This window comes from Petromyzon marinus, chromosome 13 (genome assembly GCF_048934315.1).
Source record: "Petromyzon marinus isolate PM22_M1 ecotype Great Lakes invasive population chromosome 13, UKy_Petmar_22M1.pri1.0, whole genome shotgun sequence".
Taxonomy (NCBI): domain Eukaryota; kingdom Metazoa; phylum Chordata; class Hyperoartia; order Petromyzontiformes; family Petromyzontidae; genus Petromyzon; species Petromyzon marinus.
In genome coordinates, this window is record NC_133679.1 from 8,041,938 (window position 1) to 8,154,348 (window position 112,411).

The window sequence follows — 112,411 nt, forward strand, 5'->3', positions numbered from 1 at the left end:
CCCGGTTTACGTCGGGGATGCGTTCCTGAAAGGTGCGACGACGAATATCGAAACGAAGTCAATGCAATTTACATGGCAGGTGGAGGTGTTGGATACGAGATGATGGATGGTGCCGTCTGCGACGTAAATGTGGGGGTTGAGGCGACGTAAACCGGGTACGTAGTATTAATAAAGTGACGACGTATTGCGAAACGACGTAAATCGGGGTATAGATGAACACCCTTGGATGTAGCTGCACGAGAAGAGTCCATGGAACATGTGCCAGTCTTCTGAAATGCAAAGAACATGCTATGATTTCAACCTTGGCTTTGAACAGTGGATGTCGCCTTAAAAGCAGTGGCTAAAATGCTCATCACAATCGGCCACGACTAACCCACTTCTGGACGGTCTTCCCAACTCAAGTTGTAGGCTTTCCTAATTTCGCATCATTGTTTTATTCGCCAATATTTGTAGGGGGAGGTGACTGTCAATCTGCCACATGAAAAATCTACCTTTGTGTTGGCACGTTCGCTGGTTGGCACTTTGCTGGGAAACAAAGGGCAGTTTTTTGTATTCGAGATGAGGAATCTCTGACAATGTTAGACAAACGGTGTTAGGACCCGATGCACATAACAAATGGTATTTCGAGGCTATATGACCTTCACCGAACATAACATTTCATATCGAGTTATTGCAAAAATAAAATGGCCTGCTTTGAAGTAACTTGAGCATTTACTGCCCTCTGTTCAGCCACTGCCGGAAGCAGCTATCGCCACGTGGTGGTGGTTGTTACACCGCATACGTCATGGGGATTTGCTTGGGGACCGTCCATAAATGACGTCACGCACTAGGGGGGGGGGGGGGGGGGGGTCAGACATGTGACAATTTGTGACGAGGTGGGGGGGGGGGTTTGAGAAATGTGACATCACATCAAAATGCGAAACTTTAAATAAATCTAGACGTTCTACTTAATTAAATAGACTTTCTAATAAATGTTTTCTCATACAACATCAGAGTGCAGCGGCACATTAAATACGCACTACAATGACAATAGTTTAAGGCAATTTGAAGCACTTTTTTTGGGGGGGGGCAGAGCTTTGTGACGTCATTTGAGGGGGGGTCTGACTTTTTGTGACGCTGTGTGACTAGGGGGGGGGGGTCAAAAATCGCGTGACGTCATGGACGGGTTTGACAATTTCAAACGTCACTCTCCAGTGACGTTTGCTGTGGCTGGGAATTCAACCCCTGTGTTAGCTCGGGTTTAAATAACCCGGCACACGCAAACAGTACAACCACTGCTGTCGATCCACTGCTGGATGGAGGGCCATGCCACACTGGGGGTTGTTTGACCAGAGCTTGCGGCGCAGTGCATGGCGACCGGCGTTCGAGTCCCGCTCACGACTAACAGCAGTGGCGAATAATTGAACCGGTCTTGGGCCTTTCCTAGGCCAACTCAGCCATAAATGAGTACCTCGTGTGATGTGTTAAAGCAGGGGTGGGGAACGTCCGGCCCACGGGCCATTTAAGGCCCGCGAAATAATTTGGTCGCTGGCCCTGCCAAGGCAACCGCAGGCGGGACTCGAAATTCAATAAATCTAGGAGAGCAAACCTGGAAAAGCAGTTGCGAGTAGTAGCAACATCATCAATACCAGCTAACATCATCAATACCAGCTAACATCATCAATACCAGCTAACATCATCAACACCAGCTAACATCATCAATACCAGCTAACATCATCAACACCAGCTAACATCATCAACACCAGCTAACATCATCAACACCAGCTAACATCATCAATACCAGCTAACATCAACACCAGCTAACATCATCAACACCAGCTAACATCATCAACACCAGCTAACATCATCAACACCAGCTAACATCATCAATACCAGCTACCATCAATACCAGCTACCATCAACACCAGCTAACATCATCAACACCAGCTAACATCATCAACACCAGCTAACATCATCAACACCAGCTAACATCAATACCAGCTAACATAATCAACACCAGCTAACATAATCAACACCAGCTAACATAATCAACACCAGCTAACATCATCAACACCAGCTAACATCATCAATAGCAGCTAACATCATCAACACCAGCTAGCATCACCACACGCCTCACCAAAGAGAAACAGTTCCAGCCCATCACATTATGGGTGAGTTAATTAAATGTTTGACCAAATATAACAGGCTAATTTTTAAGTTGATGATTTTGTATGGCCCGCGAATCATGTTATATAAACATCCAAATGGCCCTTGGCAGAAAAAAAGGTTCCCCGCCCCTGTGTTAAAGCATCCGAAATGGAGAGACAAAGGCGGACGGGACGTCGTGTTGGCCACCCACCCCCTCGTGTGCCGTGCCGGCCTTCATAGGTGGTGCTCGCTAACAGCACTTGCCCCAAATAGCCTGTTGAGGCTACACGGGGGACCTTCGTCTTGACAATATTTAACTCTGATCGATTCGGCGAGTTGATGAAAGAGATGAGCGTAGAAACGCGCTCCATGTCATTGCATTTCGGGCATTCATTGCATTTAACGCTCCGTCAGTGGAGTCGTTTACCGTGAGCCTCGAGCCATTGATCATTCACGTCTGGCTGTGCTTGCTTATTCATTCGTGAAATTGTTATCCGCGATTTATTTCCTGCGGATTACAATAATAATCGTTTCCGCAATATCTAGAGAAGGCGTAGGGCAGGGTGCCTAGAGATCTCGTCTGGTGGTCCATAATACAGGTTGTTGTGGGTTAGACGGCGTAAATATATTACGGATGATATTGTGTTAAACTCATCTCGTGGTGTACGAGAAGAAGAGGGAACGAGTTTTAAGTGGCTGGGTGCAGCGGGCTGTGCCGGGGGTGTCAGTGGAAGGAAAGATGAGAACAAGAACTGGGGCTGGATGGCTGAAATGGCGAGAGAGGACGGGTGCGGTTTGTTATAAGAGGATCCCAGTTTGGTTGAAGGGAAAAGTGTGTAGTGTATAGTAAGTAGTGTATATTGTAGTAGTGTATGGTGTAATAGTGTGTAGTGTATAGTAAGTAGTGTATAGTGTAGTATATAGTAAGTAGTGTATAGTGTAGTAGTGTGTATAGTGTAGTAGTGTGTATAGTGTAGTAGTGTGTATAGTGTGTAGTAGTGTGTATAGTGTAGTGTATAGTGTAGTATAGTGTAGTGTATAGTAGTGTATAGTGTAATATAGTAGTGTATAGTGTAGTGTATAGTGTAGTACAAGACGGTGGTGAGGCCGGTGCTGTTGTATGGCAGTCACAGAGATGGGAATGTTACGGTGGATCTTTGGTTTAATAATGAAGGACAAATGGCGAGAGGATGAAGAAGTGAAGAGGAAGACTCAAGTTGGTAGGAATCACAGAGAAGATGAGAGGGATAGAGGGCTCTGGTGTGGTTAGGTCATGTTGAGAGACAACAGGAAAATTACGTGGGTCAGAAGGTGTGGAAGGAATTTAAGAGATCAAGAGGAAGGCAGAAGAAGAGGTGGTGGTGGGGGGGGGCGATGTGGTGCGATCGGACCGTGGTGGCCCAAGGATTGGAGAGAGATGGAGCAGGAGGACAGCGGAAAACACTCCGCATGAGTGGGACGAACGCGTGGAAGAAGATCATTTACGCGTTACGGGACATGAAAAACGGGGAATATCCACGGATCAGATGAAGATTCGGTGGCGTGGATAAACAAAGGTCTTGCGGAACATCGGAACCGCGAATATGATCGCGGATTCATATTCTTGGGTCTTCCGGGTAAAAGTCACGAAGATAGGTTCAAAGAAAATAACAAAAATAACAATACAAATTTGTTATTTTTTTTTACTTTACCGAAAGACCCAAGAATATGAATTCCTGCAGTCAAGAAAGTTTTAAGTCAAGATTTGGGATCGCGGATTATAGGAGTTCTACCGGAAACGATTATGGGATCGGCTACACTTACTGCAATCGATCCGCGAGTATCGTGAACTGATTCTGGTAGTTTTACGGTCGCGATTCCATCGATACAATCGCCTCCTGTCGTGTCCGTATTCATGTCCCATTCGTATTATTCAGTGTCATTTAGTCTATCCCCGACTTCGCGGTACCGTCCTGCATGCAAGCTTTGCAGGAAATTGGCAGCAATCGTTAAATAATCGAACTAGCCGCAAAATGACGCGTGAGGGAATCGATACGCCCATGCCACGATGATTCGATTCCGGGGTCGCCGATACCAAAAGTCGATTCCGCGGCGCGGCCTGGTACCTGCGCGTCTCCATAGTGAGTGGACAAACGAACGAACGAAATTTGTGAATGAGTTAATTCGCTAATTTAACAGCTGGCGATGAGCGAGTGAGCGAACGAGTGAGGGACGAGGGCAAGTTGATGGGTTTTTTTAGAAACCCCAATTCGTTAAATTATTTGACGCGCGATGAACGAACGAACGGACGGAGCTGAGGTAAACATTTGACGATGAATGACCGCCACTTTAAATTTGAAGGATTCAGGCAGTGAACGACTGGAGCGGCGCGAGCGAGGGAATGCATTTGGCGAGGTGTTTGAGTTAGTGAACGAGATGAATTGTAAGTGAATGGGCGAATGAATTACAGTGGCGGGGCGGGAGCCTCACTGTACCGTGACTGCATGAGAATGAAGTTTATCGGAAGCGGAATCTTTTGACCGACCGGAATAAATTAGTGAATGAATTAATGCTCGGGATTAACGCGAACTTATAGGACTGAGAACATCGACGGCCGTGAATGAATCGCTGTATGTTCATCCCTGCACGCGTACGCACAGAACGAACGCCCGACCGACCGTAATTGAGTGTACGAATGAATGAATTGGGGGGAGGAGGTGGAATGAAATCGTTGTAAACGACACCTTTTGACGCAAGGCAAAGCCAATGGACCGCTTCGTGATCCGCACGCCCAGGGAGAGCCCCGGCGGCAGCCCCCCCGGGACCCGGGCCGGGGGAGGCCCCCTTCGGCAGGCGACCCTCGGCTCGCTGCGCCGCGTCGTGGCCCTCGTGGACGTGGAGCGGCTCCTGGACGCGCTCGCGGCGGCCGGGGTGGACTCGGGGGCCGGGGTGGACTCGGGGGCCGGGGTGGATTCGGGGGCCGGGGTGTATTCGGGGGCCGGGGTGGACTCGGCGGCCGGGGTGGACTCGGGGTCCGCGGGGGCCGGGGTGGACTCGGGGGCCGGGGGGGGCTCGGGGGCCGGGGTGGACTCGGGGGCCGGGGTGGACGCGGGGGACGCGGGGACGAAGCGCGAACGGCTGCGGGAGGACGAGGAGACGGGCGGAGGGGCGGGCAGGGAGCGCGATGCGGGGATGGGTGCGAGGCCGGAGGGCACGGAGGAGCGCAGGGCGATGGACTCTGAGTCTGTTGACAGAACGCGAGAGGCGGAGGGGTGGAGGAAGAGTGAAGAGGAGGTGGAGGAGGAGGGCGAGCGCCGCCTGGTGGATGCTCTGTCCGCACTGCGGCACAAGGTCCCGTCCCGGGAGCTCCTCGTCTCCACCGGGCTCGGCCGCGCCGTTCGGAGGCTGCGGCGTCGACGCGGGGGCGACCCCGCGGTGGCGGCCCTGGCAGCCGAGATGTACGAACGCTGGCGAGGCTTCTACGAGGCCAGGGACTCGTTGGGGCCCTTGCGGCCCGTGATGGTAAGCGGTGGGCCACGTCGCAAGAGTTCAACATCCTCGTCAAGCGCCTCCTCATCATCATCGACCGTCTCCTCATCATCAACCTCCTCGTATTCTGGCTCCGGGCGAGGTATCATCACTCAGCTGCGGGACACAGCCCGGGCAATGTTGGCCCGAGCCTTGGCTGAGAAAAGCGATGAAGTTAGACTCCGTGAGAAGGTGCGCTCAGGCTCCATGAAGAGCCAAGAGGACACGAAGCCAAGCTCCGCGAAGAGGCAACGGAAGGATGGGTCATACGCCATGACCACACAAGGGGAGGTGGAATCGCGTTCCATGAATACCCAAGGAGACGTGGGGCCCAGCTCTTCCAAGGCGCGGAGCGGAATTGAGCCAGACTCGTTGGACGCCGTCAGCGATCTCTCTCCCGTGGCTGTGAAGCTGGAGCAGGAGGTTTATTCTCAGCTGGGAGGGTCCTCCTTCTCCTCTTCTTCTTACCGCCGCACTGTGCGGGCCATAGCTCTGGCCCTGAGCCACCGGCCACAGCTCAGGGAGGCCCTGGCGAGTGGGGCCATGACCCCACGGGAAGCCGTCGCTTCTCACCGCAAGCTGTGACCTCGCGCTCCCGCCGGAATCGTTGCGTGGGACATATAACAATGATGAATTGATACCGGTGACAGCCGCGCACGCGTGTTACTAAGAGGAATTAAGAAAAGTGTTTTTTATACAGCTTAATGTAATAACGTGTGACGTATTTAAAGGGGACTTCTTTTATAACAATGTCTCTGTGTTTTATAATTACAAGGATGTGGGCCCTTTTGCAATATTTCGTGTTCACTCAGGTGTTGGCCCGTTAAGGTCCTTGTGAATATTTATGCCTAAGTTTCTCTTTTTTGTACAGAAATAGTCATCGACAGCCATGATCAATCCACTGCTGGATCAACGTGTCTTCATTCCATCACCATCTTCCACAGGCCTGCTGTGCCATGCAACTGCACGTGAGCCGATGTCACGCATTCTTTCTGTCCTGCCCAAGCCCACTTGGTTTTCGTCGGAATCACGTCTATAATTTGTGTTCTCTGATTCATGCATTCCTCTATTTGTCGCAGCATGCATCACCATACTTTTGTGTTTGCTACATTTTGACATTTGTTCGGTCCATAAGCACAGACTTATATGTACATACATTGTACCAGGTTTATTTGTATGTAATTTTGTTCAAACATTTAGGTTTAAACTGTTTAACGCACATGATATTTGATAGACTGAGCAAATATAGTGTGGGCTTTTTTCCTGTTGTGAGACCCAACGATTTTAAGGTATAGCGCAAGCACTGAATGGCATAAGTTATTGAGGAAAATTCAGTTTCATTTAATTTTATTCTGTTCATTATAAAGTGTTTTAACTCTAATATACATGCTCTGCCTATGCTATTGCGAAGTAAATAATAAAACAGTGATACAATCATTGCATCGTGTACTTTATTTACTACAGGCAAAGCAAATATAAATGACGTGTGATTTGTATACGTTTAACATTTTAAATTGTATCAAGTAACTCTTGTTTCCACTCTCTACGACCTCAGCATCTTTGGCACTCCCCTCTCGAAATATATTTCGCACCTCGAATCTGTTTTCGCTTCTTTTTGCTTTCCCCTCTCACCCCTCACCTTTCCTCCTGCATCTGCTCCTCCCGCCTGGCCGCCATCCAATCTTGGATGGCGCTTTCAATCTGTCCAAAACATCAATCATTTTCTTTCCGGCTCTCCCCCTCCCATTCCCACCATCTCCTTCCATCCTTTCTCCCTCATCTCTGCTTCTTCTGTTCCAACCTTGGTATCACCTTTGACTCGTCCCTCATTTGTCCCACCTACATTGCCACAACTACTTGCATTTGTCACTTTCATCTATTCAATATCTGGAAAATCCACCCTCATTTTACTTTCTGCCGCTAAACTCCTGGTTCAAGCTCTAATCTTTACCCATCTAGACTACTGGAAATCTTTTTTGGGTCTCTCTGCCTACGCACTCCCCTCCCACAAATCCAAAATGCTTCCGCGCGGGTTATTTTCAATCTATATTCTTGGTTCTTTCAGTAAAGTCACGTAGAAGGGAAACAATAAAATAATAAAAATATAAAACAATAAAATTCTCACGACGTTTCGACTGCAACACAAGCAACCATCATCAGGTGTGAAAACCACATTCTACGTGACTTTACCGAAAGAACCAAGAATATGAATCCCTGCAGTCACGAAAGCTTAAAATAAAAAATTATTTTCAATCTGTCACTTAATTCTCACACTTTGCCTCTCCGTCAACTTCATAGGCTTCCCATTTACTATCCCGCTGTCTTTTCAAATACCTTTAAATCATCTTTCAATCTCTCCATGGAATTGCCCCACCTCATCTCGCCCCTCTCACCTATTTTTACGTCCCCCCTTTCGTACTCTTCATTCACAATCTTCTTTGTCTCGACGCCCCTCCTCCCTGTGCCCAATCTCAGTTTTCGATCTTTCTCCCTCCTTGCACCATACCACTGGAATAAACTTCCTCTACATTGAGCTTTCCCCTTCCTTAACCTCCTTTTAGTTCTTTTCTTAAAGGCTCACCTCTTCTCCATTTACCATTGCCTTTCTCTATCCTCCCCTTGCCCCTCCACTCCTTCCCGTCCCTCCCCTGCCTTTACATGCCCCCGCCGTGCCCTCTGTTACGGTCAGTCATTCCTTGGCCCAAGCACGCCCTTGACATCAAAATCACTCTTTGTGTTACCGCTTTTAAACTATGTAAAAGCGCCTTCAGCTCAGGCGCTTTATGAATATAAAATAAGATAAGAAATGTCATCTGTGCACTTGATAACATGCAAATTGTGGAATTATCCAGAATCGATAATATACCTCGAATCATAGGTAGAGGCAGGTGAATAATTTCAGGCTACTGGTTTGGTTTGAGAAGTGGGGGCTGCCTCTGTAAGTTGGTGTTTCAAAAGTATTGTGAGACAGGATTGTGGCAATGGCTTGGTGAGTGGATGATGTTCGGGTGCCTAGGTGACTGAGTAACTTTTCAGGTGTGTGGTGTCTGTCATTGAGAGGTTAGGTGAATGTCATGGTGAAGTATGGTATATATTTCACTTACAAAATGACACCACTGTACTTTTATTGGCGCGGTGTGTGTCTGCAATATGTGGTGTGTTTCAAACGACAACAGTGCAGTTTCACAAGTTAGGTAACCTTGGTCAAAATGAAGTTGAATACATACAGCGTATGTGTTTCTCTGTCATTTATGTAGTGACATTGTGGATGTCACTGTGTGGTGCCGGCTCTAGCGAGGCACGGCGTGCGATGTACTCACATCGCGGACACCCCGTACATGTGGGTGTAGTACCAGCCCTAGAGGGGCTCGGTGAGCGCTGATAGAGAGCGCTGAGTGGCACCGCGCTCGGCGTGCAGTGCTGGCCCCTATAGGAGGGGGTGTGAGGGTGCCGGCCATGAATGGGGTTAATGAAGGCCATGGCACTCTGGTTGACCCTAGAAGGCACGTGACGGGTAAGATCTACACAGGGGCCCCAAGTGGGGGCTAGAGGTAGTCACGTGTCGAGGCGAGATCCTGCGAGTGGATTCGAGAAGGTGGTCGTGGCCAAGGGAGGGGCCAGCCACGGCCAGGGAGCATATAAACCGGGTCCCCAGAGACACCGGGGCTCAGCGTTGCTGTGTTATCCTTAGGATCCACGTTCTATGTCCGAGAAGAGTCGCCAACACGTGGACCTGGACCCAAGCTGGGGTCCTGTCCGTTGTAGCTGCACCCTGTGTAACTAGTGTAGTTAGCCTGGTGGTTACACAGCTAGTTACGGTGTAATTAGTGTACTTAGCCAGGTAGTCCACCAACATTGGGTGTTATCTGGTAAAGGGGCAGTTACCCCTTTGTATTGGTATCAATAAATGTGTTGCCTCCAAAGAGTACGTCTGCGACTCATTTGAACTCACTACATTTGTATTAGTCTGTCCCATTTTAGTCTGTTGTTTTTATTAGCCTTAAATTTGTTTTTTTCTTCTCCAAAATAGGGTTTTCACCCAAAAGTGTGGCTTCAATCCAAATGTTTCAAAAGATAAATTGCCCTCCCTGCCTGGATGTTATTGTTTTTGCTGTTTTCACGGTCACGTTTTGTTTGCTTATTGCTGGATTTTGCCGTGTTTTTGCGTTAAACGGCTGTTTTATGGGTAGGAAAAGTAGGCTTTAATAGTGGGTTCCAGAGAGAGTGCGCCCGCTCGTGGTTTGGAATTTATGCAAAACATGTCTTGCCCTCATTTTCATGTTTCCTTGTCCGTTCCATTCACCAGCTTGGTCCTCCCTTCTTGTTCAGTCATCTCCACAGTTCCATCCTCAGTGTTGCTCACAGGTGCCCATTCTAGCTTTCAGGTATCTCCACAAAAGTTCCCTCCCGGTACTCCACCTTTGCAACCACACTTCTCAGGCAACCTGGTCCTTTTGTCAAAGCACCAGTTTTTATTCGTTCACTTGCTGTTGCCAGGATTCGAACTGTCACAGCCTCAGATCGAGGTCTAGATTCTAGGGGGTTACCTCTCAACCGTCTGAGCCACCGTGTCTCCACACAGACTTGGGGGGCTCTGCGTGGTATAGAGTCTGCACTGCGCTCACGTGGCTGTTCAATTTGGTTTGAACATGAATATGCAAAAATCTATTTGTGGCATTTGAACCCAGCGTACCTGCTACAAACACAGCCAACGTGACCACTGCACTAAACAGCCGTGGTGAATGCCCTTGATGTCCTGGTTATTAAATACTTGCTCTGTCTTAATATTGCCGTTACAAATGTATCATTTAAAGAAGAAAATAAGAGGCATAAAACGTGACCCCTTCCTCTTAATACTTATGATTTCTTTCATTTGCAAAAAAGCTATACAAAAATTAGCATGTATAATGCTGGTTTTGAACCTGAGCTGCCGTTACAGTGGAGACGGGGAAGAAGAATGTGGTCATGGCAAGACCCGGGAGTTGATCCTTGGTGGCGCTGAACTTCATGGCGAAATGTGAACAACCCCCCCGCAGAGACGCGCGCCTGTCCCCCCTCCCCCCTCGAGGGAAATCTGTGGCGTGGGCAGGGGATGGACGAGCCCTTCGATACGATTGTCAAATCATTATTGTACTGTATCGTTAGCGATTTTCCTGTACGGTATTTTCAGCAGTAACGGTGGGTTTGTGTGGAAATATTTAAATACATTTTTAATTACAAAAAAGTAAAGATATTTAAGAAGAAAAAGAAAACCTCAGTCTCATTGAGATAATCATGATTAGCCATCGTCAATCCACTGCTGGATGAAGGCATCCCCCAGTAGTCGCCACCTCTCATGAGTCTGCGATCTACTAAATGCTCCCATAGCAGCTGAACAGATTTAATCGCTCCATTTCGCACGACACAGTCTCAACGCTGCTCACCTCACCAAACAGTCGCATGCCGAGTGATTTAGCCATAGCAGTGTTTGTGACCGCAGCGATACAATATTAATTACTCAAATGAATAGGACCCTATCAATGTGCCCAAAGGAGACAATGTTAAGTCGGTGGGTATTGCTACCTGCCAAGGCTGGTTCAGAAACACCGTGGTCATTGATTTAAAAAAATATATAGAACATGACCTGAAAAGTGAGCAAAGAAGCGTGAAAGAGATGCATGCTTGGAATTACAATGAGACAAAGGGGGAAACACGTGGATTAATTAGAGAGCGTGCCAGAGGTAAATGACTAATCTGGTTGTCGGTTGATGATGCTGGTCGTAATTACGACACTAGCCAAACGTACTCGAACTGTAAATGTGTTGTGGGTTTCCTCTCCAGCACACCGGTGTGCTGCACTAGTCACGAATAGACATGTTTTGTTTACGTGACAAACCTTACTAATTGGCTGTCGGGTGGTGGCGGGTTTAACGACACATTTAGGCAATCTAACCCAAAATTCTCTATTATGGTCAATGACTACGTCGATGTTTTCCTTTTTGATGTTTTCACAATTAAAGGAAGGTCAAACGTTTCGTTTTAAGCTATTTGATGAAGAAAAACCTGGGCCCTCTCCAACCGTCGGTGGCCACGTATGGTGCAAAAGAAGTTCAACATAAATGCGTGTATATAGTACATACTGCAGATAGTTGAAATTCGATTTGTGAAACGTAGACGCAAGTTTAACATTGGTTGCGTGTTGACCCAGCAACAACAGCCTTGTGCCTTTTGATGATTTCCTATTTTATGATCAATTATTCATAATTGTCTGCAATGCACCCCCCCCCCCCCCCACCTGCGCCCCTCGTCAGGGCTCGCGATGAGTGCAGCTGTGGCTCACAGCGCCCTCCCCTGGGGGCTGGTGGCGGCATCGCTCAAGCCTGGGAAAAAATTAAACTCTGCCATTCGATTGTTTCAATCCAAGTATTAACATTTGTAAGTTCTATTAAAACGTAATCTATAACCTCGTAATATTATTTCTACAATAGTGCTCTTTGTTGCTGGGCTCCGCAACTTGTGATTTAAAAAATAAATACAAATCTACCAGTCAAGTTGTAGTGATCAAGAGAATTCCATAACCTGCCGATATCTTGAACTTTTTTCCCACCATACGTAGTCAACCGGAGGCAGTGATTACACCCAAAAACTGTTCATTTTCATTACACAATACTGAAAACAGCCTTTTTTCCTGTGATCAAACTCTTCACTCCTTACTGTACTTGGACAATAGCTGGTTTTCTAAAGGCTTATTACACGTGTGTAGTGACAGCGCTGTTGTACAGCAGCTGCAACTGCAGGTGGACACTTAGCGCACACGCCGTTGAGTATATACGCGGTGTGTGCCGGCAGGGCGGAGGAACTGGGGCAACGGTCATGGTAGACCTCGTGGGGAGGCCTCTGGAACCTTCTGGTGGGGAGCCAGGCTGCGCCGAACAAACTTAAAGCAGCGGAGAGCGAGAGCTCCGGGCTGCCGGTTCTGGGAGTGGACTCGTCTCGTCGTCGCTGTCGCCGTCGTCGCCCGATGATTGCGTGGTCGGACAGTAGTTGGCCGTCTCGGTCGACGCCGTCGGTGCAACGCGGGCAGGGTCGTGTCTGGGCCAGGTCGTACGGCAGCGTGGTCGTGACAAGAGAGGGGGCCCAAGTTGGTGGCGTGAACTCGACAACAATCGGGGAGGACGGTGCTTCCTACGACTACCTCGTCTCCGACTGAGTGTGCGACGCACGCCACCCGCACACCACGCGCCTCGAGCAGAAGGAAGACGAGACCTACGACACTACACAAGTATTGCTTTTATTAGAATGATTGGGGGAATAAACAACCGGTGCACTCAGTCACAAGCATCATCTGCAAGTGGGTTACATGCGGGCACTGCAGCAACCGACCCGATTGGCCATAAATATTACCCGAGTACCACATGGGGAATACTAGCCCATTTCGTTCCTTGTGCCAGGGCCTATTCCAACCACGCCATCGAGTGATTATGCTTAATAAAAACATGCAAGAATTGGAACAAAATCATCAATGACAAGTATTTGTATTTTTGGGAACCAGAATTTATTGCTGCGCTCTGGTTAAATTGTAACAGACATCATGGGATAATGGACCAAGAATACAATTCAATTACACTTCTGAAAAAAATTGCTAACAAATTAAACTTGACACCTTTGTTTACATCACAACAGCTGCCAACAGAACACATTACATCCATAACTCGCCAGCCTGACGTCACTGAATGCATTAACATATCAATTCCATTTTCCACCGCGACCTCATTTTGATTACACCTTGTATATGCATGATTCCATACAGGAAGACCCTTCGCTTATGTACAGCATGCTTTCATTTTTTTTACACTTAAAACACATCAGATCCTCAAGCATGCACCGTATTCCCATGCTGCATACACTGTTATGGCAATACAGAGGTAGCTGAGCTCTTTTTATTATAAATTGTTCCCTTTTCAATAAAAGACAAAGAAGGCACTATAGATTTTTATGAAAACGGGGGAAGGGAAAACAAGCATTACAAACTCATCGGCAACGAGAGGGGACGGGGGTTATCCTGCGACCCGTTAATAAATTAGATGCCACGCCGGTGGTCCACAAGGAGCGCTTTTCTTCATACGAAAGCGTCTGTAACTCCGCTTGGTCAGCGAGAACAGGGCTATGGCTTTACAGGTAGAGCACGACTATCACCGTGCCCAGCGACACGACCGCGTGCACGACCCAACCAATTCATCAGTGCGTGCCGCTCTCCGCCGCTCCATCTGCCCTAATGTGATGCGGCGCTTCAGTTTATCACGAGATGTGCGGCGACAACGTGACGCCCCTGCCGTGGGTGATGGGCAGAGCAGGAGAGTGAGGCGGCCATGAGTAGCCTGGGACAGGTGTCGTGCGCCTTTGGGTGCACGACACCAGGCCTGGACACCCTCTAGGAAAACCTTTTTTGCAGAACACTTGATAACATTCATGCAAGCCAAGTGTGCACCTATCCACTGGCTTTATGGATTAAAACATCATTAAATAGACCTAAAGTATTTTTTTGTGAAAAGCTAAAAATGGTGCATATTCATATGTACTGTGTATACACAAGCAGTGGTATTACAAGTCCAAAGCAGTTCACTATAAATGGTTTAGGCAGCCAGTTGGATAAGGGTAAAAAAGTATACGCATATAAAAGTATTAATTGGACAATGCAATATTACTTTTGGATAACTTTTAGAAAACAAGAGTATGAGTGTTTACTCTAACACGACTCACTGGCTGTTTATAAATGCTGTATCTTGACTATAAATGACCCAACATGAAGCTCCTGGTAAAGGAACATGTCAGGGTGAGCAGCCAAGTTAATGCAATTACTTCCCTGGCCGTTGCCAAGAGCACCATGGAGCCACTTTTAAACACAACAAAGCAGCCCCTTACCCATTTGATTATAATGTTTTACTACACTTAGAAACCATCTGCACACAGTCAAATGGCAAATGCATGCACAAAAAAACGTCCTGCTTCACTCATGAGCATCGTTCAGAACTGTGTCGCTTCCTCCTACAAAGAGTATTGCAGGCAAAAATGCTTGGACCCCCGCGTGTGGTGGGACGAATGAAAACAGCGTTCCGCCCAAGTGAGCGATCTGTCCGGTCATCTGGAGAGGGATGAGTACAGAGAGTTGTAGGAGGTGCCGGTGTTGCTGGAGGCAGCAGGAGAGTCCTGTCCGGTCACGGTGCCGTCGGGGTTCATGCGGAACACGGCCGTGAGCCTTACGAGGAGGTCGGCGGCGTCGCGCCGCCCCAGCTCACGCAGTTTACTCACGAGCGTGCCCACCGTGGCCGCCCCGGCCCCGGCCTGGGGCAGCGGTTGTTGCGTTGTGGTCGTTGGCGGCGGAGAGGAGTCATGGTTCTCATTCGACGTCACCGCCACCGCGGCCGCCGCCGCGGCCGCGCTTGCGGCCGCTCGCTCGGCACTCGCCCAGTGCCGCAGCACGCGGTCCGTGGGGCTCTCGGTGGCGCTCTTCCCATCGCGCGACTCCAACGTGGGCAGCAACTCATCGAGCCCCAGTTTCATCGCCAACAGGCACCAGTCCTTGCCCATTGGGTCTTGCGGGTCCAGCAGCCGGGCGAGGCGCCGCCGGGCGTGCGGGTTGAGCTCCGACACGGGCTGGTCGAGGCCAAAGCTGCCGCGCGCGTACAGCTTGGGGCAGCCGAAGCACAGCAGGCTGGGGAAATCCTCGCGGTATTCACCAAACGGGTTGCTGAGCCACGGCTCGCCCTGAGACCGCGCACGGTGGAAGTCGCGTGGCTGGTATGCCATGACGGGCTCCACGCGCTCTTTCAGCTGCTGGGGGCTCAGGTAGTGGCGTGTAATGGACAGGCCTGGCAGCGTGCCCGCGATGAGGCTCTCGGCCGTGCTGCACACGCCCTCCAGGAGCTCGTAGCAACTGGCGCGGTTCGACTCTGAACCGCGCACTCGGATCTCCACCGCCTGCCCGTTGACGGCCAGGAAGACGATGGCCTCGGCCGACCTTCCCGTGATGCGGGCCCCGCCAGCCCACAGCCGCAGCTCGGCCTCGGGTTCTGAGTTGGGGGGTACAGCGCCGCCGTTGGTTCCAACCACCCTCTTGCCGTCATCGCCACCGCCCTTTGGGGAGGAGGCTTGTGGGAAGCAGCGGCAGAGGCCAGTCTGCAGTTTATGAAAAAGGCCGGCGGGGAAGGGCGCGGTGTGCTCCGACGCCTGGATGCGCACGCCGCCAAAGACAGCGCTTTCGTGCTCATCCTCCCAGCGCCGGTGCAGGCTGTCCGACGCCTGGGACCGGGATCGTCGCATGATCACACACACGCACGCACACGCGCGTACGTCACAAGGGGAAGTGCAGTTGCATCTCAGAATAGGGCTGTCCCATGCTAGATTTAGGTGTTCTGTTGTTGCGTCACGTTTTAATTGAATGCAAACAAAAAGAAAGTTAAATGCTATGCCTTGTTTATGTGGCCATATCACTGCTATTCTATTAGATACGGAGTAGCTATGTAATTAAGAGTGCAATAAACAACGTAAGTATATCATGACTAAACAACAGAATGAGCACTTTACACTTTCATTATGAATAAATTTGAAAAAAAATGTATAAGTAGGCATTCACAATCAAAGTTATAGATTCTTGATTAGTTCCTTTTATGTTAGATCATATAGGCCAAAAGCCTCCACCCGCCAAAGCCAAAAAAATAAAGTTGTCCTGTGGCAAATATGGCAATGGATTTGGTTTTTCAACAAACAGGAACGTTGGAATGCAAGCAAATTGTTTGCTCTTTTATGCAATATTTTTAAACACTGCTACAGAACTGGCGAGAGCCGAGTCAAGTTGTGGTGGCCCGACCTGCACGATGAGCGCGGGGATGGTGACCATGCCGGCGATGCCGGAGTCGGGATCGCGTGCGCAGATGTCCATGGCCTCCAGAAGCTGCAGGAGCTCGTCCGTCTCAGCCTCCGCTTCGCCCAGCAAGGCCTGCAGCTCGTCTGTGGCGTAGCGCCCGCGGTAGTGGTGCAGGGCGCGCCCAGCGAGGCTCCCGGTGCCGCCACCGCCCCCTCCGCCACCTCCACCGGGCCCCGAGCCGTCGCTCGGCGAGAGGAGACGGCCGAGGACAGCCGAGCCGAACCAGCGTGGGTCCAGCAGCACCACGTCCTGCACCGTCTCGCTCTGAAATACGTGGATCTACCCGGGAAAGGGGATGGGACAAACGCCACTCCGCTTGACTCGGCCTCAAAAAAAGAACAACTGCAGCTTACAGTGAACAGTTCCGTATGAGCTGTGTAGTCAGAATTGAACAACATGGCATGAGGCAAGTGACACAAGCCATGGGGGAGGGGGGGGGGTAATGGCAAAACTATGAAGTGTGCAGGTAATGCAACTGGACTGGAGCTCAAGGGCCAGAGGGGACTAGATACCAGGCTCTGAAAGAGCAAGGACAGGGACAGAGGTCCCACACGGTTCCTTGCCCCATTGCTCAAGCTAAGCACGCTAACATCGCTTTCTTGGGTGCAAGGGATTGGGCAGACGAAAGACGGGGCACGGCGCAGGGACCCCTCACCTCGCCCATGCTGTGCAGCTGCTGTGCGGCCGCACGGACGCCGTCTTCGCTAGCAAGGGGGTTGATTTGGTCGCGCACGTCGGCCACGAAGCTCTGCCACGATGTGAGCTGCACGGAGCCGCACGCCTTGCGCCATGTGGGCAGCGCCGACAGAATCTTGTCGCAGAACACTGGCATGCTGGGGCACACCTGCCATGGCAGAGGACATGGTCAGCGACAGCCCTGTGGACATTTCCTCAATTGTATTTTTTATTGATGCTTTCCAAACAAGTTTTAAAGTGTGAATGCATTGTCCCTGTCGGTCTGTAACTGTCTGTAACATGGGGTCACGATAACTCTCATAACAGTGATCCAATATTTCAGAAATGTCATTATCAAGTTATGTTGCTATAAGAAACTTGGCCTTTAGAAAACCAGCCAAATTGATAAAAGGGTTTGCTCAATCTTTGTTGATAAAAAAAACAGAGCTAAATGGAGAAACCTTTTCAGCTAAGTAAATGATATCACATGCCATGCATGCGTCTCACCACCCCACGACGTTATTACGTGTGACGTCACCTACCGCCATTACACGCCATATGCCACATGTCAGCTCTTTATGCGGCTTAGAAGGCAAAATTATTTTTGATAATTAAATAATTCCGTTGGAAAGTGTAACAGAATCCATGCAAATGTCTGATTTTTCTTCCTTATTTTGTATAACATTCTTCTTCTAGAATACAAGTCTATTTTCTGTCTACCCTCGTCTCTCAATGACATTTTCCCAACTACATGACTAATTTATTCTTGTGAAGTGATGACAGTTGTAAACTGAATGGTTGAGATGGCATGATAAAAAATTGTTCGCTGTAAACTTGAAACAAGGAATTGGTGAAATATTCGAATAAAAACTACTTACCGGTGTTATGTTTGAAAACTCGAAAAAAATTGTGCTTTAACAACATTAAGGGATTTTCCAATAAGCTGCCAAAATGTATAGTTAGCAAAAAATGTCAAAAGGATGATTCAAAAAGCAAAATGGGCCAGTGTACGAAAATTATGCCCACAAAAAAGTAAGAACTTGGGGCTTCACATTTAAACCGAGGCAAATTCTACGGCGATTCCAAGCACCAGGAGACGTACAGCAGTGATCTGGTTCTTTAAATCCAGCAGGTGATTTCTTAGCAACTTCATATCCTTGGACTGTGCGGCTGTGGCGTCCAGCACAAACAGACGGTCTGAGATGTCCAGGTCATAGCCAAACCTGCGGACGCACAGTCAATCACGCTCAATTCACTAGAAGATTACAGTTACCATTTAATTCGCAGCATCACAAACACCCAAGTTATTCGATATACTTTAGAGTTTTTTTTAGCATCTAAACGTGATCACATGTCAAGATGCTATATAGAAAGGAGGCATATTTCACAGATGAAATCAGTCAAGCCTGACTGCTGATAAGGCACTGTGTGTCGAATCGGGACGAGAGTTTGCCTGTATTGAACTAATGCTGCTGATATTATGGACTCCCAGATGACGTTGTGATATATAGTGGATATATAGTCCGCTTATTAAATTAAATTATTTATATTCTCCACAATTCCGCGAATGGGTATGTTGTGTTATGTACTATAACAAAGAGAGTTCAAGACAATGCGATCAGCAGAGGGATTGTGCAACACTCGGACAGACAGGGTCACGAATCCACACGGGTGTGCGAATATGAAGGTTCCCAGTCAGGAGCAGAAGAGTGCCCCCCCCCCGCTCACCCAGCTCCTGAATCCCCCTCAACCCACCTGTTGCGCACTTCCTTGATCAGGTGAACCCCAGAGCCATAGGCGAACTCGCCCGTGTTACCACGCGGGCAGTTCACCAGGTCGGCGTGCGTGCCCACAAGCACCACCTTGAGTGGGGTGTGGGGGCGCCCACAATATGCTGCACACGTGGAACGCACACGCATGCAAAGGTTCAACCCCCCATTTAGTCTCCTGGATATTGAGGCCCGGTTGGGGCAAGTGTTGTTGTTCTCTCGCAAGGGTAACAATAAAAAAAATATATGAATTGCAGTTAAATAATACTGAAAAAAACGCTGGTTGATTGGCAGGTCATCTGTGGTGGGGTAAAGTGTGGGTGCTCCCACCTCTTCCAATATATCTGGAGGCCATTCCGCCAGCAGTGGCATGAACAAGACATTTCAGGGCTGCACCTTTAACCTTTTGTTTCTCATAGCAACTCGGCGAAAGGCTCTTACCGATGGACTCTTGCAGCGGCCTCAGGGACTTGAGGAAGTTGAGCCAGAAGACGAGATGGCTGAGCTGCGTCTCGTAGGACGTCTCAAGGTTCACGATCACCACGTGCACACTCGTGGTGTCATCACCCGCAAAGTGGTCGTAGCTGCAGAAGTAGACGGGGTTCCCGGAGAACTCCCACAAGCTCAGGTCGCCCACGCCTGCCGTGCACGATCATGGGACAGGGACGGAGCGCGGTGGTAAGCCGCCGGCACTGGCAGTGCACTACGTCGCTCTCTGCCATCACCGCTACACCCCCTCGCCCCCATGCAAGCCTCGTGGCGTGCATGGGGAAAATAATAACCGCTGAGAGACCGTGGCACGCGGAAAAGCGTTACGACAGGCGTGAATTGGATTAGTCACTTTTGCTGCGCAAAACTTAAAACTTTAAGTGAAAGCCGTCGCTAATTCTGCTGCTAAGTGTGGTGAGCTGCTTGATACGGTCATGATCTCTTGTAATTGATTGTGAGCTTATCATCCCGTTAACCACACATGAACAAGTGCTTTAGATGCATGAGCGCAGCTCGTCGCCCAGGCGCTTAGCGATGTAATTTTCAATGGAAGTCTATGGTACGTCCCAGATTATAGCAGGAAATACACAGATTGTGTATGACAGCCGACAGGCTGGTTCTGTCGAAACTTTGGCATAAGATGCACTGGGGCATGAGTTTAATCGACATTATGGCTCTCTATATGTAAATATCACCGTTAAACATAAACATTAAAGTAGCAAAGAGAGTAACGGGTTGTAAAATTCACAGAGAGTTTTTTGCATTGTGGAACGCAGCGCGGGCGGATCGCACGCAAACGTGGGTGTCCGTGGCTTGCCGTTGACGTTGGCGTTCTGCACTTCAATGGCGCGTGTCGACTGCTCGTCGAACGGGAAGCTGGAGGTCTGCGACGGCGACACCAAGGCTCCCAGCATGCCCTTGGACATGCTGGGCTCGAACATCATGCTGCGACTCTTCACGCTCACGTTCTCGCAGCCCGCGTACAGGTTGGCGATGCTTGATGAGCCTTTGTGTGGGGCGAAGAGCAGGTGAGTGTGGGTGGATAGAGATGGGGCACACAGGAGTGGTAAATTCATTCAGAAATGGCACCGCAATGTTACATCGCCTTGAAATGTTGCCGAGGTGGGGAGTCCTATTTGAGGGGGTGGTGTTAGCCACTATGAACTTAGGTCTCGCGCTAAAGACCAAAGGGTCATGAAGGCAATGCTGATAATCCTGCCACACTTTGCCTTGTTTCTTAACACTGACCGAGACCCAGTGGAAAATGAAGACTGCGCTCAACTGATCCTACACCCAATGTACGGTAAACTTAGCGGTGTTAAATTAAACAGACAGCAGTGTCCTCAAAACGTGGAACTCGCGCAGCCTCTCGATATGACGAGAACCATAGTGATGCTGCTTTTCATGCTGCGTCTCATCACCGTAACTAAATAAATAAAAATGTCACGGTCCTGTCACTTCTGATTAACACTCACAGTAGCTGCAAACATAAAGTGAGACTGATTGGACAGACCAACCCAACCTCTACCAACTCCAACTCTCACTCTTTCACAGGGTGAACGGGGCTACTAACATTGCCATATTATGTTTTTATTATATGATATAATATTAAAATTTATGTGACGATTGTCATATTAGTTTTCCATAACTTTCTAATTGTATTTAACATGTGAATAATTTTTTTGTGCTTTGATGTAAAACTTAACAATTGATATAATTTATAATGCACGTGCTGTTAGGTTACGTGAAACATTTTAAAAAAATAAATGAACCACAAATACGATGCTGTCACAGCGGCCATGCCCATAAATTACTCCAACAACAGTTTACACCGCACGAAGTTTGTGATAGTAATTTCAATGCTGTGTTTCTTACTTTATATATATAAAAAAAAGAATTCGGGAAATAAAACTTTTTTTAAAAATAAAATGAGTAACGACAATCACGATATCATATTTTCCAGAATGGATGATACGATCAGCGTGGACCTCATATCGTGCGATATATTGTAGAATCGCTATATCGTGGAAAACTCTACATCTCACAGCACTGCCTGCCTACACAGTGGTCGCAGTAGAGGCGGTGGTGGCGGCGATGATGGTGGCGGTGGTGTTGGCAATGGTGGCGGCGATGGCGATGTCGTACTAGGTGTCTTGTGTGTGGAGAGCACGGCCGGGAAGCGTGACGAGATGGAGGAGCCAGCAGACGCAAGTCGAGGGCGCCGCCGCCTGAACAGCCCCCGCAGGAGGCCACACTTGAGTGACTCGATGAGCGTGCTCTTGCCGCTGCCCGCGTAGCCAAAGAACTTGAGTTTGATCCGCGGCTGTGGCGTCTGCGTGGCGCGCAACTGCTGCCCGTACTGCGCCCGCTGTCCCTCCTGGCACGCGCGCGCGGCAAGAACAAGAACATTTTTCAAATTTTCGTGTTGTGGTTTTCACACCTGATGATGATTGCTTGTGTTTCAGTCGAAACGTCGTGAGCATTTTATTGTTTTATATTTTTATTATTTTATTGTTTCCCTTCTACGTGACTTTACCGAAAGAACCAAGAATATGAATCCCTGCAGTCACGAAAGCTTGAAATCTAAATAAATGTATAATTCTATAGGAGTACATGTTTTCGTATATTGTAATTTGTCCATTGTACTGCAAAGACGACGCATATTAAAAACATAACTTGAATTGATTTCAACACCAGTGATCAAAAACTGTAGTCAGTCTCTTTACAACCCTTGGATTCTCATCCCATGTATATCCAAATTTTTCATTTATTTAAACCTGTATTCACCCAGGGCGAATAAATCAATCGTAACCAAAATAAAAAGAACTTCTGCAATCTGAAATAATTGTTAATTAGGATGCTATATACATCATTAAATTCACCCAGAATGGATCCGATCTCATTTGATCTGAGAAGTTATGCTTGACTGATCCTGGTATAGGAATAGGTTTTACCCTTTTAACTGGCACAAAAACTGACACCTTTATTCAAGGCATCATGTTTGCAATGACCACAACACAAGCAGTCAAATGATCCTGTATAGTGCCAGGATGTGTGACCACCTTGCTGCACACCCGGGTTGCTAAAGGCTTGGCCACTGCGGAGTTATCTGGAGAACAGTGCAGCAAACTCCATTCTTGTACTGCACATCTTTGCTCCCAGATATCTACCATTACCTTCACTGCTAACCCGCACTGACCATTGAAGGGAAGTACGGTCAAATATTTCCCACGACCAGCAATGAAATCCAACAGTGCATTGACAAAGAGCTGTACCTATATATGTGTGCGCGTGTGTATCGCCGTACTGTATATCAAGGCCATCGGAGTGTTTACATTCGACTACTGCACTTTGAAATAAATACGGCGGCGTGTGAGCTTGTGCCTTTGGGCAGTTCGCGCCAAACACCATAATTACACAACAGACTGAGACATTTACTGCTTCTGGTTAATAATTTAAAGAACAGTCATACTGGCTGTGGCTGGGAAGTACGGAAAGTTATTTGATTAATGGTTTACAGATAATCTCATGGAGACCTCCATCATTTATGAACCGACAAGTCACCTTAGTCTGCTGAAAAAAGTGAATAACAGTTTTTAAAATATTATATTCTTAGTTTTTTCGGTAAAGTCACGTTGAAGAGAAACAACAAAATAATAAAATATATAAAACAATAAAAAAATTCTCACGACGTTTCGACCATAACTCACGTCGTGAGAATTTTTTATTGTTTTATATATTTTATTATTTTGTTGTTTCTCTTCAACGTGACTTTACCGAAAAAACTAAGAATATGAATTACTGCAGTCACGAAAGCTTTAAATCAAAATTTAGTTTTTAAAATGTTATGGTGGCCCAGATGGCTCAAGAACTAGCAATGCTGTAATCCTGGGCTTAAATCTTGGGTTTCAGCCACGATTGACTAAACCGAGTTCTCAAGTGTAACAAATTCATGGCCTTAGTCTGATTATTTTTTTTATATATATTAACACTAAATTAGTATTTGTCTAATTCTGCAACTTAGAAATGTCAGTTTGGCACGTGACATATAATTCATGGCATGTACTATGGGGCAAAAAGTGAAAACATTTAAAAGGTTTATAAATTCCATACAAATCACCCTCGTTTACATACTGCTTAGTTTCACAACTGATGGCAGACAGTGCTACAACGATCGCCGGGTGATATAAATCTTTGTAACAACTAAAGGAAATGACAGGTTACAGTATTTTTACGTGTAAATAATAACTGAGCCAAAAGGTGGCGCTGTTGTTTCCCGCAAACGTGCAATGGCTTGTGTAGGTGGCGCAGCATGAGGTGCATGCACACTACACGACTCAGAGGCAACACTTGAAAATGCAGAATGAGAAGCACATTTGGCCAATCACATGGCAGTGGTTGCCATTTTACTGGTCACACTGGCAAATCAAATGATTCAAATCAAAAGTCTGGCAGTTTGATGGTAAAAAATAGGGTTATCAGTGAAAGCATACCCTTTTAAATATGAAGCACTGGACTGTATTTACAAATCTAAATCTTGACATCGAAACCAGTGGTTCTCAAAGTGTGGTCCCCGGACCACCAGAGGCGGTCCTTCAGGTGACCCGTGGGCTGATGCAAATGCAGGCCGATCCGGACAATAATGACAATGTTTATACCTCTTGGTTTGGACATTAATGTTTTACTTACGATTTTTTATTTGAGAAATGGAAGTCGGTAAATTACCATAACCCTAATATCTAAATGACTCCCCTAATAAAGAAAACATATAGATGTGTTAAAAAAAGTGTCTATGTTCCGGGAATACGAATCATTTTGTATTTCTGGTGTTTAGAGATAAGCGAATACATTTTCTCACCAGGGGTGGGGAGGCTGGGTGGTCCGTGTAAACGTTTGCATCGGGCTAAGTGGTCCACAGGCCAAATAAAGTTTTACAAACACTGCTCTAAACCTACTTGACATGGTATCTCTATTAAACAAGCATTCGTGTAGAATGAATTCATACTTCAAGATACAACATGACGGGACGTGGATTTGATTCCCGGCCAACTGCAATAGTGAGTTATATCGGTACTGATCAAGGGCAACCCCCTTGCCCGCATGCATCTTCACAAACCCACAATGACCAGCAAAGGGAAGTATGGTTATACAACCACCACAGCTAACAACAAAAAAACGGCACACATTTGTCAATAACACTGCCGTAAAAGGAGATATATACCATAATTGACGTTTAGAGCAATGGCTCTTCTTCATACCAGATAAAAAAACGGCCTTCATTGACAAAGGCCTGTAAATTATTATAAAAGATTACAACAGCATTTCCTCCACGTGCATCATTCGGATAGCTGATGCAATGGAACAAGCGGCGGCATTAATACGACCCTGGACACGTCGCCACCCATCGCCGCCCCCACTCTCTCATCACCCACTCGCCCCTCCGAACTCCACTCATCCCCCACCTCCAAACAAAGACCATGGGCCTACAACCCCAGTACGTAATGATTTTTTTTAAGGACTTCAAGTTGCAGCACTGCAGGCAAGCAAAGTGTTCACAAAACCGCGTTGGCAATTGGTGTAAAAAAATATCTCGCCGGCCACCCTGAATTATTTGATCCGATCGCCAGTGGCGTCCACACCATAACAAACACTACGGCGTTGTGCAGATGATCACGACCACATGACAGAACATATTTTCAAAAACCACACCCATGTGTGCTTCTTTCGGACTTCAAGCAATTCATTACAATTTAACAGACTAAAATGCACACACACACATACAATCACACGTGTATGTAAAATGGCACTCAGACAAATACGGTTCGGCCAAAATCCACACGAGATTCTCGCGCCTGATACATAATTTGCATTGCCATTGTTAGATGCAGGACTGGACCATAAATGCACGGGAAGTGCAGCATGAACAATGGATCATCTTGAATTGAAAGAGATTCCTGCAGAGGCGACAGGCTTACTCCTGAGCCCAGCCCCCCCCCCCAACACTGTATGGGCACTGTGCTGCAGCCCACTCCACCAGCAACCGCAGCAGCCCTACGAGCGCCGAATCACAAATGTGCGCGTTTCACAGCGAACGAAGCGAGGCTCTTCTTTCAATGACCGACTAACCGGCTGAAATCATTAAACAGCTTTCCAATTAAGCTGCTACGCCGAGCTCTTAGTTATTGAAGCTGATACTTTTTTAAGGTCCTAATTTCCCCAACAGGATACTGATTCATCCATCGTGAAAAGATTGTATAAAGGGGTGGGGGGTGTTGTTACGTGTTTATGGTTTCTCTTTCTGCTCCACAGCTCTCAAATTAATTATAAGGACCTCCACAAAGGGTTCAACAAGCCATCAATCAGCGGGTGTGAAAATGAAACATCCCATGTCGGTGTCGTCTTTTGACGCCCAATAATGCGCTGGCGATGTCGCGCAGCGCCACGGGCAGCGTGTGGGAAACACGTCCCCGCCGCCCACTCCGACCCAGGACCGTTTTGTTCGACGCTGGCGGGCAACTCTCTAGTAATGCGGGCTGCCAGCCAGGGCCGACAAGAGCGCAAAGGCTCCGCACGGCGCTTGTGCTAGCGTGATCGCCATAATCCCGGGAGCCACGCACCAACGGGGCAGAGTGCCAGCTAGGGATCCGTTACAAGGCCCCAGGGGGAGAGTTGCGAGGGCAGCAAAGCCGCGAGACTTGGAGTCGCTGGTGGTCGTGGCTCGCTGGGAGCGTCCACGCATAGTGGGGTCGCGCGCAGGATGTCGCCGTGCGTAATCTTCCCATTTCATTATTTATGACCGTGACTTGCTAATGCTTAAGGGTCCCCCACCTCCCCCCGCCCACCCACCCGTGTGTAGTGTTTGGGGTGAGTGTAGTCCAAGTTAGCATGAGCGAAAAAGGGAGGACGTGTGCGGATGGGTTGGTGGGCAGTACTACCACCGTGGCTTAGCGATGTCTGTCTGGCGTATTGGGCCCCATAGGAATGCAGCAAACTGCTCAACATAATTTCTGGCATTGATTTAGTTTTTCCCCTGATAACTCACTCCCCCACACATGCAATGTTAAAGCATAAAATAAAAAATACATGGAATGTATATCTGTAGTCAACGTTGTTTTAATGAGCATTATCATTATGGTGTTATTGTTTCGTGAATCTTACAATTGGCATTTTTTTACAGTAAGTGTTTTATACTGGACTATAATATAACAAGGCACAGGAATCCATAAGCATATCCCAGAATGCCATTACACATCTGTAGCCCCTGGGAAGCAGTGACTCTCGGCCTGGAGGTAAAGAGGAGGGTTACCTTGCGGAGACGCGAGAGAAGCCGCACCACCTCCGTGTGTCCCTCCGTCTTTGCCAGCTCCTCTGCAGTGAGCCCTTCCTGGAGTTTTGTTTTTGTAGGAAAACAATAAAAACAACACATCGTTAGAGCTGATCATTCTACTGAATGACCTTTTTTCCATATTCGCTGAAAAATCTAATACAATATATAAAAAAAAGTACATATATATCATCTTTAGCCATGATTTATCCACTGCTGGATGAAGGCCTGCCCATGCCATTGCCATCTCTCATAGTCCTTGCAATACTATGCAGGTGCATGTCAGCGAATTTCACTGCTCCCTCTCAGCAGTCGTCATCCTCGTGTGCATTATCTACATTGGCCACTTAGTTTTATGAGTTAATGTTTGTAATTTGCATTTGTTTCGTGATCCATGTGCTCCTTTTTCTTTCTCTCAGTGCAATTCCCACCATGCACCTCTCCTCCATGCTTCATTTTGACCTTTCAGATTTTGTTCCAATGTATTTGCCAATGTCCGTGTCTCTGAAAAGGACACTATGATGAAAATTTCGTATTGCTTCTATTATGTCACGTGGCTGGCAGGTAAATCAAATAAAGTATGACACAAGGTTGCGTGCTGTGCACACATTACTCAACAGGAAGGCCAACGGGTCCAAGGCCGTGGGGTGGTCCCTACCACCAACCACCACACAACTTCCCTCGCCGCCCCTGCCACCATAACTTGATACACGTAATATCGGCTCACAATTCTGGCCACAGCCAATGATTCCCATTGTGCCACGGCAACCGAGAACCATAGTTACGACAGCGCGCACGCCATTGGCGGCGAGGTGACACAAGAGGTCGGCCCCTGATGCCAAGTTGGACCGGTTCAGAGGATGCAGCAGAGCTAAACATTCATGAACACTCATCACTTAGCAACTGTATTGACCTACGAGATGGGTCTCAGAGAAAAGATGTTCCGAAGCTGGGAAGCGATGAAAGCCATATATATTACGTATTCTTCGGATTATAAGCAACTTCACAAAGTAAGACCCACTGTAAACTTTGGTAGACATTTTGACTACCCTTGGAATGCATGTGTTTACTCAAACTTTGGGGTCATTATGAAAAATGTGTGATTTGTAATGGGGAGAAAATAGTACTGTGGAGAGCCTTAGAGGGTATTTGGCAAACTCTTCCACGCTGGCCGGGTGTCCTGGAAATGCCCACACTTTACCCCATTACACACGACCTGCAAGCCGATGAGCAACTGTGGCCGTACCCCTATTTGTACTGCTCAGTGGACAGAGGTGGAATTTGCAGGAAATAGCAGCGCCGCCACCTTTTGCCTCCGTTAATATTTACATGTGAAAATGTAATTTATTTTAGTTGTCACACAAGGATTTTTATCACCCTACGGTTGTTGTTGTTGTTGTTGCTGCTGCACTGTCTGCCATCACTTGTGAAGCTAAGCAGTGTGTAAACGACGGTGATGCGTATCACAATTTTTTTTTTACATTTTCTATTTTTTCCTCTCTCTTTTTTTTTTGCCCAATAGTATTTACGGAACTCTACCCGTTTCAACTGTCTTGACGGACATGTAAAAAAATACAGTGTTGCAGGGCAAATTGGCCACAAGCACAGAGTTAGCAGCTGCAAATCAGGTTGGTTTGCAAGGAGCCACAGAGAGAGATGCTTGATAGGCAACTAAGAACTCTTTCCCGAGGCTGCCATGGAGGCGACGGGGGGGAGTCTGGCGTGGGGCTCGGCACAAACCTGCCTTTCCGGCCTCGCCACCGCCCTCGGCTAAACGCGCTATGCAATGCACAGCCAATCCTCCTATTCGGTTAATGGTAATATTATTAAGGGTTTGGTAAAACCGACAGCGTGGAACACGATTTAAACAAAATTACATTAAGATGACGCTTTGCGGAAAAATAAATCTCAGTGACGTGTTTCCAAGTGTTGCCTTTCAAATGTAACGATGTATTTCTTAATCCTCCAATGTTTGATAGCATTTTGTGGCTTTCATGAATGTAATTAATGGACGTTTTTAAAGACCCAAGCCATTGTTAGTCGTGAATGAAAAAAAGCTACAACAGATGGTGTTTTAAATTCAGCAGCGTGTTCCACTGCGGTGCTTTAGTTGTAGCTGTTGGCCTGGTGCTAGATCCCTGGCTGTGTGGCTGTGTTTTCATTGTGTATATGTTGTCCATCAGGCTCTATTTGGGTGGTGTATCTGCTAGTTGGGTGGCTATTTTCTTTGTGTATCTGTTCGCTGTGTTGCTGTTCTTGTGGGTGTGGGGCTGATAAATGTTAAGAGACTGCTGTTGGCAGTGTAGTACATGTACGAGTGTAAACTGAAACAAAATCTCCACTCGTGTGACCTGCGCTATAACAGATAAAACATGACAGAACATGCATGCAAAATATCTGGAAAGGTGGCACTGTGCTTAACTAATATCTGCCTATTTGGAATAAAAAATCCTGGCCGTGGAATGAATCATGCTTCCAAGGTGATAAAATAAACACCACTTTGTGTGAACTTAACAGTGCACATCCTACAGAGATACTTGGCCCCCCAACAATGCAATGTGGAATTTTTCAACCACTGACTAAAGGCCATAAATGGAGATGAATATCACCCCATTGCTCATTTAGAACCTAGACATTTTACTGACGCTGGAAGAACCCAATGCGCTAAGAAGCTCTTTTTCCCAGGTGTCCAGCCCAGGCTGGTAGGCAAATGGTGGAACATTAGGGTAGAATTTTATTTCATAAACACTTCAACGTTTCAGACTCTGCTTTGTGCCCTCTGGGTGACGTGCCATATGTGTTGTACTTGTTCATCTGTTTTGTGTGCTCTGGGTATAAGGCTAATGTGATTTCTACCTGTCCTGGATTAGCCAAGATCGTCCTCTGTTTGTGGTAGCTGTCAGAGGAAGTCGGCGAGTCTTCCCAGGAAAAAAAGAATGTTTTTGGTAAGTTGCGTAATCGTACACCACTGAAGACAATACAAGTCCACCATGGTAACAAGATGTTAACTACCTCGCTTGGTATACAGGAGGTCGTGGGTTCGATCCCGACCTTGACGCCTGTAAATTTGGAGTTTTCATGGTCGTGTGGATTTTTCTCTGGGTCCTCCGATTTTTCCCTCCACATTTCAAAATTTGTGTTTAAAAGTATTTTTCTCAAAGAAAGCCGTTCCTTGGTGTGGACCAATCAGTTTCAAGGACAATGCATATATTATCATGGTATGTGTTTTGTTTGCATTTTGACTGCAGGTATTGTGGTTAATGCAGACATGAATCCTTGTAAAAAGGTTTCAGTTTGTTGCCAAAAAAAGGGGAAACACCCTATTATTACATTTTGGTACTGGCAAAGGAGGTTTAATGATATTTGGATGCTATCAATTTCTAAGTGATAAGCAACTGCACTGAGCTATCAATTGTGGCCAGGTCGCTTCTGAAAAGGGCTATATAGCTGAGTGGGCCTTACCTGGTAAAATAAAAATAGTTTAGTTTTAAGTTTACAATTACATACATGTCATTCTTGACTTGTCCAGTATTGTGAGAGATATGTCCCAGTGGTAACCATGGAGGCTACACGTGCCAGTGGTTTTGAGGCTACTTACGCATGCGGCTGTGTGCATGCGCCGAACGCACCGCACGGCCGAGAGGCCACACTTACATTGCTGAGCACCTCCAGGCTGGCACCGACCACGCACAGCTGCCGCACCACCTCCAGGTGACCGTGGTGGGCCGCCAGGTGCAGGGGTGTGCACCCATGCTGCGCACAAGAAACAGCCACAACGGAAACTCACAACGTGCAGGACGACAACCCGGCAGCTCGCGGGAGGGGGAGCTTCCACACACCGTGCACGGGTGACATCCATTTATGCCATCCCACTCCTGGATGAGGGCATGCGAGTCGTGGTGGTGGTTATTTGACCACATATCAACAATGTTGGTGAATGCATGTCAGCGAAGATGGAAAGTTTGGAATTGAGACCATAGAAGAACAGGACAGTAATGTATTTTTCTGCACTGCTTCAAGACATCACGGCTATGAAACTATCCTTACGTAGACTTCACACACTTGCAGCCACTGAGCTCAATGTTACAGCTCCTCACTGCCGACGCGTTTGGCCAAGATATCACAGTGTAAGGAAGCTGCTGTAATGTGCAATTAACTCACACTTCAATGCAAATAAGACGCTGCAGAAAGGATGATACACCGCTAACTCAATAAGCTTATGAAAATCTGATCTGACACACAAACGCACCCACCAGAGATGCATACCTAACTTTTGCTTTAAAATATAGGGAAGAAGCGCATCTTAGAATCCAAAAATACAGTAATTGCCTCAAATCACACCACCAAGATGGAGCAACGTGCGGACAATCACAGGTCTTGAAGTGGCTGCACTGCCCTGTTTGTACTGTTGCCTCAGTAAATATTTGCCAGCGGGATTTATTTTCACTACATTTCCTTTGCCTAAAGAGCCAAGGTGTTTGAAGTGGGTAGTCCCTCTGACTGAGGATACAGGCGGCAATACTAAAAAGGGATAAACCTCACTCAGTCCTGCTGCATGTGTAATGAGCAAACATCATGTGGCTTCTTCTAAGCCCAAGGTAAGCTAAACGGCTTATCTAAGCATGTTTATACGTGAGATATGGGCTCCAGCTGCTATACTACATACAGGTGCCCTGGTTTGAATTACAAAGAGGCAGTTACACTTCAGGCCAACTGCCATACATCAAGGTGTTATTGCCAGAGTAAGTCACTCCCCACACCTCCGCGGTGATCTGTAACTGTTCCCCACTCCACCTGTCCATAGCGAGAGCCGACCAAACGGGGCAAAGAAAAATTAGTAGGCTGTGCGATGCCAAATGACTGCCGGGAAAAGATCTGTGATTTTTAAGTGGACAGCAACAGGTGTGGGAAGGCCTTTTTAAAGTAAAATAAAAAGTTGACAGTTGTATAAAAGGCTGTTTAATATTTGGCCTATCTCATTGCTTAAAATACCATAACACATTTTCCGATGCCAATCGTACATACAAAGCGAAACCTAATGTTTATGATGGCGAGTCACATGTCAGAGCACGCACAACAATAACGCCCCCTGTCAATCAGAGACAGGAGGAGTGCCTGTATTTCGCATATTTCATCCAATTCAATTATTAATTCCAAAGAGGAGCGGCCTCCAAATATTTCACAAACCACAATACCACCTTGCTAATCCTGTGGATCATTTTTTTCTTCTTCTGGACCTAACCCGACGGAGCTGCATTCCGCTGCATTCCACCGACAAGTGGCTCTGAGCGTGAGAGTTGGCGTGCGTGATTTTAACCTTTAGACGCGCGACACGAGTTTGACCCTTCATAGAGAGAGCAAGGGGATACACTCAGCACCGGTGGATCAAACATAACTCCTTTTTTTATTACACAGTTAGCATAATTAAATGTTATTGTGGCCAATAATACGGGAGCTGCTTTACATTATCCGTGTAATGATGCATCCACTTCCTCGATTAAAATTACGAATTTCATGGACTGCATCGTGCACGTGGAAAATTTTTTATGTTTAATAGATGCAAATTAGATACTGTTATATTCAACTTAATCAAGCAAAACTGTAAATTCGAGACAAAAAACAACAAACAATACCGATGATACTCTTTGGTTCTTTCGGTAACGTCACGTAGGTATAAAATAAAATAAATCACGACGTTTCGGGCGCAACACAAGCGTCCGTCATCAGGTGGGAGTAGCCTAAGGGTCATAAAGAAGTGGCCGGGGCTAGTGATGTTAATGTGAGAAATTAGCATGTAACTGTAAGATAAGAGAGTGGCCTGCTCAACGAGGACACGGAAGTGGCCATGTTAATGTAAGAGATGAGCATGTTAATGTGAAATCGAAGAGTGGTGCAGTCCAAAGCAGCCTTCTAGACGAGGGCACAGAAGTGGCTAAAAACAAGATAAAAAATTATTGAATGTTGAATTGAGTCGAGGCCCTGAATCGTGGCCATTAATTGAATAGCTGGGTGGGTGAATCATAACAGGCTTACATCACTTTGTTTTTTGTTTATCGGTATCTATGACAGCAGTCTGCATTGTTTTACCTCAAACTCAAGTGAAGCCGAACATTACCTGAACAAGTTACGTGTGGGCACTAGGCAGGTAGACGCACAAAAGTAATTGGTCTTGGAAAATTGGCAACAATCCACGTGTCTTTCCACTGAACAGGGCTCTCAGGCTGTGGCAGCTTACACAAAAACGTCAACAGCACATTCTTTACCTTACCATTGTCACGTGACAAATACTAATGATATCATTGCACACAAAGCTGAAAACAACTCCACATGACCATGCGTATAACACAAATATCACTCAAGGTATGAAAATAGAAATGTCCTTTCAAGAATGTGGCAAGAAAATGAAAGGCCAAACCAAACAAACCAGAGCAGGTACCCTTAAAGGAAGTGCACCAGTGGGGGCGTAAAGTCCGTAGCGGGATCGTGTTTGGAGAGGCATTCAAATATTCAGGGGGGCCAAGACACGGTGAATGTAAAAACAACTTTAGACAAATGTTAAACACTAAACAGAATTAGTATTATGCATTCTGCTCTGGCTCCTATGTAGTTGAGAAAAGGCTATGGTGTCCATGGCTTAATTGTACCACTTTTATTTTATCCAGTCCCCTCCAACAACTGCTGATAGTTTGAACGATAAATTAATCCTAGAAAAATTCAAAGGATACCATAGCAGATCAATTTGTGTGTGTGTGCGTGCCTGTGAGCTGTTATTATGACAGTGACTCAACTATAACAACTTTAAAGGGGGGCAGAGCCATCAGCAGGGGAGAGCTCAGCCCCTCACCCAACCCGCCCCTCTCCCCAACACACCAACACTGCAGGGCTGTCCCCGGGGGCGTACCTTGTTGGGTACGTCGGGGCTGTAGGATGCTAGGCAGAGGGCCCGCACAGTGGGCAGGGAACCGTCCTTGCTGGCCAGGTGCAGCGGCGTCTCGCCGTGTTGGTCCCCGACGTCAGCCCAGCGCCCGCCGCGAGTCAGCAGGTACCCCACGATGTCCGCCTGCCGCCGCCGCACGGCAAAGTGCAGCGCCGTCCAGCCATTCTGGCGGTCGTGGAGAGTGGCCACAGGGGGCGCGGGAAGAGAGAGGGAGGTAAATCGTCATCATCATTTCGTGTTTATGCCGCTCCTGCCACAGAGAATATCTCGAGGTGCCCTGTGGCAGGGGGACCCCGCAGTGGCAACTGTCCCTGTGCAGCACAATATGAATGCAGTGCCGGCCAGCAAGTGCGTGTTAGACTTCTGAGAGTGAGGAGTGGGTGGGGGGACAGTTTCTTATAAAAGTTTGATTGGACGGGTGGCGGCAGAAATTAAGCAAACATTTTGTTCCGAGAGTTGCACAAATCTATGCAATCCACTCACCCTGGCCCCCTCCAACTCGCAAGGTCAAAAGGTACACATTATAAGGAGAATGTGGTCAACACATCAGCCACACTAATTTGTCCATGCTGGTGAAACACTCTTGAGTTGGTCCACAAGCTAAAATAAAAAAATACACGCACACCCACGTGCACACGAAACAAAACAACTAGCAACGCACAGATGTCACATTGCAAAGGGTATGACAGGTCGCCAGTAGTCAGGGGTGTTGGCGCACCTTGTCTGTGAGCTGCAGCTGGGACCCGTGCTCCACCAGGCACTGCACGATGTCACGGTGGCCCCGCGCCGCCGCACTCAGCAGCGGAGTCTCACCGTCGCGGTTCTGCATGTTGAGGGCACAGCCGGCGCGACACAGGGCCTGCGCCACCGGCGTATGCCCGTGCCAAGCTGCGCAGTGCAGCGGCGTCTCCAGCTCCTGGTGGGTCATGGGGGTTAGCGATAACCCAGGTGAGGGTTTGGGCAGACAGGACCACAAGAGAGGCAAAGGTGATTCCTGGAGTAGTGGCGACTGGATGATGGGTGGGGGTGACGTTGGCAGCGATGGCTGGCAAGGATGGCTGGAGCTGATGGTTGGTGGTGGTGGTTTAAAGTGATGGCTGGTTTTGACGGTTGATGGTGATGGCTGGTGGTGTTGGTGGGAGGTGTTGGCTGATGGTGACGACTGGTGAATACTGGCCGTGAAGGCCGGTGGGGCGGCACCTTGTCAGTGGGGTTGGGGTTGGCGCCGGCCTTGCACAGCTGCTGCACGACGTCCACGAAGCCGTAGCGTGCGGCCACGTGAAGGGGGGTCTCCTCGGACTACCGAGGGAAGGACAGCCCGTCGTCGCCCAGAAGCACCGGGAAGAACGCGGTTAAGCAGTGCCAACGAAGACAAAGATGCCCCCTATAGCCTTAACATACTTTTAGGGCAAGTGCTGTTAGGGAGCACCGATGAAAGCCGGCACAGCACGCGAAGGGGGTGGGTGGCCATCACCACGCCCGGAAACCTTTGTCTCCCCAGTGGCGATATTACACACCGCACCAGGTACTCATTTGAGGCTGAGTCGATCTAGGGGAAGATCAGGACCAGTTAGGATAATCAACAATGGTGGTGGCCGTGAGCGTGACTCGAACTTAGGTCGCCGAGTTCGTAGCACAGCGAGCTAATCGCTGCACTACCTTTCCCCCACACACAAAGGAAACCTACACTGAATGACTTAACAAAATATAACAGTAACAACAGGCACTCTGCATAGACAATCAGATGAAATGTCACAAATTGGGAATCACGATTAGATTCCTGTTGTCTCATTGTCTCGTTTGTATTGTTTCCTCGGTTTTTCTATCTCGCTTGCACGGTTGTTTTCTTCATTCACCCGAGTGAATGGACACCAACGATTTGATGCGCAGACCTTGAGCAAAATAATCTATATTAATTGACGAATTGATGCACCGTTACAATGGATGGTAGAGGCTTTCTGGAGAAATAGAAGAGCTGAAAAATCACACTCCAGGAGCTAGGAAAGCATCACTCACACAGCGACTCTCAAACACAAGGCACTTTTTCACAAACGATCAATTTTAATCTTCACCTTGTCTCGATTGTCAAGAGAACAGTTCTTATCCTTGAGGAACTGGATGGTATGCAGGTGGCCTTGCCTTGCTGCCCAGTAAACAGCATTGGCTCCGTGCTGGCAGGGACAACATTTCAAACAATTAGGTTAGAAAGAACTGCAGAGTTACTCCAGAAAATGTGAATGAAAGTTGCACGGTTATTGCAGTAGCGCATATTAATTCATATCGTCTCTGCATTACTTTGAATGGAAGGTGAATCATCTGTTAGAGGCGTGTTTCCTCAACTCAGGACCAGAGAACGTGCGGCCAAGTTGAGTTTTGCTTACTAAAAACAGCTTTAGACAGCAGTACATTGTTCCTTGCTTTGTATCTATCGCATGTGCCCAATCATCATCATTCTTTATATGAAATAAGACTTCACAGTGACACACTTCGCTGCTTCCGACACGGTTATCTGGCCTGACCACCTGAATGTAAAATTGTTGTTATTGCTCTGCATCTCTATCAGCCGGATGAAAGAAGAACCATTATTATTGTTCACACAGCCAAATGAGATGTAAAGAATGCATCGTTTATTTATCATCGATAAAATCTCTTGAGAGTTCAATTCCCGAAGCATTTGGGGGCAATGGTGTGGAATTATTCGTCACGTCCGGGCTGTGCCATGTTCTAAACTAAAATTTAAACGAAACTTCTTTTTGTGCCAGGTAAGACCCACTGAGCTATATAGCTCTTTTTCAGAATAACCTGGCCACAAATGATAGCTCAACGAAGTGGCTTATCACTTGGAAATTGATGTGGAGGGAAAGGCGTCAGGATCGGGATGGAACCCACGACCTCCTGCAAACCAGGCGAGGTAGTTAACATCTCGCAACCACGGCGCCCCTTTGTTCTGGAGGCAAGGGGGGGGGGGGGCACAAACGAGTCGAGCAGGCACCTTGTCATGAACGTCGACTCTGGCGCCCCGGGACATCAGAAACTCCAAGATTTGGTTGTTGCCACAGGCCGCGGCAATTAGCAGCGGTGGTTCCCCATGCTGGGGACACAATGGAAGCACAGACCCCACACGTCACATGAGGGTTCGTATGTATGTCGCTGACCAAAAATTTAAAACAATGAACGTTTAGGGAAATGCTAGAATTTATGTACGTATTTATGTTGAACTTCTTTCGCAATCCTACATCGTGAACCGTGCCAATCGGAGGTGCGGGGGAAGAACAACAAACTAAACAGAAAAAAAGCAGTTATCCAGAAATGAGTTTTCAATCTAGATTTAAAAGTGCATACATAGCTCCAGTGGCTTGTAATATCGGTTTTCTTGTCCCGCGCGTTGGAACAACGGATCGGGGAGAAAACTCTCTGCTGCATACGTGCTCTAGGCACGGCACCGACTCGCACTACGGTGCGATGTCCAACCAGCTTCCCGGCCGATGAAACCGGGATTCGACTGCATGACAAGCTCTGCAGGTCAAACAACCTGCCGTGGAGTTTATGGATCACCGCACCGCGACTCTAGCGTTGCAGTTTGTATGAGGTTATCCAAACAGATGACGGAACTTGCCTAAAATGTAACACATCGTTTGTGTACAGAGAGATATACTCAGGCTCCTACGCATCCCATTTGAGCGGGTTTTGCTGGACGCACACACAGAGTTTTGTGGGGAGAATTCAATCGTTCCCATGATGGTTTCTCGAACTCCACATATATGTCACTGTTTAGTTACAAAATACAATGCTATTGCCTTTGTGTACCCAACACTAACATTGCAATCTTTAAATATGTGCATTGCAAAAAGAGACCTCATAATAGTTGGAAAATAAGCCATGATGACAGCTTAACTAACACAACCTGAAGAAAAAAAACGGACCCTAAACCTTACCCAAATATCACAAAGGAGATTAAAACTGAATTGAGAAGATACCTCTTATAGGTTAATCCTGAAACTTTATTTGAAGCTTTCGTGACTACAGGAATTACTCTTTGGCTCTTTCGGTAAAGTCACGTAGAAAGAAAATAAATTAAATAAAAGAATACGACGTTTCGATTGCAACACAAGCAGTCGTAATCGGGTAGAACTAAATTTGAGAGAGAGACAAAAGACAGACGCGGAGACACACAGACAAGACACACAAGCAGAGCGAGACAACACAAAGACAGACAGAGAGAGACACAACATAGACACACACTAATTTATTGGGTAACACACCAGAGATCCCCGGAGCGCATACGCGTTTTATTTTGAGAGATAGACGCAGTATTCTGTTTGTGTGCATTGCTCATGTCCCTTGGGGCAATTCTTCTTTTTCACATCTTTTTTTAGCATTTTTCTGTTAAGATGTGGCCTCGTCTGGATATAACCAACACAGTCCTGGGTGGGTGGGGTGGCAAGACAGGCAATGGGGCACTCTTAGCCGACCCCCTTCCCCCCCCACCATTCATCACAGAATCTCTCAGAACAGCATTATGCCTGCTTATCAGTTATGTGTAAACTTATTTGACCTTGCAGGTCATCTTCCTTTCAAGTGGAACGCTGGGGGGGGGCAAAGTGCTTTTAAGTGAAAACCTAAAACGCGCGGGGCGGGGGGGCTCGTCATGGAAATGCTTCAGTTTTCGAGTCACCACCGCACCTCTCGAATGACTGTTACGGGAGAACAATTGCTGAAGCTGTGACGTCAACGTTATGTAATGCCATAGGTTTATTTTAAACTAACTACAGCTGAGTTCCTCTATCATCGGGCTGAGTCACGGATAAAATTACCTGACTTTACACGTCAGTGAAAAAAAATACTTCTTGCCCGAATAAAGAGAAAATGGACAAATAAGCCACGGGCCATTTTTCTCAAGCAGCTTATTTAGGTCTCGATAATCCGTGAGGATGGCCGACACAAGCAATAAATACACACGCACATCAAACGAACGTTCCATTTCCATAGTGTAACGTGTAAACACCACCGCCATGTGTTTGCTTGGGAGATCAACTAAACCCCTTCATTGCTGTATTTACCCTTGCACAGACAGCAAGACTCTTCTGTGCAAAGTGCAGCAGAACAGACATAGTAATTTCTGGTCATTTCCAGCCACAGAACCTTTTTGAATACATTGAAGCGCAAATAACTTTGAACGACTATCCAGCAGAAAAATACAATTGTATTTTATAGTGTCTAAATGTAATGACATCTCAAGACAACGCACAAGAGCGCAGGACAAAAGTTGTGGATACTGGTGAAAGAAGAAATAGGCAGGGAGGTGTGTTACAGAGATGAGACGGCTACAGTGAAGTACGTACTAGATTACAAAGATAGTCACTCTCATGAGTGGAAAGAGAAGAGATAGGTCTTGAGCAACGTGGACAGTCAGGAATGCAAGACACCGAGGGGGAGGCTGTACCAGGCATCAGAGGCAGCAGAGGAGAAGGCTCAACCACCCAATGAACGAAGGTGGACCGGTCGTGTTATGAGAGGGAATTGATTAGTGGAGCAGAGGGCACAGTGTGGAGACTTATGAATGCACAAAACCAAAGAATATCACAGCCTCTGTGCAAGTGAAATGGTGAGTCTAAGTTGTGCGTTCAGGGCACCTAATATATCAGAACAAATAAACAAGAGCTCCTGTGTGACCTACTGTGTCCTATGCGCTGCATATTTACATAACAACTTGCGAATGCCGACTATGCAGAGCATATAATGTTACATATTTTTTAAATTACATGCTGCGGGGTGGAGTTCATCCCGCAGAGGATTGAGTTTAGATAGCTTCTCGTTTGTTACACGGAAGATCCCGTTTATCTAGTTGTACAGCTCTTTTACAATGGAGATATGTGGTGCGTGAGCACATCAACAAAAAAAAACATCTATACTGCAGATTAGTGCAGGGTCCTTAAGGAATATTTCATAACTAACAAACCGGGTATTTGACAGTCGTAAACAAAAACACATGCGAACCAAAAGGTAACTGTGCAAATAGAAAATGACAGCAAGAGGTACAGAAAAAATTACGTACATGCGCAAGCAAGCTCTACATTTTAGTCTAATAGTGACATAACCACAAGCGAATCGAAAAAGACGGCGCAAATATGCAGAAGCAAGAGACGCCAGAAAAAAAGAGTCAGGCACAGGTGCAATCATGATGTGTGTTTTGGCCAAATAAGGACATCAAGAGGGGGAGAGAAGGGAGGGAAGCAAGCTGTAGACGAATTAACGGCAAGGGCATTCCAGAAACGTGGAGCAGCAACATGGAAATATGTTTTTTTAACCAACGTTTAAGCAAATAGAACTTTTAGTAGAAATAAGAAGGCCCTTCTGAGGCTACGGGAGGGAGTTTGAGGAAGTCAGTGGGGTAAGCCAGTGGTACTTAAGGTAAATTGACAGATTTGTTTAAGAGGACATTTCGGATGAAGACAGTCCAGTGGTAGTCTCTCCAGATATCCAGGGGGGACAGATTTGAGTTGATGTACAGGTTGCAATGATGAGTTCTATACGGGGCATCGAGGGCAAAACGAAGAGCAGAGTGGTATAATGAATTAAACTTTTGAAGGTAGATTTGGAAGCTAGGTGGTAGATGGTGTCACAATAATCAAATATAGACAGGATGGTGACATTAACATTAACACGTAGGCTTTCGCGACCAATATTATTCATAATAAAGGTTTTTGGGTTAGATCGCGTTTATTTATAAATGTGTCGTAACCCTCCACCACCCGACACGGCCAATCAGCAAAAAAAGTGTCACGTTGACAAAAGACAATTATGTGAATTATTTGTCTTTTGTCAACGTGACCCTTTTTTTGCTGATTGGCCGTGTCGGGTGGTGGAGGGTTACGACACATTTATAAATAAACGCGATCTAACCCAAAAACCTTTATTATGAATGGACATTAACATTATTCAGATGGAGTCGAGGTGGAATACAGCATTTGTTTCTGCAGAGGAATCCAAGTTTGTTTTTTATCTGTTAACCACGTGGTCAATGTGGGCCTTGAAAGACAGTTTCAATTCCAGGATAAAGGGTTGGAATGTATTTAATGTTAATTTTGTTCGGCAATGATGACCACAATTATTTAAGGCTGGACATTTGTTGTTTCAAAATCTAATTTCCAAACAGACAAAAACATTAGTTATCAGATAGTCGATGTGCTTTCAGCCACACTGTATTTAACGACCATACTGCAGGCCAATACGCTTCTCTTTCTGTTTTCCTTACACTGCTCGACTTTGGACTTCCCTCCCATGAGCTTTTCTCCCAAGTTCTTATAACCTTGCTCAATTTGAGAAATGTATTAACTCGTATATATGTTACAACTTAAATTGTGCTGTTTGTTGCTGGTCGCTTGGCATTTTGGGGCACTGAGCCCGAGCTCAGCTACCTGTGAGTAGTATACGGTAATAAATAATGCCTCTGATACATGGATCTGCTACGACAAAGCAGAGTGGGGTCACAATAGCGATAGCCTGACCAAAGATGCACATCACAATGCAATGCGAACAGGAAGTGATTCAATGCAAATATTTTTGAAGAGGGATAGACAATGGCCTCACTGTTATCCAGGCATTCAAAGAATTGTTGAATGAAAATGCATTCATATTATAAACAACCTCTTCACTCGTCGCATACACGTAACCGGATTCACCTCCAGTTACAAAACAGAAGCATGCGTTGTGCAAGGGTCACGTGACAAATATTACAAGTGTACAGCAGGTTCCGTGGAGTTGCCCTTATTTTGCTATTTCAGAGCCCTTTCAGACAGCAAGTCTCCTGTGCAAAGGAGACCAATCTGTTTCAATACAAACTATTGTTATTGGACTGTGGAACAAAAATCTATTTTAAAAAAAAACTCAGTTGTTAAAAACCTATATACCACACCATCATTATTCTTGAACCAAATACAGCAAGTACATTCTTGTGTTAGTATTGCCTAGAGGAACCAATGTTAAATCAACACGGGGCATGTTGTCCCAGCAATTGTTCTGGAAACGATTTCGTAAATTGTGGGTAATTCTCAAAACGTGGCTATGAATCCGACAAACAATGGTTTACGCTTGCAGAGGAGATAATCACTGTGGCCTGGAATGACCACGCAAACTGCATGACAAATCGCTCACCCACTTATCGTCCCACATCACAACGAGGACTGACAACGGAGTCTGCGAACCCCAGAACTCAATGCAGGCTCGACACTAATCTTCCCAGCAACGCTTACGTTAATATCGATTGCCTTTTATGAACACTGGTGGCTGTTTGGGCTAACGAGGTCAATATGAGTGAGGGACGGGGTTGGTGAAGGGGCAATGAGAGATTTGAGAATACTACTATAATGAGCTAAGAATGTGTGTGTGTGTCCCGCGCACGACGTCACTCCACATGAGGCCCACCCCCATCATTAATATTCATGAGTGAGTGGATTTTTACACGAATACAGAGGAAGGTCGAGCTGAATTAAATAATTTATTACGAAAACTTGGTTCAAATGACGTTTCTTTACACAAAGTGACGATAAAAAAATAAATCTAAGCAGCACAGTGCTACATCCGTGGGTGACGTCACTGCAAAAGAGCCCCCCCCCCTTCATTAATATTCATGCCCGCGTGGAAATTTACACTAACGCACAAGAAGGTCGCTCACTCCACATGCCGCACCCCTCCCCTCATTAATAGTCATGAGCGGGTGACGTCACTCCACATGGGGCAACCCCCCCCCCTATTAATAATCATGAGCTAAGCAATTTTTCTCTTGAATATTTCAGATTTACTGCAATTTCCACCCGTCGTTGGACGGGCAAAAAAGCTAGTGAATGAATAAAAGAATGAATGAGAGGGAAGGGAGGAGGTGGGGCAGTGGGGGGCTTGCCTTGTTGGGCTGATTCAGGTCGTAGCCCTTGAGCGACTCGAGCAGGTGGCGAAGGCCCGGCAGGTTGTCATCGTTGATGGCGTGCACGATTGCCTTGACGACAAACGAGTCCTCCTCGTCCTGAGCGTGCGACCGAACCGATCCGACGTGACCGAGCACAAAGAACGGAGCACAAAGAAGAACACTTTAGCGTTAGTGGTAAACGCGCTGTGCCATCAACCTGGCGACCTCGCTGTGGTTGCCGGTAATGGCTGACATCAGTGGTGAGTGATATCAGAACTATTATTATTATAATGGTAATAACTTTAAACAAAGTCAGTTGATCCCCACATAATGAGTGCTCCAGTCAAGTGGTCGTGGAGTTAAGGAGTCCGAGATGATCCCTAAAGTTAATCCTGGTTGTCACTATCAATCACTGTTTTTATACATGATAAAATAAACGTCATTTATCCATCTGTTATGCTGATGTTTTGACTTTGTAAAAAATTTGCGACCAAAATTTGTGCAGGGGAGTGAAGTATGATGAAGGCTTCAGCGTCACTCACTCAATGTAGTTTTATCAACGATTGCAGTTTAGACAAAAATTCACCTCATTGTTAGAACAGGATGGTGCTAGCTGGTGTGTTAACAAAGCACGAGAATAAGACAATGAAAACCATCATGCATCCGCGATTACAAAGACGAACGACAGCTCTAGTTCGGGTCTCTCACCAGCGTGTCCGTGCTCTTGTTGATATTGAGGTTGCTCCGTGACAGGAAGGAGCGAGATAAGCGGTTGCAGAGGGAGATGAGTCGCACCGATTGCTGCCGAAAGAATTGTGGTCACAACAAAAACAATAGCCTCCATCGTGACAACTGTGACTACACGTCATGGACCCGACAATAAGCGTGGACGCTTGTTTGGGCCCCTCCGGAATAGGTTTGTTTTTACACATACAAAAAAACCATCAGCCAGTGAGTCAGCACACGCATTGTGTGCATGTGTGTGCATGTGTGTGTGTGTGTACACACACATATGTTACTCATCTTTTAATATCAAATTAAATACTAGTTTAGCCTTTTCGTGAAATGGATTTTCAGAGTAACCTAACTAGCATGCTTGATGCTGTGTGGTTTACATTTCTTTCACCTTTGCATGTGCTGACATTTAGTTTTTAACTTTTAACTTGCTGACCCGCCCCTACCGGATATCTGTGAAAAAGAGCTTCTTAGCTCATCAGATTCCTCCAGGACCAATAAAGATTCTGATACTGATTTGATCTGCCCACACTTTTCTTAGCAGACAAGAATTTCAATCAGCTGGTATGAACATTTGCTGGCTGTATGGCGATCTCACGTGACATTACGCAAGGACTGATACAATAGTCAAAAGCGTGCCTTTAGTAGTCTATAAATCACCGTTTCTACGCATCATTACTCATATCTATTTGCTGGTTCAACCTTGGCACTGCGTTTGCTTCCCTGTAAAAACCTGAAGAACAATAACCAATGACGATAATGGGTTACCGTACCTTCCACTTCCGCCGGGCATTAAACTTCTTGAACTTCTCCATGTTGACAACTGAAGCTTTCCTGCTCAGGGCTTGCCTCGTGTCCTTGGGCTGTGCAGCAGCGATGGGAAAAAATGCAAGTAAAAAAATGTTGATGTAGAAAAAAAATATGTACGCCTGGAATGTATTTTTTAAAATGTTGGCACACGGTGACTATGTCTAAAATAAGTCCACCTTTGATGCATAACAGCTTACTGCAGCAATAGCCAGATCAAAGGACGACCCAACAGCAAACAATTGCGTTCTCGTTGCGTCGGTTTGCCAATGAGGGCATTAAAGTATGAATACATTAAAAACATTTTACCCAGAGAACAAAACTTTAGTATCAGGACCTCTTCAGACCAGTCCTTTTCAGGTTGTATAGCCAATTTATTATTACTTATTTTTACATGTGGGAGGAAACTTGAGTTGCAAGGGAAAGCCCAGGCCAACCACCTTTGGTATAATTCCATGCAAATGCCACACATTATGCCTGTATGTACCAGGCATAGCTTTGGGGTTGGTGAATCATGCGAGGATGGGAGTGCTGTAAAAGCTGCACCGGTTGAAGCGTCACGTCTTTCTCGCCCGGTGTCGTGTCGTCACTCAACGAACGCGGCCACGAAACAGAAGTGGTGGGACAAACGGCGAGACCCACCCCACGCTCTGCAATCAAAACGATCGACCCAAAATTCACTTGCCTTGATCCACGGGTGAGATAGGCAGTCCTTCACCGTCATCCGCTTCCTGCGGATGAGGACAGAGGCACGGTAAATAGGTAGGGCTAAGGTTTTCGATCAGCCGTCAAACTGCCCAGTCAGCTCTGAACGGCGTTATTCGACTTGTTCAATTTCCCACCGCCCTCCCTTGGGCTGTCGTCTGGTTGTAAATAAAGATTTAACTTCATTTGACACATTTTATCACACTTATACGATCCTGACCCGAGTGAGAAGGAATGATGGGCAGTGGTCAAAACTCATGAGAGCGGTGAGCCAAAGGAGTGACGATGCTCCAGAGCGCAACCACAGCGGAGACGGAGCGTGGATAGACCACAGCCGGTTATGACTGCTATTATTACAATTTTTTCTTCTCATAAAAAAAAGCTGACAGACGTGTGGTACGTGCAGTGTTATCTACCACGTCGCAAACGCTCACGTGCCCGTGCTCATGGTTTTCCTATCAACTCTGGTTCATTAATGATTTCGACAGTGCCCTCACTACGCATTTGTAATAAAAGGGGATCTATAAACACTTCCAAGAAAAAGTTAAAGCTTGCTTGTACAGTACAACAAAGAAAAATAAGTGGAATTCACATCATAAACCGCAGCTTGAACACCCATAACAACCCTGGCTGCCATAGGTTGTGACCACGGTGGCTGCTTTGGTGCCAGACCAAGGCAAGGGAATCAAAACAAGGAAATTAAACCCACAGTGAGAAGCAAACACACACAATGCTCAACTACCGCATTTCAATAATCCCTTAGAGGCACACCAGACAAACCGCGTCATGAATCAAGAGCCCACGCTGCTTTGTCTGACAAAAAGTTAATTGGGCCTCACAGTGGTGTTGGGACATTCCTCAATTGATTTGTTAATTTAAAGTGCTGCACTGTGTTGTATGTCCATTTATCCTAAAAACGCTCTCTGTTTGTGCTGAATAACTACATTTTTTCAGTTTTTTAATTGGACATTCGCCTTTAACTACAGAATACAGTAGCACCCCCCTTAACGACCATACCCGACCGTTTCCCTGTTAACGACGGGCTATTGTGGGTACACTGAACATGAATTAATGCATTGATTAACCATGTTTATTTCAATATGATGCGTTTATCATGTTGTTAGCATTTTTATGTATTAATATCCATTGTTGAAAGTATATAAGGTAAACGTTTTGGGTGAATAGGGTACCTTTTGATACTATCGAAACAAATGAAGCCTTTAACATGCATTTCCTATACTTGCTTAACGCAAATCGCTTAACGACCGGTTGCGTGGAACCAATTACCATCATTAAGAGGGGTTTCTACTGTACTAATACGAACACCTGCACAAGTTATGACCTTTTAAAAGGCAAGTGTCAAAACCTCACGCGGCTCACGCATTACGGCCCCTCTGCCCACTTTAAAGTTTGAGCGATTATCTCCAAACTATTCTGCCTACTCAGCCATGCTTGCGTCAATCTGCACGGACTACTTACTGGTCTTTATGGCCTGAACGGAAGCCTTTTCTCAACAGATGTTTGGACTTACAGGGCACAGGCTAGCACAGACAAAAGGAAACACTGCTGGGTAACCCATATCAGACGCAAGACAGGTCACATCAACCTCTCACAACTAACACCTTTACCTGGCAGTTCAATGTCAGCTATAATGATATCAGTATGAGACGTGATCTTTTATGATTAGTATACACTATACTAATACATTGCCCGATGAACCCAGTGACCAAATTCGATCCCTGGCCAAAGTGGCAAGTGATATTTTAAGTGGTCCACCATTCACCAACCCGCACTGACCAGCATGGTGAAGTATGGTCAAACATGGCTGACACGGCGTGGGTAGGCCTTCACCCAGCATTTGATAGACGTAGCTCTGTACTCACACAATAGCCGTGTTGTGCACGGTTGGTGTGTGAAAGAAATTCAACATACATACACACATACGCATAATATAGATTATATTTAAGTTGGTGGGAAGGGCCCAATAATCTGTTAGGGTCTACTTCATGGGCATCCTGTGATGGTACAGATGTTATACATTACAGATCTTAGTTACACAATCATGGTTAGATAGGTCGCGATACAAACATCAAGTATCAGTACATGCTTTACATGTCGGTACATCTAATGGGTTCATGAGACACTGCCAGCCAATACAAGTCGATGCATTCAGCACAATGTAAAAACATTTTTTATTAAATCTCAACCGTGAATTGTGATACCTCATATATCAATTCTCGAGGGAGGGGGGAGGGAATTATTCTACCCAGAAATGCCAAAAGGCACCTTTGCCTTTACCCTTTAGCCTTTCAGCCACATCCCCACCTCTTTCCACAGTGGGACAGTCCACGTTGTTCTTCCGACTCAACCAAAGAACCCGGGAATGGGGGATGTTCTGGAGTTAGTGTCGATGGTGAAAATATCTCACTTGGGATCCTTGACGAGCAGCCTGCGGATGAAATCCATGGCCAGCTGGCTCGTCTGATCAAAGTACTCCTCGTCAAACTCGTACTTGACCCCGGTGATGTTGGTGAGCGTCTCTTGTTTGCTATCGCCCAGGAAGGGAGAGGCGCCGCTCAGCCTGGACACACAAGGCCAGGCGGTTACTTCAAAGGTCAAGAGGGTCAGAAAAATCTCCACAAACACACACGTGCGTGCGTAAGAGCAGTGGAGAAACTCTTTATTTGAGATTTTCGAAAAGCAAGTGGGGGCAGGGGTCGTTCCAAGGCTGCGCAAAAATATTAACACCGCAACAGGAAATGAAGCAAACTTTAAATAAATATTGTTCAGAAACAGGATTATTTTCATTCCGACATCACAAACGATTGCCGGATCTTAGTATGAATGTAAACCGAATTATATTTGTACTCCTCTCCATGTATGTAACAAACATGGATTGAACATTGACACAATCTCGTTGAAGCAGTGTTCATGGTGTTTTTGTAGAGATGTGGCATGCTTTTACGATCTTATACTGAATTGTGATCAAATGGTATTACTCACAATATATACGTGATGACTCCAATACTCCTGTAAAAAAAATGAAAACACCAGTTACATTAACATCTTTAAATACCTTCCTGAAAGAAGAAAAAGGAGTGCGTGTTACTTAGTGTGTTACTTAAAATTTCAATTACATTTCGTTCCCAACATAAAAAAAATATTTGCTTCATACCATGAAAACGAGTGTGTACTGTAAATTGTTTCACTTGTGCTTTGCGTTCAGATTTTTCCCTAATTAGGTAGGCCCGCAACATTGCACCGGTCCTCCTACTCAGCGATTTCGTGAATTATCAAAATTTTGGGGGTCACGCTTTGAGTTCATAATTCATTCTATGTCGTCTTATTTTTGCCATCTCATTCATATTGTTTTCTCTTTTTCTAACACGTCCAGTTTTGTCTGGGCCAACAGCGTAAACGTGACATGGCATAACATATGCAAGTACTCTACATTCACTGTAAAACATCGCTTCTAATGCATGTGATTCGATGGATGCATCTTGAGATTGTTTTACTTGATGAATCTATGCATCTTTACATATTTTCTACTGGGTACAATTGTGAACAATAGCTAGAAGTGACATGAGTACATCTAATCGGCATAATCATTGGTTCTCTGCAGCTCAAAGACTCAGTCCTACAAGGAGTGTGGTCAAGTTAGTTATGGTGTATGTTAATGTTTCACATGGGGAAGGACACTCACCACATGTCCGCTTCCAACCCCAGTGGTTCGTAGTTCACCACCTCGGGAGCTGTAGGGCAGTGGCGGGCGCACAGGACATGAGTGTGCACGTGAACAAAAGAGAACCACTCGATGCAACACAATACCATTCTGGTTTGTCCAGCATCTCTAAAGATGCGTTTATTTATCTGGATATGATAACAAATACACCTGCGATAAACAAAGGCGCAAATAAGCATGGAGAGACTGGATACTTTGAATTACATCGATAGAAGGAAAGAGATGGAACTCGTAGATTAGTGACATTGACTCAAGGCGCGCACCCACGAACTCGGGTGTGCCGAAGATGTTGCGGAACTCTATCCCCTCTTCGATGATGTGCGCCAGACCGAAGTCGATGAGCTTGATACGTGGATTTGGCTGATTGCACTCGAGCAGCATGATGTTCTCTGGCTTTTGACAACGAAACACAAACCACAAAGAACGGCTGCCATTAAAACCATACACCAGTTCTCGACGCTCGAGCCATTTCAACGAAGTGCAGCGCGTAAACCACCGCCGTTTGTCCGAGATGAAACGTGCAGGACATGACTCCCGCGGTGACAAACGCGTGTAACAACCACGGCAATAAAATGCTCCTTTAGGTCCTCTGCGACTTTGTGAGGATTTCCCATAACGCTGTGCAGCGCGAACATATTTTAGTACATGGTACTGACCCAGGGATTGAGCGCGGGAGGGCATTGGTTAACACACAGCACTTACCGACCCTGAAAACCTGAGTTCAATTCTAAGCAATGGCTAAATAAGATTTTGTAACTCAGTAAATGCTTGTTTTTCAAGTCAATGCTGCTGCCATCCACAGGACTCTTCTTTATATGTTTAAGATTAGCAATTCATGCGCGGGTAACGAATGTGTGCAGATAAGGCGAATATGAGTGGAGAGTGATAGCCGAACCGGTAAAGACCCACCTCCTTCCCTCTACACCAAACTACAGTGACCACCTGTGGTAAGGTATGATCAAACAGCCCCCACGTCCGACATGGTATGGGGGAGGCCTTCGTCCAGCAGTGACATGACACAGAGCTGTACTGTGGTCAACGCTTACAAACGAACGACCGACTTATTCTTTTTTTTTGAGGTTTCAAAAATTACATTCAAATAAAATGTGCTCTCTGCTTCTAAAACACGTTTAATCGCAACGTGGAAGCGTGACTTCCAATGGGACAAGAAAACCAGCCTGGGGCGCAGCAAACACCAAGATCTTCAAATCTGTGAGTTCATAGCCCGAGTGTCGCCCCCCCCCCCCACCATTTGACTCCAGTACTCTCACCTTAAGGTCAAAGTGCGCGATGTGCTTGGAGTGCAGGTAGTGCACGCCATCCAGGATTTGCTTGATGAACTCGGTGGCCTCTTCCTCACTAAGGGCATCCTTCTTCGCCAGGAAGTCAAACAGCTCGCCGCCCGACACCCTGGTGATGACAGCAGCCACCGCACAGCCAGAGCTTAGATATGTACACAGTACAACGTCGCATATCCGCCCAATCACAAAACCGCCCTGACCAATTAACCGCCCACACCCCATTGCAGTATATGTGCATGGTATTTTTTAACGCATGTTCGCAAACACATTTTCGCAAAACAGTAATGTGTTCTTAGCCTTGCACACCTTCACTGACATGTAGAGCAAAGTAAAGTCTAGTGTGCGCTCAATTATATTCCAGGAACCCATCTGTACGTGGCGTTTTTAAAAATCAAAGTTCGCATATCTGACCATTTCACATGCAGGAATGTCTTCTTAATCTCACGTATGTTCACTTGCTTCTTGCGACCTATTTGCACATGATGTAATTGTTTTTTTTACACAAATGTGCTTATATCCGACCCTTTTACTTATCTGCCAATTCCCTTTAGACCGATGCAACATTTACTGCACGTTTCCCGGTGACAGGAGAGGCAGACATCACAGTTGATAGGGCTACTCCGGGGCAGAGGATGATTAATCATTTATAGATGCCAAGATGCAGCATGTCTGAGCACCTGCCTGTAGACATCAGGCATGTAACTGCAGTGTTGATCAATGAGCCGCCCACGGCTCCATTTTGTATCATGTGATAAAAGGACCCAGGCGAGTGATGCAGCAGAAAAAACACATCCTGTGCAGGGGACTGTCAAGGAACAGCACCGTCTTTAACAACGATTGTCACCCGTCCTGATTTTCCCAGGATTGTCTCGGGTCTTGGTTTTTGTCAGCCGCATAACAAAAACACACCACTCAAGCCGATGCATTTATACATGTTCCCCTTCTGGTATTGTGATACAATTTCTCTCTCTCCATGATATGGACCTCAGGAGGTGGCAAACCATACGTACAAATGAAGCTCGATTTAACAAAGTGGCCAGCAAAATTGCTCAGCAAAGCGGGAGAACAGCCTTTCAATGAGGCTTCACAGATGACAGAACTTGAAAAAAAAAATCCCAGTTTTTTTTCCTTTCTCCAAACCTTGCAGGCTGCATTGGACGACGATGCCATTTACACAGCCAAAAAAAACACGAGCCAGTCTGCTTTACGTCAATGCCATTCAACGATAGCCCATGAAACGATGGTTAACTTTGGAAAAAACTGTACTATGGGTGTGTATATATATGTACTGCGATTGTGTGCATGTCATATGCAGTCACATAGAATGCCTATAGGTCCGACACATTAGATATTATGGAGTACATGTATATTAGGCATGTAACGATGCATCTTTTCCTCGATTAAAATAGATTATGCTCAAAGATATATGCACTGAATCATGTTTGTGAGAATTTCTTTGATATGATCTATGTAACCTATATGCAACTTATATGCCAACAAGACGTTTAGGGTAAGTGGGTGAAGTGGAACAAAGTAAAAATAATTAATTACTCAAATTAATTGCCACCCTAAATCATTACAATGTCTCTATTCGGTGAAGTTGAATCATTAAATGCCGAATGCATATAGACCTACATTAAAACAAGTGGTGTAGACAAATGGGCTCGGTCTGATGGTTTTCATCAATGAGGAAATACGAAAATGAAATGGGGAAACAAAAATTGCAAAAACCTGCACCATCGAATCGGTTGAAAGAGCTGCACATTTGCCTTTAGCTGGAAACAATCTTACAAAGATCCCACCGCGCGAAAAACATCGCGCTTGCAACGCACTTTACATTCTAAGCAGGGGCTCCCCGCCAACTGCACGATCTGCCCAGTTTTACGATCGCGCTCAGAGGAACGGGCGGCAACGATCACCGTGCCGTCGTACCGCCAAATCCCACGATCCTTGCGCAAGAGAAGCCCCGTTTGCATTTGGGCTCACGCGATGGCATTGGAGGGGGGCAGCTGCACACGATGCCAGAGTGTGCCGCGTCACATGTGGCCACGGCAACAGCTGCATCGCCACCGCGCCCCGCGTCACCGAGATGGAACGCCAAGTTTTGGGATGTTTGCTCGAGGGACATATCAGCGGCGGAATCCAATCCAAGGTTACCCAGCATCCCGTGCTCATTCAACCGCCCCCCCCCCCCCCACCAAGGCCCACCTAGTGCTGAATCATGGTTAGCATGGTCCATGGTGCAAGGATTAAATAAAAAAACAAATGTGTAGCCTGGCACCTAGGCTCTTTCGGCCTACGAGCAGTTGCACCACCTGCACACTCAATAGCAACCAACATCGCTGTGGCCACCAACCCCCTACACCTGTCCCACCCACCTCTCTTTCACTGGTGTGCTCTTTCACACTTCCCTGAGCCTGCCCGCACCATCACCCTCAGCTTGTTAGGAATATTCAGTCAACCAAAACTGCAAAACAAACTAGCCCGATAGAAAATGAACTACTTTTGGGCTCGAGTTGGGCGTGGATCGCTGCCGTTTATATGCACTTGTTCGGTTTGAATGAGCAGAGCTCACACTGGAAACGTGCAGTGTCATTTTTGTACGTGTGCCTGGGCAGTGTAAACGAATGCACAAGCGCAGGCACATAAGTGCACACAGACAAAGATCCCCCGTATAGCCTTAACAGACTGTTTGGGCAAGTGCTGTTAGCAAGCGACACCTATAAAGGCCAGTATGGCACACAAGGGGGTGGGGATAGCCAGCACCAACGCCCGGCTGCCTTTGTCTCCCCCGTAGCGATATTAACACACCGCACCAAGTACTCACTTGAGGCCGAGTCGAACTAAGGGGAAGCCCTGCACCACTTCAGATAATTGTCACTGGTGTTGACCAGGAGTGGGAATCGAACTCGTGTCGCCGGGTTTGCAGTGCAGCGAGCTAACCACTGCACTACTGCTCCCGACACAAGCATACACACTCGCAGTATCTAAAAATGTGTGCGCAAGCTCAACCTGTCAAATGCTGCGGGTGAGCATTTAAACCACATATCAGAGACTCCTTCGGCAAACGGACCCAGTTCTGGGGACACGTTTTTTTTTGCCTGTTCGAATCAGGAAACAGCTGCAAGCTCAGAAGGACAATTTAATTCAACGAGAACTACATACCAGGGACAAAGGGTGACAACATGAAAAGCATCCGTTTGTCACACTGGGTGAAGGCATATGCTCTTGTGGGAGTGATCGACTTTCATCTTAAGCACAAATTTAATTTCCAATTTTATTCCACTGTGTGGCTCTTCAGTACAAGTTTCTTTCGTGGGGCGGGCAGCCACAACCCTGTACAGAAAGCCTCTGAGTTTGACAGATTAATAGTGGGTCACGTTCGAAAACTCTTTTGGGTTTTAATAGCACAGTGCTCAGGAGGTACCATTTCTGTAAATTGCGCGTCGTAAAATGAGCGTATTTTAAATTCAGCGCTCCGTTCAGCTCATCATTGGGAGTACCTGTCCCTAACAGCGAGTGGCAAAGTCACAATTATATCTGCATCGGATGTGACATTGGCACAACTGTCAATGCACTGGCACAAATAAAAATTTGATAATTTAAATCTACCTTCATTTCAAATAAAGGAAATAAACAATTAACAAACCTACAATCAACTCAACCAACAACTACAGTATTTCCCCCAAAAAGCTATGCACGTGTACTATTTATTTGTAAAGTGCTTTTTTAAATTAAGAAACACTGACCTGTTTTCTTGGCTAGCACACAGCTTCAATTAGACATGGTGAAACATTGCCACTCAAGAAATGGTTGACCTTTCTATGGCTATCTCCCCGCGTTACGGAAAGGGGTGGCCATAATTCCAAGCTTTACGTCACGCTGAGAAGAACAAACATACTATAACCTAAAAAAAAACTCTCCGATTTCCAAAATGACACTTGTACATACTTGAACACATTTAAATGTAATTTTTTAAAATAAATGATTTCAGATGTACTGACTAGAACGCTGTTCGTTCCGAGATTAGGAAGCCACTGGAGCTATGCACTTTTAAATCTAGAATGAAAACTCATTTCTTGACAATTGCTTTTTGTGTTTAGTTTGTTGTCCTTCCCCCGCAACTGCAATTAGCACGGTTGGCTACATATGGGGCGAAAGTTCAACGTAAATACATACATAAATTTGAGCATTTCCCTCAATGTTCACTGTCCAATTTTTGCTCAGCGACACGTTTAGCAATGACGTTATGCGTCATAAGTTGTATCAACAAACAAAAAAATATACGAGAATGCATAATACAATGGTGTCCCTTGAACAGAATCAATCTGACATCTGCGGGCGTAGTCGCTGAACAAGAATCCCCTGTGGGCAAGGCTCGCCCGCCGAGTGACAACCATGTAAATCGTAATTGCGTCACGTATCGTAAAGACTCGACAAAGTCACGAGTTGTGAACCCAATTGAAAATTCCCTTCAATACATTATGGTGACGATCCATTAGGGGTTGACGCCGTTATGTTGCTGGTCATAACTGCGGCACTATATTTGCTGCCGTGCACCCAACGTCAGCTACCGTCCTTCAAACACACTGTGGATGTGAAACAGTAAAAGGACGCATTGCCGTTTACCATGCGATTTAAAGTTCAACAAAACGTCCACGGGGAAATGATGCAAAAAAATAACGACATTTTAAACGCATTACAGTTATTAACGCGAGGGCAATTTTTGTTTTCTCGGTAATTTGCTGAGGAAAAGGATCCTGGCAAATGCCGACCTATTTCTATCAATGACCACCACAACTACAAGAATTCTATAAGCAACATGAACGCACCGTCAAGGTTGCTTTGAAGGGCATGAAATGTCGTTGCTACCAATTCCTTGCATCTCAGGCGACACTTGTGCTAGGATGGCATAGCTTTTCAAACTTTCATTTTGGCACAGCCACTGAACAAAAGGAACTTAACAAGAATTAATGGGGACTACAAATACAACATTTTCGATGACAGCATCTTGAAATACACTGTTACATACATATGCAGATATTATTTTAATAATATTATTATAATTTACAGAGCTTTGTCAATTCATGCCTCCCCATGCCATGGGGGGTTTCGTGACCGGACATCACCATGTTGGTCAGTCCGGGTTAGTGAAGGGAGGGCCCAGGGCGGATTTAGACATCACTAGACACCAAGGCATAATTCACTGCCTTCGCCTAAATGTTGACTTATCACATTATTTCCACACAATTCGCAAAAAATAAAAAAAAACCATTGATTCTTGCACGATCGAAATTGACGTGTGCAACGGAAGTGTGGGAATCTTTTTTTCTTATTCACATATGTCTAAATGAATGGACGTGTCATTGCGCAGTTGAGTAAACGGGGAGCAGAGAAAGACGACGGGTAAAAAAAAAAAACACCAAGGCAAGGCCGGGCCAAGCCGGGACTGGGGCGATGGCTCACAGCTCCAGGATGAGGATGACGTCGGCCTTGCTCTCGAAGACATCGTGCAGGGCGATGACGTTGGGGTGGCGCAGCCCTCGCAGCACGTTCACCTCGCGCTCGATGTCCTCGCGCACCACGCCACGTCGACTTGAGCGCGCCGAGCGGCTCTTCCGGATCAGCTTGGCTGCGAACTCCTCGCCCGATGTCTTCTCGCGGCACCGCTTCACCACCGCAAAGTGCCCGCTTCGTGCGCGTTGGGGGGGGGGGGGGGGGGTGGGGGTATGGGTAGAGAAAGGGAGACACGTTAAGAACGAGCAGGTGGGGGAGATGGGGGGGGGGGGAAGAAGGCAGAAAGGACAGAAGGCAAGACAAAACGAGAGGAGAATAAGAGAGAAGAGATAAACTGATGGATGAACAGGTCCCTGCAGGGTGGGCTGGTAGGAACATTGGAATTTTGCGCAATTTTATTTTTACACCCCAACAGCACGAGATTTCACTTCGTTAAACTATTGAAAGGGGACGGACGGACGGACGGATTAATCTATTGCAGGCTGGTACACTCAGTTTACAACTTCATTCCTACCAGTAACAGGCAGATACATAGACAGACATACAGAAAATCTGATAGACACAGGCAGATGGACTGTATACAGACAAAAGGAGAATAAATAAAGACAAAAACTAGAGACACGGAGAGATGGGAGAAACATACTTGAAGGTGAACCACACACAAAAAGAAGAGCTGGATGGAGATCCACACAGCCAAAGTAATAGGAGAGAGAAAATACATATGGAGAAACAGATATTGATAATCTTAATGGGACCTCACTTGATTTTTGATTTAAATCTTTCGTGACTGCATGGATTCATCTTCTTGCTTCTTTCGGTAAAGTCACGTAGTAGGGAAATAATAAAATAATAAAAACAAAACATATTAAAATATGCTTTATTTTTATTATTTCCCTTCTACGTGACTTTACCGAAAGAACCAAGAAGAAGGACCTCACTTGCTTAAATAAATAACATTAACCACTTCATTTTACTGCAGTAAACAGCAACATGAGAATTTCAAAACCGCAACAGTTTACACATCAGGGAGGAGCTGCACTCGTCACAGAAGAGAGCAAAAGGCACCAAAGCAGCATAACCAACAACTTCACTCACACTCTAAACGGCCCTAGCCTTGAAGCTCTAATGTACTAATGCATCGATTTATAAACCAATTTGTGCATTAATTCATTTGCTCATTCATTCTTTGAGCTCGGGCCGGTGGGTGACATTGGCACGCATGCCAAGAGGTTGTCTAAGCAATACCGGGGTGCAGAACGCCTCCATGCATTGCACAATCGCCCACGGGGTAAGGGGGCGAAGCACAGGTTTGTTTTTGTGAGCAATTTCCACTGCACTTAATTACAGTCACTCGACCCTCTTGTCTATCACCCAACTACATTTCCACAGTGCAGCCTGAGGTAGCTGTGTGGCTCATGGGGGCCAAATCCATATTTAAGCCGATGAGTACCTGGGTTTGACAGCTCTTCCGTGATTTTCATTTTGTACCACGTGTCGTTTGGCATGGTGTCTGATATTTCCCTTTAATTCCAGCTCGTGAAGAAGTTCCATTTAGCGAAACGTTTGACCCAATGCCTAACAACACCCAGTACAGCTTGGCAACACATAAGAGCCATACGGCACAAACCCGGGTTTGATTCCAGGTTTCGGCTAACTGTGATGAAAATGGTTCTCTATGATTTCTTTCCAGGCTTTGAAAAACATGCAGTTTGGTTTCATTGAACTGCCACACTCAGTCTGTTCAAGTGACTTCAGAACTATTCCTGCGACATTTTTCCAGGCCGTTCTCCCACACAATGTCCTGCATTGCTTGCTGTGAGAGTTCTGAGTGGAAATGTTGTCGCCTTACGGCATGAACCCAACAGTGCAATTGAAATATAATTGGCAGCAGAAGAAATAAAAAAAAATCAAATTTCAAGGTTGGGCTGAGGCGACAACAAGCAACGACTTCACTGAATGATAAAGTCAAATGGGTTTTAAAATCCACTTTAAATGTCGATGCATTTCAGTAATCACTGCTTAAATTACTACAGAGCTCCAGGAATCAAACCACTGACTGTGCAGATGGCTCAGTGGTAAGTGCCCCAACCACAAGGATATTCAGTCACCCACATCTACATGCAGTACACGTACAGCCCTTTCGTAAATTCACTGCTGGATAAGAGCTTCTCCACACCTTATTGGTCGTGCGGTCATATGACCATACTTCACCATGCTGGTCAATTCGGGCTTGTGAGGGTGGGGAGCGTAGACATAGGAGCATAGTAGTACAGTACAACATTGCATTTTTCTGCACTGCCCTCTGCTGCCAATCACATCGGCCTAAAGCAGCCTATAGGAACCTGTTTATTGTGCATGATGGCAGCACATGCAAGCACTACCCAGTGCTTGCATTAGCTTATGAGATCTGACGAGACGGGTGCGTTACGGGTGATTTGGTCAAAGGCACGGTTAGTCTGTCCATATGCAGTACAGGCCTCTTGCTTTCTGCACAGCACTGAGTTTTGAGGCGTAAGTACAGTACAACACGGATCACGCATAAGCAGTGAATGCTATGCGAAAGACACGCGCGTTCCTGTGAGCAGGCCCACCATCTCCACCGTCGTCCCTTCCCCCATGCGGCCCTTGGAACAATTAAATCACGGTTCAGTGGTAACCCTTTCACGCGCGGGCAGTGCATTATTTAAACCGCCCGTGGCCCCCTCATGTCACAGCGAGTCATGATCGCGCGAGGCATGTTGAGAGAGCACGCCACCACCGCCACCCGTGCCCCTGGGTTCGCTCACCACACTTTCATTCATTTATTTGACCGGGTTGCTGGGTCAGTTGGCCAAACAGGGATCTGGGTCCTCAATCAACAATTCCAGTTCAAGCCATGATGGGTGACCATGAAATTTCACTTATGCAGCCAGTGTGTTTAAGACGTACACGTGCAGTGTTTGCGATGCCCGTATCCCTTGTCCTGTGAGTGAGCGTTCCTCAAGAACTCGTGTCTTCCCACGTGGAACAAAAATATTTTAAGAAAGATATGTAGGAGGATTCTTCTGAGAATACTGCTGAATTGGTGAGGTTTGCAAGGGTAGAATATTTTAGTTTAATTAAATAGGTGAACAGTCATAAGCCATAAGAAAAATTACAATGACAAAATATAGAAAAATTAAGTTAACCATTTAAACCGTTTCCCAAATGATTACATTTAATATAAAGAGACAGCGACAAGTCCTCAGACCGAGACATTTTCTTCAAATACCTTATTAAATAGCAAGACTTCAACATTTCAAGTGGAGCGCGGGGGTTTCCTTTAACGACAGTGCTGCGAGCGAAGAGTTCACAATGCATCGTGGATGCGAACAGAGTGAGGCAGGCGAGCCCGGCTCCCGTTTGACGTTAACAACATGTGTCTGAGCAATGCCTGTGTCCGCGAGGAAGGAAGGCCACAGGATTCCCACGTTACCCGGTGCCCTGATGAATCGAAACCCTAATTTTTTTCCCTGCACATATGGTGCCAAAATTAAATCTGCGCACGAGTGACGCAGGCATATTTTGCAGTCAAGACGCCGTGGGAAGAGGTGGGTACAAAGGAAAGAGATCAACCCCAAACTATAAATTAAATAAGGCGTTGTGAAAAATCTAAACCTGAACAATAGCATGTGCAAAAGTGGCCTTGCCAGTATTTTTTAAGGCTCACATAAATATAGAGTAATATTATAATTGTATGTTATATGTAAAAAAAAAGTTAGCACACAGCTTGTCAAGCATTAGACACATGGTATTGTTTGTCGTACCCTGCGAGCTCTCTGGCTCACAAAAGTATGCTCAAACGCCAAAACACCAAACCCAAAAAATAATTTCCTGTCGCCACTATTTCATTAAAGCTCCACGTCCCTTTGTTTTGTTAGTGTTTGTTTTATTTGCCCCCTTTATATTAAAACTGCACAGATTCAAAAGCCACTGCCAAAGAGCTGCCGTGATTAATCCACAAAACGGACGCTCTCATCATTTGCTGGAAATTATGTTAAACTCATTTCCATGGGAAAAAAACATTTACATACATAGGTTTCCCATAATTTTTTGAGTGAAAACGTGCGAATGTTGAAAATTTTTGGTTAAAAGAACTTGAAAAATTATAAGACCAAATGTCTGTTGAGCCCGATGACCAAATCACCTACGATGCGTCGGTTCTCGTCAGAGCTCAGATGCTAAAAAGGGTTGGGCCTGGATATCGCTTAGATGAGCGACCACCGTGAAATGTGTTATATAGGCTGCGAAGCTGCATGGTGGGAAATGCAGACAAAAGTCATATTGTATTGTGCTTAAATGCTCCTCACCTTCACCAATCCACAATGACCAGCGTGAAATTGACTCAATAACCCCCATGACCCATATAGTGCAGGAATGCCTTCATCCAGCAGTGGACTGATTAAAGCACCATACACAAATATATGTCTGCTGAACTGCCAAGACAGCAACAAAACTATTTGCTGAAATAATTTAGGGTGTTTGAAAACGATGGACCCAATTTCAAAGCAGTATATTTCACGATGACAACATGTTACAATTATACGAAAAGTTAAAAACGGTTTAATGAGTTATCAAGTTTTACTAACCGTTTTATAAATGCTCTATGTGCCCTCCACCTGCTGTACGGACAACATCGAGATTATATTCTTGGTTCTTTCGGTAAAGTCACGTAGAAGGGAAACAATAAAATAATATAAAACAATAACATTTTCACACCTGATGATGATTGCTTGTGTTGCAGTCGAAACGTCGTGAGAATTTTATTGTTTTTATATTTTTATTATTTTATTGTTTCCCTTCTACGTGACTTTACCGAAAGAACCAAGAATATGAATCCCTGCAGTCACGAAAGCTTTAAATCAAAATAGAGATGATAGTTGAATTCGTCCCAAACGCCTCTCTTCTCACGTTTTCCTCTGAGGTGCATGGTCGCCCTGTGCTCTTCCCCTTACATAAACAGCAGCCCGTTTCCTCAAATTGTCGGTACCAACGACGAACGCTCTTTGACATTGGCGGATCAATGCCAAAACGCCATTGAAACGCATGCTGGACCGCAATTACGGATTCAGTCTTGCTGAACTGCAGAACGCAAAACGCCCCTTGTGTTGCGGGGTCACCGTCTCGCGAATGACTGAGACTAGGGGCTGTTTGTGCGCTGGGAGAGTCATCTAGCGGTAATCATTTGAAACTCTATGCCCCGCCCTTTCAAGTGGTAAGAGTTTCATTCATGGGCGGTTCGTGGTTGCAGAGATATAGCGATTTCAAATCGGGTCCATCTTTTTAAAATACCCTGTAATTGTACTGTTAAGCCAAGCCTATAGGCCATAACACGACTAGCAGTACAGTATTTACGATCCCTTTCCTATTTTGTCCATCGAGCTGCAATAAAGCGTTGATGAGTAACATCCTGCCTTTCTCTTAGACCTCATCAAACACCATCATAAAAACCCAGGGATGCTAACATTCACGACCATTATAGGCTGCCCATATACCAGACCTTCTCCGGCCACACGAGCGATAGTTAAGTGCCGTGGATTAAAGCAAGGAGCGTGACAGTGTAACCAGGATCCAGGCGTAAGCTGCTCGATGCCATACACCGCTTTGTGTCTGTGCTATTTGCCTCGGACGAATTAAAAACTTACAGCAAAAAAAGTCGACCACAGACCCGGATTTGAACTCATGGACATCTGATTGTGAGTCACGGACTGTAACACTGTGCCACTAGGCCGGATAATTATAAATCATCATCATCGGCCATTACCCATCCACTGCTATTTGAAAGTATCCTCAAGCCATCGCCACCTGTCATGCAATCCAACAATCCATCTAGTACCTGCACATTAAATGATTTCATTACTTCATCTGCTCTGTGGACATTTCCTCAGACACATTCCATTCCTGGCTGCCAATCCACTATTATTCTTGACCATTATCCATCATTCCTTCTAGTGACGTGTCCTGCCCAAACCCACTGACAGCTCATTATCACAGTATAATTAGTGAAATGCCTCTTATCTATATCACTATTACCACTGGCACCTATTATCCGTGGCAATAATCAACCGAAGAATCCTATGATCCTGCAGATGTTATTTTCCTATTGTCTGGTGGTTTTTTTTCACAGACAAGAGGATTGACCTGGATGTGATAGAACATTCATCCTATTATCCACATTTACCTGCAGACAACAGCCACCTGAAAGTGGCGTCTGGGTAGCACTTTGTCATTCAATTGTCCACATTATTTCACAGATAAGAGCAGCGAGCCAAAAATGCCACCAAATTCACCCTGCCTCTATATTAATACCATAATTATCATAATCAGCCATGGTTTATTCTTGTTGTATTTACAATCACGTTACAATATTACGGTAAGAGCACCCCCATAGCTACGTGAGTAAGAAGGGCTTCACCGGTGTGATTGAGCCTAAAAGGGTGAAGGACCTGGCTCTGCGTTAATAATTCTAGATTTGAAGCTTTCGTGACTGCAAGGATCCATACTCCTTGGTTCTATTCGGTAAAGTCACACAAAATCCGTGACCTGATCAAATCCATGAAGGATGTCATTCCTGACTTACAGTACCCCGGGGTTTACAAATTGAGTTGTACCTGCGGTGATTGTTATATCGGGGAGATGAAACGACATGTCTCTGACCGAATTCGCGAGCACAAATCAGATTTGAAACACGGCAGAACGAATTCTTCTGCCGTAGCTGATCACTGTTACAACGCTGTGGGTGATCACGATATAGTTTTCTCCGATACCAAGGTTCTCTGCAAACCCATGGGTTATTATCAGAGATTGGTCCACGAGGCAATTCAGGTTTACAAACACAGACACAATTTCAACCGAGAGGATGGTTTCAAATTAAGCAATCATTGGAAAGATGTTCTAAATCAAACCAAACATTAAACTAATTTCCCATGGTACAGTATATTTTTTCTAGTGATATCCCAAACTTTCACAGCTGCTTATTTCCCTTCACACCAAAATTATATAAACTCTCCTCCCCCCGCGCCTGGTCCATCATGGTCCCCCCGCGCCTGGTCCATCATGGTCCATCAGGTACCTCCTACGTACATCATGCTCATTTTTATGCTAATTCCTTTGTCAAGGCGCCTTTGTTTCCTACCACACAGCTTAAAGAACGCGACCTGGGCTTGGCTGATTTCACTCCAACGCTGTCTTCTGGACAGTCCGGTCCCTTCACCTGATGAAGGCCACTTGTGTTGTGGCCGAAACGTCGTGATTTTATTTTTATTGTTCTATTTTATTTTTTTATCTGCGTTAATAGTTCAAGCTCAAGTAGGCGTAAGGTGCGTAAGCGTGTGCGTGCAAGCAATCTCATAATAATTCTGATAAATGTGCCCCAGTTCGCAGTGCTGCAGAAGCGCAAGCAGTATGGCAACAGCAGAGGAATTCTAAATTGCCGTTTATAGATTCAACAATGTTTTTTTCTCTGTTATTTATTTTCTCCAAATTGCGACACAGGGAATTATACAATGTCGTCCTAGCCAACAACACTGATGCACACAGTGCCTTATTTACAGGATGTATTCCTGTAAAGAGGATATATTGGACAATGTGAAGCTATTCACAGTTCCTTGTATTGGGGTTTTACCTGCCCTTCGCTGGGAGTGACCTTTACCCCCTCCTACTACATAAGAGCCCCGACATATCAGCGAATCTCCATGGAGACCAGGAATCAAGGCAAAAATGTTGAGTGCCTGTAGAGGCATCAGGTGTGAAAGTTAATGGGGAAGTCAAGACGGTGCAAACAAGGAACACTGTCGACCATAAAGTTCGACCTACCCACTTGAACGCGGTGTATAACTCCACACAGGCCCATAATGCGTCGTTAAAGTCATCAACAAACCCCCAGCAAATAGCCTGGTCAATTTTACAAATTGGCAAAGGTGATTGCAGGGAACAGAGGATCAGTGGAGCCCCGGATTAACACAAAGCCAATGTGCAAAGTTGGCTAAAACCATTTTGTCGTAGTCATCATACAACAGTGGTTTACCCTGTAAATAGTAACAGGGGTGCAGCAGTGGCATGGTGGCTAACGCAGTGCGCTCGCTGCGAAGTTGGCGACCGCAGTTTTTGATTTCCCAGGCACAACTAATATCAGTGGCAGATGATGTCCGAACCGGTCCTGCCTCCTTTCACAAACCCGCACCTAACCAGTGTGCTGAAGTATGGCCAAAGAACCCCAATAACCGGCACAGTGCGGTGAGAACTTCATCCAGCAGTAGTTTCATAAAGGACATCCAAGTTATATATTATACAACCACAGTACATTGCACGATTGTACTTCCTTGGTGGAGTGGTCAAGGATGTTGTATTTGAGCTTGAATATGCAAATGTGAGTTTACAACCAAATTACTCTGCCGCGTTTAAATTCCGCATTCAAATTTTTGAAACTTTTGCGCCATGTTTACACATCCAAGTGCAGACCCGTATGAGAGGTGAAGGAGACTTGTCGGGCCAGTATCCAGTTCCAGATTTGAATTCTTGTATGATTGATGTTACTCATCGTGAGCAACTGGAGAAGCAGCCGGCACATTAATAATTTAAGGGTTGAGTCAACCTGCCACGCTGCATCCCGCGGCAACTCAACCAGAGCCAGCATTGGCGATAGGCACCAACTTCCCTCCTGCCGGGGTGACGGTGACACATGGGCAACGTTCCTATTCGGTGGGACCCAAATTAAATATATAACCCCCCCCCCCCCCCCCCATAGTCTGGAAGAATCTTTGCCCAGCCATCCATGCTGTTGACTCCCGACCTCTGCTTTAGTTCAGGCTCTAGATCTTCCTTTTTTTTTCCACTGCTCATAGCCAACTGCCTCTTTTCTGTACAAAGTAAACATGCCCAACTGTTTCTGCACAGCTGCTTGAGATTCTGTCGCATTTAGACGCTATACTGATCCGCATCATATTGTAGCCACCCTGACGCAGCACCACAGCAGTAAGGCTGATTGTCGACGCAAATGCCCCCGCGCGACCGTCACCGCTGTCGCCGTCACCACCTTTTCACGCGCGCAGCAGCCAGCGAGCAAGCGAGTGAGTAAACGGGATAAAACGCAGGCGGTGCGACGCCCTTTGTGTTGGCATGTTTTATGTTATGCTCAAACAGAGCAGTTCATTATGCGAGCGGGATGGGTCCAGTCCGCAAACCACTTTGAAACACCGAGCCGCGAGGAGGGTTGAAACGCACACCGTTCAGCACTCCGCCGGCACGTCAATTATTGAGCGCGTTTCTCCCGCACGCTCTGTAACATCGGTAGTGACAACAAGACGCAGAACGCACACTCGTGTGCCCACTCCTCACAGGAATAATGGCAATGTGGCAGTCAGATAAGCGAACACGGCCAGGAAGATGTACACCACGGAGTGAGTGTCTTGAGGACTCTGTGAGCCTTTCTTGCTCAACTATATTCCACATAGCCCATTCTCAAAATAAAATTGCACACTACTGTACAGTGAATTTTACAATTACTGCATATACAGGATGAATATTTTTTACGTAAAAAATTTTATCTAGTTTTGAGCGGTGGGCACATATAAAGAATGTGATGTCTTTCCAACAACGAGTGGAGCAAGGGCCTGTCCCCATGTTTAATTCAAGCTGCCTTTCCAGGTTGGCACCATGTGCTTTTTTACATGACACCAATGCATACGTAAACTAATTAAATTAATAACAGCACAGTGCTAACAGCTCATTATAAAAACCTCTGCTCGCTAAATATCTAAAGCAGCCAGTCGAGCAAAAATATCGCAGTGGTGTATTCATGTCTTGTGAATGCAGTGGCACACATCACATTAAAAGGATAATCAGCCAGGCTACAGATGTTCAAATGCATCAGTGGCACAACACAAAATAAAAGGATGCTCGTCTGTAAACAAACGACACACCAAAGTGTGCGGTGGACCTGGTGAATCTGGGAGTAATTACGTTTAACGAATGCTCGATCCGAGAATGCAACCAATTTAAAATTGCTGAAACTTAAAACGTCCATTGCATATGGCGGCACGATGCGAACTTCATGTTCGGGTGATGCAAATGAGCTAGACTTATATTTATTTTTTTATTGAAAAGGGAAGTTGTATTATATCTGTTACCCTGCTCTCTCACTTAAATTATGGTGCAGGGAGGTGCACAAATGCACAGACAAGGGATCCCTCTCGCAGCATGGACACTCTTATCTTGTAATGTTTCTCTGAATTTACGATGTTTTAAAAGAGATCTGACCAAGCCAGCATGTGATACAGGAAATTGGATCTCATGGAGTGTTTATATGTATAGATTTTTTTTATTATCCTTGCTGATTTTACTTTTATTCCTTTTTCGTCACGTTGATGACACAGGCCGCTCTTGTAAATGCGATTATGCTGGTCTCGTGATTTTATCATCAAAAACAGCGATGGTGAATCTACTGCTGGATGAAGGCAGCCCCAGACTGCCGCCACCTCTCCACGATCCCGTGATGTGATAAAACACCCCGCACTTGCACACGATCTGATTTAATCGCTCCATCTCCTCGATGGGCGTACTCTCAGATGCGCTCTTATCCCTTGGCTGGCCGTCCGTTATTATTCTTGATCATCAGCATCATCCCTTCTAGCGACATGTACTGGCCAGGCCCCACTTAATTTTCTGAACAGCTCAAATTACGTCATAAACTTGTGTATGTTATCAGATCCATGTCTTCTTCTATCTATCTCTCGATGTACGGTAATAATGAGTTCTAGCCCGGTTAAAATAAAATAAAGTCAATGTAGACCTTGGCTTATACTGGGGACGCCGCGAGAGTTGTAGACTTGGAGCCACAAGTCCAGCTGTGGCGCGCAGCACGAATAATGCAGGTGCAGCGGGCACGGGAACGGGTGGCCTGGCCGCGTGCCCGGCTGCCGTCGCAGCACGCGGAGATCCGCACGTGTGGACTCCTCCTGCTCTAGACCGCTTAAGGGGGGTCCTCGGGGAGTGCAGCCATACCTCTCCCACCTCCCCAGCACCCACCCCCAACATACACAGCTTTGGGCTGATCCCCCCCCCCTCCGTCAGCTGCCTGAATCGTTTCAGTATTTTTCCCCCCTCCCAATTACATTCCCATTGCCATGAGTCGGAGAAATTTACATTCAGAAATAACAGTCTCAGAGAATGGCCTTCAAAAGACAATTTCACAGTACTACTTCTGAATACCCTGATCAGCCTCTTTATCCACACGAGGTGCACACCTTGTAAATGCATTGCACATGATGTTCTTTGCATGTCTAAGAAACTCAACATTTTCATCCCCCAGAGCAGGACTAATCAGAATTTAGTGAAAAGAATAACAACATTGTACAGTACAGTAATTGGTGGGGACTAAAATGAGACCATCAACTCACAGACACTTGAGACTCCAGTTTAGTCATGGGTGGCTGCTCAAATTCGAACCCAGGACCTCAGTGGTACCGGATGCGTGCTCTGACAAAGTGCCGGTCCCACCTGAGCCACCCGGCCACCGCTCACATTCAATAATTGATTCGCTCCTACAGCCCTATACAATGTTCAACAAATTGGATTGTGTTTTATTTTTTTATTTCATTAACTTGGCTCGTTCAATCTTTCGCACAAACAGTGTGGCCGCTTGTGTATATTCTTTATGCATTCTGTGTGAATATCAAGTAAGAAAGGAAATGCTTTTGTCAGCATTCGTGGATTGTCTAGGCATGCCTACGCCACTGTAATACACTCTGCTGCTGATGCTGCTACTGCTGCTGAGAATAATGAATAATTCATGAAACAGGCTGCATTTAGTCGTACATCTTTATGTGATACATTTTGCATCAGTTCTGATCCATCCTTTGCGACGTTGATCATGTACCGTTTTAATTTATGGGAAGCGTTTACGTTAAAACAATGATGAGTGGAAAAGCATCTGTAATCTTGTATTTTATGTGACATAGCTTGCTTTAGGTTAGAAGATTACCAAATGAGGTGCATCACCATTCTATATTGGTTGATTTTTGACAAAGAAAAATGCCCTGAACAAAATAATCACCGAATAACGATGTTTAACACTACAGTCCTTCCTGTAGCTGTGTTAGATTTCCCAAATTATTATTTTTAAAATATTGTTTAACAAAAGTAAATAAATGAGCTTGCTTTTAATTCTCATTCATTAAAGTTGAAGGTCAAACCAATTACAGCGCTTTAAAAATACTATGTTCTATTAAATTAAAAGGCAATGGACCCACCTTCAATAATGTAGTCTTCCTCATCAGACAGAAATGAAACACGGATGGGCACCACGAAAATCAACGACATTTCTCCTCAAATGAGCAATGAGGTGGTACTCATCTCTTGTTTTCAGACCTTATCCAGCGGTGAAATGTATCCATTCCTATGGCAGGGGTGAGTCTATCCAGAAGACAACCACTGTTGATTTCCCCACAAAGCGGTAATCAGTTTATCAATCTCAGATGGATTAAGGGCTGCGTCACTACCACACCCAGGCAATATTATACCTGCCAGCGACATAACATTTATTTTAAAGAAATCAAAACATATAGAAACTTAAGCATAATATATACCGGGCATACTGTAAATGTAGACAAACTCGCCGTCTGTGTCAGCCCCTTCTCGAAGTTGCCCTCTGCCAAGTCCTAGGCAAGTGCTAACGTGCGTTAAGAACGCAACAAGAAGTCTGTGCCATAAACCGGACACGGCGTGCTTATCGTGCTGCCCTCTGGCTAGTGGGATGAGCAGCAACACCATACCAGTCAGACCCTGCCCGCTCTCTCCCTCTCAGGGGTCTCTTCTGCCCTGGGGTGCCGAGGACATGGCGACATGCGCAATACAAAACAATTGCATAAGCCAAGGCTTGTCATAACTGCCGATTCTTATAAGGGAGTTAGGAAAAATAAAAGTTAGGAGAGAATTTAAGGATGATGGATACGAAACTCATGTTGATTAAATAGCAGCAATAAATAACGTAATTGTTGACAACATGGATATGAATAACATTAAGATTATCGTTATATTAGAAATATAATCAATATCAGAAATATAAATATACTTACCTCAGCCACAGACTAGCTGAAGTGCATGGAGCAATGACAATCATTGTAACAATGTGACACGAGTAATTTTGTGATAGCCATTTGCATTCAGTGTGTTTTTTCCTGCCAGCTGATTTGTGCAGTGAGTGAGATGACAATCCCGAGCAATCACTGTCCCGGCCCCAGATTTGTTATCTCACCAAAGCCTGTATTTCACTTCGGTTTTTTTTACATTTTCTCTTAAGGCATGTCGGAGCCTACTTCAGTCACAGTCAAATGGATTTGTGAGCATTTTTTACGAAAAAATATTTTTTGTTATTTTACCAGGTAAGGCCCACTGAGCTATGTATCTTTGTCAGAAGCGATCTGGCCACATATGGCAGCCAAATACTCAAAACGCGATGTTTATAAACGTGGAGGGAAAAACCGGATGACCCGGAGAAGAATCCACAACGCCTAAGAGAACATGCAAACAAACATACAACAGGCGTCAGTCAGGATCGAAGCTACGAACTCCTGCATACCAAGCGAGGGAGATAACATTTCGGGCCCCTGATTAATTATTAATCCACCGAAGCTCTAGAACAAAGCTGCTGGGCAATATTGGTCTGCAAAGCCAATAGCCCAAGGGATTAAAACATTTTTTTGGTCATGTTATCTGGAGAGAAAAAACTGACTTCTCCTTATGTGCGTTTACCCAGAATGCTCCCCAATCCCATAACGCCTTTGTGCACAATATTATGTTTTGCATTGAATAGGGACACATTGTCTGAAATCCTGCGTCCTTTCACTGGAAAGACCACCTCTGCGGTACAAAATTCTACTCACCTGGTATCAACAATCAAGGGTATTTCCCTGTCCCCAGACGACCTGCTTGTCAGTTTTGATGTAGTTTCCTTATTCACCAAGGTTCCTGTACCTGACACCATTGCAATCATTGAAGACTTGGTTCATCAAGGACTAAACACTGAGGTACCCCCCCTGGTGAGACACTGTTTAACCAATACATACTTCACTTGGAATGGAACTTTCTACAAACAAACTGAGGGCACCCCAATGGGCTCCCCCCTTTCTCCAGTTATAGCTAACATTTTCATGGAGAAATTTGAGACTGACGCCATCCAGACTGCCACTCTGCGCCCAACCTTATGGAAGAGGTACGTGGATGACACTTTTGTCATCTGGCCACATGGCCGGCCTGCTCTAGACCAATTCTTCGACCACATCAATTCCATACACCCAGCCATCAGATTTACCATGGAAGTCGAAATAGATGGCAAGATACCTTTTTTGGATGTCCTAATTAAAAAGAGACCTGATGGTTCAATGAGCCACTCTGTCTACAGGAAAGCTACCCATACGGATGCTTATCTGAAACCGGATTCCCACCACCATCCATCACAGAAGAATTCTCTCATCAAGACTCTGTATCATAGAGCCCAATGCATATCCGACCAGGAACACATAAGCAGTGAACTCAAGCACGTACACCAAGCTCTTAGGGATAATGGTTACTCCGACTATACAATCCGCAAAGCTATCACTCAAACCATGAAGACAAACCCTCTTGAGGAGCCTTTCAAAACCATCACTTTACCCTACATTGCTGGGATCACAAAAAAGATCTCCAAAATCTTGAATAAACACAAGATCCAGGTCCGTTTCAACACATTACATAAAATCCGTGATCTGGTTCCGTCTGTAAAAGATGTGATTCCGGACATACAATACCCTGGTGTCTACAAACTAAGTTGCCTCTGTGGTAGTAGTTACATTGGAGAAACCAAACGCCATATCTCGGACCGCATTCGTGAACATAAAGCAGACCTTAAACACGGTAGGACCAACACCTCGGCCGTAGCAGATCATTGTTCTAATTCAGTAGGCTCACATGCCATTGACTTTTCCAAGACGGAGGTTCTTTGTAAGCCATCTGGCTTCCATGAGAGATTCGTTCATGAGGCTATCCACATATACAAACACAGAGACAATTTCAACCGAGAAGATGGATTCTATCTTAGCAATCATTGGAAAGATTTGATAAATCATTTCAGTTCTTGATTGATTGTTCACGCTTACAGTGGCTTTCAGACAGCATACATATAAACAAATTTCGTCTCCCCCCTCCTCTTTTCAAAAAATAGATGGACTATTCCTGGCAAACAGCCAATCGTTGCGCGTGACGCAAACGTTATTTTTATATAAATAAATAAATATGCCGTTTTCTAAATAAATTTATGCAAACCGACACACCTGATGATGACCGTTTGAGTTATGGTCGAAACGTCGTGAGAATTTTTTATTGTTTTATATATATTTTGTTATTTTGTTGTTTCTCTTCAACGTGACTTTACCGAAAAAACTAAGAATATGAATAGGGACACATTGTTTAGATGGAGTGTTCTTGCAAATAACTATCTGTTAACCAAGCAGCATTTACATCGTAAGCCCGATGAGACCCAAAAGATCCAAACTGGTACCAGAGTGTGTTTGCTTTAACAAATAATGCTCGATAATATCGGTCTGGCAAGCTAAGAAAATTATTAACTAAAACACAATTGTATTTATACATGACGACATAACGGCGTTATGCTTCGATATGCTTTGTACCCTAGTAGGAACTGGTTCAACACAGGTGCCTGTCAGCCACCCGAATGTTGCCACGACTCGTGGTGGTGCCGCAGGTGTCGTGAGAACAGGTTGTAGGGTATGTAAATTGCCAAGTAGGTTATTTCTAGGCGTGTAACAATGCACTTGAATGTGATGTCACTAGCGTCTGTTGTGTTCTATGATCCCTATGTTCCTCTTTCTGTCTCAAGTGTCATTCAAATCCTTACCTCTTCGTACTTATTTGCACATTTTTTAGTTTTCCTCCATCATATTGGTCAACGTCAATACTTCGGATCCATATTCCAGAGCAGGAAATATACATTTATTCTAACTTAATTCGTGGGTACATTGTGGTGTGTTAGTTTTCATTTTTAAGTTAAGTTTCCCAAAAGCACTCCAATATGCTCTTGCCTGTCTCTATTTCATTATTATGATCAGAGTCCACCTTCAAATAATGCTGTAGAAACTTTGATGTGTTTTCAAGTGTGTCTCTCCAAAATATATCTTCAATTGTTTAGAGAACACACTGACTTGATTTGAAGCTTTCTGTGTGTCTATGTTGTGTGTCTCTCTTTGTGTCTCTGTGTTGTCTCTCTCTGCTTGTGTGTCTGTCTGTGTGTCTCCGTGTCTGTGTTTTGTCCTCTCTCTCAAATTTAGAAGTTCACTAGGTTTGTTTTCTACCTGATGACGACTGCTTGTGTTGCAATCGAAATGTTGTATTCTTATTATTTATTTTATTTCTACGTGACGTTACCGAAAGAACCAAAGAGTAACACATTGACTGTTGTAAAGAGCAAGTGGGCTTGGGCAAGATATCGCGAGATGAAATTACGAAGGATGGTTGAGACTAATGATTGAATAGCAGCTAAGGGGCCATCCATTCGTACGTACGCAAAAAGCTGCCAAAACTTGACCCCTCCCCCACTCCCTGTACACACGCGCACTTTTTACACCCCCACCTGCGTACGTACGCACGACGCACGCCTGCCCCGGCCCTCCCCGAATCCTATGGAACGGCCGATATTTAATCCACGCAGAAACGATCAAGGATTAATAATATTAACGTGTTTAAGCAAACAGTCCACCGCCGGACTATCTAACTCATTTGAAGGCCAATGTAGACAAATTATTATCGAGGTTTCACCCCCACCCCCACCACCCGTTTCCTATGCGTACGTACATTGTCAATAGACCCCCCCATACGCAACCGTACGCATTTGGGTTAACCCCCCCCCTCCCCCATCCATACGTACGTACTAAATGGATGGCCCCTAAAGGGAACACACCCAAAAAGACTTCCCACCAAGAGCATTGTGATGTGATGAGCTAGTGTCCAGGAGTTTGATAGTTAATTGCATTTCCGGACCATGAGAGATGGCGATTGCTTGAAAAGGTCTTGACCCAACAGTGGAAAGAATATGGCTGATGTGAAAAATGCATTGATTCATCATTTAATATTGCACGTATGTTGAACTTCTTTTGCACCGCACGTATATTGATGCTTATATACACATCGGATCGCAAGAGAAATGTTGCTTGTAATGGATTCCTGTGACCTCTGCAGCCACTAGATGCCACATGAACCCATTCTTGGACCGAATCACAAGTCTGAATTAGAAAAGTATTTCACTGCAGTATTAATGCATTTTGAAAGTGACTGAATGGGTTATTGATACTGAGTTCCCAAAATGGATTATGAATGCTGACTGTTAAACAGAGAAGTGTAAAACTGCTCTTTTGATCTTTTCTCCAGTTGCATAAAAATAGTTTTGCTTGATGTTTAGCTTGTAAGCAATTTAAACCTTCATTGAAGGGGTGACTAATGCATGTCTGTTTTTAATTGGAAACCGGTGATTTTAAATGAAAACAAGTCTCTCGGGAGGTACTGCTGTGTTGCGGAAAAATTGGCGACACAGCCGTCAAGATGGTGATTAAAACCTGGCTAAGAAAACACGGCGAAAATTTAATCTGCTTTTAAAATCGGCAGGGAGCTCAGCAGCTTAATCTGCAAGCACAGCAGGATGGCAGAAAAATATACTGAAATAATATAACATTCATAGGTTTGCATAAAAAAGGCACAAGTTAAGCTTTACAACAGCAAGCCCGACATGCCAAAATGAATGTCATTTGTATCATAATCAGCTCTTGTCAATTCACTGCTGGATGAACGCCACCCAAAGCCACCACCATCTATCGCGATCGTTTGTCTACATGCCTTAAAATGAGCAAAACGAATAACAGCAAGTTGATGGCTATTGGTCACATTTCATTATTTTAATGATGTATATTTTGATATATATATTTTTTAACGCAACGGTTAGCTTCATAATGCATCAATTAGCCTGATTACGCCAATAGTTATTTTCAAATCCACTTTCAGCCAATGACAAAGAAATAAAAAATGTAGATGATGCCAGCATATTAATTTGTATTCATTTCCATAAGATGGCTTTTTAAGTGTGAAATATGGCGAATTATATTATTCAAACAGTTACTGTAGTGTACTATGTGGACCCATCTCGCCAAAACAAAGATAAGTACTGAATTTAACTTACAATTGGGGACATTTTTTTCACAAAACACAAAAATTTATCATTTTTTATGCTGCAGCACATTAGCTGTGGTGGAAGTCTTGTTGATACGAGATGCCAGTTAGCAAAAGGTGTCTGAATAAAAAAACAAAAACGATCCATCAGTACTAGCACAAAAGTGCTACCTACTGTCATCATCGGCTTTTGAGAAGATAGGAAAGCAAGGAAGGTAGCGCTAAAGCAGAGATGTAGAGATGCTGTGGGCCAGGCTACAGAGGGGCATTACCGTTTGCAACTGGAGATGAGGTTGGTGCATTATTATCTTGGACGTACAGTGGGGGGATTCTGTCGAGCGGAAAACCTGCGTAGCCCTAACATGACAGTCTCAACAGTGGCCGGTTGGCCATGAAAAAACAAAAAGTCAAAACCACTGAGACTTCTCATTCAGGCAATCGCGTCAAATACAGAAAGGCCAAGCGTGACCGTTGTGAGGATGGGGAAAAAACGAGCGTCGTTCGTTACAGCATAGCACTAAGCAAACAGTCAAATCGGGGGCCCCCCTATCCACTATAGGACCACAATTCTACGGCCCATCACATTCTCTCAGCGCCACAAGTTCAAAACGAAGAGTACTAGGCGACGGAGCCACAGACAAGGACGGGGGATACGTTTCATGGAACACATTTGCCAGCTTCATTAACGGATCTTCTAAGGCACAATCACAGCAGTTTATTTTCTCGTATTGACTACAACTTGACCTCAGCTGTTCAATACTAGGAGTCACGTACACTATAGATTTTTCTAATGGGTTAAAAGTAAAACTGCATACATTCTTGGTTAACAAACGAACCTACTGGTAATAACATGCACCTCCGATCAGCACGGTTGCTACGTATGGTGCAATAGAAGTTCAACATACATGCAATATGATGTAGTTTTTTTTATTTATCTCAGGAGCACATTATTTTCCTTGTGACACCAGAGCAGTTAAACTCAAATCAGGGTTCAGAGATGTCCAAACACTAGTCCCATCACAGCTCTTTAGACAAAGATTTCTCAGTGCCAACTTTGGCATAATGTGAACGAAACATATATAAAAAAATATACACACAATTACTACAAAGAAATCCCTAGGACAATAGTGAATGGGTAGTGTGTACGGGAGGCCTGTGTTGAGTGCAGCACTGCACTGCATTCATCATAAAGTCCAGTAACAGAGCAGTGTTTGTGTAAAGCAAAAGGTATTTTACATGTTTGCACACAGCATACGGTTACAAAAGTGGCAACATGACAAAGCATTATAGAACAGGAATCGTAATTACCTGCAAGAGTGAGCACAAACATTAATTCAATTACAGCTCGCAACACAAAGACTTGATATTCGAATTCTTTATGTTTGTCGGGCAGTGCTGTAAAGATGTCTCAAAGACCCCGTTGCACTGCATTTGATAACGTTATTTGTGTGTTTTAATATTCCTGTGAATGTGTCATTTATTATTTTACTCAAAATCCCAGTTTCTTGTATCCCCTTGGCCACCTAAATTGCAAGTTACATTTCTATAGACCCAAACTTAAGCAAGCCAGCATCCTTAAAAAAAGATGTTGCCTCACCATCAACAAACAATGCACTAGCCTGGCATGCACCACAACCTGAATTGGGAGGCATACTGTAACACAGCTATGCCTCAACGACATCAGAGAAAAGCCACAAATCAAAACATCGTAACCAAACTCATTATGAACATGAACTTTACAAAAAACTGTAACCCATGCTAAATTAGATAATGATCAAAGAAACATGAGTAAATACGTTTCTGGAACACAACCACGTGTGGTGTTGTGTGCAAGGTTAACTTACCTCCCCAGCTCTTCTCCGATCTCATAATAATCCTCCACGCTCTCCTGCCTGAAAATTGCCATTCCGGAGACCATTTGCCCTTGATCGCTGACAACATGAGCTTAGGCAGAATCGGTCTCTCTGGAACGCATGCAAGTCCACGGAGCGCGCAGGGCCACGGGACACCTCCCTGCGTGAGACACACCGCGCACACCGCACACAGACTGTCAGAAAGACACACAAACACAAACAGGTTGGGGAGATCGGGCCAGCACCGTATCCCACCTTTTTTGTACATAGCCAACCACGCTAACGGGAGGTGCGGGAAGAAGAACAACATAAACACTAAAAGCAGTTCTACACGAATTAGTTTTCAATCTAGATTTAAAAGTGCATAGCTTCAGTGGCTTCCTAATATCGGAAGGAGGAGCATTCCAGACAGCCGCAGAAGTGCATCTTAAAGCATGCGATGCATGCACCGTCTTTGTTCTATGGCTAGCCAAAAGCCACTGCGAAGATGACTGGAGTTCGCGTAATGGTTTATGCTCCTTGCCAAGATCAGCAAGGTATTGTGGTTCATTTGTGTGTAATGAGTGCGATATTCTGTGTAAATTGTCTCCCCAGTACTGTCACATAACAACTGGTAGTCATTGTATGCTAGATGGGACAAGTGAGATGTGCACTACACAATAAACCCGGTGATCAGTTCAATTTCCGGCCATGGTTTACATCAGTGGTGAGCGAGTGATATCTGAATAAGTCCTAGCCCCTCATCAATCCATACTCATGAGCGTGGTGAAACATGGTCAAACAGCCCCCCACATTCAAAAGGCGTAGGGAAGCATACTTGCAGTAGCAGAATGATAAAGGGCTGTACATCAACAGATCGAGTATAAGCCCCCCCCACCCCCATTCCACTGATGGGCATACTGAGAATTAGAATTATCGATAGTACCAGAAGAAAATTGTGCTTCTTACTTTCCAGCCACCACTCCCTGCATAAGTCACAATAAGAGTTCGTTTTAAATACGAGTGACGTACAAGATCTAAGGATTTTAAGACAGTGAGACTGGTTGGACATGTAAGTGTTCTCCACGAACTGACAATGAGAAAGTTAATGCCGCTAAAATAAAGATATAGATCTCCCGTATAGCCTTATAGGCTGTTGGGCCAAGTGCTGTTCGTGAGGGCCTAGTAAGATCGGCACAGCACGAGGTTGTCGCCAGCACCATTCTCAACCAACTTTGTCTCACCAGTGCTGATATTTATACACTGCATCCGGTACTCATTTAAGGCTGAGATAACTAAGGGGAGGCCCAGGGCATGTTCAGATATCACTCATCACTCGTGTTAACCGTGGCCAGGAATCAAACTCAGGTTGCCAAATTCGTAACCCAGTGCACTAACCACTTTGCCACTGCTTACAATTAACAGACACACATACCCGAGTATAAATGCAGTGTATATGAAAAGCATCCCTGGAGAACAGGCATATGCACACAGACGCATAAAGAAACCTGCTACAAATCAAACAAGCGGAATGTTTGGCCACAAGCTTGGCACAGGCCCCGAGTGAGAGGAGGGGCAGATGGTGGCAAAAGGACAATGATGACCACCTACAGAGGTGGGAGGCCGGGTGGGAAGGGGGTGGCAGATGGGAGAGGAGTGGCCTGTCAGTTATTCAGGGAAGCAATCTCCAAGGAAGTGATAAGAATCAGTAGCTTTCAACCGGCCAGTCCATTCAACAAGCGGGCATTTGTTCTGATAGCTCTGTTCGCTACTCACCTCAAATCCCAACCCATGACCAAACATAGACTATAGCGTCTCAAGGCGGTCCGTCTAGTGGTCAAAGAATCCGACGGGCCGGCTTATGCAGACTTGATCCACTCATGTTACATCTCCGTGTCAGTGTCGACAAGAAGCAGTGCTACTCAGCCTTACCAAGGTAATTTTCCGATAACTTCTTCGGGGTGCCAGTGGGCATTATTCCCCTCACGCTCGCGAAAGGAATGCTCAATAATGAAGCAGACCAGTGGTTTTGAAAGGTGAAAAAGCCAAGACACTTATCGGACACGTTTAGTGTTGGCCCCTCCAGGGGGTGAAAGCAGGAACCCAACAGCGGAGTGACACATATTGTTTTGCACAAGATGCATTGCAAACATCAACACGCTGTGTTCTGTAGCTCTTGGTAACGGAATGTGGCTGCGCCCCATGAATGAAACGCACACAGGCTGCCCATCCAAAGCTAAAACCTAGGCTTTGATGAGAAAGGAGGGCACAAGCCATCGAGTGTTGCCTTTCTCAAAACCATGTCCTTACTTGATAGTTACTAGAACTTGAGAGCGACTAGAAACTAGAACCACTGGATGCTAGTTTTGATGCTAAAAGGTACAGAAACAAATAACCAACTTTACAAACACATGTCCTATAGAACCTTGCGTATCCATGCTGTTGACAGTGATACTGGACATCTGCACATTTGGGCATTCACCAAATCTGCTTGACCTGGTGAACACTTGCCATAGGGAGGGGCTCCATGGGTCAGGAGACAAAAAACAGGGCGGTCACTGTGTCTCATAGACGTAACCTGAAGTATCAGCCGGTGGTTCTGAACGCACAATAACCACTGCAAGGCCCCTTAGCTAAATAAGTTGGCAGCAACAGCGCATATATTGCATACTTCAAGGCAATTGGCTGTCATAAATACCTTTACGGGTAACGAACAAAATACAGGCTGCGGTGATGCAATGCCACATTCATAGGTGTTTTTTTTACACACCCACTCTCCAGGCGAACGAGGTAACACCTTGATAGCGCTTCAGCACGACGTACGCACAAATCATTCCTTTAATCGCACAGCGGGAGGTGGCAGGTATCGGATGGGTGGCGGGTGAACCATGCCGTTGCCAAGTGACTCAGAAGAATATAAGAGATCTTGGAGGGGGGTGAAGGTGAACTTGCCCCTGCCCAGTCACCTCCTGCGTGTCCCCTTCTCTCAGTCTTAGACGCAGCATGTGAGAAAAGTGGAGCTATGACTGATCCACACTCAATTTCAATGAGACAAGGCGGCAGACTTTGGTCCTTACGAATGATCCATTTTTGTCGTAAAACATTCAAAATTGGCACAGTTAGCTACGTACGGTGCGGAAGAAGTTCAACATACATACCAATTATGGGTAAATTAACAAAAAGGATGGGGTACACCCATTTCATTGAAATCTGTCCCAAGCAGCAGGTGGTGGATGGTGTGCGTGCCAGTGTAAAACACATTGCATATATCCCACACCAAATTAAGTAAAAAGCAATCAGGGGTCGTGTGCTTCATCAAATGCTTCTGGAAAACATTCATCCAGAAGGCATATAGGCTGATGGACCAACATCTAACTTCATTTGTACGTGGTGAAACAAATGCTGTTTATTTATAGTACAAATAGCATTGTCTGTTCATTATACAATAGTAGTACTGTGCATTTTGAGCCGATTTCATCGATCTATCTCTACGGTGGACGTCGTCTTGGTGAAAATTCAATCTTTTAGCTGCCTCTCCAGCCTTTTTCTCAACTACTGGCCAACCATCGTACAACCTAACCATCTAACAACCTAACCATCTAACAACCTAACCATCTAACAACCTAACCATCGCACAACCTAACCATCTAACAACCTAACCATCTAACAACCTAACCATCGCACAACCTAACCATCGCACAACCTAACCATCTAACAACCTAACCACTGAACAACCTCACCATCGAACCAAAACATCTAACAACCTCACCATCGTACAACCTAACCATCGAACAACCTAATCATCGACCAAACTAATCATCGACCAAACTAACCATCGAACAACCAAACCATCGCACAACCTAACCATCTAACAACCTAACCACCGAACAACCTAACCACTGAACAACCTAACCATCTAACAACCTCACCATCTAACAACCTCACCATCTAACAACCTAACCACTGAACAACCTAACCTCTGAACAACCTAACCATCAAACAACCTCACCATCTAACAACCTAACTATTGAACAACCTAACCATCTAACAACCTAACTACTGAACAACCTCACCATCTAACACAAATGGCCCCTTGCATTGCGCCGTCTGGAACGCTCTTCCTTCCGACATTAGGAAGTCACCGGAGCTATGCCCTTTTAAATCTAGAATGAAAACTCAATTCTTTATAACTGATTTTTGTATTTAGTTTGTCCTTCACCCGCACATCCGATTTGCAGGGTTGGTTACGTAAGGTGCCAAAGATTTAAAAACAAACATTTACCCTTTTCGCAACGTGTCCAAAGGCCCACTTTTATTAACTTGCATATATTCCGTAACCCACCGTGTGTTCTTCGTCCTGATTCTTAGTTTAATTCCCAACACGTACCTCTCTTCTCTATGCTGCTTTGCACATCTTTCCGCTTTTCATTGCATGTTTTCTTCGTCAGCATCAGTGTTTCTCATCCGTATCTCACGGCAGGTGATTTACAATTATTAATAGCTTTCTTGTGTAGGCACATTGGTATGTTGCATTTCATTATTAAACTAAATTCCCACATACATTCAGAAGACAAATGAGATATATACTTCATCATGGGACCTCGTGATATATACTGTTGTGTAATATAAACATATAACCTTTGCTCTGTTAACTCTCAACCTTTGTCATATTACTAAATATGATAGATAGTACGCTAGTTTTAGAGAGACTGGGAAGCATGGGCTGGATTTCCATTGTACTGAAATGCATTTTCCATACACACTTTTAAAACTTGGCCAAACTTTGCATAAACACAAAATGTAACCACGTGAATATATTGATCTATGAGACAAGCATATGATGCAGTGAGTGTCCCTAATCATAACACAGTATATCACCTCGCACTGTAGATGCTGCACAATCAAACACGTGTGTGGTGTATACCACACATGCCATGAGGGTACAGTGAGTGTTTTAGAACGTACTCTTTTTGACGATACCCTCTGGCATACGCAAAGCACCACGTGCAAAATGTAAAAAAAACAGAATCGTGTACACATGCGCATAAAGTACACGCAAGCGGTGCATATAGCGATACGTACAGCGCTTTGTATGTGTGCAACACATCAAATAAGCATTCCCAATTTTGTATGTTAAATACACATACGTACAGTATGCAGACATACTAAACACGCTGTGTATAGCTAATAATACCTTTTATACAAATATACAATTCAATACATATCCATACACACATACAGCACGTTGTATAAGTATACAATGCATGTCTTATACAAGTATACAGCACGTTGTGTAAGTATACAATGCATGTCTTATACAAGTATACAGCACGTTGTGTAAGTATACAATACATGTATTATACAAGTATACAGCACGTTGTATAAGTATACAATACATGTCTTATACACGTATACAGCACGTTGTGCAAGTATACAATACATGTCTTATACAAGTATACAGCACGTTGCATAAGTATACAATACATGTCTTATACAAGTATACAGCACGTTATGTAAGTATACAAGTATACACAGCACGTTGTGTAAGTATACATCATACCTGTACAGAGGACATGCTGAAATATAAACCGACGTACCTATACAATACTATGCAATATCAGCATGTGTACTATACACATGCTGAACACTATATGCTTTATAGAGTGCTGCAGTATACAGCACGGTAGTTTAACATAATACTGAAGTCATAATGAGTTACCTGTAGACACAGTACTGTACACGCCTCAATGAACACAATGTTTTAATAAACCTCACTACAATAACACTACTAATCCATAAACACACTCTCATCAGTGCTCAGTCAAACATACAAACCTGTCAACCCCTTATCAGTGCCCCTATCTTATTACAGACCAATTCAGACCTTACTGGTGACCTCTTGCACTTATAAAGCTCAACGTTCATCCTACAAAGTCCCATCACACGAGAAGAAACACACAAACAGAACCAAATATATACAGCATTTTTTGTTGGCCGTATTAAAACGACTGTAACGCCGTGTGGACCCTCAAAACTCACATTTTTCCCTGTAAACTAATACGGAGTTAAACCGTATGGGTTGACAGGGTTATGATATTGCATACAATACAGTCTATACCGATACAGTATAATAATATATTTTGATTTAAAGCTTTCGTGACTGCAGGGATTCATATTCTTGGTTCTTTCGGTAAAGTCACCACGTAGAAGGAAAAACAATATTGCTTTATATTTTTTATTTTATTTTATTGTTTCCCTTCTAGGTGACTTCACCGAAAGACCCAAGAATATAATAACATAGCTAACTTTGACGGCGTGTGTGTGTGTGCTTTGCAAGCGGTTGGTGGCACGTTGCAGGCAAACACGCAACATTGTTGCACGTGTGTCAACGCCGACGGGACGATGGACTTTGTTGTTGTCTAATGTTTGTCGATTTTGCTCTCCAACACACGAGTTTGGCACGTTTCTGTTAACGTGACGGGGCCCTTCCACCGAGTCGGCTGTGTCAGGTGGTGAAGGGTTTAACGACGCGTTTATATTGACGCGATCTAAAACAAAACACAACCTGTATTATATGTATTAAGGATGGACTTCCTTCCTCTACCTCCCCTAACCACCTTACAATAATCGCCGTCAAGCCATGGTCGATCCACTGCTAGATGAAGTCCTCCCTCCACCACCACCAAGCCATCGACATTCCTCGCGGTGCAGCGACGAGCAAAACGTCGATTTTAATTTAATTTTTAACCTCAAGAGCAACTCTTAAATGAAGTACCGACAATCGCCTACAACATATTTAACAAAAGAATACTTCTTACAGCAGCTAACTGCGGGCCCGGGTGCTGTTTGCGAGCGCACGTTAGAGGCATGGTGGTGGGTGGGTGCCAAGATCTACACCCGGCCGCCTTTGTCTCCCCGGTGCTGATGGCCAGAACAAACACAATAACCAAGTTATTATTGATTTAAAGGCGAGAGTTGATCTCCGCGGAGCCACGGACGGCAATAGAACCAGCACCACACACACACACGCGCGCCACCGCTCCCTACACAATCTCCAATACAAATACACACGGCACCGCACCGCGGCGGCATTTACCTTCCGACGTGGACGCGGTCACCGATATCCGGACCCCGAGCCCACAACCCGCCTCCCTTTCGATCTGGACGACGATCACACGGCAGTCCCCGAAGATCCCGAACCTTGTCCACCACCACCACCCCAACTCCACCTGCGTGCCGGAGATGGACGTGCTCGTGATGCCAACAACCCCCCTGGCGTGGCCACGGACCTTTTTTTCCTCAAGATGAAACACAAAAACCCTCGTCCCACGTTCTGTCCAGAGATTTGTCCGCAGGAGAACCCTCGAGAAACTTAACCCGGTCCTCGATGCTCCATGCGCACCTGGATCTGGTCACATGCCGCCCCGAAACCACCGGACCTGGTCCCTCCGAGGTTCCTTTGCACCTGGCCCTGGTCCCCCACGCAATCAGCGGCTTGCTCAGCCTCGAGAAAGCGACACAGGGGGCAGGGAAATAAAAGAAAGGCGCTGCGATGGATGCCACAATCGAATGACGAAGGCTCGCTCAGCAGCTGCCAACCAAGTCCTTCTCCTCCTCCTCTCCTACTGCTTTCCGACAACGGCGGTAGCGGTGGTGGTGGTCGGGGTGGCGGCGCTTACAGAGTTTGTGGCTCCGCCTGAAGGTCCGCCCAGACGGGCAACGTCACTGAGAAGCCCCACCCCCACCTCCCCCCACCTTCCCCCCACACCCCCCACCCTCCCCCCACACCCCCCACCCTCCCCCCACACCCCCCACACCCCCCGCCCTCCCCCCACCCTCCCCCCACCCACCCCCCACACCTCCCACCCTCCCCCCACACCCCCCACCTCCTGCCTCTTTGCCCTGCCCGACGGCTGCGGGTGAAGCCCCTGACCACCACCACCACTACCACCTCTCTGGCTGTTGATGAATGAGAGCGTGCGGTTTCACGCAAGTCTCGTGTTGAAGCTCAAGTTGACCGCCGGCAGCTCGGGGCTCGTGAATGGTAACGTCCAGGGGGGTCGGGCAACCTGCAGCTCTTTAAAGGACCGCTCAGAGAGGTTGTTAATTAATAACCGTCTCGTATACATGTGGCATTGCGACTCCTGAAATACAGTATTTAGTTTTTTTTTCAATATTTACCGAATTCGAAACATATTCTGCTTGTTATTTTGGTTGCCCAATGCCCCGTGCCAAGCTGAAGTGAGATATCATGAATAAACTTATGCCCCGACACTGACCAAGAGTTACTTCAGTATTCAGTCAACAATGACTGCTGCCCCCAGCTCAAATATTGGGCTTCGGAAAAAGATTATGCATTACTGTGTAAAAAGAGATACAAGCGAACGGTTGTCGTAAATACGTGCAAACAACAAATAATCCCCATTGGCTATGAAACTCAATATCTGCTTGCTTGGTTGAAGAAAATATGAACAAAATCAAATCAAGAATGAACAAAATCGTATCAAACTATAATGTATTGAAATTGCAATTTCAATGCTCTTCTGCCGCCCAGCGCTACGATTTAGTATTGAAGGGCATACCTTTGTGATCGGTGCGCAATCATTGACAACGTAGTTTTTCAAAGCCAGTTTAATGGATGTTTTTGGGTTAAGCAACGTGGTAGTTTTATGCCAACATTCTTGTCGTTAACCCACCACCACCCAACAAGATTGTTACGTTTACAGATATATAACATACATATATTTATCAATGCCACATATATTATTTGTTATATGATATATTATATTTGCATATTATATAATACATTATTTGTAAACGGGACAATCTTGCCAGGTGTTGGAGGGATGACAGCATTTTTAGGATAGAACTACGTGGCCCAACCCAAAAGCAAATATCGATCGATGTATAGTAATGTTTAACATTGCAAAAAAAGTGTATTTTAACAATTCCAGTCTACACTCAGATGCGAGTGATTTAAGTAATTAATATAGTTTTGTTTGTTAAGCACCTCATCACCAATAAACAAGAACGAACGATTTAAAACCCTAGCCCTAGACCCTATTCTGTCTAGACAGGGCCTCAAATCAACAAACTACGTCAAACGGTAGCACCTGCTCCAGTACAATCACCAGCCAGTGTCGATTTGCATCCAAAAGGACAGAATGTCCTCTTTTCATGAACAAAGTCCACTTCCTATAGACACTCTTTACCAAAGCACATACCTCCACAATCCTGTCTGGGCGTACTGATCAGACGAAATGGTACAATGCTCATTTATAAACATTTTATGAATGAAATTCACAAAACTGTCTGGTGATTACGTGCACTTTGTAGAGCTACAGAAGGCATTTCAGATATAAATGAACTAAAATACCATAGTAAACCGAAAACATTTATTCAGTGATATGTAACAAACGAAAAACGTCAAAAATTGCGTGTCATTTTTAACGGAAGAGCAACAGATAAACGAATTTCATTTAGCAAAACACTCAAAGTGGAAAAAGGCACAGATCAGCTTATGCTCAATAAAGCATTTTAATAAAAACTACTACAACTTATGAAAAATTTAGATTTAAACAATGAAACGAATATTTAAGTGCAGTACTTATGAACATCATTTAGTTCAGGAAAGTCTAAATTCTGTAAACACTTTTAATTTTTTTTTGCAATGGTGAAACATCAATCAAACACGATTGTAATTGGTAAATTCTTATGCACAGATATTTTTAGTAATATTTGTTTTATAAACTACTTTTTGCCAAACCAGAAAGATAAAGTATTACTGTGTTTGGACAAAAGTAGGTTATACTTTCTTTTAAAAAAAGTATTCACATCGTAACAGTTATGATAATATGAAATAATACAGCAAGGGTGTACGGAAATAAAACACCAAGTTTGTCACTTTCAATTTTGTTTAAATCTGGACCATCTTTACTAAGTGACTATTTTATCATCTCAATCTACAGTTCTGTAAGGAAATGCATTTGTTGCCAATGAATAAGGATTACATATTCAACTACCATATAGTCTGCTAATGAAAAAGTGCAGATAAAATAGAGATGCTATAAGCAGATAATACAATCAGGCCTTTGCAGCAAGGGAAAGTTATCATGAAGGTTCTACTATAAGTGGATTCTAGAAGTACAATGACATATTAGGATACAGATGCTTTTTTGTAACAATAACACTTTAGATTGGTATTTGCCCTGCTTTGTGCAACAGATTATAGTTTTTACAACGCAGGCCAATGCATATTTCATGGTAAATGCAACAAGTGAAATACACTTGCAAAAGAAATCCTTAAGTAAAAACAGATTGTACTGAAAGCAGGCTAAAAAATACACTTCCACAAGAAAAAAACGTCTAACTCTGCAATGCAGTTGCAATGCATCTCCTCTAGTACAAACAATGTTTGCATATCAAATTAGTGCAATTAAAATTGTGTTCAAACTCCTTTAGATTTCTATTAACTTAAATGATCAAATCCCTTTCAAACGTAAATAAGTCCCCAAAGAAAAATGCAGGCAAAAGCTTCACTGCTGCCATTTATTTATTAGATTAGAGCATGCAAGAATGGATGATCAGTACTTATCACTGCCTTTTAAATGAAACATAATCCGCACAGTTCAGGCTAAGGAGCTTGGGCCCTCAAAGAAAAAATGAAAGTTTGGCAAAAAAAAACTTGCATCTTACTTACCGGAAATAAAAACAAAACAGTCCTTTGTCAATCCAGCAATAGATGGCCTCTAAATGTCGTCATTTTTTTGCTTACTTTTCCTCTACTTAGCACTCCTATCATGTGTGTTTTTTATTGTTTGTTGTTGTTACGTTCTGACCCGCCCCTACTGGACATCTAAGAAAATAGCTTTATAGCTCATCGGATTCCTCCAGTACAAATATAAATTCTGATTCTGGAGGCAAGGGGGAGCTTATTACCATTGCAGATATATTTGTCACTGAAGCTATCCATGGCAAGGAATCCAACTTAGGACACCAGGTTGATAGACCAATACACAGACCACTGTACCACAGCTCCACTTGACCAGTAATGACATGCTATTTAAAAAATAAATCCATACCAAAACGCTCACTCTGCCATACAGCTGAATTCTATCTCCTCTACCTTTATATGTTTACGTGTCACTGTGCAGATTTTCCTTCTATTGCTGCATGCAAAATCGTTCCAATCACTGTGCTTAACGGCCATGATATCCGAGTCGTTCCCATTCAGGAATCCTCCTCCTCCTCGGAGAGGAAGCTTTTCTCTTCAACTCCGATGTTCTGTCGATGGCGCACAAACTCCAAACGGACGCGTTCCAGCTCACTCAGCTCGGCACGCACGCGGTCCCGGTGCTGCACCCGCTTCTGGTTGATGTAGCGCATCGGGAATGGATTCATGTCCACAAAGGCAATCGTGGCCAGCTGCCTGCAAAACGATTGTCAGGGCAACATTAATGATCTCATTTACCTTTAAAACAAAACAAATGTTCAAATTGCTCAATTTAACTTTAAAACATGGCAATTCTCGCTCCTTGCAGACAGACAAATGTCCATTTTCAGGCTAGGTGGTGAGTCATCTTGTACTTCCAGGGACAGTTGCCACTGGGTGTGCCCTTTCAAATGTTTGAAATGAGATTTAATGTAAAATGCTCCCAGATGCCCAGCGTGAAGGTCGCCACATCAAAAACAGATCATCACTAATGCATTCATATATCGTATTCACGAGTATACAGTGAGGGAAAAAGTATTTGATCCCCTGCTGATTATGTACGTTTGCCCACTGACAAAGAAATGATCAGTTTATAATTTTAATGGTAGGTTTATTTGAACAGTGAGAGACAGAATAACAACAAAAAAATCCAGAAAAACGCATGTCAAAAATGTTATCAATTGATTTGCATTTTAATGAGGGAAATAAGTATTTGACCCCCTCTCAATCAGAAAGATTTCTGGTTCCCAGGTGTCTTTTATACAGGTAACGAGCTGAGATTAGCAGCAAACTCTTAAAGGGAGTGCTCCTAATCTCAGCTTGTTACCTGTACAAAAGACACCAGTCCACTGAAGCAATAAATAAATCAGATTCCAAACTCTCCACCATGGCCAAGACCAAAGAGCTCTCCAAGGATGTCAGGGACAAGATTATAGACCTACACAAGGCTGGAATGGGCTACAAGACCAAGGCCAAGCAGCTTGGTGAGAAGGTGCCAACAGTTGGTGCGATTATTCGCAAATGGAAGAAACACAAAAGAACTGTCAATCTCCCTCGGCCTGGGGCTCCATGCAAGATCTCGCCTCATGGAGTTGCAATGATCATGAGAACGGTGAGAAATCAGCCCAGAACTACATTGGAGGATCTTGTCAATGATCAAGGCAGCTGGGACCATAGTCACCAAGAAAACAATTGGTAACACACTACGCCGTGAAGGACTGAAATCCTGCAGCGCCCGCAAGGACCCCTGCTCAAGAAAGCACATATACATGCCCGTCTGAAGTTTGCCAATGAACATCTGAATGATTCAGAGGACAACTGGGTGAAAGTGTTGTAGTCAGATGAGACCAAAATGGAGCGCTTTGGCATCAACTCAACTCGCCATGTTTGGGGGAGGAGGAGGAATGCTGCCTATGAACCTAAGAACACCATCCCCACCGTCAAACATGGAGGTGGAAACATTATGCTTTGGGGGTGTTTTTCTGCTAAGGGGACAAGACAACTTCACTGCATTAAAGGGAGGAAGGCCGGGGCCATGTACCATCAAATCTTGGGTGAGAACCTCCTTCCCTCAGCCAGGGCATTGAAAATGGGTCGTGGATGGGTATTCCAGCATGACAGTGATCCAAAACACATGGCCAAGGCAACAAAGGAGTGGCTCAAGAAGAAGCATATTAAGGTCCTGGAGTGGCCTAGCCAGTCTCCAGACCTTAATCCCATAGAAAATCTATGGAGGGAGCTAAAGGTTCGAGTTGCCAAACGTCAGCCTCAAAACCTTAATGACTTGGAGATCTGCAAAGAGGAGTGGGACAAAATCCCTCCTGAGGTGTGCAAACCTGGTGGCCAACTACAAGAAACGTCTGACCTCTGTGATTGCCAACAAGGGTTTTGCCACCAAGTACTAAGTCATGTTTTGCAGAGGGGTCAAATACTTATTTCCCTCATTAGAATGCAAATCAATTTATAACATTTTTGACATGCGTTTTTCTGGATTTTGCTGTTATTTTGTCTCTCACTGTTCAAATAAACCTACAATTAAAATTATAGACTGATCATTTCTTTTTCAGTGGGCAAACGTACAAAATCAGCAGGGGATCAAATACTTCTTTCCCTCACTGTAGCTCTCCCCTTGAGACTAACATGGATATGTATAAGAATAAAGATAACTTCATGACTTAACTTCTAAACCTCAACATATTAAAGCTTATGGGCCACAACCATAAACAGCATGTATGTATGTTGAACTTATTTTACACCGTACGTAACCAACTGTGCTAATCAGAGGTGCATCCACATAAACCATTGCAGGTGCCAATGCTTGATGCATAAATGGAAAAATTCAAACTCTGGTTTGCGACTGTGGTCACCCAGAACAGACCATGGAACATACGACTCAATGGCAGAATCACAAATACGAAGGAGGCATCACAGCAATACACTCCCACTACTGCTGATGCAATTATCTGGTTGAACCACCTCAATCTAAAATTAAAGACGTTGCTCTACATCAAAATCATCCACATGAACAAGTTGAAATGTAATCTTCTTCATAATGCTTTCTTAATGTGGTCAGTGATTAAGCATTCACTTATACTGGTAGGAACAAAGTTGTAAACTGAGTGTACCAGCCTGCAATAGATTAATGTGTCCATCCGTCCGTCCCCTTTCAATACTTTAACGAAGTGAAATCTCGTGCTGTTGGGTGTAAAATCAGCAATAGACAGCGCAGAGACTTGATATGTCTTATTGCACCCAACATTTGGAAGTCACGTAACAGGAATGCGTAACAATGTCATAAAATTGCGCAAAATTCCAATGTTCCTACCAGCCCACCCTGCAGGGACCTGTTCACAAATAAATAAGCAAAGCTTCAAATATTCACAGCATCCTACCTGTAATCATGAATGGAATGAGTAAAGATGCGTAGATAATTGAAGATTGCAGAGTTGCTGTGATGCTTAATTAACTGTTCCTCGCGGCACTTCAGCATTGCCAGCGCATAGCGGAAAATCACCTGGGTTTTGCAAACAGAAACGGTTTGGTTACAATGTGCAGTTTCGAGCAAAAGCAACAACGTCTGTTTGTTCACTTTCAGCAATCAGCTGAGCAAGCCGGAATGCTTTTAAAACTCCCCCCCCCCGTCTCCATTAAGATTTGTCCGATCGTGAAAGGGGCACTTTGATGACATCATCATACGGATTTATTCTATATTGGTTAGTCATCTATCACAGGCTTTATGCATTATATACAGACTCGTTCATAAAGCCTGTCTTGGCTATGCAAACGTTTTAAATAATTATTATAATAAACCTGATATGATATTTTACAGTGTTTATCGACAGACTAACTACTCCAAAAATGTATTTTTCCGCAAAAAAACACAAAAATTGTTGACAACTCGATTGAACTTCTTATATTTAAAGGCCTACCCATCAGAAACCGCTCAATTTAAAGATTCTGTTTTTTTCTTTTATTAGAAAGAACTCAAATGCATTAACTTAATACTCCATGAGGGGAAGCTCCTGACTTATACAGATTTGAAAAACATTAAATGCGTATTTCTTTCGTTCAAACCCGTTTGAATCTGATATAAATGGAAAAACAATAAAAGATAGACCAATGGTTCTCGCTAGAATTTTATTTGCTGTTTAACGCTCTATCAAAGAAAAAAAAACAGAATCTTATATTCTGAACGGTTTCTGAATTCCATGCACAAACATGTTTATGGGGCACTTAAAATCGAGATTTGGGGGACTTAAAATTAAAAATATCGGACTTTCTGATGTATCCTGTTGTGTCCTAGAAGCTACCTATGTACCTTCCCTTGTCAGGAAGTACCCTAGAGGTTTGTGAGACATACAGATTAAGGTCTTTATTTATATAAATGTTGTTGTTGCTGCTGCAATGTGCCGCTGCAGTGTCTACCGTTATTAACAATCACACGAGTAATCATCAAAACATACACCTCACGCAGACATGCTTTCCTATAAACATTTACACCAGGGAATCAAACCGATTGGCTTTTGAGTGCGGTTCAGGTGCACTGAAAACTATTTGAACCGGTTAGAGTTCAATCGATTCAAAATGGATTTTAAGGGCTTGCTCCTGGTTAACTGTTTGTGAAAACCAGTTAGAACAAATTCAAATTTGCATATTCGCTATACATTAGTAACATTTTAAAAACCCGCGTAGCTTACCTTTTCAGGCTACAACGTAGGCTACACGGGAGGTCTCTGTTTAGCTAAACTTTCAATTCATTCGTTTATATGCGATGTTTATTGCAATACACGTAGAGAGAGATAGTTTAAATAGCTTCAAACACTTGTCTCTTTCTCTGTTGCAAACTGGAAGCAACTGCGAGACGGAGATGCAAAGACAAAGGGAGCTGCAAAGGAAAAAAGAACACAGATGCACACACAAATGGAGATGTCCATGAAGGAAGGGAAATGCACAGGAAAAAGGAGTTACAGAGGACAGATGCGGAACAAATATTTGGGCAAATGTTGTTTGCAGGCACCTATGGAGGCCTTTTAATCACTAAAGTACGGTACCTATACAATGTATAGGTACAATGTATAGGTACCGTACTTAATTGTATTTATTCTACATATGCGATTAACAATGGCTTCATTCATTGCACATCCATGCCAATTTTACTGATGATATAAAGGACATTTATATCCATATTTAACAATCACATATTACTTTAAGGGATGAACTGAAGTGTTTCCTACATGTCAATCAATAATATAAACTAGTCCGTAAAATGAGGAATGCTAGGCAATGTTTATTGCGGTTTTATTGCCTGTCGAATTTGTGTTAAAGCAACCACTAAAGTACAGTGCGTGCAATAAAACGCAATAACCAACACTAGCATTGCAATACACATTTCCCAGAATGCCTCCAAAGCACTTTAAAGACTATGTCAATGTTTGTGCAGAAGTACGTAATTAACGCTCCAGTTAACCATCGTAACATTCAAATGTACAGTTGAATATAGCAAATGAGTGCATCCAGCCCTATATTTATCTTATTCATGCATCTGTATCTATGTGACTGTTATTGTCGTCGAGTCTTAATGCTCAAGACTCGAATGTGTGCAGAATCGTGTGGCTCTGTGTACAGTAGCACCATTCACCAAGTGACAGTCAATGTGCCGTGCAGCATCATCGGCTTTGGGTTTGCAGCCGATTTTAACTTCATACCTTCCAAAGTGAATCGGTTTTGAACCATTGACCCCACGTCTTTTTTTATGATTTTTATTCCAGAACACAAACAAAATCGGATTCGGTTTTCAGTTTTTGTTCCAGAAAAATATCGGTGAAAACCGGTTCTTCGCTCCGGCTTTCGTTTCTGTTCGGTTCCCCGATTTACATACGACTTAAGGGTTTCCTAAACTCGACGGTGGCTGGGCGAGAATGGCGTTTGGGAAACGTTGACACGAGGTGACGTGCCGACCTTGGTGCCCTCGTAGAGGAAGGCATCCCAGATGCGGAATACCATGTCGCTGCCAACGCTGTCCACAAACAGCACCAGGAACCAGTTGAAGGTGATGAGCGAGACGTCCACGCCATGCTGCTCAAAATGGGCAGCCAGACGCGGCAACTTCTCCGTCACCAGCTCCTTGAACAAGCGCTGGTCCACCTGTGTGCCCGTGTTGTCAGTGGCGTAAATTACACAACGTGGTGATCCTCCGATTTACTCTTGCCAGTCATCCAGCACTTTGGGAGAAAAGAGATGTGTCAAAATCCCAAAGCCAATAGGTTTTATGGTGTGCAGGAGATGGCAGTACTGTACTGCGAATTGAGTTCACGAGTGTTATCCCATACATATACGTTAATTGTCTCATATGAATTAAATTGAACAAACATCCCAATGTAAGGTCCTCATGACAGTGGAAGATTTTCCTGCAAATTAATTGACATCGTGTTGTTATGGACTGCACCTGTGATGCAAGCAACGTCTTGCTGTAGTAGTCGGGTGGCATGAGGCACTCCACTATGGCAACGAGGCACCAGAACGCCTGCTCCTCCTCCAGGTATATGAGGGCGATTGCTGCCAGCCTAGATGCCGTCACATACATCATAATGTACGTTGCATGGCATTAAATTTCACACAATTGCGCAATAATGACCACATGGGCAATTTACAAATGGCCCACTTCTCAAGCAACCTTACAATTCAAGAACCAAAAAGAACCACCTGTCTTTGCAAAAGACAATTTTCACCAACTGATTGCCGCTTCACCTGTTGAGCCCCTGGCAGTAGCCAACCTCAGGGTTGTGCCACGCGTATGCGAGCAGCACGCGCCGCAGCTTCACGATGCCCTCGGATGACTGCGTCTCGAAGTGCCGATTGTTGGGCAGCGTGCGCGGCAGGTCCAGCTCAACTTGCCGCGCCGCCGGGTTGTGTTGGCCGTGCGAGCGTTCCAGCAGCTCGCAGTAGTAGGAGGCGGCGTGGCGGCCACGTATGGCGCGCACGTGCTGCTCCACGGCCCAGCGCCACACGCGCGAGCGGAGTTCGTGCGGCACGCCAGAGCGCATCAGCATCTTGAGCTCGGGGGAGCGGCTCGGTTCGCGGCTCGCGGCCAGCATGTTCTCCCACTTGACGCGCAGCGACGCGTCCAGGCGAGTCTCGATGATGCTGAGCGAGCGGCGGTCCAGGGCCAGTGCCTTGGCCGCGAGGCGTTCCTCTTCGCCCAGGCCATCCGGCTCCGTCCGGAAGCCGTACTGGTCATACTCACTGTGGACAGATGCATTGTGGGAATTGTTATTATAGTAGATATTATTGTTATACTACTGCGTAGGTTTTTGCTGTTGTGCTGTATAGCTCTCCGAGGTGTTCTTGGGTTTTACCGGAAGTTGTTCGGCATGATGTTCAACGTTTCGCTGCACATACTCAAAGCTTTTTCAGAAACTCAACTGCCTCCGGTGTCTCCGGTTCTCATGTAAATGTATGTACATTTTATATGCAAGTATGTATATATATGTGTATGTATAGTTAAGTTGGACTGGGATCAAATTGATGAAAACTGGAGCAGATTGGAATTCATTTAGAAAACTGAATTTGATAATGAAACAGAATTTGATAAGGAGTTTCTAATCCATTTGAACACCACAACTGTCTTAAGACCCAAAAACTAAACATGGACAACTGTTAAAAAAAAGACATCGAACCACCACATTGCTGCCTGCGAAAACAATGTATTTAACCTGCAAAGTCGAAAAAGTATGAAGGCAGTGACGAAGCATGGTTGGAATGGGCCGTTGTGCAAGGAAATAAAATGGGGCCCCCCATGTCCAATTTCCTCCCTCTTTGTAGCTCAGCACATGGGTCCCTACGGTCCATATGCCCCGGTGCAGTTGTCACCTGTACACACAATAGCTGTGCCACTGTATGAAGACGAATACGAAGACTGTTGGCAATCATTGTAATAAAACAAGTTTGCAAGCACGTCTCGACAAGAGGGAAATGCTCGGCACCTGGTCAGGATGGGCCGCGCGATCAGCTGCTGTTGCTGGTGTTCAGTGCCGTCGGGCGTATACACGTCGGCCATCATGGCCTCCTCCAGAAGACGGGACACCATCTCCTGTGAGTGGGAATCCTCGCTGGTGCCCGAGCGCAGAGGCCCGCTCGCCTCCTGCAGCAGCACCAGGTAGCGGCTCTCCAGCTGGCAGCAGCGAGCCTCCTGCATGCACATCTGAACGGGCGCACAGTGCACGAGCCATTGCAACGTATTATATACGTCTGCGAGGTGTTTTTGCGATTGTGTTTCTCGCATTATTAATGCTTTCCAAAGAAGGTTCAAAGCGTTTTTGCATGAACTCTGTCCATCCGTTTTGTAAAAAAAGGACTCCCTTATAAATTCTTTTTTTTTTTCTCAATAGGATCTCACCTGGTATTTACTGTTAGGAAAAGTAACTCTGTGCCAGCAGGACACATCGTGAAAAAGGATGACGGCCGAGAGACAACACTGGTAATGAAATGGCAGAGTGGAGAAAACGTGCCCCAAAAAATTGCCCCTGTGGAGATGGAGTGATGATATCAATTAATGTGCAGGAGTGAGACGGAATGTGACATTGCAAGACTGTGAAGGATGGCGATGGTGTAGGGATGCCTTTGTCCAAAAGCGAATGAACAAAGGGCTCATGATCTGATGACGATACTGCTGATGATGAATGCAAACCCAATACCGCGCAGAGATGGACAGACGGAATTATGCGTTTATTTACCTCGAATACCGTTTTTGCAAAGAGGTGCTTAATTATGCAAGAAGAGGCACAGATTTGTTTAGCTTTTTTTCCATTAAGTGTAATTTCTTCAGGGTTACGAATGCAAGTTACCTTTTCCTGCAGTGCTGCCTCTCTGTCCTCTGCCCTTTTCCACAGTTGCCCAAGTTCCATAATCTCCTTGTTGAGGAACTTGTTCTGTGTCTTGTAGGCAAGGATGTCGTCCTGAAAATGTTGATCATTTATCTCAGAAGTAGTACCGAATATTTTAGATGCCTTAAAAATAGTTATCACATTTCCTTTGTCTAATTCAGCTGCAGTGACTGTATATGGGTATTCATTGACATCCAGTTTCTCTATCAGGGAGATAACCACTAGGTAATTACCAGTCTCAAACATGCGTTCGTATGATTTCTGTGCAGTAAGAGCGAGTGCAGTTTGCCCGAGATGGTGTTTTATTCAACATCTCTCTGCGACCATGACGACTGAATTCTAATCAACAATCTTTTCATTGTGAAGCAGTTTTGGCAAAGCCTTTGTCCAGCGATGGTGCCCATCCCTCCATCCGAGCTATCACGAGATTTTTCTGTCGGCATTTTAACTGTTGGGCAACCAAACATGATTTTACGCCGTTGCCTGTGTAGTGGGTTCCGCGGAGACACAGACTTTAATCTGGAGGCACCACGTTTATTATACGGCCCCAACAGGGCTACTACTTTAACGTTACAACGGGTTAACTTGACCCCAACCGGGTCACTACGTAACCGGGTCAGCACGGTAACTTCTTCCTGACCCACGGAGCCTGAAAGTACAATCTAAGACGGACGAGACGGAGCACGGTGAGTTCACTCCAAGAGACAGCCGCGATCGCTCCCTCCCCATCCCTCTTATCCTCTCGAGCATGGCCTCGCTCCGCCTCCAGCCACGCCCCCTTCTCGATCTCTCCCGAAGGAACTGGGGCCAGCGTGACATGTCCCTCAAGCCCCCTTTTCGGGCCCCTTGCTACCACGTGCGGTTCACGTGCCCTCTCTCTCCCTTCAACGGGACCATGCCCTCTAGGGCCCGTTTCACTGCCATACCTCCGCCGGTGCCAGAGAGAGGTACGAGACATATGCAATTACCTGCTCGTGAACGTAGATGGCGTACACGCCATAGAGACTATTTACATATCTACACCTTGGTTAATCGTGAACGGAAAACTATTGAACATTCTCTGTAGTTTCAGAGTCTTACTTTCCTGTTGACGTGGCTGTGTGGCTACAAGATGATCATCAAGACGAACAACACCTTACCTGTTGATACCAGTCGTCAAGTAGTTTACAGTCTATGCATAACTCAAATAAAATCTTGAGAGTTGTTGTGGCGAATGTAGATAATAAAATAAACAAGCGGAATCATAATTTCAAAACAGTGGTTCTGGGTGTCTTAAACAGGCATTGGCTTGATGTATTGACGTGGCCATAATGAAAATAAATAAACACACAAGACAACCCATCAGCCACGCAGCTTTCTGAGAGTGCACAATTTTAGTAGCATTGTTTTAAGATAAGCAAACTCCGGACTGATTTCGACAGTCTTATCAGCAGTCAGGCAAAAAGAAACCAAATAAATAAATAACCAAAAAAACTCTTCTCTTGTAGTGACAACTATTCTGTATATCCTGGGTTGTCTGACATGAGGTTGAAGCTTCATTACAGAAAAAAATACCTTAAAACCACATCGTGGATCTAAAGTATTTTTTTGAGTTTAGATTTCCTGGAACTTTGTGGTGGTGTTTTATTACAGCTCGTCTAAACCAAATAAGTTCGAAACCACCACTTCCATACCTCCAGTTTTTGCATCTCCTCTTGTTGGACGTGAATGCCTTGGTTCCTCATGCCACTCAAAGTGGCTGTGGCCATGCCCTCCCTCAACTCCTTCTCACCAAGGCGCCTGGTGAGGTGCACAATCGTCTCGTCCTTGACCTGAATCACGACCGAGTAAGTCCTCACAATCTCTTGCAGCTCCTCCACTTTCTTTTTCAGCGCTGCAACCTCCTGCCGCAGAGAGCCGCCGCCGCCTTCTTCCGTCAAACTCTCCCCGACCTCTCGCTCAACAAACCCAACGGATGCCCGGTGCTGAGCGTCACTCTTATCGCACGCCTGATTGCCACCCTCCTCCGCCTTGGGACTCACTGGCACTGCAAAGTCAATGAGCAGCGTGACAGGGACGTCGCTAGTGCTCGCTGCTCTCCCGCCGCCATCGCCAGGAGATGCAGATGCGTCAGCTTGCTCCGAGGAGCCCGGCCGGGCGTACACGGTCTCTACCCGGCTCGACAGCTTCTGCACCCGCTGCTGCGCCTGTTGCAGGATGTTGCGCTGCAGAGTTGAGCTCTCGCGCTCTCGCCTCCGCTGCTCCTGATGCACGGAGTGCAAACTCTGCTGCAGGAGCCGTACAACCTCCTGGAAAACAGTGCGTGTAGTCTTCTTCTTATTGAGAAACAAAAATATTCCTCAACTGCCGCAGTTATAAATGTACACTTTGCAGTTTTTTTCCCAGTATTATTTCAAATTCTTTAAAAAAGCAATTGCAAATCGCATACCAGATTGTATTGTCTGGGAGCTTACCTGGTAATCCCATAGGTTCTCACCTGGCTATCTATTAGCAAGCAGCTATATCACCCCACCTCCTACCTTCTGTGTGTCCAGCTCCTGCCGTAATCTGGACACCTCCATCTCCAGGTCAGCATCGCTGGTGTCCACTGGGACCCCAAGGTTTTCAGTGTCATTCAAAGCCCTGCTCAGAGGCCTCCTCTTCATCCCCAGCTTGTTCCGGAAGCCACCCAGCGACATTCGCTGCCGTGGTGCTGGCTCTGGATATGCCTGGGGGTTTGGCCCTTTAGCAAAGACACAGGACACAGATCTATGAACAACTTGCAGTGTTCAAATGTGAAATATCACACACTATGAGTGGATACTGGGACGTTTTTCAACATGTCCTTGAAAGTATTTAATTTTCAAAAATAATGCTGTCTTTCCATCTGCACAATGAGATGACGTCATACGGTGCATGACTTATATTGTAAGATGACGCCACAATAAATGATGTGACAGAAGATGACGAGGCATGATGTCATAGCCAAATTTTAGGCAACCCTTTGATAAAATTAGCCAGTTTCAGACAGGGAAAATCCCTAATAACAATGCAATGTTTTTATATAGTTTAATCTATATTGGATCGTCGTTACGAGCGTTAATGTCACTTCCCACTACAGACAGAAAGAAAAACAGACAGAGCAAATTCATGAATCTTTTCAATACGAGTTAGAAAGCTTGAAAAAGTATAATTGTATTATGTACTTTATTAAAACATACTGCAGACGTAATTGTTGACCAGGGTTGTGGACAAACAGCGACTGAAAATTGGAAACTTCTAATGATAACCCCGTACCCAAAATGTAAACCTCATAAAAAAATAAGTGGCGACCATGTAAAACACGTGTACATTATTAACAAGCGAAATGGGTGCATTCTTGCGGCACCTGTGCTGTCCTGCTCCCTGGGGAGAGCCACAGTGTCCACGATGTCCGTGTCGGCCGCTTCCTGGTAGAGCTGACTACGGCGATTCTCGCGGCCACCTCTGCCCACCCGCAACTGGCTCATGGAATTTCTGCGGAAGCAATGATGAGGCACGGGTAGGGGGGTGGGGGGTGTGGAGGGCCACGCAAGTTCCGGAGCAGGTTCAGGAGGACAGAAGTCAACTTAAAACGATGCAAAAAGGCAACAGATGTGAACCGAGCACATTCTCAGAAGTGAAAGCCAAGCTAAGGAAGTTCTACAAGGAAGGATGTTGGGTAAGAGGTCAAGACACAGAAAGAGATCATTGCCCTTTGTTGACTTTAAGGAGGGGGTGAGCTTATAGTAAAATTAAAAACAAAGCTCTAAATTGGACAGGATGAAGAGTGTTAGAGCCAAAAACCTACCAATAGACAGAGGACTAAAGAGAGAGAAGTTGCACACAGATCATTTGGGTAAGTATACAGTGTCAGTGAGAAAAGTGAACACCATATTAGTCACCATCTAGTCGAGTTCAGCTGACATTGCACATTCAACTCGTGTGCATTCGCAACGACCACACACACGTCCACAATCGTCCTTCTCACGATAGTGCCTCGCAGAAACTGTAGTTCAATAACATTTAAACTTATAACAAAGTTAATCAATCTAGCTACACACGGCTGCTGGAAACGGTTTCAAAACGTTTAGAATGGCAAATTTGAGTAATCTAAGTACAAAATAGATATAAATCGACCTTAAAAAGAGTATTCTACCATACTGAATTTGAAAATGAAAAAATCCGCATCTTTATTTGAAGTACATTTTTTAAAACGATGTATTGCACTGTACTTACAGTTTTCAAGAAAAATAGTGACTGTATCCTGGGAATGTGATGCTTATTAATCTAGACTAATAAAACTCTCTCTCTAGTGTTGTTTAAAAAATATATATACTACACAAGAGAGAGAAAAAAAACACAAGCTGATCGAAAAAACAGAGGGGTTAAAAGCATGTGACTGCTTTGCAGAAAAAACAAAAGGAAGTGACATCAGGAACAGATTTCCTTCTAAAAATGAGGGCAGTAAGAGTTGGGGGAAAAAAATGTTAAGGCGTTAACACGACAACAACGTCTTTCTTATTGTGAGCAGCACTTTCCTTCAAGGCCATTTACATGAAACTGGATGGCACTCATTTTCAGAATCTTTGGAGGTCACACTAATAAAAATACCCGGGTTACCTCTTCACGTGATTGTCAGTTACAGGCTGCACATGGGGGAAAGAAAAAAACGATGTAAAAATAATGGGAAAGCACCGTGGAGCTGTAATGGTGCCGTAATGTGAACCCACCTATTCTTTGGAACTTTACCAGCACCATGTGCTTAGAAGGGGATGTCTGCACAGAAACACATCCGAGCACTGTGGAGAGGTTAACCAGCTGCAATCAATACGCCAAATTCCTTTGTGCGACAGCAAGAGGAAGTGAAAACCTCTGACTATGGGTTAAAATAATAATCCCCTACAATTCTATGAATTGTTGCGATTCAGGATTCAAGAATTGATTAAAATTGAGATTTTTTTCAACAATGTTACGACTGTATGCAAGGCTCTTTTTGCCACACAAAAACCTTATATGTGTATACATTTTAAAAGTTTACTCTTTCACATGTGATTTCATGCATGCATTCCAAGCTTACTAATTTATATTAATCCACGAGTCGTTACACCCTCATGTTAAACACGCCCTACACCAGCATCACAGATTCTCTGGAATTCTCCACTTAACCTCGCGTTTGGAACTTTACCAGCACCACATGCATTTCAGTGATGTATACAGTCAGATGTGCAAGCAATGTGGCATGGTTAATCAGCTTCATTCGATTCACTGGTCGCTTAACATTGTGTATGCAGGTTTGGCGATATCCGATTCAGTGAAAACTTTTATTCAAATATGTTTAATTCATAATAAAGGTTGTTGGGTTAGATCGCGTTATTTATGTGTTGCAACCCTCCACCACGCGACACGGCCAATCAGTAAAAAATGTGTCACGTTTACAAAAGACAAATATTTCACTACTTTAGCGCACCGGTGTGTTGAAAAGTGGATCCACAACATTTACAATTTGAGAACGACGTTTAGCTGGAAATTACATCAGCATTGACCACGTCCAAGCAAAATATCCAGGAATGGGAGTGTGTTGTTCACCTCCATTTCCATGGTGAACTGAATGGCTAGGTTTTGCGCATTGAGATGATTAAAAAAATTCAATAAGTGTATTTTTACCATGTGGCCAGACAACCATAGTGTCATCGACATATCTAAACCAAATACTGTTTAGCTTGTTTATATAAACGTGTAAACTTCCATTAAGTAGAACCAACGAAGTAGGTGTATCAATGAAACACAAAACAAAAATTATACTTTAAAAAACTTTCAAATGTAAAATGGCATAATCCATCTGTACATTTCTTCACACTCCCGATCGCATTTATCTCAAGATGTTTAATATTGCAGTGCTAGTGACATGAAGCGAGGTGTTTTATGGCATAGTTTTGTGCAAGAATCACGGCCATTAACACAGTACGAGATTCACACAAAATATCGTATACCGAGGTTTCATTATGTAAGTTAAGAAAATGTTATTTACGTGCAACAATTCCTAAAAAAAATTACAAGCACACAAGAAAACGTAAAGGTACATCTTTAATATTACAGCTTCCGTCCTAGGATGGGCAAAAGGCTAATTTAAGGTCAGTTAAATACAGTGCTACAGTGACATGAAGTGACGTGTTTTATGACATAGTTTGTGCAAGCATCACTGCCATTAATAGTGCTACAGTGAAATGCAGTGAAGTCTTTGATAACATCGTTTTGTGCAAGATTCACTGCCATTAATAGTGCTACAGTGAAATGCAGTGTAGTATTTGATGACATTCTTTTGTGCAAGATTCACTGCCATTAAATTTACACAAGATACAATTATACTCCGATTTAAAAGCTTTCGTGACTGCAGTGATTCATATTCTTGGTTCTTTCGGTAAAGTCATGTTGAAGGGAAACAATAAAATAATAAAAAAATATTTTATTGTTTCATATATATTTTATTATTTTATTGTTTCCCTTCAACGTGACTTTACCGAAAGAACCAAGAATATAATTATACTCTGCTCAATTTTTTCGTAAATATTACAGCTTCTGTCCTAGGATGGGCAAAAGGCTAGTTATTTATGTTTTCTTGACCGATTCAACTGCCAGGGTTGAGGGGGGGGGCAATATCTGCTATCTTGTCTTCACCGTGCTGACAGTGATTTTCAAGCTGCGATGAAAGAAGGTAATCTTGAAGGGAAACTTCTGCAAAACATCTCATGAGCAGCTCGGGCTATCCTTGATATTCTCAAAGCTGGTGGGAGCTTTTACCAAGAATACCAGATGGCTGCATAGGAACAAATGCTTGATAGTGAAAAATGTATAGATACTGTGGTCCTCACATTGAAGTGGTTCATTGGAGGGATCCGAGGGTGCTTCTGACCAAGACGCCAAATACTGATCAAGTCGCCGATTCCTGCCTTGTGGCCTGTTCAGGCGCTGTTCAGTGCGAGACCTCTGATGCAGATGTGTCTGGCTGCCCTGCCCTTGGACATTTCTACGTTGGTTATGGGTGGGGTACTGCTTCCTTGCTAATTTTCATCACTGCTGGACCAGTTGCCAAAAAATTGGTTGATCCTATGAACGTGTGAACACCCAAGGGTACTGGCCTTGCCTACAGGGGATCGTATTTTCAACCGACTCCCAATATGACACTTTTAGATTATGCTTGCTCCACGGTTTCTTCACCTATGAGTGGAAAGTTTTTGTAAACAGTAGGTACACAGTCCTGTTTGTAGTTGTTGGCCATACTGTGTTATTTAGCACCTTGTATATTTTGTCACCTGCATTACTTGTTAAATGTTGTTGCTGGAATAATTTGAAATTTATTGCAAATTAAAAAGAAAATCACACAGCAGCTTGCCCGCGACCATGCAATGCACACGTACCGTATCTCGGTGCCCAAGTGCTTGAGTGAATAATTGGAGAGGGCAGTAGGCTGCATGGGAGCAGGAAGAATTGCTGCCAGCTGTCCCACCAGGCCTGTGGGCTCAGGGAGAGGTGGAAGGATCGGGGGCAGTGGCTCCGTGTGCGGCCCTTCACTCGCACCACCCGCCTCCTCGGCTGTGGTTCACAAGTAAAACAAAGTTGACGAGCATGACTCTGTCTGTCTCTCGCCTCGATCTGTCCGCCTTTCTCAAATGCGCAACAAACATACAGTACGTGCGTGTGTACTAAGTGATTTGCAATGGCAAGAATTGCACATAGCTAGTGGTTTAGGACACCATTTCATACAATTAGAAAACTTCCTCTTTGTAAAGCAACTCACAAAGACACTTCCAACAAAAAGACATACGAATGGAAATAAAACGCAATGAAACCATTTATACGTGTTATAATATAAAGCAATCTTAGGAAGAATATACACCTAGAAGCACATGAAATGGTAAATGAAAGTTGTACATTTTAGGTTAGAGTAATACGTGAAACACTTATTACTCTAACCTATTATATTCTTGCTGATGGCAATATTTTCAGAAGCTAAATGCCAATGTCGAAGTCTGCTAGCCACGAAAGGGCTTCAGGAGAGAGTTTGTCAAGTTTTGCTATTCCCAAATTAAAGGAGCGCAGACCAGCGGTTTACTATATGGTCCATAGTTATAGTTGAATAGCCACAATCACACTGTGACTTGTCGATCATATCATATTATTTTAGCTTTTTCACTGAATTTGGCTAAATTCCAGCTACGATTTGTGCATGCACAAATCCACACAAACACGTGTCCATGAACACAATCACTTCCATCATGCAAGTGATGTGAAAAACAACGCAATAACGACAGTTGCATGTTGCCATGGTTTAGAAGTGAGCCAGAGTGAAACCGTTTGCTTCAGAAAGGTCCCCTATTCAAGTTTAAAAAAAAAACAACCGTAACACTTTACCATCAAAGAAAACTTCTAGTGCGAAGGTGCAAGTCTGTGTACACATTTTTCACTGGCAAATATTATCTGTTCTTCCTCCAAGTTGAGTCACAATACAGTTCTCGTACTTTACTGCAGTACACCAACCAACAAATGTTGTCAGTAAAATGAACATATTGCAAGGAATCCTATAAAAATATACACCTTTTTCTGGACTTCATAAAAGGAACATAATATAAAAAAACTATCATTTTCTGCTCAGAAATGGAAAACTTAAGTAAACATAAATAGGAATAGCAGAATTTGGTGAAAAGTGGAAATGTCCAAGTTTCAAGGCTAAACCACAAACTGCTGATCAATCGTAATAATCTCAAAAATTCACAAGGCAAGACGCATCCTGTTCACTGTTGTTAATGTCTGCTCCCAGAGTGAGTCATGGCATCAGTTCAATGGTTTGTCATCATTTGTAAAGTACCTTTCTACCACATAGAAAGGTACTAAGATGATGCCAATGGCATTGCCAGTTGCATCCTGCTGGGCGTGGCTTGTACGGGGTTATCCAACTTCGGGAGGGCCAAATGTTGAGGTGACTCACATTTTTAAAAAGGGCCATAGTAATCAACCGCAAAAAAAATATAATTGCTTACAATTTACACTCGATTCATCGATGTAATCGACTAATTGTCCCAGCTCCACAATTCATAAAAAGCAGAAATGTGTCCGGTCACTAAGCTCTGCTCCCATACCCTGCGCAGACCGTGCCACAAGTCCGGCAGAGAGAGTGTCGGCGGCAGAGGCGGTGCCGATGCCCAGGCTGTGCTCACACCGCTTCTTCTGCAGCTCTTGCAGCCAGTAGAGCATCGTCTGCTGGTCTGCCGCCTGCACGCACCCATTCACAACACACCATTCAACGAGGCTCCTCCATTACCACCGCGCCACCAATATCCACTACTTGCATAAAGGTAAAGGTCACTTTCGAGACAGGACAATCTTAACAGGATTCATCATCATCATCATTATCATCAACCATGGTCTATCAACTACTGTATGAAGGCCTCCTAAATCTATTTCTATCCATCACGGTTCTGCATGTTGTAATCCATATTACTCCTGTATATGAGTTATCCACAACGTGGGTATGTTCAGCAGTGTCATTCTTTGGCCATTAGGCCTTCTAGCAGTTTGTTAAGAGTCGAATGTATTACTTTAACCCTGCGCATGTTCTCAAATCCATGCATTCCTTTTTCTGACTAAAGCACGATTTCTCTGAAAAAATTGAAAAAATAAAATAGTTTCTCTTAACTGACTGAAATATGCTCACATGAGTGTGATGCAACACTGTTTACAGTTGTATTTTCACGTCTTCAAATGAAGAAGTAGCAGTAGTCCGAGGAAAAGGAGATGTTTGAGTAATAAAACATTTAAACGGCATGGCACGATCTGTCACGAGTTAACTGGTATGACTATGTTACACAATAACCTACTCTGAACAAATGGTAACTTTGTAATCGGCCATAATGTATGATTTGTTGCATATTACTTTTCATATGATACAGCACCCAGGCCTCAACCTCTAGTTATATAACTTCACTTGACGAACGAGACACAATTCTAGATAGATTCACACTGCAGACTGAAAACCCACAAACTATACTTTTTCTCGATAAATTGAGAACACACTTGCTTGTTATTAATGACAGTACTGTAATGTACATACTCTTTGGTTCTATTCGGTAAAGTCACGTAGGTAAAAAATAAAACAACAAAAATCAGGACGCTGTCCTCTGGACAGTCCGTTCCCTTCACCTGATGAAGGCCACTTGTGTTGTGGCCGAAACGTCGTGATTTTTGTTGTTTTCTTTTTTACCTACATGACTTTACCGAATAGAACCAAAGAGTATGGATCCTTGCAGTCACGAAAGCTTCAAATCTAGAATTTAAGTACTGTAATGTGTTCGGTGTAAAATGCAGGCCATCTGATAAATCTCGAGTGTGTCTTCTTATCTATAAAAAGGCATTTTTTTGTCTTTCTGTCCGTCTGCCTGTCTGTCCGCACACTTGCAAAGGATTTGGCTCTCAAACGGTGGGGTTTAGGTGAGAGAAAAAATAGCCAGGTACCACGCCGTAAGCCCCGCGGTGAGCAAGCGCTATTCCTTTTTCACATCCCTCAACTTTAAATTAGTTAAATTAGCGATAAAGCGCGATGTTTCTTTAATTATATATTACACCACTCGGCTGACCGGGGGTTGCCCCTGGGAACGCACACGCGTCATCGGTGGTGGGATTTCTCTTTCGTCTTCATAATGCAAATAAACGCCAAGATAAATTCTTCAAAGTTTCATGGCCCCCCACCCCAATGTGTGCACTTACTACTATAGAATCCGTAGATATTATTTGTTATAGCGCTCTAGTCATAAGTGAAGCAAATTGGTACACATGAGAAGAATGTGCAGTGATGCCTACTTTATTGAGGGCGATATATTGGCACGGAAAATGAAGATTGATTGAATTAATAATTATACAAGCACTTTTAAATAAATGCGGGACTGTTTTGGAGGCAAACGAGTATCAATATGGATATGACGTTCACCTGTTTAATCCGTTGTCAAATGACTGAATGCACGTTTGCATATACTTTAATGTGGCATACCGTTGACGATGTTGAAATAATCCACTGCAACTATTTTCTAAGTGAATTATGCATCTATTTAAAGTTGAATATGGCAATACTGTAATTTCAGGAACAAGTATGTTATTTGTAAAAGAGGAAAATCTCGTGGTAACCAGATCTTAATGCGAGTAGTTATATGATGATAAAAGCTGGTAAACTGCCCATGATGGCCCGCAGAAACGATCAGTTATAAAGTAAAAAAAAAATATGTGGCGTAATCTAGCTGGGTCACTATAAACTCAGAAGTCCCAGTTTATGAAAATGAGCTTGAAGAGGATATAAAAGTTTAGCACTGTCTTTAAAATTAAAATAAGTAATGCTATGCAGTTGGAGAGCAAACATCTCGTTTAACTACTCAGAGATGCGCTGTAGTGTAAAGAGCTGAGCAAAACAGGGAAGTATAACATCTATTCAAGAACAGGCTTAGTTCTTATATATAAAAAAAAGGACACCCTGACTACTTAACCTTTTAAAAAGCTTTTTCATATGACAGGAAATAATTTAATTGAATAGAATATAGTGAGAGTTTATTGTATGTGTCTTCATGAACCAAGCGAGGACCCTATGAGAAAACTCTTTTGAGTAGAAAATCTGGGGTAAATATATGATACAGTTCAAGTAAACAGGTAAAACAGGTTAATACGTTCCAAAGCAAAGTATACACATATAAAACATACCTGTTCGCATTATATACCTGTAAACCTAAATCTTAAAAAAAAATACCTGAAAAAAGAAAAATACAGCACTACCTAAACACAAATTTTAAAACTAATGCATATCGTTTCAATCATGTAAAATAATAAAAACATGCCCCAATAATTCAAATAAAGCCACAGCTGGCATCATGGTTATATCTGATCTGCAACTGAATTCATATACTGTATTGGGTACATAGATAAAATCTGTGCGGAGGTTTGAATGTTATCCTCTCATATATCTGGGTTTTCTCCAGATGCTCTGGTTTCCTCCGACTTGCCAAACAAGTCTAATTGAAATTGACCAGACATCCTAACACAGGACCGCCTAAGAAAGAATACCCAGGAAAGCCTCGCTTATCATCATTATTACAGTGCTGCGGGGGTTTAAGATGTTGTCTCCCTCGCCTGGTATGCAGGAGGTCGTGCGTTCAAACCCGACGCCTCGATATTTGGAGTTTGCATGTTCTCCCCGTGGTCGCGTTTATAAACACCCACCTCAAACCTTTATAACATCCTGCCTCAGCAGCTCTCTCGCTATTTTATTCACCTGATGACGATTGCTTGTGTTGCGATCGAAACGTCGTGATTTTTTTTTCTCTATCTACGTGGCTTTACCGAAAGACCCCAAAAAAATATATAAACATCTGTTTAGATTATTTGGCTATCATTTGTGGCCAGGTCGCTTCTGAAAAATAACTAATAGCTCCAGTGGGCTTTAACTGGTAAATAATACATTTATTACAATTATTCTCCTGCTCACCACTAAATAAAGATCCCTCTGTGCCAAGGACACCGGCGCACCTATAGTTAAAAAAAAATATGGTTACAATTATCCCATACTTTCAACCACGCCAATTGTACGTGGCCTTGCCGAACCTTGCAGACATCAATGCCACCTCACCTCCAGGACACAGCGTCGCTCTGGCGTGCGGATCTCGAAGCGGCCGGGCTCGCCGTCCACGTCGTAGGAGAAGGAGGCGTGCGCCACCGATATGCGGCCCAGTGGCCTCACTTGTTTCGGGTCTCGGTAGTAGAGCAGCGAGCAGGAGCTCGCCTCCAGCGCGAACCAGCGAGTCTTGGCGGCTCGCAGGGGCCCCTTGCCGGCCACCTTGTTCAGATAGCCGCACAGCAAGCCGGCATCGCTGCCTGCCGCGGGCAGCTCGGACAGCGAGAGCTCCTCGAAGCCTTCGAGCTCGAGGTCGTCCTCATCTTCGTCGTCCAGGTCCATGTCTCCTTCTCGGGCAGAGTTCCTCCGCCTGCCGCCGATGCTATTGATGTTGCTGCTGCTGCTGCTGTGGCTGTGGCTAGGGCCGCCGTTTCCTTCACCTGTTCCACCACCTCCAGCCTGAGCGTCTCCACTTTCTCCACCGCTTACAGCAATGGGGCTTCCACCTTGAGCTCCACCAGATTCTAAAATTCTATCTCCTCCATCAACTTCGCCATGCCTCCCACTAAGTCCACCACCTCCACTTGCAGCACCTCTTCCACCCCCTCCAACTTCACAACCTCTTTCACCAGTTTGTGCACCTCCTGCACCATACCCTCTCCCTGCTCCGTCACTCCTGCCACCGGCTCTGTCACGTCCGGCTTCATCAGCTCTTCCTTCATGTGAACATTTGCAGTCTCCTCCTCCTCCTGCTGCTGCTGTTGGTGGAGACAGCTCAGAAGCCGCGTTCATTCTGCCCCGTGTTCGTTTAACCCTTGAAGAGAAAGCAGAGCTAAAGGAATGCAGACAACATCACCTTCAGCCCCTGTTGGGTGCTGAATGCGTGTTTGTTATATCGTATGCTGTTAAGACGAGATGGGTGGTGTACAAATCACGAGTCATACATACGTACATATTAAATCCTCCCCGCCTTGCTTCCTGCACGTGATCCTGATTTCCATTCGTATAACCTCATTGAATAAAAAAAAACACACGAAAATGCAAGCCACCGATGGAAGAACAAGACATTCCCTGAACACTTAAAGAGATATCGGTAGGGGCGCATCTGTATGGTACGAGATTGGCGGAAGTGGTTAGCGCAATGCGCGACCCGAGTCCCATTACCGCCCCACGGCTCCTCTCGAACCGTGTAGCAGCGAGCAAATCGCGGCGTGTAAACATCGGCACCATCCGGCTACTCACACGACCAATACCGCAGAGCTTGCTGTGATGTGAAACATTTAATGCTGGGATGCCAACATGCTATCGCTTTTGACAGCGGGTCACCACCTCGAGAACCATCAAGGGCGCAGGTGAAGGAGTAACTCGTAGCCAAGAGACAAAGATCCGCAAAACCCCCCTCCGCGTAAGCCTTTTAACAGAGTGTTGCGGACAAGTGCTGTTAGCGAGCAGGACCTATGAAGTAGCACGAGAAGGGGTGGGGGTGGCCAGCACCGCGCACGGCCGCCTTTGTCTCCCAAGTGGCGATGCATAACAACACCGCAGCAGGAAACTCACTTGAGGCCGAGTCCACCCAGAGGGGGTTCGTAGCGCAGCGCGCTACCCGCGACACTGCCGCTCCCCCGCCGGCTCACCACGAGAACCATCGAGAGCGCAGGTGAAGGAAGGAGGTGAAGGAAAGAGGTGAAGGAAGGAAGAAAGGAGGAGGAGGAGTAACTCACAGCAGCAGCACCAGCAGCTTGGTGAGACGCAGCCGAGACTTTCTGAACACGGTCACGCTTTCGCGACCAGTATCAACGATCCACCTTTATTTATGTCGGAGCGGGGGGGCGGGGGGGACTGTGATCCTCGCCCACTCTCCTATCGCTCTCACACTCTCTCTCTCTGTCTCTCTCTGTCTCTGCTCGAGCTCCCCCTTCCCATCGCCAAAATAATCGGAGCACTCGGAATTTCAGACGGGCGGAGTGAGGGGGGGAGGGAGAGGCCGCGTTCGGAAGCCACATCCCTGGGCGACTTCCCCGAGGCCGGCGGCGCGCGTTCGTTCACTCCAAACTCCGTTGTGATTATTTTTTCTCCGATCCCAAGGTTCTTTGCAAACCCACGGGTTTTTTTTTTCATCAGAGATTTGTTCACGAGGCAATTCAGATTTACAAACACAGACACAATTTCAACCGAGAAGATGGTTTCAAATTAAGCAACCATTGGAAAGATGTTCTAAATCGAACCAAACATTAAACTAATTTTCAATGGTACAGTATATTCTTTTCAAGTAGTGGTATCCCAAACTTTCGCAGCTGCTTAAATGCCCTTTTGACACCATCAATATGTAAACTCTCCTCCCCCCCTCGCCGGTCTGCACATGTTCACCTCCTCTACACCGTTCATCATGCTAAGTCCGCCAATTAAATGCAATTTTTCATGCTAATTCCTTTGTCAAGGCACCTTAATTCCTCTCACAAGCTTAAAGGTCCGCGGTCTGAGCGTGGCTGTGTTTCACTCCAGCGCTGTCCTCGAGACAGTCTGGTCCCTTCACCTGATGAAGGCCACTTGTGTTGTGGCCGAAACGTCGTGATTTTTGTTGTTGTTTTTTTTTAACCTACGTGACTTTACCGAATAGAACCAAAGAGTATGGATCCTTGCAGTCACAAAAGCTTCACATCTAGAAGGGTGGGGAGGGCCTGGTGGGAAGGTGGGGGCTGGGTAGGGGAGGGAGGGGCTGGGTGGGGAGGGGCTGGGTAGGGAGGGGCTGGGTGGGGAGGGTGGGGAGGGGCTGGGTGGGGAGGGGCTGGGTGGGGAGGGGCTGGTCACCCCGTGGTGCCCTTATAAAACTCAACGTTTCACCTACTCACGCCGGCTTGTGCCCGCCCTCACAGTCGGGCATATTGTGCGGAATACACCACGTGGTGCCGCCGTTGTTGACCCTGGCCATTGACCAAGCAACCCAACGTTCCTACCAGCTCCCTCCGCAGGAGAATGTGTTCTCGACTCGAGACAATAGCCCGGAACGTCGCGTGACGTCATAACGCAGGCAACGACATGACGTAACGATTGTAAAGGTCCGTCATCCAGCAGTGGATTGACCATGGCTGATGATGGTGATGTTACACAAGTCTCCCGAGCGTTGCCCGAGATTGCACTTAGAAAGTGTACACCCTTTGAATGTTTCTGACACGTTATGTGTCCGTATTTTCGTTATGGATTTTGTGAGATTATAGATGGTGAAGTAGCTTAAAATGTTGTGAAAACTAATGTTAGTTTAAAACGTAGGCTTTCGCTACCAATATCATCCATAATACAAGTGACGCACCGATGTTTTGTTAAATTAATGTTAACTAATATTAAACAAAACATCGGTGCGTCACCTCGTAAAGAGCGGCGTGATCTCGTCATCTCGTTCAACGACATTGACGTCATGACGTCAAGACGAAGCTTTGCGTCACTACGTCATCACGTTATACGGTAAACGCGATGACGCAGAAATAGCATCCATAATTGGACATTATTTTGTTATATACTGCGTTGGCATTGGTGCAACAAGCACATATAAAAAACTCAACAAACTGTTAATAACATTGCTTTACAAGGACAATATACAACAGGCGACGCTTTGGGCAACGGCCCTTCACAGCACATAGTCTATAGAGATAGAGTTAATAAGAGTTTTCAGGTACAGCATAACATTTGTAGGTACAGTGTCATACTTATCTCTTTACGTCTTCACGTAACACAAAGTTTACTTTGTACTGAACGTGATGCGACGATAGCGGGTGTGTTATTACGTCAACACGTAACAACGTTAACTTTGCACTGAACTTTGACTTTCAGTTTTCAGTTTATTTATTTTGGTATAGCCCTGTGAGCCATTCGGCTCTTGAATCGGGTGCAACCACAACAAATAAAAAAACAAAAACACGAACAAGAAAAACATCTTAAAGTGACTATGTGAATGTGCAAACAGAAATCCAAGATTAAAAAAACAGCAAAATATTCCTGAAAAAAGCACCGTACACCAACGCTGTGTGCAAAAAATCCCAGTGGGATGCAAGTCAAACAACAACAACCACAAGAAAAACTTAGATTAATGCCATCAGTCTAACTCCGCACTACAACAAAACAAACAAGTCCAAACCAAAAAAACTTTTCCAAATCACCAAAAAATAAAGCCATAATTGCAACGTTAACAGTGATCATAGGGACTGTGACCGAATTTTTACAATAAACTACATAAATAACATGTAACACCAAATCCTAGAGCCATAGCTGGCTGCATGAGTTACTCCACAACAACAGAGGCATCAGTCGGAGTATCAAATTTTTCAATGCACCTTTAAGATCAGCACGCTATATCAAAATACAGATAATACTTTGCAGCGTCATCCGGAGCGAAACATTTTACTTTATTTTACGCCAATGAATAGCAGTGGCAGCTAGTGGTGTACAACTCCTCTAGAGCAGTTTTGAGAGAATATCTCATTGGTAGCGATTCAAGTTGCAGTTTATTGGCAATAGCATTCCAGACCCTGGGGGCATCAATAGCAAAGGCCCTTCCTCCAGTATTTGTACGGCAATAGGGAATGTGAAGCTGATAAATGAGCGAAGACCTGAGGTCAAATTTGTTCTTTGAAACAGAGAGGAGATCCAGCAGGTAGTCTGCGGATTTTTTTGTAAGTACATCGTG

At 44.9% G+C, this 112,411-nt stretch overlaps 3 protein-coding genes across 10 annotated transcripts; 1 reads left to right on the forward strand and 2 right to left on the reverse strand.

The window, feature by feature from the left end:
- The first annotated feature begins 4,115 nt into the window (after positions 1–4,115).
- On the forward strand, positions 4,116–9,557 carry LOC116942138 (uncharacterized). Its single transcript, XM_032953745.2, has one exon. It carries the CDS (start codon positions 4,873–4,875, stop codon positions 6,217–6,219), a length of 1,347 nt encoding a protein of 448 aa, XP_032809636.1. The 5' UTR covers positions 4,116–4,872; the 3' UTR covers positions 6,220–9,557.
- Positions 9,558–12,890: 3,333 nt separating this feature from the next.
- On the reverse strand, positions 12,891–83,211 carry DAPK1 (death associated protein kinase 1). Of its 5 annotated transcripts, none has more exons than XM_032953329.2 (28): positions 82,594–83,211; positions 82,316–82,418; positions 75,510–75,678; positions 55,390–55,614; positions 49,894–50,032; positions 48,886–49,015; positions 48,584–48,632; positions 47,884–47,910; positions 47,309–47,461; positions 44,861–44,906; positions 44,142–44,231; positions 43,342–43,434; positions 42,631–42,750; positions 36,724–36,822; positions 35,804–35,902; positions 34,932–35,030; positions 34,450–34,647; positions 33,696–33,896; positions 30,449–30,547; positions 26,777–26,854; positions 21,616–21,847; positions 20,288–20,476; positions 19,423–19,620; positions 18,968–19,106; positions 18,315–18,435; positions 17,193–17,381; positions 16,481–16,816; positions 12,891–15,912 (listed from the first exon to the last, which is right to left on the reverse strand). In XM_032953329.2, exons 3-28 carry the CDS (start codon positions 75,581–75,583, stop codon positions 14,752–14,754), a joined length of 4,584 nt encoding a protein of 1,527 aa, XP_032809220.1. In that variant the 5' UTR covers positions 75,584–75,678; positions 82,316–82,418; positions 82,594–83,211; the 3' UTR covers positions 12,891–14,751. The 5 variants fall into 5 exon arrangements, with proteins under 5 accessions (XP_032809220.1, XP_032809219.1, XP_032809218.1 ...); XM_032953328.2 differs by lacking the exon at positions 82,316–82,418 and having other exon boundaries at positions 82,594–82,726; positions 82,900–83,210; XM_032953327.1 differs by lacking the exon at positions 82,316–82,418 and having other exon boundaries at positions 75,510–75,712.
- A 1,667-nt stretch (positions 83,212–84,878) lies between these two features.
- On the reverse strand, positions 84,879–109,727 carry LOC116941937 (TBC1 domain family member 2B-like). Of its 4 annotated transcripts, none has more exons than XM_032953332.2 (15): positions 109,455–109,727; positions 108,686–108,743; positions 107,749–108,547; positions 104,225–104,357; positions 102,506–102,680; positions 98,458–98,585; positions 97,610–97,812; positions 96,764–97,378; positions 95,052–95,162; positions 94,191–94,408; positions 92,956–93,450; positions 92,654–92,771; positions 92,167–92,352; positions 89,601–89,722; positions 84,879–86,925 (listed from the first exon to the last, which is right to left on the reverse strand). In XM_032953332.2, coding segments are annotated over exons 2-15 (3,504 nt in total). In that variant the 5' UTR covers positions 108,688–108,743; positions 109,455–109,727; the 3' UTR covers positions 84,879–86,726. The 4 variants fall into 4 exon arrangements, with proteins under 4 accessions (XP_032809223.1, XP_032809224.1, XP_032809225.1 ...); XM_032953333.2 differs by lacking the exon at positions 109,455–109,727 and adding an exon at positions 109,291–109,428; XM_032953334.2 differs by lacking the exon at positions 108,686–108,743.
- Positions 109,728–112,411: the final 2,684 nt, after the last annotated feature.

Excerpts from the sequence above, each read along its gene's own strand:
- LOC116942138 (XM_032953745.2), top strand. The coding sequence starts at position 4,873 with ATGGACCGCTTCGTGATCCGCACGCCCAGGGAGAGCCCCGGCGGCAGC.
- DAPK1 (XM_032953327.1), bottom strand. The coding sequence starts at position 75,583 with ATGGTCTCCGGAATGGCAATTTTCAGGCAGGAGAGCGTGGAGGATTAT. Across the intron at positions 44,232-44,860 it reads TATCTCACCCGTGGATCAAG|CCCAAGGACACGAGGCAAGC; the intron begins GCAAGTGAATTT and ends GCTGCTGCACAG. Across the intron at positions 19,621-20,287 it reads GCAGAACGCCAACGTCAACG|GCGTGGGCGACCTGAGCTTG; the intron begins GCAAGCCACGGA and ends CGTGCACGGCAG.
- LOC116941937 (XM_032953332.2), bottom strand. Across the intron at positions 97,379-97,609 it reads AGGAGCTGGACACACAGAAG|GAGGTTGTACGGCTCCTGCA; the intron begins GTAGGAGGTGGG and ends ACTGTTTTCCAG. Across the intron at positions 93,451-94,190 it reads GCGCGGCCCATCCTGACCAG|TGAGTATGACCAGTACGGCT; the intron begins GTGCCGAGCATT and ends ATCTGTCCACAG.